The sequence below is a fragment of the Lacerta agilis genome, chromosome 12 (assembly GCF_009819535.1).
Source record: "Lacerta agilis isolate rLacAgi1 chromosome 12, rLacAgi1.pri, whole genome shotgun sequence".
Lineage (NCBI taxonomy): Eukaryota > Metazoa > Chordata > Lepidosauria > Squamata > Lacertidae > Lacerta > Lacerta agilis.
The window spans coordinates 15,485,327-15,629,505 of NC_046323.1; the positions used below are offsets into that span (position 1 = coordinate 15,485,327).

A 144,179-nucleotide genomic window follows, 5' to 3' on the forward strand; every position below is an offset into this window, starting at 1 on the left:
ACCACCACACACACACTTCCCAGAGTAACTCCTGTTATTTGACTCAAATTCTGTCATTTGTTATTTGACTCAAATTCTGTTATTAGCCTGTTATTTGACTCAAATTATTCCGCAGTCTTGCTTACCTATCTTCCAACTCTGGCTTTCTCAATCCAGGTCCTGCAAAATTTTGCCTCCCAGATCCTGATGTTAACAGTGGTCCAGCTCTTCTTTTGCATCCTGGCAGATTTCTGGTTCCTGGTTGCTTTTGTTAGCCTCATCGCAATACTACCAAATTCCTTCGGTATGATACACTCAGCTTGATCAACTGCTTCCTCACCCACTCGTCTCTATGCTATAATATTTTCTATAAATATCTGTGGCAAGTCCTTAATCCTTTAAAGACCATTTGTATTATTTATCTTTTTAAAAGGTCTGAAGCAGCTCAGGAAACTAACTACTTATTTTTGTGAGATGTAGACCTATTCACAACTTACAGGCTCTTGCTGGGTTTTTTGTGGGGGGGAGGTAGGAACTTTAAAATATTGGGTTTTTTTCTTCATCCAAAAGGGGGTTCCTTCAGACAGCCTTTTTATTGCACATTAATGCTTTGTGCTTATAATGCTATCAGGATGGTCACACATGATCCTGCTTTTAATACTGTTTGTGCCTGCAAAAGTTTGGGGATGGCACACAGTTTCATTTCAAATTAGTGTACATCATATAAATTCCTGTTGAAATCCTGTAACATTTTATATATTGTTGCAAGGTGGCCCCAGCACCAGATAGCAACAATGTGGTAGCATTGGGGAAGAATCACAGAATAAACTAAAACAGAAGAAATCCACCATTAATGCACAATTATTGTGCCAAGAATATATTGCAGAATGCAACCACAGTAAAACAACAGTCTGCAGAGGCCCAGTGACTGACATGTAGATAGCTCATGTGACCGTATTTCATGTGGTCTAGTCTTCATGAATTGATATCTCACATAATGAACTGATCCTGTGGGTACTGTTGTATGTCACTATATCACAATTCCCTTCATCTTGGCTTAACCTATTTCTGAATCTTTTTAGCTGAGTTAAGTGATACATGGAGTTGCAGATCAACACATAAAAAAGATACTGTGAATTGACCTATGGTTCCTACTTATAATACCGTAGACAACAGTATGAATTTGTCACAATTATTCCTACACATCTTTTAACATCTATCCAAAATGTAAAGCATGACTGGCATTTATGAAAGGACACATCTTTAAACAAAATATTCAACCTCCAAGGCTGTGTTGTCTACAGTTGAATACCACTGAGAACAACCCAAATCCCACTGAAAACAACCCAATTGTAATTATATATGTGGAATAAAGGAGGCATCAGTGGTTCATACTAGAAAAGCCATATGGCTAAGGATGTAAAACTGAAATTTCCAGCTAAAAATTCCTATAAGATATTTTTATATGACTTCCTGAAGAGTTGCAAATAACTCTTATTTTTTGGAAAGCCTGAGAAATACAATGCTTATAATCTCTCTATATTCAAGTAAGATAGCTCTTTATTTCATTCTGATTTATAGAAATCTACAATTTGCTTAAAACCAGAGAGAGAGAAAATAATTGTCAGGGGAAGACATCTAAACGTCCATGACTGTGCTATTGGATTCCACTTTTTAATCTGAACACAGACTAAGTTTCATATCAATTTTATCAATGAGCAGCCAAAAAATATATATTGTTAAACTTCACAGTAACTATATTGTTGAACTGCTGTTAAGGATCTCCCTCTATATGTGAAAAAGAATGCACTCTAAAGCTGTAAATAGTATAATAGGTTCTCTCTTATCAGCGCTACAAGCTGTCTTGGAATTCAGCCATTAAAGACTCTATTTCCTTAAACCTGTCTGTTATACTCTCAATGCACTCTCCAGCCTTGAAAGCTTTTCCATCAATTATAATACAGTCCTCTTGGGCGTTGATTTCCATTGGCCTTTTTTCAGTATACTCCAGGCAGAAGTTAGCTACCTAAAAGGGGGGAAATATTCATATTCTAAAATTAAATACAATTTTGCAACAGATGATCTTCACCTGATAGAGGAATGGAGAGCTACCAACAGAAGCAGACATACACATGGAACACCAATCTGAATGCAGTTGTTTATCTAGTATCAGCTAGTAGTGCATTATTATTATTATTATTATTATTATTATTATTATTATTATTATTTCTTCTAATGCAGATGGGAATTATGACTCTTCTTGTCCAGAAGCTCTTCTTGCATTAAAATAGTTGTAATCAACTAGTGCTGGATCATGGTCATTGTTTCCTAATTTATGTTTTAAGGTAAATTAACCTTCAAATCTCCATACTGTAAAATGTATGGAAGAAAATTGAGTGCGACACAGCTCAGAGCACATTGTTTGCATGCAAAAGATCCCAGGTTCAACTTCCAGTCCTGGGTTGGGCAGACTCCTGCCAATCAGTGGCAGCCACACTGAGCTGGATTGAGAAATGGTCTAATGATATATACCAGCTTCCTAGGTACCTGAAAATGTGAGTTCATGTGTACATATCATATGCAAACAGACAACATTGAATCTCTTTTTTTATTTAGAAAAGTGGAATTCTATTTTTTAAATCTTTCACAAAACTCTTATGTGAACAGGATGCAAATACTGATTGATGGATTGTTATACATTCACACTGTTGGATAACCTCATGTGGGTTATTGAAGGTCAATAGGAAAAAAGGTTATAATCCCTCTTCTCATTTCATTTTCTGATTCAGCACATTGGATGGATTAACTGCAATAAATATAACTGTGGCTTTGCTGGAAAGCGGTACACAAATGTAACTAAGAATCAATTAGTAAAAAAATTAACTGCAAACTCAAACTAAAAGGCTGCTACTTTCCTGGTTTCGGATAACAAAGTTGTGCAAATTTCAGAACAAAATTCAATGGCATTATATCATGTTTGATACATACAGAGGCAGATCTAGGGCATAGCCGAGGAGGGCACTTTCTCAAAGCCTGGTGCAAGCATTTGTCCAGCTTCAGGAAGGAGGTGTGAGGGCTCTGACAGGGTCCTAGAATCGTCTTGCCTCCTTCCCAAAGCTGGGCAATCACTTATTGGGCTTTGGGATGGAGGTAGGAGGGCTCTATGACCCTGCCAGAGCCTTGTGTCTCCTTCCCAAAGTTGGGCTTAAGCCAGTGCCATGAGGGCTGGGAGGAGGGCGTCAAATGTTGGCCTTACACAGGGTGGCATATTACTAAGGTCCACTGCTAGTACAAGTCCTTCTATGAACTACAACGTAATTTACATTTTCTGTGCGTTCTTGGAAACAGTCAGAACACTTTGCATAGAGTAGCTTTTGAATGCATGCACTAGGCTGAAGTTGCTAAAATGCTACATAAGTATCTAAATACCGGTAATTGTAATGTTGCAGGTTTGTTCTCTAGCATGTCTGGAAAATGATCAGGAATTATATTGTAATAATAATGATGATAATTTATTTTATATTTTACCCTTCCTTCCTCCTTCCATAAAAAATATCAAAAAATTCTCAAAGTGCTGCAAGTTTCTCTACCCCTTTAAAAAATATGGAACTTGGCTTGGCAGAGGAGTATTATAGTGGTAGCTGTTTTGCCTGTTTGTATGCAGATATATGCAATGCAAATAACAACAAGGTTATCAGTGATTGCAGCTTCCCTGGTCTGGGATCCCAGTGATAAATATTAATTTCAAAAATGGTCTTGTCAGATGCATGTACTTCTACTTATTGCAGGGCGTAAACTTTTAACTATTTCATTTTTCAAACAGTCTTATAATTCCCTAATATACAACCCTTTAGCGCCTGGTGTGGATGCTTTTTGTAAGTACAGTAAAAGATTAGTAAATATTTCAGGTTGTGTTTCTTAGCCAAAAATAAGGATTCTACTAAAGTGGTTTTTCCAATCATTAGTAATTAGTAGAGAAACTATGAATAATTTATACCTCTTCTCTCCCATTATTGTTCTCTCCATCCACAAATGATGCCAAAGGTGGGTAGGAGGGGGCTGCAACATGCTTGAGAATGTGGTCCAATTCTTTTAGTATCATTTCTGTCTCAGAAACAACTAATAAAAATGGCAATATTAATAATTTAGCTAATGTATACATTGTACATTTATGCAATGCTATTTACTGCTCAGTCAACTGCTTGGACTACAAGTGTTAAGTGGAACAGGCAAACATCCTAATTCTAGATACGAAAAGAAAAGTGTTTCCTATGACATTACAGTGGTACCTTGGTTCTCAAATGTTTTGGTTCTCAAATGCCGAAAACCCGGAAGTAAGTGTTTCGGTTTTGGAACACTTTTTGGAAGCCGAATGTCCAATGCGGCTGTCAGCTATTGTTTCCAGGGTACCTACACCAATAAGAAGCAGCACCTTGGTTTTCAAACATTTTGGAAGTCAAACGGACTGCCGGAACGGATTGAGTTTGGCACTTTTGTTTTTGCTATTTATTTTGCATTTTTGTCTTTGAGGCTTTTTCAGTTAACTCGTTTTTGTGACTGTGTGTAACCCAGTTCAGCTACTGGTGGATTGATTGTGCAACTGCGGAAATGGATAAAAGCCCCCCATTCAAACAATGACTATCATCAGTGCAGGTAAGGAAAAAGAAGCAATTTTAATTTTTATCATCTACAATGCTGTCTTATTTATTTTATAGTACAGTACATTGATTATTGCTTTCATTTTATGGATCAATGGTCTCGTTAGAAAGTAAAATTAATGTTAAATTGCTGTTTTAGGGGTTGTTTTTAAAAGTCAGGAATGGATTAATCCATTTTGCATTACTTTCTATGGGAAAGCGCGCCTTGGTTTTGGAACACTTTGGTCTTGGAATGGACTTCGAGAACAGATTAAGTTTGAGAACCAAGATAGCACTGTACTCCTATGCAACAAAATGAAGTCAAGTGCTCCCACTGGGGTCAACCTGACGGGCGTCCGGTGGAAACCCCATTTGTATCCATCACTTAACAATTTAAGGATGCAATTCTAACCTCACTTACCTGGGAAGTAAGACCCACATAATTCAACAGGGCTTACTTTTGAGTAGACATGGTTAGGATGGCCATGTGAAAGACAGATCCTACGACTCAACCAACTGGAGCAAATAGTTAGATTAAATTAGTGCATTGGTGCCAAAACAGAGTTAATGAACATTATTCCAACTGTTTCAGTTAAAATAAATTGCAGATAGAAATTACTAGTAATTAAAATCCTATTTGGAAATGTAAACAAAAATAGTAACTTCTTATCATATTTGGCAGACACACAGCATGCAGTTTTGGTCTTATATTAAAATAGCAACAAACAGAATGATCTGATTTGTGGTAGAGTTAATCTAAATATAAATTTCACTAACTTGGGCAACAAAAGACAAAATCTTTCGTTGACAGTGTGAAATGATTGCACACGTGATTAAAATGGGTAGAATAATGTACACAAAGTATTGGAGGACAGATAACATTCCAAGCATGAATAAAAATAAATTATTAATGTAAATTTTATGTAAAATTAATTAATTGCATTTAAGTTACAGGTAAAGATTATATGGGGGAACCCCCCCCCCAAAAAAAACCTGAAATCATTTACAAAACTATTGGGTTGCATCCAACTAACCTTTACTCAGAGTAGACCCACTGAAATTAATGTAACAACAACAATTTATTTATACCCCGCCCATCTGGCTTGGTTTCCCCAGACACTCTGGGTGGCTCCCAACAGAATATTAAAAACACAATAAAACATCAAACACTAATAACATCCTTAAACTGAGCTGCCTGCAGATGTCTTCTAAAAGTCAGATAGTTGTTTATTTCCTTGACATCTGATGGGAGGGCATTCCACAGGGCAGGTGCCACTACTGAGAAGGCCCTCTGCCTTAGTCATGAGATCCAATTACGTACATTCACCTGTAGCCTCTGTTAGTGCAATGGCACTTCCATCCTCCATTCCCCCCAAAAGAAAAATCAGTTGTGAGGGTTCTCAAAAACACCAGAACAGTTTTTTGAGTTAGGCAGTGGGTTGGAATGGGGTAGAGAGGACAGAGAAGTGCTAGTGGACACTCCTTGTGCTGTGCTGGATCGTGCCCATACATAGGATTGTGCTGTTAGTCTGAATACAACCATGTGTTTTATTTATTATAATTGTTAATCTTGTCTTGTTGATTCTGCCTTTGTATATTTATTTTTCTGCTAAAACATTGTCTAATTTGTAAAAATCACCACCACCATCATTTCTTTAAAAAAGATAGAAAGAAGACTCTATCACAGTTACACTCACTTCTTGCCCTCTCACCAATCTATCTTTCTTGTGTGCAGTTTGAATCTCTTTACTTTCCAAACTTTGGTTTCAAGTGAGGTGAACTGAGGATAACCATGTTCAGTGTGTTTTGGGTAAACAATATTCTCATTATGATACAATTAGCTTTTGAAATTTTTAGAAGACAACTATATTTGAAGTAAAAACAAGCCAAATAAATCAATCTGAGGATTGAAAATTATTCTTTGTAACTTTACTGGTCGAAATATAAAGTCTCAGTTGTGTTCTTGGAAGCCAGAGTTAATTAAGCATCATATAAAACCTTACAGTTAGGGTGAGATACAATCTAATCCAATTTTCACTGGTGTCATCCTTTAAAGTTACCTTAGGAAAGCTTTAGATGTGTTAGCTATCTAGTCAATTTAATGCATGACACTCAGAAGCTACTGATAGCAGGCTTTACACTGAAAAGGTATTTTTTATGGCTTATTCAGCTTGCACTTATTGTGTTAACCTCTATGCACCATTAGTCACACTAGTTACAAGTGTGTCAAGGTATGGCTTCCATTTACCTAGCAATTAAGAATTGTAGGTCATGTGTTCCTTTCGATGGGGATGTAAAAATATGGTTCTGGAGATTCTTTCACACAAGCTCAATGCTACTTTGATATCACACTGAAGAAGTGCTTCACGATTCTTTTCACTATACAAAACAAATTCTTGTATTCTTTGAAACCCATCTGTCAATTCTGAAATCCAGACTTGAAGGGGGAAGGGGAACCCTTGCCCCCATGCTACATTTCTCTCAATATCCACTGCCTAATAGCTTTCCCATCTAGACTCCTCCTGCATAATACAGGCACAGGACAGAAACCCACAACTATGTCATTTACAGTTGCCAGAATTCTTTAAGCTTTTTGCTATGCCAAATTTACCAAAACCCACTGAAATCAACAGCATAATCTGCATGCCTTTTAATGAAGTTGGGATGGTGCCCTTTATTACTAGACATAATATTAGAACCAGGAATTTTTTTAATGGGCAGCCAAACCCAGAATGGGCAGTTGGGGGGGGGGAAATGGGCAGTTCAAAAATTCAAGTCATGTAGACGTTGTTTTATGTTAAGTGATGCAAAAAGTGTCAACAATATGAAAAGTAAATTAAGTAGTCCAGTCTCCCCTAGGACTCCAGACGCTGATCAAGCATACCAATTTTTCCTCTCCCTGCCAAAGGCAGTGTCCATATGATCCAATGCTTCTCTCCACAGAGTATTCCTAATATGAAAGCAATCCTTCTGAATTAGAGCTGTCAAATTCCAAGTTTGGATAATTTTCTCCCAATTATTACGGAGGAAACACAAGGAAAATACACAGGTGTGTTGTAGTGGCACATGCTTTGCCTGCAAATTATAATCACATGCCACTGAGCAGTTCTAAATTTTCCTTTTAAAAAGCCCTGCCTTGAACTGATGGGAAAAGTAGAGAAGAGTTAAGGCTGTAAGCTGAACTTTAATAAATGTAGTCAGCAGATACTACTACTGTCTGCTTTAATGTTAGCTAATACCCCTACTGCTGTGATTTAGAAGAACTGGGGCAGCAGGAAGCATTTAATTTACAGGAGCCTCTTGTAGTTATTGCAAGTATGGCTGTCAGCATGCTAAGCAAACATTTTGTACACCATTAAAAGAACCTAACAACACACTTTTATTTTGGGAAGACGGGGGAAATCACAACAACTCTCATGCCAGCTAACACAATTAAAAGTTCTCTTGAATGTAGAATATCCTAAACAATCAAGATAATGTAATTTCTCATGGTTATAGGATGCCTTGCATACGTGGGTTATTCCAATCATCATGCCCTACAAAGCTTTACTCCCCTCAATCACTATTGTTTACACTTTATAAATATTTAAAAGATATCTAGAAGTCAATACATGGCTGTTTTACACTATCAAGCCATTGTATGATCATCCTTATCACTCTGTAAAATGTCTATGTGAATCCACTAGGAAAAACAGCTGGTTTGCAATAATATATGAACTTGCACCTCAGCCGATTTAGAGCATTACAGAAGACTCACATGGTAGAATGAAATCAAGACTGAAAGGTGCCTTTATACTATCCAGAATGTACAAATTGACAACTTTCAAAATGTTGCATATATCTCAGAATGTTTATGATTATAATAATTTGCAGTATGCTTCCCAATGTTTTATGCAAGTAGAACTGGAAGGAAACTCACTTATAAAGCATGAAGTATATCCTTTGCTTGAGAAATAGAATTCATGCCTAAAATTTCCCTGACAGATTCCAGATATAGGATTTTCTGAAAGGATCTGAGAAAAGAAATTCAGCTTCATTCCTGGGCACCTTGTTTGATTGTTAATCATTTATTAAAGTTACAATGCTTTCCCAAGCGTTTAACGTATCTATAGTTTATGTTACCTGTATGTTTTATCTATATGTCACAATTCCACCTCTGAACCATTTGTCAATTGTCAATATACTACCTAAATTCTGTCAGCTAAAAAGTGAACATAGCATTATCAAATCAGTATTTTAAACCTGTTCTGAATAGACAGCTTCTCTTTCACTTTCTCTCTTTCTCTGATTTTTTTTTTGCTATCAAGCTGCTCATAATATAACCCAAGATAGCACTGTATTTGTGTGCCACAAATACAACATTGCTGCTGAACCATGTTCAGTTTGCTATTATCTGCACGCAATCACAGCAATGCTGCTGTTGACTAACCTTCACCTTGTACATATGATTTCTCCTCCCCCTTTTCTTTTAAATCTGTCAGCTGCATCTTTGTTAAAAATTCTGCCATCAGGAGAACAGCTAATATCTGGTCTTTGATACCGAGCAGAGAAGAATAGGCAGAAGATATGCAACTGTGCATGTTTTACTTTAAAAGAGATGGGTTGTATTTTTAAAATAATTTCTCGCAATACATGCTGTGATCTGTATGTTTCCATAGCTGGTAACAGATGTAATAGCCTGGGAGCTCATTATGAAGGGCCTGCCTTGCAGTATGGATATCATATGCCTTAGATACATTAGGCAGCAATTGTACAATAAGGTTACAATTGAACTTGGCAGCACTGAAATGGCTTGGATTTGCAGCAACTCAGAGGGCGTATTAGAGAATCTGCATTGAGCTGACAACGGAGGGAAATGTAAACATGATCATGGTTAAACCTTGGGATTGGGGGGGGGGATCCTTTATACAAGCAGTCTACGGGCTGGCAAACAACCTCATATTGCCAAGGGTACTGCTCTTACCTTTTCCTGATTGAACACAGCTTTATAATAAAAGTCTCGGATGATACAACAGCAGCTATTCCTTTCCCTGCTCCCTTTCAAATAACATTGTTCCTTGACCCAACTGAAGATGTGCCAGTTCAACAGGGACCAAGGATAATAAATGAAATTTAGTAATTAATGCTTACATGGGGGTAGCTAGGATTTATGTTGGGGGGTAGGCTACATGTTAGGGAGGCAGAACCTCAGTTAATGATTTTTATTGATTTACTTGATTGGAGGGGGGCAGCTGTCCCTCTGCCCCGCATTGGCTACAACCACGAATGCTTAGATATTGTTATTTCACACCTCCTAATTTTAAAGTACAATATTTGAAAGCATTCTCTGAACTTTGTAGAAAGCCAGCTTTATAATCAAATCTGACTGCCAAGCCCCTTTAGCCCAACTGACACATTTACTTTAACTGTTTTGTATTATTTGAGAGGTCCCCTACAAGGCCCTGGTCCCTGATTCAGGTCAATCACTTAGCTGATCCACTAAGCCAGGCATAGGCAAACTTGGCCCTCCAGATGTTTTGGGACTACAACCAGGGCCGTCTTAGGGAGATCGGCCGCCGTGGCGCAGCGATCCCTTCGCCGCCCCCGGCGTGCCGCCTCTCCGCCGCCTCCCTCCTGCGCTTGCCGCCCCTTGGGAGGGGGGGTGAGTGAGCGGGGCTCTGTGCGCCCTTCCAGTGCTCCTGGGGTGGGAGGCGAGGGCAGCCGGCTCGCAGCCAAAGCCCGGGATCGGCATGGGCGGCAGCAGCTGTTCCGCCAGCGCGCGAGCGCCTGGCCGCCAGCCCGCCCGTGGGGGCAGGGGGCGGGTTGGGGAGGGGGGCGCCTGGTATGCCGGCGGGCTCGCGGGGGCGCCCCTGGGGGGCCGGCACCCTGGCGCGCAGCGCCACTAGCCCCTATGGATGAGGCGGCCCTGACTACAACTCCCATCATCTCTGACCACTGGTCCTGTTAGCTAGGGATGATGGAGTTGTAGCCCCAAAACATCTGGAGGGCCGATTTTGCCTATGCCTGCACTAAGTTCTGATGCCCCTTAATACTTCCCATAATAACCTGCTACCACCATGTACTGATTTACAGAAAGCAATTGGACTCCCCTTCTGTCTACTTAGCTATATAATACAAAACCAGGATGCGGGGGTGAGATCGGCTAACATAGGATTGTATCCAATGCTCCATGGGCAGCACTCTGCTTGCACAAAATCACTTCTCCTTCTGTTCCTCCACCCACTCAAACTCTGCTTGTGGGGCAAGGGCTGGAGTCTCTAGGTAAGGCAATTCCAAAATCTAGGATTGTCAGATACTGACGGTTTAACTCTCTGTTTGGCTTTAGACCACTAGCAACTAATACATATTAATCTAGATCATACTATCCTTTTAGTTGGTGGTAAGAGGGTGGAAAGAATGCAAAACCAAAGAAGCCCACTCAGTAGACTGCTCCAGTTGAGTCAAGAAAGTGAACCATGTCTAATTCTATGTGTTGCCAAACTATGACTGTCTTCTTATCAGGTTTTTCAACTTAATAGTATGATAAGCACTTATTATCTTTTTTCAATTTCAAGAAACTCTCTGAGTCCGTGATAATATTTTCTATCTTCATTTCTGTATTTTTTTAAAATTGTAGAACGTTTTAAATATATTTATTTAATGGCTGTTCGATACAAATTGAAGAATTAAAAAAATATTAGGTAGAAACTACAGAGAATGAAAAACCCTTTGGAATTCACTCATCTTTTATAAGTTTGATTTAGCAATCATATCATTTAAAATCAAGTTGCGACTGCAAAACAGTTCAAATGTATCAAGATGGAAATACTCTTTAAACTGTGAGTCCTTCCCCAGCCATTGGCTGAGCTGCTGTGATACCATGGAATATTCAAGTACATTTTAATTTCTGTGCGCAAAATACTTACTCTTTGGCTGTGGACTTAAGCTACTTTACTCTGCATCCACCGCCCTCCCACACATGACGTTAGCCACAATCCATATCTATCCTGCCATTTCTTATGAAATACTGCATTTTGATGCATTTCCCCCCAAACCGGTTTCAATCTGAATTGAATAAAAGGATGACCTAGCTGTGTTTTACGTTGATATTTGTTTACACAAGCTTTGAATTTTGACAAAGAAAGAATGCAGCTTCTGAGAAAGGAAGTGAAAAGTCTGTCAGAGAGGATAGCGGGAGTGGGGTGAGAGGAACAAAACACACACAGCTCTAAGAGTCAAGAGAGGTTGTACACTGTAGGTAGAAAACAGAGGCAGAGGTGACGTTTCTGTACTGGCGAGTGCCAAAGAATGGGATGATGAAAGGCAAGGGGGCACTGGAGATGAGGGACTATGGCGGTGGGCAAGGTAGCCAACAAAGGATGGAAGGAGTATGTGATGGATTTTGAAACAAAAATATGAGAAAAGGACCTGTGAAAGAGAAAGAACAGCAAACAATGGAAAATAGAAACAGGAACAAGATTTTTCCCCGTATAATTACGGTATACGCTGTTAAGAAGGGACACCAAAAGGACACAGGAATCAGACAAATGGGACGGGCAGCAGGGGCCAGGAAGAGAGGAGAGAGACTGAAGTTGCAATCCTAAATTCCCTTACCTGGCAGAATTTACCGTTCCCTATTGAACATCACATTAATGAACAGCCAATTAAATGTATGTCTCAAAGTTGGAAAATACCATCCTTTTTTTAAAAAGAAAACAATTACACTTCTACAGCCCAGTTCTATACATACAGTATCTACACAGAAACAAGTGTAATTGCACCCTTGCTTAACCATTTTTGATTATTTGTGAAAAATGTGGAAATGTTACTGTCTATGTACATTTCCAAGTTTCTTTCCGTATAACCACACATATATGGCTGACATAATACTATTTTTCAGAAACAAGCACTAGTTTTCACAGTGAAAGGTACACGTCCTGTATTCTACTTAGATATGAATAAATTCTTTGAAAATATGGCTGTCCTGATTTAATATATTGCTACACATTTAAACAAACCTAGATTTTCATCTGACAATACATCTTCTGAGCCTGCTATTTCAAATGAGCTTCTTAATGTTATTTTCCTAAAAAACACACACAGAGAAAAAGTTAATGTATTTGTTGTGAATATCTAATCCAGAAGAATCAGATAATATTTGAAACATATACTTCTATATGCAGAAAGCATTCTCTTCTAAATCCTGCTCTTATATGAGAAGAGTATTGTTAAATATTTGTAAAAAGCACCTCATCGTTAAAACCTTTTTTGTTACTACTTGTAGGCATAATTTATCACAAACCACTTGATCATTTATTAATAGGGTTATGTCCCTTTGGTGTCCCCTTGATAAGAGGAAATGTTAGAAGGGGCAATTTTTATTTATAGCTGCATTGAGCTAAAATTTTAAACAATAATTGCAGGCTAAATTTTAGTCACTGTTTTTAGTCATTTTGTATCCACTAATCAGATAGATAAATAGTCTAAATTATGTGTGAAACTGACCGTCTGCTCTAACTAAACAAAAACAAAAGCTTGTAAGAGACAAGTTGAAAGTTTAATCTATAAGCATGGATACTAAGTATTATAGGGCTTGATCCTAAACAGGAAGTGGGGGTGGGGTGGGAATCTGAAGGCAATTTAACTGCCCACTCAGCACCTTGCTAGAACCTCGGAAGTAAGGTTGGAGAAACACTCTTGCTCCTTCATCTGTTTTGAAGTTTCCTGCTTTTAAAAAGTTTTCTCCCTATTGAAAACAGATCACCCCCCCCTCCCCAAGGAAAGGGTAGGGAAAGATTTTGTTACAGGCATAGGCAAACTCGGCCCTCCAGGTGTTTTGGGACTACAACTCGCATCATCCTTGACCACTGGTTCTGTTAGCTAGGGGTGATGGGAGTTGTAGGCCCAAAACATCTGGAGGGCCGAGGTTGAGGAAGTCTGCTCTAGCACAACAAATCCACTTTAAAAATACTGGACTTTTGTGGTCTTAAATGTTATGGGGAAATACGATGAACATAGCAGGAAGACGTATAAGCAGCGGCAGAGGAAGCCACTTGGGCAGGGTGAGCCATGCATGGGGCATGGTGAGGGCGGGGGAAGCTGCCCATAGGGGTGGGTCACACCCCAGGGCCTCTGGAGTCTGCCTGCCTCCTCCCACTCAGCCACCCTACAGCTGGGGGGGACGCAGCGGGCGGACCGTTTGGGCAACGTGGAGCCTGCACGCGCACAAGCCACTGCATCTCTCCCAGGAGGGATTCGTGGCTCGGGCACGCTGCAGGCCCTGCGGTGAGTGCCACCCGGCATTTTGTCACCCCCTCCCCAGTGATGACACCCAGGGCGGACTGCACCCACCGCTCCTCCCTTCCTCCGCCCCGACGTATAAGCACCCCACCAGCAAATCATGATGTATGCTCAAATTCATATATCCGCCTTGCAAACAAATCAGAACGGATGCTCAGTAGAGACTGGACATGGTCTAATCACCACCTAAGCTTTGTGCAAGCAAATCAGAATGAATGCCAAGTGCAAACAAGTGCAAAAATAGTTTCCCTCGGCATCATGGGAGCCACCAGGGCATTTTTTCAGCTTGAACTCACCAGAACCCAGTTCTGGTACCTCTCAGGTAGGCACCATTGCCATTATAAGAGAAGGAGGAGTTCATGGTGAGTTCCAGCTCCTCTTTTTCTAGAGAAATCACACTGGGAACCACCATCGTATAACAACACAACTTGGCACAGTAATCGTAGTGTTAATAGACTGCCGAAGGGATGGTTTAAAAAAGTAACCAAATAAAGTCAAACTAACCCAATGCTTACCTTTTCTTTCTTCCAATTCTGCAACTACTTTCCCCTCCACAAGTTTTTGTCCAGTTTCTTGTCTAAGAAACATAACAAAAAAACATATTTTGAAGCTTTCCATATTTAATATTTTTTATTTAACACGATGTTACGTTTGCTGCTGGGATCAGTATACATGTACTAAACTTCCCTCGCACACCCCAGTTGTGTTGTTTCAGTAAGATTCAAAATGTGAGCCACAGTCAACCTGGTCATTTCCCCCATCTTCACCAGGAGCCATCACAGACAACGACTGGGGCCTGAGAATCTTACTGTTTGGCTAGTGCAACTCACATAAGGAAATTCACCAAGGCGGTGGTGGTGGTGGTTGACAATACCTTTGTTGAAGGTTTAGTTTGGCTCTTTACTCTTTCTGTAAAAGTGAAACTGACTCTCCTCTACGTCAAAAACAGTTGTGCCCTGTATTTTATTAGAATTCACAAACTAATAAAATCACTGCTGCTCCCCCTCCCGTCCAATTCACTCCCATCACATATTTCGGTCGACACCTGTCCAAAATGTATGCTGGTTACCAATTTGTATAATGTCAACAAGTGTTACCATGGTAAGGTGACAGAGGTGTTATGCTGTTTCATTTCTAAGTGAGATTCTATATTTAAATTCCCTCTATATTTATCTCTTTATTCTCTATATTTATCTCTTTAAATTCTCATCCCCTCCCCCAAAATTGTTCACTTGAAATTTTGATTAAGCATAATACACAGAGAAAATAGGAAAATGTATGAACTAATGGTACCAACCTCAAATTCAAGCAGATTTAAAATAAGCTAAGGACAATACTGTATCTCAAACAAGGTTGGGGGAAAAAATCAGGTACGAGATCAGTGAAAATGAAACAACTGTGTCAGACAGGTTATTATTATTATTATTTATTGTGTTTATACACTAACCTTCGCCTGGAGGATTCCAGGGCGGTGCGCAGCATAATAAAAACAACCATTTACACAGAATAATTTAAACGTCTAAAAGCTACAAAGCTAAAAACAACATTAAAGCACAACAGCACAATAACACTGCTAGATTTAAGGAAGATTTACCTCCCCAAAGCCTGGGAAAACTGGCATGCCTTCAGCTGATTTCTAAAAATTAATAGTGTGGGAGGCAACTGCACTTTCCCAGGAAGTGAATTCCACTATCAAGGAAATGCCACTGAGATAATGACAACAGCAACACAACAGCAGCAGCAGCAGCAGCAGGAAGAAGAAGAAGAAGAAGAAGAAGAAGAAGAAGAAGAAGAAGAAGAAGAAGAAGAAGAAGAAAATGAAGCTGAAAGTTTAACTTTGGTTTGCAAAGGAGTAGGATCCACCAATCCATTAATAATGTAAGAATACTAATAAATCTTACATTTTTTCTGCCAGTAATCACGTTAGATTTGGTTTTGGCCTCTTTATTCTTTACTGCGTCTAAAAAAAAAAAACCATTGGTAAGTGGGCAAAAGCAATAACTGAGTAAAAATAGTTTACTGGGAAATAAAATTACTTTTCATAGTTATTCCGATCTGTTCTCTGATACATCATGTTGTAATAACAAGATGTAGTACGGGTATAAAAAATTATTTTATTAAATATATATGTATATTATAACAGATTGCATGGTACCTTTCTGTACTGCTATAACTACCTGCACAAGATTTCCAGATATGTACCAAACACACACACAGTTTAATCTGCTGTGGATATAAGAGCCAATTCCTGGGGCCAAGGCCCCTTCCCCCCCCCCATAAAATGTTTGAGGGGGCTGAGCCCCCCCAGGGCAATGACATTCAAATGGTGTGCATGTGCCACATATTGTGATCAATTATGTGTGGTGGGGCTTACCTGCGCCCCCCCTGCCGCCCATGGAATTGTTTTACACAGTGCTATCACCTCTGGTGGTCATATTTACAGCAGTAGATGGTTCTGGGGGGCTGTGCTGCTCACCTGACCTCCATTAGCTTATGCTGCTGCTGCTTACTGGAAAGTAGAATGGAAGCAGGGAGGCGGTGGGTGGAAGTGCCCAGCCAGGAGTGCCAGAATGGCTCTGCCAGCGCCTTCACACCATGCTGACCTCACTGCCGCCTCAACCCTCCTCCCAGTAAGCAGCACCAGCCTCACCATCTACACCTGATATGTTATGGAGATGTCTACATTCAGGATTATGACATGGTCAACATGGATGCAGGCATCTACAGAAAACATCATGTGTGTTACAGGGAGGACCATGGCAGCAATCCATCCACTCCTTGAAAGGACACATGTTGTGCAGAATCAACCCCCACATATCAAACGGGTGCATGTCATGAATGAGCACTCAAAGTAGAAGACAGATAAAGGAGCGAGGGTCACAAGCCACCTGCATGAAGCACTTAGTTTTCATTTAATAATTTGAAATAATTATATTACTGTATACTACAATTACAAGTATATTACAACTACTAGGGAAGGAATCCTCTTTGCATACAAACAAATAATGAAGTCAATATATAGAGACAGAAAGCCAGATAACTGTACCCTTTTTTGAGAGGTAGCACATTTCAAGCCTTTGCTGAACAGAACAGGGCAGCAATTTGTTTGCTTCTTCTAATGCACTCTCATACCAGACTTTCCCCCTCTTGTATCCATTTGCCTACAGAAAAACACACACATTATATTAGTTTTCAAAGTATTAGTACTATGTTTCTGAAATTACAAATACGTGCAAAAAATGCATGGACTCAGCTAGTCTTGGATGTGTTACATACACCTGCAGTTGCAAATATATATAATTATATATTTATAAATCTAAGATTATGAATCCATTTTAATATGCCCGCCCAAAATGGAAACATCCATTATTATTATTATTATTTTAAAAAAATAGCTATCCATATCAGTTTTTAGAACTTACATGAGACAGAGACACACAGAGCTGACCCATATTTGGTAGTTTTGGTGTGACTTTAAAGGACAGCAAGTTGTCTATTTCTCCCATTTAAACAAGGAAGATTATTTGATTTTGTCTCATAGGTGAAAATGTCTTTGCCTGGTCCAGGGGCGTTGCTAGGGGTGTGTGGTGGGGGCGGTACGCCCCGGGCGACAAGCGACCGGTGGGGGTGACAAGTGGCGGGTGGGGGGGTGACAAGCGGTGGCCCCTCCCGCCACTCCCCACGCAACGCTGGTCACCCTGGGAGCAGCAGCGCTGCACGGACGGGGTGCTCCCTCAGCCGTGCGCTGTTGCTCCTGGGGCGACAGAGCGAGCGGTGGCGCGTGGGGGTGACAAGCGGCAGCCCCTCCCACCATTCCCAAGCGCTGCCGCTCCCTCCGTCACCCCAGGAGCAACAGCACATGGCAGAGCGAGCACCCTGTCCGTGCAGCACTGCTGCTCCTGAGGTGACCGGCAGCGTGGGGAGTGGCAGGAGGAGCCACCGCTTGTCACCCCCACACGCCGCCACTCGCTCCGTCGCCCCGGGAGCAACAGCGCACAGCCAAGGGAGCACCCCGTCCGTGCAGCGCTGCTGCTCCCGGCGTGACCGGCCATGCGTGGGGAGTGGCGGGAGGGGCTGCCGCTTGTCACCCCCACGCACCACCACTCGCTCCGTCCCCCCGGGAGCAGCAGCGCACGGTGTGTGCGGTGTTGCTGCTCCCGGGGCAACGGAGCGAACGGCGGCGCGTGGGGGTGACCAGCAGCCCCTCCCACCATTCCCACGTGCTGCCGCTCCCTCCGTCACCCTGGGAGCAGCAGCGCACGGCCCGACGACTGAGTGCGCCTGTGTGACATTTCGCCAGGCGCACTCTATCGTCGGACCGCCACTTCCACAGCCTCCTTTTGACCCGCAGAGCCTAAAAGGGGGCTCTTCGGCTTAAAAGGGGGCTGCAGAAGCGGCGGCGGCACTCCCGGAAACGCCCCGGGGGCAGGGCATCGTGACGTCACAATGTTTCCTTTGCTGCCCCAGGTACCGCGGAGCCTTACTCCGCCACTGGCCTGGTCCTGGGTTAGGTCCTGTTGGTAGAGTTTTGAACTCTTCATTTTTGGGAGCTTATAAATGAATATAAACCCAGACACCTACCTTGACTACATTGTGTAATCCGGTATCAACTACATATGCAATCAATCATTTAAAAAAACAAACAAAAAAAAACCCATGTCATTTACAACTATATAATTTTAGCTTGGGCATTTGAAACAACATATTAACAGTGCAATTCTATACAAGTCTACTCAGAAGAAAGTCCTATTGAGTTCAAATAATTGTATCTATGACTTCAGCCCAAACCAGTAAAAATATGCTGTTTTACTAAGTTTTGTACTAACTATAATTAGGTCTTTGAGAATTATTTTGCTTTGAGAGGAAAGGGAAATAAAGTGAAAGTGAAGTAAAAATAAAGCTGTTTTGAAGACTTCCTGTGTGATGAAGGACTGGTGAGAAAGAAGTCTCCAGCATTAATGAAAAAGGGAATACAGCATAGTTTAGACAAAAGGAGACCCTGCAGTTTACAGAGAACTAGGCCTGTGGAAGCTGAACTGCAGAAGCCACACAATATTTCACATGGTCTTGAACATGCCCAGTTCTGCTATGTACAGAGCCATTTATTGGTATCTAAACTATGTGTCATAACCATTTCAATTGTTATGCAATCTCTCTTGTAGGCTTAAGGTACAATAGTTTAACAAAACTATGGGCATGACCTGGAACCTTTGAAACAATGAAATTCAGTGCAGTACTTGCTGATCAAACAATATATTGCAACTTGGTAATGCTGTTTGTTAGCATTTGCATTTACTGAACTGAAATCAAAGTTTGGGGGGGGAGAAGTCTATAGAGGCACAGATGAAAGGCTCCTATTCTTAATTTATACAATCCCAAAATATAGGCTATATGATTAAAGAGATTTAAGTTTAGAGGGTTACCTTAATATTATAGAAAACAAATCTAACAGAAATGCCTTTAGCTTGTTGCTAGGCGCCAGTAACTAAACTCAACATCTAATCCCTGCTTATGCAGAAATTGTAAATTGCATTCTCCTTGATAATAAAGAGAACTGATTAGAAGTTATTAATATTTTCTTTCTTTTTACCAATCATCTTGTCAACAGACAGTCTATTTTTTGAAGCACAGCTTGTTGGATTAGTTTCCTATAGGAAGATACAGTGTGTGTAGGGGAGCGTGGAATCTCAATCTAGTCCTCTATAGACAAAAGGCTGCTTTCACCAATGTTATCTCTTCAGAGAAGGGCAGGAAACAGTTTCTGAATACTTTCTTGGGCCCTGCTCTTCTTTAGTTCCAGGGCTGCTCCTACCATTAGACAGAGTGAGACGGCTGCCTCAGGTGGCTAATGTCGGAGATGGGAGTCCTTCTACCATTCCCTTTGCACCTCTGTTGCCCACAAGGTAGGGGAGAGGATGTGGTCCTTTCACCAAGTAAGATCTGGCTTTTGCATTTGGAAGAGGGAGGGTGCTATCTTGACCTTTTCCTCCAGCAGCAAAATAGCTTGTGTTGGCTCTGCTCAGTTCTGATCTTTGCTATACCCATGTGGTACTATGAAATATGAAACTTGTACAACATAATTTTCTTCAACTAACACCCCTGCAGTTGCTAGTTATCTGAGTCAAAAGTGCAGATAAATTGAAATATTTTTATTTTTCCCTGTGTTTTATTTATTGAGATTGCATAGGTAAGGTGAACATAAGTTGCAGGCTTACTGTACTACCTTTGACCAGGAATATATGCCCTATCAATTATTTAGTTATTTATTTACTATATTTATACAGATGCCCCATAATATGTTCTCTGGAACCCCCACAAAGCAAAGAAACAAACCATACCACTCATATTCCAGCAAATGTGGATTTATAAAAACACACTCACACACACACATTTTATATCCGGGAAAATGGAGCAAAGCAAGCAAGCAAATTATTTATGTATACTGTACATCTTGCAGTTAAGGCATAAAAGCAACCTGAGAAACACTTTAGAGTTCCAGTTCAAAGTTTAGATAACAAAGCACTCAACTATAGTACCCTCATGGGTTTATGGAATTCTGACACAAGGTCACTTTGAACCTATCTATCTCTAATTTCATTTTCCTACCTCTCAAAAATAGTGGCATCTCTTTCTCTTATACAAGCTGACTTTATCCAGATCTCGTGTACTCCTTTAAAATACAAATGTGCTACCAAGCAGAGTAAAACGGCTAAAAGCAGTGCTATTTTTCTAGAGAAAGAGGTGCTGGAACTGAGTTCTGGTGAGTTCCGACTGGGGGGGGAAAAAGTCCTGGCGAAAAGCATTTGTTATTGAAACATTTAAGATTGCACTGCCTTGTAGACTTATGGTCCTGGGATCCCTGTTTCTCTTTATACAGCCTTCAAACTTCTAGGATGCAAGGATGATCTAAGGTGTCTATACAACTGCCAGTATTGGGAGAATTAGTGTGCACAGTGACATTCTAAATCTAAACCAAAAAACATTTACGAAAGGTTTTCCACCTCAACCATTGCAAGTAAAGCTTCCAAGCACTGCTCTCATAGGGCCTAGACCAAGTTCCCAGCGCCCCCTACCATGTAAAAAAAGAATATTATTCTAAATAGTGGTTTGCACGACCCACTGAGAAACATCACACAATAAAAATCAACACAGCAAAAAATTAATTGCACACTTATTCAAAACCCAATTAAAACTAGTTTAATTTCGTCACAAACATGATCTGGTGATACCAGCTTTTCAAACTGCTATGGTCATTTACACATCCAGCTGCTGCCCCCATGCCTCTTATTGCCCTCCTAGGTAATTCCACCATCCCGCAGGGGGTGGCAACCGCCCACTTTGGGAACCACTGGGTTCAACGTTTAAAAGTCAAAATACAAATGGAAACATGTTTTTAAAAGGCCATACTTTTTAAGCATATCATTTTTCAACACTTAGGCTATGTACACACTCCCATTTACTCTGCACCCAATGCACGCCGACTGATAGTTTGGGAAGTGGTGTGCCCACAACATTAGAAACGATCTGTTGTTGCTTTTTAAATGAATTGCTGTGTTTTGATGTGTTTTTCTCCAGCCCAGCTTCGACCCAAATTGTGAAAAATAACAACCTGGTTGCATTTTAAACCAGTAATGTGCTGTCATGAATGAGCCAGATCCCAGGGAAGGGTTGCTGCCAGCAGGGAACAGAGAGGGTTAACCGCCATGCAGGATGAACACCAGCTCGGAGCCAGCTAGAATAAACACGCGGGAAAGAGTTAAGAGGCAGCCTCTCAGAGAATGGGGAAGAGTAGGGAGCTGACACACTCAGTCTGAGGTCTCTGCGAATGGGAGGGCGCAAAGATAGGAAGCAAAAAAGACGTATGAAGCGAAAGTTCAGTTGCTTCTGGTCTCGCTGGAAGCAGACTTCAGAAGGGTCATCATGATTGATGAAGGCGGGGGCTGTGTTAGAGCTGTCTGGAGTTGTCTGTTTGTTTTGACAATAATTCATCCTTTTTAATTAACTACACTTGCTATGTTATCAAGCCGAGGACTGGACTCCTGACATGTGCACAAAACCTTGGTTAGCCTTGGAAATCCAAGCACATTTACAGATGATGTTGTGAACCCAGAACTTTAACTTTCTGAAGGAATGTGAAGTTTCCTTAAGGTTTCGTTAAGATCTCATGCACAAATAGGATCAATGGCATGATTTTCTTCTTATTTTCTTCTGGGTTGGTAAAGGCTTCAAAAGGAATAGATGTGGGGATGTTATTAATCATACCTGAAGAATCCTCATTTGGCCTTTAGCCTTGACTACCACATTAAAAAGCAGAGACATCACCTGGCCGACAAAGGTCCGTATAGTTTAAGCTATGGTTTTCCCAGTAGTAATGTATGGAAGTGAGAGCTGGACCATAAAGAAGACTGATTGCCGAAGAATTGATGCTTTTGAATTATGGTGCTGGAGGAGACTCTTGAGAGTCCCATGGACTGCAAAAACACCAAACTTATCCATCCTTAAAGAAATCAGCCCTGAGTGCTCACTGGAAGGACAGATCCTGAAGCTGAGGCTCCAGTACTTTAGCCACCTCATGAGAAGAGAAGACTCCCTGGAAAAGACCCTGATGTTGAGAAAGATGAAGGGCACAAGGAGAAGGGGATGACAGAGGATGAGATGGTTGGACAGTGTTCTCGAAGCGACTAGCATGAGTTTGGTCAAACTGCGGGAGGCAGTGAAAGGTAGGCGTGCCTGGCATGCTCTGGTCCATGGGGTCACCAAGAGTTGGACACAACTGAACGATTGAACAACAAAAACTACATTAAAAAATAATCAAAGAGCCGGAAATACCATGGATCACAACAAAGGGGACAACATATGCACTCGGTACACAAACACTTTCTTAAATTGTTATGCTCTCCTAAACTTCTGAAATAAATGTCCCTGCAACAAACAAATAAAATGAAGGGGAATAATGTTAGCCCAAGCCAACCTCAGCCAAAATGACAACACATTGGAAAGACACCAGTTTTTCCATATAATAATCACTTAAGATTACAAATTGGTCCTGTGCATGTTTACTTGGAAGTAAGGTCCAGTGGATTGAATTAGACTTTATTTAGATATAAATTCATTTAGAATTATAGCTTTAGGAGAAATTTCCAAGTTTGGTGTCATCTAACAAGGTTGAGCAGCTGTTCTGCTTCCCATTCACCTCTCTGCATTTGGGAAAATTAGCATGCTCCACAACAATTATGCAGGCTTTCCCAGTATTGCTTTTTTTTATTTTTGTACCCACTTCAGTTTCTGGTGCAATCCGTTGTCTTCAAGTGTTACTAAAATGAATGGTGTTGCTTCAGAGTAATACTTGATGAATAGTGCTCTTACCGCAAGCCAAGGCTTTCTATTAACATCCTTTTAACTCCCATTATTATTATTATTATTATTAAACGCTTGAGTTAAATATTTAGTATTTTTAAAACAGACCCAGAGAAATCAATGGGATGGAATCTAAACTTAAGTCAACTTTAGCACAGACCCACTAAAATCAATGGGATTAAGTTGGAATACATGACTAATTTTAGCATGACTATCTCTGAATCCAACCCTATGTATTCTGTATAACTGTCCAAACCAAGAAGCTGTTTAAATAGGCGAAGCTACGTGTTTTAGTATGTGCACTGTATAAAAGTAACGACTTGCTCTTTGCAAGTAATGCTCTGCATCCTCGTTGCGTGTGTGCATAGTCCTCCCTGAACCTGCAACTTTATATTATATAGGAGCATACACAGAATAGAAAAGGGTAATTATTTTAATAAACCAAATGAACTACACTGTTTGTTTGCAATCTTTCAATTTTTTTTAAAAAAACACCCAAGCACAAGTGTTAAGAGCAAAAATTAAAATAAATTGTGTTGTTAGATCTCAATAGTTGGTTCAATTAACATACAGTGGTACCCCGCAAGACGAATGCTTCGCTAGACGAAAAACTCGCAAAACGAAAGGGTTTTGCGAGTTTTTAGTTGACTCGCAAGACGAATTCGTCTATGCCTGTTTTTCGCAAGACGAATTCGTCTGGCGAGGTACCACTGTAAGCTGGCTTACCTTTTCGCTCTGGTCGGGAGGGGTGATGTCCGCGTCCGCCATTTTGGATCGACTGTGCATGCGCAGTCGATCCAAAATGGCAGACGCGGACAACATCCCTCCCGACCGCAGCGAAAAGGTAAGCTCCGCTGCCGGTCGGGAGGGGGCCGTGGGATCGTGCCCAATGTCGGGCATCATCCCACGGCCCTCTCCCTCCTTCCCGGAGCCCCGCCGCTGCGTTTTAAGACTGCAACGATCGTTGCAGTCTTAAAACACAGCACCGCGGAGCTCCGCTGCCGGTCGGGAGGGGGCCGTGGGATCGTGCCCAATGTCGGGCATCATCCCACGGCCCTCTCCCTCCTTCCCGGAGCCCCGCCGCTGCGTTTTAAGACTGCAACGATCGCTGCAGTCTTAAAACTCAGCGGCGCGGAGCTCCGGTGCCGGTCGGGAGGGGGCCGTGGGATCGTGCCCAATGTCGGGCATCATCCCACGGCCCTCTCCCTCCCTCCCGGAGCCGCGGAGCTGCGTTTTAAGACTGCAGCAATCGCTGCAGTCTTAAAACACAGCACCGCGGAGCTCCGGTGCCGGTCGGGAGGGGGCCGTGGCATCATGCCCGATGTCGGGCATCATCCCACGGCCCTCTCCCTCCCTCCCGGAGCCGCGGAGCTGCGTTTTAAGACTGAAGCGAGCGAACAGCAGCGCTGCTGTTCGCTCACTGCAGTCTTAAAACGCGGCTTGGCTTGGCTCCGGTGCCGGTCGGGAGGGGCCCCCGGACTTTTTTTCCCATAGGAACGCATTAATTAAATTTTAATGCGTTCCTATGGGAAAAGGTGCCTCACAAGACGAAATTTCCGCAAGACGAAGAGTCTTGCGGAACGAATTAATTTCGTCTTGCGAGGCACCACTGTAATCTTCCCGAAAAATCACCTTTTTTCAGAACAGCAATATAATAAGCTAACACAAATTCCTAATTATTTTAATTCCCCTAATTGCTCCAAATAACTATGCCTAATGAAAGATCCGTTTGCCCTTTGAATACTTGTAATTAAAAAGACAAGACAAAACTAGAATTACTATAGTAAAAGTAGTCGTCCTTTTGTGTGACTATCAAGGCGGATACATGCTAATTACAAGGGAAGACGTCATTCACAACCTCTTCAGTTTGATATACTGTAGTAAAGTGTGCACAACAATTATGTGCACATATAATGCAGTAATGCACACTTTTTAAAGAAATGACATTGTGATGAAATGTGTATTACTTGATTTAAGATATTTTCTTGACAATACAAGCATACAAATAAGGAATTTCCAAGGAAGTTATTTACAGCACAAAGGATTCAAGCTAGTGCGTTTTCAATATACTTGTGCGCCACCTTGTGGTGAAATACAAATTTTAAAATAGCATCTTAAAATTTGATTGCAAGGAATCTGAGGCACAAAAGAGCCTAACTTAAGGGTAGGAAACTTGTGCCTCCTCCCCAAGTTCTAACAAAAGGCCTGCCCCCCCCCTCCAACAAAAATGCTGGCTACACCCATGGTGAGGAGGATGCTGAACTTTCTCCCTCAAATTGTTCTTTCCTCAGATTGTTTCTTTTCCATATTTTCTCCCCTAAGAGGGGTTACATCTGATCTCAGATATCCATTGGGACAAAAACAGCCAAGATAGTCTTCCTATCCAAATCTGTTAGTAGAACCTGCACTGCCTTTCAGAACACTGTGTTCACCTCTGGTAACTCAATTTCTAAAAGGATTACTGGAGAAGGTACAGAAAGTGGCAACTAAAATGATAAGGGAAATAAAGCAGTGGTTTTACGATGACAGAAAAAATGACTAAGGGGAGACATGATATAGATTCATAAAATGTTGAAATAGGTAGAGAAATTATTCTCTCTCTAAATTTTAGTTTCCCAGCCCATCCAATAAAATTGCTCACTTGTTTCAATTAAAATAAGCAAAAGGAATCAACTTGTGCAAACCATAGCTAAGAAACAGTGATGGCTGCTAAATTAGATGGAAACTTAGTAAAGAAAGTCATTGATCTGTAAGTCTATTTGCTGTGATAGTAAATAATAATAATAATAAATAATAATAATAATAATAATAATAGAGCCTCCATATTCAGGCATCATACTTTTAATAACCAGATACTCGGGGAAATTACTGGAGATAGCCATCTCCATGGTTACTCAGCTTCCAAGCTTCCAAACATCGGACTTACTCACTGTTTTAAACAGCATGCGCAACTAGATAGGCATTTGATCTAATCTAATAAAGCAATTCCTAGGGCTTAAAAAACCTCACTATAGCTCTTTCAAGATACCTCATTTGTGTATTCCAGCTTAACCATTTCAAACTCTAATCCATTATCCAATTAAGATGACATACAGATCTAAGCTGATTATGCAGTATATGTTTAAATCCTAGTTCTTAGGTTTAACTGAACTGTATTTCAGGCTGTAAATGATTTTGGAATCAGAATGAAACTTCCTTTTTAAAATAAAAAGCTTTTCAAATATTCCACTTAGCAGAATTATCCTATTTTGTATTGATTATTCTATTCACATTGGGGTATTTTTCCTGTACAAAACTTATTTCTCACTCTGTGTGTGTGTGGTGTGTGTTTATAACATATCAAAAATATGAAACAAATATCTAGAAGTAGATATCTTTAAAAATGTCATTTCAGCTTAAACAGGGTACTGCTATTTTTACAGGCAGATACAATCTGCTTACTTGACTAAACACTTCCAGAAATTGACTTATTCAAGAAGTGCTTTCAGAGATTGCATTTTAAGGGAAATCCATGTTAAATGAGCTAATGGTGCAAGGGAGCTTCAATTATGAGGCATCATTTATTATTTAACTGAAGTAAATTTGAGGTACAGGGACATGGGTGGTGCTGTGGTCTAAACCACTGAGCCTAGGGCTTGCCGATCAGAAGGCTGGCGGTTTGAATCCCTGCGAGGGGGTGAGCTCCCGTTGTTCAGTCCCAGCTCCTGCCAAACTAGCAGTTCGAAAGCACATCGAAGTGCAAGTAGATAAATAGGTACCGCTCTGGCGGAAAGGTAAACAATGTTTCCGGGCGTTGCTCTGGTTCACCAGAAGCAGCTTAGTCATGCTGGCCACATGACCCGGAAACTGTACGCCGGCTCCCTCGGCCAGTAAAGCGAGATGAGCGCTGCAACCCCAGAATCATTCGCAACTGGACTTAACTGTCAGGGGTCCTTTACCTTTTTAAAATTTGAGGTACCAATGTCACTGAAATTTGCTAGGCTCAGCCTGGGAATTAACTTTGGAGGCTTGGCAATGCTTACTTCAAATAGGAGATGAGCATAAGAAGCCCACCACAAATTCTTTCACAGCTTGAATTACGATCTTCGGTTAATCCTGTTCTGAAGGGTTACGCCCATGGAAGCTACTGCTGGAGTGCGAGGGTCCCTAGTAGTACCGGTAGTTGCTCTCAGTACTAGTTTCTTTGGTGTGCAGTCTCAGAAACGAACTCCCTGCATATACCAGTGGCCTCCCTCCCTTCTACCTTGCCTACTTTCTGAGACTGCAACCAGAAAAGTGCTGCTGGCAGGAAGTGTTTATTATCTGAGTCTCATATTTGCTTGGAAACAGATTTAAGTACTTTTTAATCAGTGGAAAATTCACGAATCTCCAAAATGCATGTATTAACGCCTAACAGCTATACATCTATAGCACATGGATTCCAATCCAGAATTGATACATAAACCCCAACCCATAAATTTCAAAGGCAACATTATTTAAACTTGCCTTTACAAAGTGCAAATTATCTGGATTTATATACGGGACAGAAATTCACTGAAAGTAATTGACTTGGCAACTGTCACTGAGAATCTTTTGGGCAGGTGCCATCAGAAGAAAAGAGCAACTGATTTTTGAAAACCAATTGCTAGATCCTAATATTAAATATTCAAAGTTTTATTTTGAACTTTGGAATAACTCAGGAGCTTATAATTAAAATGTTTAAAGATATACCAGCCAAAATTCAAACTAAAGCACAGATAAACTGTAAAATGCTATATGGGCCCCTGAATGGCAGCATCTCCCAGATGGATATTTTACATGCTCATTCAAGTGTTATGATCTCACACCAGTGAGTAGGGTAAATGCAGTACAACTGACTTACCAGCACTGAGAAAAATAAAAAGATACCTTCATTTTCCTCGAGCTGTGCCAACGAAAGCAGCAAACCCAAAAGCAGGAGCTGCTGCACTGAAAACAAGTATTCAGATGTTGTCAGAACCAGAAGTTGGAGTGGACTTAAAACATGATACATCAAGCATTTAGTTAATATTTTTACTAGATCTAGTTAAGATAATTTTATTAAACGAAGCTTTCCTTAATAGATTGCACAGGATAACAAATTCTAAATATCTCTGAAAATTATTAATCGGTAATGTTTCTAGGTTTGACATTTTATCTGTGCCAACTCTATTTTTAAGACTAATCTACTTTATGCATATGCAATTATTCTGGCCAGTAATTAAAAGATATGAATGTTTACTTGTTGTTGTTTTCACTATATGCTTTATTATTATTTTGTGGTGCTTTGATATCTGTGAAGATAGTAAATCACTTGGGGATAAAGGAAAATATCAGGAACAGGCTAATTTCAGATGCCGACAAAGGAATTAACAATGTCAAGAAGCCTTTGGTTCAAGTGCAATTTGTGGTAATTATATCTGAGTTAATCTTAATAGCTGGCTTGTCTGCTTATGAAGTAGAGCCACTTCTTGATCAACGGAGCATCATCCTTTGTTTAGAAGCTGTTTCCATACATATGCTCTGTAACCACCCTCATTTCTGCCATCAAAATGTACGGTAGCACTATTGCTTGGTTACATATGAGGAGCCATACAGATGTTCCAATAACTGTATGGCCTAAAACAGGCTTCCTCAACCTCAGCCCTCCAGATGTTTTTGGCCTACAACTCTCATGATCCCTAGCTAGCAGGACCAGTAGTCAGGGATGATGGGAATTGTAGTCTCAAAACATCCGGAGGACTGAGGTTGAGGAAGCCTGGCCTAAAAACTATAAAATAATAAGCTGTTACCTGTGCTATTTATTCTGGAGCAATGTATTTCAGAATGCTGCTGCAAAAGTATAATTATTTATGGTTACCCATTCAGCTAGAGTATTCCTTCAACAGTAGAAGCTTCTCCCCACCCCATACCTAGCTGGCAATTAAGTCATCTGTTTATTACATGTTGAGACAGAGAATCACAATACATAATCAAAAAGCTCTCGCAAAGAGGAATGTCCTGAAAACAGGATTCAGAGAGAGGTACACAGCAGAGGTCAAATGTTATGCCTATATATATATTCATATGCGGCTTTTGGAGTAGCTGCCTAAAGAAAGCCAGGAAACTTTCAAAAGCAGTGATAGCAAGCATTTTAGCATTAGGGCATTTTAAGCGACAAAGCTTTTCAAACACCTTCAGTGCTATGGCAGTACAACTTGCATCTGCTGAAATTCCCTCTTCTACATAATTCTTAATGTGAACCTACATTTCCAGAGGTTAGGCATTCCTGTCCTAAAGGATGGCTTATGAACACACAAATTTGTGAAACCAATACATCATTAGCCCAGTGCATGTTCCAAGAAAGGTTGGACAAAGACTGTAAGCTGGTGCAGCTAAAGCTAAGACACATTTACTTCCTGCAAATAAAGCTGTAAGATTATGGCCTTGAGTGGAGACAGTATGACAACAGCCAAATAAAGACTGACTGTGTATATCTGCTTTCAGGCTTTTCCGTCTCTCAGATAATGACATGGAAAAGGCCTGAGAACAGTCATCAGTCATTTCTTTAGTCAACAGTGACTGTCCTTGAATTTGGTAAGGGAAGAAGAAAGGAGTAGATTTGCAATGTCACATAAAAAGAAAACAGGCCAAGTAGAGAATGAAAGGAAGAATGAAGAAAAAAATATGATGGAGTTTAGAAGATCAATCAGAGGACAGAAGAGCATTTATTGATAGGCAAGTATTTGAAGTGGAAATGGCAGAAATAAGAGGAGATTTAAGGGCGTTTTATCAAACTACTAAATGATTGGCAGGAGATTTAGCTACAGAAAAGTTCATACAAAAAGTAGAAAGAAACTTTACCCGCACTAAAAGGAACAAAAGAAAAGATTTGAGCAGCATTTTTACGTTGTACCAAAACTAACACTTAACTTTGATAACATAAAAAAGCGAATGGATCTTGACATTTGCTATTTGAAAACCATTGCTGACAGCTGAAGGAGGTAAAAGAACATCACACCACAACCGCTCAACAGAAGTGAGTGGTGAAATCAACTTAAAACCATTACAGTTTTTTAATCAGATTGAACGGGAAAGTGGTTACAATCAAAACTTCCCAGCTGTGGTGCAACTAACCACATAAATTGACATGGGACTACGAAAATATATTGAAATATATTCTTCAATACCCTCTCCAGCCACAGATGTGGACTTACAGCAGGTGATGTGGAAACATATCCAACTGTTCTAACATGTACAACAATGTGCAAATGAGGAAACAAAATGTATACACAGCCTCTGATCGTGAAGCTAACATATAGCTCTTGTGACTAGTAAAAACAAAATCTGTAAAAGCAAAATAGGCACCCTATGAATGAGCTAACATATGTATGGAAAATCCATCTGTTGGTAGGCAGCTAACCTGCTCAAAACTGTTAGTAAAGGTATGCTGACAGTTTAATTCATGCTTTATTTTATGGACGTTTAGACTGCTTTTTAGGCAAGATTGTTACTCAAAATGGTTTACAACCATATACAAACACACGTCCATAAAATCCATCAGCAACATTATTTAAAACAGTTTAATGTATCCAATTCCATCCCAAAAGCATTTAGACCAGCATACCAAAACAAAAAGTCACACACCTCGCTCTGAAGAACCGCATCCAATATCTTAGGTTAAAATATAGTTATAATACTGTTGCTGTTAAACATGTTATATTCTACAGTAAATAATAATATGTTATTAGACTTGTATTTTGCAGGGAGGGGTTGAGTTGTGGATTTTTGCTGTGTTGACATTGTGAATAATTAAACACTGTGGCCAACTATGTATTTATTATTATGAAGCATTTATATAACTCTTTATTTTTTGTATTTTGTGGACATTATTTTATGCATCTAAATTATGCTAACATGATACTATGCAGTAAACCACCCTGTGGCCTTTTGGCAAAGGGTGGTATATAAATTTCTTACATAAAATGAAATAAACCTGAGTCTTTAAGCTAATTTAAAGTTAATAGGAGATGAAGATTGCCTAATCTCCGTTGGAATAAAGTTATATAATTGGAACATCTATCTGCTGTTGGCGTAGATGAGCAAAGCATGTTCTGAATTCCAAAAAGTTAAATCTTATACATTAAAGGTAGTGAATGAACTGTAATTCTCCAGTTTTAGAATTTATCCAGACAAAATGCAAACTAAGGCTGGTGGCTTTCCTCCACTTCAACTTCATTCTCCTTGCCACAGTATGAGCCTGAAATAAATGTTTGTCTTGGGTTACAAGAGTACCACATTACTGTGACTCTCTGTCTGTTACTACAGTACCGGTGTTTCATTAGGACCAGATTTAAGTCTGTCTCGTGTTGGCTCCACAAAGCCAGGAAACTGGAAGCTAAGGCTGATATGCCACATAATGGATGCACACCATAATGATGTAATGCAATATCACAAATTGTGCTTACTTACAACTTACCCTCCATGGTCCCATACTTTTCCTTGGTCTTTTAGGCCAAATCCAGATGGTGAGGATGAAGTTCTAGGGTCAGGAAAAATGCCCCACCTCCAGTGGGGGAGCTTCATGCTCCGGCACCGGGGGCGGGAAGCAGGCGGGGGCGGGGCTGGCACACGTTCTGGGGCGGGGTGCTCCGCCCGCAGGGGCGTGGTGCGCGTTCTGGGGGCATGGCGCGCCAAGATGGAACCCTATCGGGATCCTGCTGCCCATGGCGCCCCGCCCCCTACGCCCCCACCCTTCCTACGCCAGTGCCCACCTCTTAGTCCTGTATTGACTTATGAAGCATCAGAGCCTTACTGCAATGCTAGAGCAATTTTGTTACAGGGAATCATCTCAGGTTTCCAAATATGTCTCAGATTTCTAAAGGATGACAAACACTTGCCAAACCATTGCACCCCTGTCATATTTCATAACTAAATAAATAGGCATTACACACAGCATCCAGTATTTAGCTTCTCTATACCTGTATACTATTGTAATCCCAGCAAAAATTCTGCTTAAAAAATCAACTTTTGCATATTTTATCTTCCTTTTTTTGCATATTTTATCTTCCTTTTTTTGCCCACAGTTGCTGCCACAGCCCTCAACGATGGGACATGAAAATCTTAATAACCTTTTTAACGCTGCTCAGAACCTCACCAAACCAGTGAAAGATTGCCTTCCTCAGCACTCCTGAATAAAGTGCATCTCTAGTTTTCATGAAAGTTGCTGCACCTGTGGCAATTTTCTTTAGACCAATTTAGAATTTGGTACATTTACAGACCCCACCAGGTAGATCAGGTCCGGCAGGCTTCACATTATTAGCTCAATAGATGCAATTTGCATAGATTTTTTAAGGCTTATAATAGCAGAACGTTTTCCATGCAGAAGTGCATGGAATTTTTAAGATAAATCTACAGCCACCAACCAGAACTGTGATTCTTGCAAGTTTGAATCTGTGTATTATTTAACATATGGGGGAAGTCATTTCTGACAGTACCAACCATCCTTTGGAGAAATGGAGAAACCAAATTCATTTCTCCAGCTACTGCAAAGAGAGGATCGGTGGAATTTTGGCCTAATAATTCATCAGCTGTCAGGGTACAAATGCCTAGAATAAAGCATGCAATAAATAAATAAAAACTAGTTCTTTCAAAAATTACACTGCTGACCATTCAAGTGGTAGGTGTAATCTGCCGTACATTGGAAACTATAAGTCAGAGGTAATACTTCTGGGTGTTCTGTAGAACCCTAAAGAATTGGTTGACAAATCAACCAATTTTCAGCATCCCAACATTCTGCTATGGGGTGTTTTTGTTTAGTTATGGGGAAGTTCATATCTAGCAGATATGTATTATGTGGTTTTAAAGTTATGATCAATAAGGAAAAAAAATACAGTTTTAAAAGCTCCTACCTTAAATGAGCTAGGATAAATGCTAATGTCTTTTATAGCAGCCCAGATCCTAGAATGGGGTTTTCCCAGGAATTCTACATGATGACTTTCAGCATCTCCATCCGAGTCGTATGTTACATACTGTCCATTAGTAGGATCATGACAAATAATGGCAGGCCATCTTAAAACAAAATGTTTTCAAAAAACCAGTTCAGGGAAAGAAAAAGCATATACCGGTAATACACATGCTCCCAAAATTTTTTTAGTCAGAAACATCAATAACTGGCATCTTTATACACCCACCTACCCACCCATCAGCACAGGGATCTTTAATAACTTGTCTTTCAAAATAAAGGCACATTGCAGAGCAATCCTATGTACTTGATGGGGATGGGGATCTGCAGTACAGCATTCACAAATCCACAGCCTGCTAGTTTGGAATGGCCAGGCAGGAGCTGTGTGTACATGGATGCTTTCATCCTGTTGTAAAAAAAAATAAAAAATGAAATCCTAAAATAACCATGCCAGCTCCTCGACTGTCATAGTTAAAGGTTCACTTTGGGGGCATGTTGGGAGAATGAGGAATACTTAAGTCCTCCAGGTCCAAGCCCATGCCTGACAAGCTGTTGGAATACCCCATTTTGGAGCCTACCACTAGTGGGAACAATGCTAGTGCTACATTTACACCCATGGAACTTTCCAGAGGTACACAGGGGAGGAACCTCCAGGGCTGACCTACTGACAGAACTCCCTTTCTGCTGGTGGACTGAGTAGCATTTCTGTCACACCCTATGGCTCTTTAGCCAGCCTTGTGGGGAGCTTAGGATTGCTCCCCTACTTGCTTTCCCTGTTCTTGTCACAAGTTTGGAGGTAATATTTGTTTGTGCTTATCATGAATAATCTTTTTTTAAAAAACAAACTTGTTTTCCACTTTCTCCCATTTTTCCCTGAAGCATAGCGTTTTGGTATACTTTTTAACTAGGCCTCCTGAGACAATATCAGAACAGAATAACTGGAGTAGAATGGAAAATAGTTTTGTCCCCCATTCTTCAAGGCTAGAATTGTTTTTATGTCTTCTCAGACTACTGCATTCAAAATATACAGCGAATCTGTGTTACCTGCCATTAAATGTTAACTTTTTAAAACCTTACCTTGGCCACCGGTACATTTTCACCAAAACTAAGCTTCCCAGAGGAAGCTTTGAATACACATATTGTAATCCATGTTTTTGAAATTGAGACTCCCCTGGAAAATGTTCTTCAGAAACAGAACAGTTGTTAAACCAAGGATCAGGATTCTTATAACAATACCATGGTTCATTAGGAGCAATATGCGTTGCATCATCATGTGGTAAGAGTCTCCATTTTAAACAGCTGCTGTTCTCACACTGCACCCATACTTTATCTAAATAAAAATTATGATCTGTTATAGAATCCATATAATATAGGATCTTCACTCTTACAGGTCACAGCTTGATGAATACTTGTGTCCTCTGAAATATAAAGAAAAGAACAGGATCAAATTAACACAAATCCAAAACCCCAAAAACAAATAGCTACTATTAAACTCCATTAATCATAAAGCCCTAGCTAAGCTCTCAAAAGCAAATGATAGTTGACTGTAGTAGCTTGATGGAAGCTGCAGAAAATTAGCACATATCGACCTACTGTATTTCCAGGGTAAACTGGAACATCTACTAGTCAAAACATTTATGAATAAAAATTATGTGAAAGGGGTAAGGAAGGGGTGAACTTTAAAAGAACAGACACAAAAATTAAATGCCAACAACCCTTCATCACTATACCATTCCTAGAAATGAAGACTGAATAATAAATGACTGCACCGACACCTTCCTTCCCTTAGCACAAGGATGAAAAGCCTGCAACCCTCCACAGGCTGTTGGTTGTTATAACAACCAATTACTTACTGTTTCTGTGAAAAGTCATTTTGCATATAAGCTCTAACTCAGTTGTCTAGTATTTGCATTATATTGCTATTTAACCCCAACCTTTATGTTTTCCCTTCATTTACAATCTTGTTTTACTGTATATGCATATGGTAAATGGGGGAGCATGCTCCATGCATCTGATGAAGTGGGCTCTAGTCTATGACAGCTTAGACAAAATGAGTACAAATGGCTGGTAGCCTGGAGGCTCGGGTTGCGAACGTGATCCATGCAGGAGGCACATTCGCAACCCGCAGCGTTCGCAACCCGCAGCACCGTGTCTGTGCACGTGCGGGTTGAGATTCAGCGCTTCTGCGCATGTGCAAAGCGCGATTTGGTGCTTCTGCACATGCACGAGTGCCGAAACCCAGAAGTAACACGTTCCAGTACTTCCGTAACCCAAAAACGTGCAACCCACAGCGAGCACAACCTGAGGTATGACTGTACAGAGACCACAGATGAAGGCCCACACAGCTCAGTGAAGAGAGACTGGGAGACTCAAAAACTGGTGGGCAAGAGGTGTATTGCTTTCATATTTTGTCTACCATTTCAATACCACAAAAGATGGGAATGAACATTCTATGCAAAAAAATAAATAAATAATTCTCTCTTAGGAGTTTATTTAGGTTGTCAAGCTGCAAGCTGCAAATTCAAGCCGTACATTTCAACTCACTGGTCATATTAAAAAACCATGCTAAGCTTTGGTTTAGCACAGGGGTAGGAACCTTTTCGGCCTGGTGGGCCACATTGTCATCTGTCCCCACCCCTGCTGATCAACTTTGACAGGTGGGCAGTCAACCCATCTGTCAGTCATCTGATTTCATAATGACATCTGGAAACTGGTAGGTAAGTTGTCCCACCCAGCCGGTTGCCAGGTGCTTGGGAACTGCAGCACAAGGGGCCTTGCCAGCCTTATGCTCAGAAAACATGTCGAGCTTAGGGCTTGGAAAATGGTTTTCCGCAGCAACCACCTGCCTGATTGACTTCCTTGTGTGGAACTTGGTTGCACAGATGATCCAGCCAAGATCTCTTGCTTCACTATGACAAGTATAGCATAACATGAATAAGCTGCAAATGGCAAGCCTTGGGCTCAGTTGCTCCCCTTCCACCCCACATGACCAAGCCAACATGTTTGAAAGTTTTTACGATGGCTGGGACTGATTCCAAAAGACATGGAAGGCATCAGCTTGTGGAAGACTGGTTTAAAACAAGCCTGATGATTTCAGATGTTTCTAGATGGGTTTTTATTCTGGGAACTCGGGTGATTTAGGGTGCTTCCAGATGGACATTTACTGGTGCTGCTCACGCATGTACGTTTTTTACAACTTCCATGCATCCTCAGCATCAAAATAAAAGCCAGTATTATTATTTTTATAGTATGCCAATGGCCTGTTTGTGGCATCTGAATGGCTCATTTGCAGTAACTTGGGTCAGGTTACCTGAGAGAACACCTTCTTTTATATAGACCTGCCACTGTTCACCAATATCTTTAGCCGACACTTTTCTGATTGTGCCCCAAACTGTGGAAACTAGGAGAGCCTTTTCTGTGGTGGAAGCTACCTTGTGAAATACTCAAGGTAAGGTTAGCTTCAACAACTACATAGTGTTTCTAGTCCATGCTTAAAACACACTAGTTTGCCTTTCTTTTCTTTTTTTGGACTGGAACAATCAGAAGACCAAAATTTTAATAAGGAATGGGGGAAATTTATAATTTATCTTAAAAACCATTGTAAGCAGCTAAAATTGTTAGTAGGATTGTAATAGCACTTGTAGTTTAATGGTGAATTTTGGACATAACGGAGATGTAAAAGATTTGGATTATTATAAAAGATGCATGAGGAAATGATTTACAATAGGACCCACTGTTATGTATTGAAGTTCTCACCTTGGCCACCAGGGGTGTGTGTATATAGTTTATTCTGCTGCGGTTTTCACTCAGGTCAGCTTATGCAAATGAAGGATTAGAAACTGACACTCAGGGATTGGTTAGCTGCAGAATGTTGTTACTGTTACATTGTAGCTGAGCTCTATATAAGCTGGTGGCTGAGGCCTCCAGCTCAGTTCTGTTCCAGCCTGCAAATAAATAAGAGCTGTTTTGGAAATCGCTGTGTTGTCTGTTGTGTCCACCCACAACTTAACACTGGCGACGAGGATGGGATCATGGACATCAGAACACAGACAGCACACAGCCAGTCAGCGCAAGGGCAAATCACTGAGCTGAATCACTGAGCTGAATCACTGAGCTGAAACGCTGAGCGAAATCACTGAACAGAACCAACTCAGAGCTGCCCGTTCTGGCTAGAGCACTGTGTTCCATCCATCGCCCACCACGTCGGCATCGGAGTCATGGCTACACTAGTGCCTCTACCGCCGTTTGCCCCGGCCTCTGAATCATGGGACTCATATCTCGCTCGGTTCGAATGCTACCTTCAAGCAAACGAGCTAACAGAGGTATCAGAGGAGCGGAAGCGAGGCCTTTTCCTCAGCCTCTGCGGGCCCGAAGTGTTTGAGACGGCCAGAGTTTTAGTCGCTCCACTCGCAGTTCACAGAGCACCGTGGGACGCGCTACAAGAAAAGCTACGCGGCCACTACGCGCCCAAGCCGTCCAAAATTGCGGCCCGCCACGCCTTTTACCACCGGAACCAGGCAGAGGGGGAGTCGATCAACGACTACGTCGCCGCTCTCCGAAAGGCCGCATTAACCTGCGAGTTCCGAGACTTAGACGATGCCATGATGGATCGGATCATCTGCGGGGTCTGGGACAACCGTCTGCAACGGCGCCTCCTTGCCAAGCCAGACCTCACGCTGCAGAAGGCCATCGAGGAGGCTGCGGCCTCAGAAGCGGCTGAACTCTCCGCCCAGGAGATCCGCAAGGCCAGCAGCCCACGACCTACAAAAAAGCCAATCGCCGTACACCACGAAGAGGCTAGCAGCGACGAGGCATCAACCAGCGAAGACGATGACGTGCACCAGACGAAGCGGGAACGCGGGAAGTTCAAACAGAAGTCCAAGGGCCAATCAGAATGCGCCGGCTGTGGAAGCGACCACCCCCGCGTCAAATGCCGATTCAGAGACGCCATCTGCCGGCAGTGCTCCAGAAAGGGTCACATCGCCAAGGTCTGCCGATCTACGCCATCAAACACAGCCTCTTCACCATCTCGCAAGTCCAAGTCGTCAACCCGGTCCGCAAACAGTAACTGTTTCGCTCTCACCAACTGTTGCTGCTCATCTGGAACCACGATTGGACAAACCGACTCGCCTACGCGACGCAAACTACACATCACGGTGCTCATCGAAGGAGCTCCGTGTGACATGGAGATCGACACCGGGTCTGCCCTGTCCGTTGTGTCCTGGAGCACTATCAAAAGACTTGTGCCCAAGCTGTCTAAGAGGCAGCTTGACCGACATCGTGTACACCTGAGGGACTACCAGGGGAACGACATTCCCGTGACGGGCGTCGGCCAGTTCCAGGTCAAGTTCAAAAACTTCTCGGGCCCACTCCGACTCGTGGTAGTTGAAGACCCGCGGCCCAGCCTCCTAGGGCTAGAATGGTTTGGCGCCCTCGGTCTGGAAGTCACCGGCATCAACTGCATCTCCAACGCGGAAGTGGAAAAGTTAACTAAAGAATTTGCCGAGGTTTTCGATGGCACCTTGGGCCAATATACAGGCACACCCATCTCCTTTAGCCTTGATCCACAAGTAGCTCCAATCAAGCTAAAGCCACGCCGGGTTCCGTTCGCCCTCAAGGCTAAGGTGGACGAACAACTGGACAAATTAATCGCGCAAGGGGTTTTGGAGCCGGTCGACCATGCCAAGTGGGAAACGCCTATCGTCACACCTGTCAAGCCGGATGGGTCGGTGAGGATATGCGCAGACTACAAGTGCACAATCAACAAGGCGCTTCAGCAGCACGCTTATCCCGTTCCCGTCGTCCAACACCTGCTGCATTCTTTGGGCGAAGGCAAGGTCTTTGCTAAGCTGGACCTTGCCCAAGCCTATCAACAACTGCCTGTTGACGACGCCACCGCTGAAGCTCAGACGATCGTCACCCACCGAGGAGCGTTCCGATGCCGCCGACTACAGTTCGGGGTGAGCGTGGCTCCTGGCATCTTTCAAAGCCTCATGGAGCGCCTCCTGCAGGGACTGCCAGGCGTGGTACCATACTTCGATGATGTACTGGTATCCGCAGACTCAAATCAGCAGCTGTTCGAGCGCCTCCGTGCTGTGCTGACCAGGTTCCAGGAGGCCGGACTCAAGGTAAAGAAAGAAAAGTGTCTGATTGCCGTTCCACAGGTGGAGTTCCTGGGCTACCTCATCAACGCCTCTGGCCTTCACCCAACGGCATCCAAAATCCGGGCCATCCAGGAGGCCCCGATTCCAAAGAACAAGACTGAGTTGCAGGCGTTCCTAGGGCTGCTGAACTTCTACAATATGTTCCTGCCCCACAAGGCAACGCTAGCTGAGCCCCTCCACCGCCTGCTCAGCACGAAGGCGCCATGGTCCTGGGGTCATCGGGAGACAGCGGCCTTCAACGCGGTCAAGTCCCTTCTCTCCTCAGATAGTGTGCTGGTACAGTACAGTGAAGCCAGGCCACTGGTCCTCGCCTGTGACGCCTCGCCCTTTGGCATCGGTGCAGTCCTCAGTCACCGGTTCCCGGATGGGAGGGAAGCACCACTTGCTTACTTCTCTCGGACGCTGTCTCCGGCGGAACGGAATTACAGCCAGCTCGACAAGGAGGCACTGGCGCTTGTGGCTGGAGTGAAGAGGTTCCACGAATATCTCTACGGGAGAACCTTTGACCTCATCACTGACCACAAGCCGCTCCTGGGCCTCCTTGCAGGGGACAGACCAACTCCGCCGATCCTCTCGCCACGCATGCTGCGATGGACTGTTTTTCTGGCAGCATACAGCTATCGGCTCATTCATCGCCCGGGAAAGTCGCTGGGCCATGCTGATGCCCTCAGTCGTTGCCCCCTTCCGGCATTGGTGGAAGATCCAGCTCCTGCTTCATCGGTACTCCTGCTTGAGGACCTCCCAGCTGCACCAGTGTCGGCTACCGATGTGGCCTCCGCATCTTCCCAGGACCGCACCATCAGACGTGTGCTCAACTGGGTGTGGAGGGGGTGGCCAGAAGGGCCATTCACATCTGAGTTCCAGCCATTTGCGACCAGACAGCATGAGCTCTCGGCTCATCGCGGCTGCCTACTGTGGGGAGACCGAGTCGTGGTTCCCCAAAGACTCCGCCAACGCGTCCTTGAGGCTCTGCACATCGGCCACCCAGGGATCGTTAAAATGAAGGCGTTGGCTCGGTGTTACGTCTGGTGGCCTAACATGGACGAGGCCATCACCTCCTGGGTTGTCTCCTGTCAAGCGTGTCAAGAATCGAGACCTGCACCACCGGCAGCTAAGGGCAACACCTGGGAGACGCCAAAGGCACCCTGGTCGAGGGTGCACATTGACCTTGCTGGCCCTTTTCACGGCCGGACCTTTATGGTAGTGGTGGACGCTTATTCGAAATGGCTGGAGGTGGCTCTGATGCCCTCCACCACTACCGAAGCCATAGTCCGGGTGCTGCGGGGCCTATTCGCAACGCATGGATGTCCTGATGTCCTCGTCTCCGACAACGGGCCACAGTTCACATCAGGCGCTTTTGAAAGGTACCTCTTGGGGCTGGGCATCCGCCACGCCCTAACAGCTCCATTCCACCCGGCCAGCAACGGACAGGCAGAACGAATGGTGCGCTCAGCGAAAGAGGCACTGGCACGCCTGGACCAGAAGGACTGGCATGAGCGAGTTACGGAATACTTGCTCGTGCAACACATTACCCCGCATGCAGCCACAGGGCGGAGTCCAGCTGAACTGCTTATGGGCCGTCGCCTCAGATCTCCGCTCGACCGGTTGCATCCAGACTTCGGGGTAGCTGAGCCCCCGGGCGGTGCTAACGCACCAAGGTCTTTTATTCCCGGGGATAAGGTTTTTGCCAGAAACTACGTGGGGGACGTTCCTTGGGTGCCGGCCACGATAGTGGGAGTCACTGGGCCCCGCTCATATCAGGTGGCACTTGAGGACGGGCGTTTGTGGCGCCGGCACATAGACCAACTGAGGCGCCGGGTTGGAACTTTGGACGATACCGCAGTACCCTCAACGGCAGCCTCAGCTCTAGAACCGACACCATTGGAAGGCGAGGCTCCATCTACACCCCCTTCACAAACTGCGGACATGGGGCCAAGCCGAGCCACTGCAGGGGTTTTGCCTGACTCCCTTGAGATGCCGACCACCGCCTTGCCTGAGTGTCCACCAAGTCCGATCGTGACAGGCCTTCCAACAGCAGCGGAGCCGGAGACCTCAGGCCCAACGACACCAGTGGTAGCACAGCAGTCGCAACGGGACTCGGGCAGCCAACCGGACTCTGATACTGGCCCACGGCGGTCAGGTAGGGTTCCCAAACGCCCAGCATACCTAAAAGACTATGTTACACACAATTTGCACACATAATGCTGCATCGTAAATTGAACTGTTATGCTATGTGTTTTAATGAATATTGCTGTATATAATGGAACCACTATGCTTGTAACCTAATGCCTTATCTCGGTGGGGAGGGGTGTTATGTATTGAAGTTCTCACCTTGGCCACCAGGGGTGTGTGTATATAGTTTATTCTGCTGCGGTTTTCACTCAGGTCAGCTTATGCAAATGAAGGATTAGAAACTGACACTCAGGGATTGGTTAGCTGCAGAATGTTGTTACTGTTACATTGTAGCTGAGCTCTATATAAGCTGGTGGCTGAGGCCTCCAGCTCAGTTCTGTTCCAGCCTGCAAATAAATAAGAGCTGTTTTGGAAATCGCTGTGTTGTCTGTTGTGTCCACCCACAACTTAACACCCACAAAGGGGAGGAAGGAAGTCCAGAAGATTCTTTGGAATCTTGTTTTTATGTTGTATTGTTGTTGTTGTTCAGTCGTGTCCGACTCTTCGTGACCCCATGGACCAGAGCACGCCAGGCACGCCTATCCTTCACTGCCTCCCGCAGTTTGGCCAAACTCATGTTAGTAGCTTCAAGAACACTGTCCAACCATCTCATCCTGTGTCGTCCCCTTCTCCTTGTGCCCTCCATCTTTCCCAACATCAGGGTCTTTTCCAGACCCTGTATGTTGGATATGTGATAGTAAAACTTTAATCTGAAAATAAATTTTCCTGGGCATTGACCTGTGGGTGCTATGGGTGTCGGTGTTCATTACATTTAGATGCCGCCTTTTCTCCCAAGGAGCTCAAGGTTCTCCTCCTCTCCATTTCAATCCTCACAACAACCCTGGGAGGTAGGCTAGGCTGAGAAATGGTGACTGGCCCAATGTCACCTAGCGAGCTTTATGGTTGAGGGGAGACTCGCACCATGGTCTCCCAAGCGCTATGCGTATTATTATTATTATTATTATTATTATCATTATCATTTAAATGTTGTCTTGCTGCAAATATTTTACGGCTTATGAAATCCTCTCGACTACAAATCATGATAAAGAAGTGTTTTAAAAATAAAACAAAAACAAGCATCCAAGCCCTTTGTCTGGAAGCATCCTGGCACTACAGACCTATGCATGCCTACTCGCGAGTAAGCCCCACTCATTCCAGTGAGACGCACTCCAAGGTCAGGGTGGACGCGGCCGTGGCATTAAGAGACGAGAAACAGCCTCCCCTCACGACACCACCTCCCCAGAGACGATGCCCTGACGGAAACTCGGCACTACAAATCCCGTCATGCTCCGCGCGCCCGCGCTGCACGCTGGGAACAGCGCCCTTCGCCGTCCTTTTTTTTAACCCTCGCGCAAGGGCTCCAGCGTTGCCCGCCCTACATCGCGGGCACGGAGCCGCCGGGACTACAAATCCCGGCGTGCCTCGCTTCTTTGCTCGGGCCGTCGCGAGGCTTTGGTTTCCAGCGCGGGGGTGGGACGGGTGCGGCGGCCGTTGTGGAGGGTCACGTGAGGCAGGCGAGAGGGCGGAAGCCGGCGCTGCGTCGAGGGAGGCGGGGAAGGGAAAGGGAAAGGGAAAAAGGCTCCTGCGGGCGCTTCCGCTATTGGCTGCTGCTGCCGCCGCTGTTTCTTCCACGGCCGCCGCTGTTGCGGCTTCCACTCTCGGGCTGGGCGGAGAACGATGAGCGTCGCGAGGCGGCGGCGGCGGCGGAGGAGGAAGAGTTTCGGGGGCTTCGGAGCGAGGGCCCCGTCGAGCTGCTGAGGGAGGGATCCCCAGGAAAGGCCCGCGATGAGTTCGCTGTCCTCAGGTAATACCCCTTTCCTCCCTCACTCTTCGGAGCCGGACCGTCACCTCCTGCGCCCTCTCGCCTCGTTTCCAAAGCCACCTCTGGTATACCTGGTGTGTGTGGGGGGGGAGGGTGGCATTCATCTCCCTTTCCCCCGCAATTTGCATCGCCCATCACCAGATCGTGGCCTGTTTCTCACGAGACGGGGCAGGACAAACCCGTGTCTGGATGCAACCGCTGCAAACCGTAGGCAGGCGGGTGGGTGGGTGGGGAGGGGGTGGTTCATAGAAATTCACGTTTACTCTAAAGTAAGTCCCGCCATGTCGAATGGAAGGTAGCGTTCCATGGTGTGTTTGTCGGACGGCAGGTAGGCTAAGCGGCCCTCTGTACAAAACAAGCGAATGGAGGAAACTAGCATGTCGGTGAACCTCTCGCCTAGCCTTTCCCCCCCATAATGTGCTGCCGATGCGTGTAGAGAGTTTAATAGGTTTAGAGCAGTGGTTCCCAACCTTTTTTTGGCCATGCCCCACCTAAGCATCTCTAAATACAAAATCGGCCAGGCACAAGAATAGTTTTTTCCCCTTGTGCCATTAAATTGTTAAATTCGTAGTTGTATAGCTTAAGGGGAGGTAAAATATGGGTGGGTTTTCTTTACTTCTTTGTATTGTGAGAGGAACAGTGTCTATATGTTTACATTGCAATGTAGCCGAAACAAATTCCAAGTATGTTGGAAAATGTACTTGGCCAATAATAAATTATTCCTATTCCTATTCCTAAAATCCCGATTGCCACCCCCCGACATATAATTCTTATTACAGTATTCAAAAAGTGAACTATTCTCATTCTCGAATTGCCCCCCCCCCTTAAAATCAAATTGCCTCCCTGTTGGGAACCACGGGGTAGAAGGATCCAGCTGTTAAAGACAAACGATTCATTTCAGCCTCTCCCCCCCCCCATGCCAGCTGGAACGATCCCTGCTTACTGTAATTGCAGTATGCGGTTTTTATTGAATGGTTTTGCTGCACTTAAGTTTGTGGTGCAGCACCTTGGTATCGTTTTAATAACGTACCTGTCTTAAATAAATGCTTGGTTGTGCGAAGTGTCGCAGCTCTTACAAACGTCCCGTCTCATATGTTGGCCTTAAGAATGTGGAGCCTTTCTAAATCTTGTTCGAGGTGGGAAGCTGAAGCCATTTCACATCTTGTAAATGGCCCTACAAGGCTGAAGAAATGTGCTTGTTTTTGCTACAGACTGGGAAGCTGGCACAAATTTTGTGATGATGTACACTTGACTGCCTGCTATATGCGTGTGACTATAGAGGTGTATATTGCCCTTCACCCAAAGATCTCGGGGCTATTCACATCATAAAAAGACATAAAAACTGGAGCAAAAACAAAACAATAACCCCCAACACACAACACGTTTTAAAGGACATGTTAATCAACTTAATAGAAGTGTTTCACTAAGTTATTCAGTATGTTGAATTAAACTTTTAATGTGACCCACAACACTTGCTTTCCTCGCCTTGAAATATTTACATAGAAAAAAACAATTCTGTAAAACAGTCTACAATGTTTCTTCCTGTATCTATAGCTCCATACCCGTCCCCTGTCCAATAATAGTTTTGTGGCACTTGGAATTGGAGATCAGTGGGGAAGAGCAGAAGTCTTTGCCCACAGTCCATGCCCAAAGAACACTGTCGTCTTCTTTCTCTTGCCTTAGTGGGTCAAAGCAACTGTTGAGGTTTATTTCCAAAACTACTGACCTCTGCTTCTAGCCCTGACTGCTTTACATCTATCCTTAATTCAAGTGACTTGCTTTATGGTTGCTTGTGAAGTTGCAGGAGACTCTGGGATGGTTTCTCAGCTGTGTATTCCTTTTTACTCTCCAACCTAAGAAAGATAAGGAGTTTTACTATGTCAGGTTGGCACCCTTCCCCCTAACTTGCCAAAAAAGGGAAGAAAATTGGAGCTAGTCCATGTACCATATACTGTTCAGAAAACTCAACATCTATATAAAATGGGAAAGGACTTGAGACTTTGACATGGGCATAAGTAGCCAAAGGAATTCGGTGAGGATATATTTTTTCTCTAAGACTTGGCTCTTACTCCGGGAATGTTTAGTTGAAGAAATTCTTATGTAAACAGTACAATCATTAGAATTTTTTTTTTTAGGTAGACACTTGTTCCCAAGCTTTGCTTCTCCAGACCATGATATAACTTTAGAACTTTTGAAATGAGATATAATCCAGAGATCTCATCAACAACTGCACTGTAAATTCTTCATAACATTATTGTTACATGTGTTGTGCAGAATCCCACTTCTCAAATATTTCCAAACAGTCCGTCTTTTCAACTTAAAATTCTGAAATCATAGAACTGTAGAGTTGGAAGGGACCCTGAGGATAATCTAATCCAATCCCCTGCAGTGCAGAAATATGCTGCTGTCCCATACAGGGATCGAACCTGCAACCTTGGTGTTATCAGCACCACGCTCTAACCAACTGAGCTACCTTCCTTTCCACCATACAGCTTCCATCTCTTGTCTAAGAGTACTGTAAACATCTGATTTGAACACTTTATTTACTAAGACTGAGGTTGGAAACCAATGCTTTCTTGTTGAACTTCCTGTTTTAGAGGTAACCTAGCATATCTCATGAGCTTATTTTATTTTTTCATGACTTCATCTCACCAAAAGGAAGTTGCACCGAAAGGAAACTCCCTGGGCCCTCTGTTTCCCTTTCCCTTCTAAACTTTGGAATAGGCATTTCAACACCATGAGTGGATTTCAAAATATGCATTCAAACTGAATCAAAGCTAGATGTAACTTACCAAGAGTGGAAAAATAATCAACACTAAATCTGTAGAGAGAGGGGGAATCAACTAGCTGGTTTAGAATCAAATTTCATTTGAAGTGTGTATTGTTGCTGTATGGATTCTAATCTGTACGGCTCACTTTCAAATGCCCATCCCTGCTTGCCCACTATATTATAGCATATTAATGGAAGCTTTGTGAAAGGATCCCTTCCAATATGTTCTAGATTAAAAAAATCAAATAGCTATTTTTATCATCAATACTTTACTATCATCTGAGAGCCACTTCATAATTTTATAGTGGGAAATTTATTGTAAGCTTGAGGTGATACTTTGTGGTAAAGGCTATAACAAATGCTCTGCAGCATTTCTTCCAATTTGAAAGATATTAAATGCTTGTGATATATACTTGGGATGTTTCATAACATTATGCTTTTTTTATTCAGCTGCCATGGATGAACTAGCTGAAGATGACATTTATATTTTGAACCATGAAAAAGCAGACACTCATCCTAAGCAAGATGGAGAAATTCCTACTCCCGTGTATTCAGGCGAAGAGTCTGTTGCTTCACATTTTGCACTTGTCACTGCTTATGAAGATATCAAAAAACGACTGAAAGAGACAGAAAGGGAGAACTCCCTCTTAAAGAAAAGAGTAAGAGTGTTAGAAGAAAAGGTAACTGTTTAGCAATTCACAGAAACATGCCTTTTTTTGGGGGGGGGGGGATGATAAAATACCTTAAGGCTGCACACTTAGCTGGGAGTGATTCCTATGGAACCCATTGTAGACATGGCTAGGATTTCCCTGTGCACTTTACATATGAAAATAGTAATTGCCAAACATTTCAATAGCAAAACATTACTTTTCTGGTATGATTATTAGTACTTGGTTGTTGTTCTTCAGCAACGAGTAGGATAATTAAACACAAAGAGGATGGTAGGAGATTTCTTAATAAAAAAAATATGCACCATAATGCAAGAAGCTGTCTTCTGCTGAGTCAGACCGTTGGTTTATGTAGCCCAGTTCTGTCTACTTTGACTGGCAGCAGCTCTCTGGAATTTCATAGCGGGTTCTCCCCTAGCTATACCTGGAGATGCTGGGGATTGAACCTGAGCTGCTCTGTATGCAAAGCAGATGCTGTGTACAATGAGCTATAGCCCATGGCAAACCCATGTTTACTGGCTGCCGGTTAATTTGTTTCCCCTGAAGTATTTAAATTTGATGCTCTCTTGAGTAACAAAGCTAGGAAAAATGTAATTTTGGCATTTTCCTCTGATCGTCTAGGTTCTTGGCTCCCATTTGGAAGAAACCGCAAGCTCTGTAGGCCGTGAGCAGGTTAACAAAGCCTACCAAGCATATCGAGAGGCTTGTATCGAACGGGATAATCTGAAAAGTAAACTGGATAAAATGGTATGTGCTTTGCAGTAGGTTAAAAGATAGATACTACGTGAGTTCGGTTTATAAAAGGATATTGTGACTTTGATGTAAGGTTTCTAGCCAGGGTTGGACCGGATAACTCTCGGGGCCCCTTTCAGCTCTGCGATTCTGTGATACTAAGCTGAGTAGGGAGTTTGCGGCCCTCCAGATGTTAATATTGTTGTTTTTAAAGATGATGTTGTTGTTTATTAAATTGGTATACCACCCTATACCTGTAGATCAGGCATGTCCAACAGGTAGATCGTGATCTACTGGTAGATCACTGGACATCTGTGGTAGATCACCAGTAGATCAGTGGCTCCCCCCAAAGAAGCTAAAAAACTTTGGCTCCCCTATAAAATATCTCAATGTCTTTGCCCTGCACCCCTAAAATGACCTGAACCACCAAAAACAGGGCTTTCCTCCCTAAAAAAAGCTCAACAACTTTGACCTGAACCGGGTAGATCACTGCCAGTTTTTAACTCTGTGAGTAGATCACAGTCTCTTGGAAGTTGGCCACCCCTGCTGTAGATCTTGGGGTTGTTTGCAACTTAAAATCACAATATAAAAACTCCCTACAAAATACAGTCGTATCTTGGATCCCGAACGCCTTGCGACTCGAACGTTTTGTTTCCCAAATGCCACAAACCCGGAAGTGAGTGTTCTGCTTTGTGTACATTCTTTGGAAGCCGAACATCCTCTGTGGCTTCCCAATAATCCCCCCTTGCACAACAGCCCCACCCAGCATGGGCAAAAGTCGGGGATGATGGGAGTTGTAGCCCAACAACATTGGGAGAGTACCAGGTTCCATACCCCTGCTCTACGGTGTAAGAGACTCAAGCAGGCAGATCACTCTTCCCTGCTTACCCTCCCTCTCTGATGTACTATTTTCTTTTCCAGTTGACACTCAACCATCTCTGGTTACTGGAGGCCACTGAGCATACTTGGTCCTTTTAAAAAGTTTTCGTTTTTCCTTTTCTTCTTTGGCAACCTTTTGGTTTAATTTTTTTGTTTGCGTGTTTTTACTTCTGCATTCTTCAGAAGTCACCCAGCTATTCTCATGTCTCAGTCTTCTTTGAGTGGGCACATTTGGCTCCAACTCTGTCAACGCTCAACCACCTGTGTTCACTATTAAAGGAAATGCTGCAGAAGTTTCAGATTACAGAATCCTTCCAGAGATGCAGTGTGCAGCCAGTGGCAACTGGAGGAGAGAAAAAAAAACCCCACGTGGTGCAGAGAAGGCAGAGAACAGATAAAAGCAAAGAATAACAAACAAAGAAAAGGGGTAGTTAATATGGAAAACCTGCTAACTAATTGAGCTCAGTTGGACAGCCTTACCTCATAGCCACAGGATCTGGTATTGTGCCTAAAGAAAAAGTGCTATATTTCGTACTCTGAAGGGTTGTGGCATTTATATCTGATCTTGACTTCAGTGCTTTAGAAACCGAGCATCTGACAGCTTGGCCAATTCTTCATGAAGTAGAGCTGGCTAGCATTTAGTTCTAAGAGTTAGGCATGTATGGATTTTATTATTGATTGGAAAGCTGGACAGACTAAATCCTGGCAATGTGTTCCTTCCCCGAACTAGATGAAAGAGAACACCGAATCCCTGAAACATTTGAATGAGCAGTTGCAGTCCAAAGAAGTGGAGCTCCTGCAGCTCAGAACTGAAGTGGAAACTCAACAAGGTGCTCCTTGTCTCTCAGTGTAAATTTATGTGCTTGACTACGAAGCTGTACCTCTGTATAAGAAGGCCTGTGGCCAGTATGCATACATTTATGCTAATGTGTTCAATTTGCATAAAGGGATATTATTACAGATCACTGTTCAGAAGCAAAACATTATGGTGTTCATTCTCAGATGATTATGGCTGTGTGAGGGAGAGGATGGGGCTGCATTTGCTGCTCCTGCCTCCTTTTCTCTGTCAGTTTCATTTATGTGTTTTATTTCGAAAGATTTATAATCAACATTTTGAGCGACATAGCTAAAAATACAAAGCTGAATACAGTGTAAAACGTTGTAAAATCTCTACTTATAACAGCGCTAACATCAACAGCCAGCGCTAAATAGACGGTAAAACAGTAGAAATAGAAAGCAGTCCTTGAAATTGTAGCCCCCATTTATAATTACAAGAGCAACTTCATAATAATAATACCCTACCCATCTTGCTGGGTTTCCCCAGCCACTCTGTGTGGCTCCCAACAGAATATTAAAAACATGATAAAACATCAAACATAAAAAACTTTCCTAAACAGGACTCCCTTCAGATGTCTTCTAAAAGTCAGATAGTTGTTTATTTCCTTGACATCTAGTGGGAGGGCGCCACTACCGAGAAGGCCCTCTGCCTGGTTCATAATCTTGGCTGTTAACTTTGCCAAGTAATGCATTGCTTCACAATGCTGGGAAGGGTAGCGGGGTGTGTGTGTGTGTGTGCTTTCTTGGAATTCTGAGAAACCCCAAAATAATTGTTTTAAAAAATAAGTTGTTAAAATCAGTGCAGTTTTGGCAGGTTCAATCTGCCATCTTGATTCAGAATGACAGCCGGTTGTAGCCAAACATAGATGAAAACACTGATACTAGGAACTATCATACAAAATTTGGTTGCAGTAGCTTGAGGAGTATCCAAATGCATGAAGAACAGAGAAAAGGCATACAACTTTTCAAATTATATAGTTGTAGTTTACTCTCTCTCTCTCTCTCTCTTTATATATATATATATATATTATATGTACACACACACAGCTTTTCTGCTGTAACAGGCCCCAAGGTCTCCCTTTTTAAAAAATCTGCTGCAGGAATGCCACATTTCACAATGTATCTTTGTCTGCCAGGTTAGCAAGAAGCAGGATCTGTGTTGTTAGCCATATTAATCCTTTGGCATTACCACCGGGTGTTAAATTAGTATAGCAACATCCTTTGCATGCTCCAATTAGCATTGACAGTGTATTCTCATACAGGAAGTGCATGTGCATATCTGGGAATTCCCAAAAATACCTCCTGAGTTGACCTCTGGCAATGAGAAGAAACCTTTTGCGTTTCCTTTTATGCATCAGCCGTGCACACAAGTTGTTGATGTGGACCGATTACTCAAGGAGATCACGTGCTTGTGCCATAGGCACCGTAGCAGCTGAAACATTGCAATGCAAGAATGTACTTCTGTCATACGTTTGCATTGATCTAACTGCCGCTTCTTGCACGTTGAAATCTTCCCTCCACATCTTACTACACCTTGTCAAAACCAACACCACTTGCCTAGGGAAAATAGTAAAGTGGTGTGCAACATCAAAATACAGTGCAGGTGTAATAATAAAATTGGTCAAACTGTCGGTAAACATGGCAAACAAATATTGTTTATTTTTTTAAAGTACATTCCAAAGCCCTTTCAGAAAAATACGTTGTTGTTTTTTTACTCCCAGCCCTTCAATAAGTTCCCAGGGTGGCTTACAAAACATTAACATTACAGTAAAAACAAAACAGAAGCCGTTAGTACAAGAACATAAAATGCCATAAATGTATTAAGAGAGATTATAACCAAATACCAAGCAGTATAGGAGCTTGCCTGCAGGATTAGAAAGCATGGTAAAATAAGATGCTTGCTTTGCGCCAAAATGACATAGGTATGTGCCAGGTGAGGCTGCCTGGAAGAGCATTTCATGGTTGTGCCAGCACCGTGTATATCCTTTCCCCTGTAATCTGTGCCTCAAAGGTTTGGTGCTTCCAAAGAAGGCTCTTGGGTGAACAGTGGCACACATAGAGATAAAATGTGCTGCCCAGAGTGGCTGGGAAAACCCAGGCAGATGGGCGCAGTATAAATAATTAAAAATAAATTATTATTATTTTATTTATTTCATTATTATTTGGGTATCCTTATCCCAAGTACGCCTTTAGAGGTCAAAACCAGCACTTTGAAATGAGCCACATGTACAGCCTATAGCATATTACAAAAGACCCATAACGTAATACATGGTGTTCTTTGTACATATGAACATCTGTGAATTATTCTAGTGCCACATGTTTCTTAATAGTGTGATCACTCTAATTAAATCTAAAAACGTCCAAGGTTTGAATTTCGATCCTTTGCTATGCTCATGGGAGCGTAACTTTGGATCCAACCACACCATTCTTAATGTCTGATTATGTTCTGACTGAATGATAAGTGGGTTTTTTCATATTTATTTGCAGTGATGAAGAGTCTGAACTCTACCCCATCTAGCTGGGAAATAGACAAGCTGAATAATGCCCTAAAAGTGCACAGTTTGGAGCAGGATTTGGAGAAGCTGAGGGAAGAATGCAATGATCTTAGAAAAGAACTACAAAAATCTATTCAGAAGGTACTAGTGTGTTATGGCTTCTGTTGCGGAGATGTGAAAATGTAAAATTTAATGTTGATGCCCTTCTGTTGCGGAAAACTAATTGTAATAAAGTTATTGGCCAGGGCTGAGGCAGTTGTTGTGAAGCACGCCTAAACGCTTTAAAAGACTTGGTGAGATTTTCAGCTTTTGGGAACAGCTGACTTCCATGTCAAACTGCTTTTGAAGGTAGTCTTTTCAAAAGAGGTTTGCCATGTGATTGAGCAAGCCCCCTCTCACCCTCCCAGAGTTATTTGCATTTGCGGAACTAATGGTTTGTTCATTATTTTTTTAATTCTTGCCAGTTATCTGCCAAACGTGTTCATACAACTATAGTGTATTTTCCTCCTTAGTACTTAGTTATCTGCATGATGGGAATGCAATAGATATGCTACTCAGCTCTGTTTTGATGCTGATCTTTCTGGCCTCCTCATGCCTAGATAACTACACACATTAGTAGGTGGTACCTCAAGTTGCAGCCTCAATTGGTTTTAAAGCCGCAAAAGATGAGTTGCCAACAGCCTGAGAGGGATGGCAAATAGAATGTCATGGCCCTGTCTCTCACATCTGTTTTGTTTGATGGCTAATCTGTGAATCTGCTGATTACATCTACCATTATTTTGGTTTAACATGACAACTTGGTTTAACATAAATGTCTCTCACATAACAGAAACTAGATTGCAAATTTCAAGAAGCTCCACTAGATGGAGCTAAGCACAAGATGTTGGCTTGAATTCCTGTTAGCTAGCCCAGCAGATTTCAAAACTGGCTCCTTTTCAATCCCATTGCTTAAAATTTGCTGAACTGAGCATGTAATTTATGGTGCTTATTTGTGGGTTCTGTTGATTTGGGTGGGATTATTCATAAATAATCCTTTCTTCCAGTTGTTTCCCTGTAGAAGCCGATTGAAACGTAATTTCATTACGTGTGGGTTCTTGTTACACAGTCACGCTATTCTACTTCAGTAAACTCCCATCTGTAAGTGTAGTATGACTCAAGCAAGTTCACCCTATAATCACTATGAGTATATTGAAGCTAAATGCAAGCACTATTGACAGCCAGGAAGTTCTGATTTTTTAGAATGAAACCGCTGGTTGGAAGAAAATTCAGAATGGATAACTGCACCTGTCACTAGCTTCTGAATGAGGATTTTTGCACATGTAGTTTATCTAATGTGATTAGCCTGTGTGAGTGATCCTTTTTTATTACAGTAATCAAATGAGCCCTACTCACATGTGACGCTAGTGGTGTAACTAACCTTAACAGGGTTAAGGACTAGAATTGTTCTCGCTGCCCTGCCACCCCACCCCTGCACACCAGACCTATTGAATATCAAACACGAGTTGGAAGGGAAGTCAACATGCATTACTTAACCCATTAAAAAGTACTTTTTAAAAATTCTATTCACAGTACTACTACAAATGCAGCTGCTCCATAAATTTCTTTGATAACATTTCCTTTTCAATTCATTTCCTAATGATCCCCAGTATGGAATTTGCCTTTTTTATAGCTGCCACCCACTAGGTTGATGTCTTCCTCATGTTGTCTGCTTTGATGCCCTCATTCCTAGTCAGTCACCACCAGTTCAGACCCGTCGGGCATATATGTGGAATTAGTACTTTTTGTCCCAACCGGCATCACTTTATACTTCTTACATTGAATTGCATTTTCAATTTCCCACCCATTTTCTAAATTTTTAGAGGTCCCTCTGAAATTCTTTTTGCTTTAACAATCCTGAACAATTTAATATCAGGAAACCTGCCCATCTCACTGCTCCCTCCTGTTAATGAGCAACTTAAAAAGGACATGTCCGAATACTGATCCTTCAAGGGTCTCTACTTTCTAATTTCTTCATTTGGAGAACTGTCCATTTATTTCTACTATTTTCTGCAACTTAACCAATTTGTGATCCACAAGAGGACCTCTCCTCTTAGAAATCCTGGTTGAGCTACTTCATTGAATTTTTTTTGAAATCAAGTACACTGTGTCAACCAGCTCACTGCCATTTGTATGCTTGTGGACCCTCTCAAAGAACCCTAATAGGTTCTTGAGAAATTACATGCCCTTGTAGAAGCCATGATAGCTCAGATTCAGTAATGCTTGTTTTTCTATACACCTTGTTACCATACTTCTAACATATGCTACTAATATATGTTCCTTTTCGTTCTCTTTGTTCGGACAAGACCTTTTTTGAAGGAAGCTTTCTTGCCTCTAATAACATGTTAACTGGAACTCTATCACAATAGCTTCTCGGTTGTCATGGAGGGGACCAGCTTTATCCTCAAAAGTGCTTTGTAGGCTTGTTACAGCAGGACTTTGAAGGTTCCAACACTCTACTTTGCCATGTTAATAAGTCCCATGCCACTTGGTATCACTGTGGTGGAGGCAATGAAGTATCAACACTTTGTTGATTCAGAATGTCATTGAAAGCCTACCTCACCACTGCCTGCTAAGCTTTCCAACTTTGCTTTTAAACCTTTCTTTTCCTTTTACTTCAAGTTAGACAGACTTTTCCCATTCTTTTTTTCAAAGCCAAATGTTTTGTTTCCCCCCAGGTTGTATCCCAGGAAGGAATTTTAACAAATGGCGAGTGTATCCAACAGCAGATAAGCATTCATAGGTATGTAGATCCCATGAACTTGTTTTAACTTTGTTAGGTTAGTCATCTCTGTGTTAGTTCTAAGTGAGATTACCTAAATCCAAAGAAGGCACTACTTTGAAGACATGCTAAATTGGGAAAGATATGAACACAGTCATACCCTAGTGACATACAGGTAGAGCATGTTAAATTAGTTCATTGTGGGGCTGCCTTTGAAGAGTATTCAAAACTGACAGTTCACCCAGTATGCAAAAGCAGGGCAGGACTATCCGAAGCATGTAACATGCATTTTGAGATGGCTGTATTGGCTTATAGTTGATTTTGGCTGAATTCAAAGTGCAGATTTTGTCCCTTTTTAAAGCCCCGAGCAGCCCAGGATCGGATAACCTTAGCATAGTATTCTCTCATATGAGTCTACCCATTCACTCAGGAAATCTACGGAGATCTTGCTCTGTGTTCTCTTGACATCATAAGTACAGTAGGCGATTATATGGAACACGGGCCTTTTCAGTGGTGGCACCAAGGCTGTAAATTCTCTCCCCAAGGAGGCTTGTGTCACTGTTATCCTTATAAGCCTGTAGATCAGGCATGTCTAAAATCCTTTTCGGGGGCCTAATCCGGCCCGCCGGTCGGTTTAATCCGGCCCCTGTGGCACTTTATTTCCTGGAGTAAAATCCCCCAAAAAGCTCAACAACTTCAATCCTAAAAATGGTCAACACCTTTGGTTGGCTCTCACGCATGTTCACTTCATCAAATCTGGCCCTCTTTGAAAAAAGTTTGGTCATCCCTGCGTAGATGATGAGTGAAAAGAATTACATTCAATATTTACAGTACACTAAGTGCTGTGCTTTCTCATTCTTCATTGGCTGCTGCTCTGTTCTCTTTCATTGCATACTGAGATTTTTATTGATCAAAAGATGTGAAGTAGAAATGTCTTAAAATAAACAAGCAATCTGTGTTGATAAAATAAGTTGTTAATTGTGGGAAACCTATCCAGTTATGAGCAATGGACAGGATGCAACTAAATAGTTTGTGCTGGTGCAAGGTTTAGTGTTAACACCATGCGGTTTCCCCCAGAACAAATTTAGGTGATGTGTAGGGAGTAAATGTCCCATTGTGCAGGGAGAAATCTGTTCGTTAATGGAATGTTTACCATAGCACTACACTGCATAAAACTCAATGGCTCAGATTTTGAAGGCAAATGATAAACTGATTGTAGCATATCTGATACATGGGAATCTAACCAGTACAGAGTTATATAGTGAATCACATTAAAAGGATCCAAAAATCCTATTTGCAGCTGAAGGCACCTTCAGCTGAAGTGCTTGCAAGTTGAAGTCCTAAGCATTTGCTGGATTCTTCTTTGGCCCTCTTGCAACATCAGATCTAGCTTGATGTGAAACGTCTTCACAAAACTCAAGTCAGAGTTCAGGTGACTTATAAGAAAGAGTGGCTTTTCTTTAGCCCTTACAGTCAACATTGAATGTGGATGAAACCAAATTTTAGGCATGTTGGTTGGAAGAAATTGGAAAGAAATAATGCAGGCATTTTGAAATTAAGTGAATCCATCACATTGTCTATACCATATTGCTAAATTGCTCTTTCGGTAGGACTTTATATGGTAACATATTACTTGAAGCTCCTATTTGGAATGCTGCACAGGGCTGTCTTGTTTTTCAGCAATTGCTTCTTGCCTAGCAACTCTTGTGGGCTCTGGGTGGAAACTGCAAGAGAAACCTGTGCAGCTGCAGAACAGAAATAACCTACAGTCTGCACTGCCTGCTCCTACTCTTGTAGTAGTTGTCCTGGAGACAGTTAGTATAGAGAGCGAGCACACAGCCCAATCTGTGACCTCCTCTCTTCCAAGTGCCGTTGATGTAGTTAAGCCTCTTCTCACCAAGCCCTACTTCTTCCTCTAAATATTGAGAAAAGGAGTAAGATTCTTATGTTTTCAATCCTCAGAAATGCATTTTCTTTGTTTTCCACATGAGGGAGAAGTAGGACTTGGTTAGAAGAGGACATGATAGCTATTTTGTGGCTTGCATGGGGGGGGGGGAATGGAAGGAAAGGCAGTTCATTGGGCCTCCACTATGTTAATAACCCATATGGTATATCCTTTATTCGTCTTAATGAGCTAGCCAGCTAATGTTTTTGCTTCTCCAGAACAATGTTCGAATAGGTAATTTGCTAAGTCACACTTTTAGCCCTTCGCTATTAAAAAAAATTTTTTTTTAAGCATCTCTCTGGTAACAACCTGGTATGTAAATTAGCACATACAGACTTTTATGCTAAAAATCCAACTATTTTATGTAATTCACATCGACTGTGAAAACAAGTCCACAGCTCTTTTCACACCTAGAGGAAGTTCTTTGAAATGTTTCTTTCAGCAAGTACCCTTCGCTTTAATATGAATGTCAATATTCACTTACCTAATATTCTTGTGAAATATTTGTCACTTGTCAGTGACACAAGAGATTCTTTGAATACGAATTGTTGCTTATCAGCAGCTAAGCACTTCTGCAGATAGGGCTGGGCGACTTTGTTGCCAACAGGAGTTATTTTGACTAGATTCATATAATTTGTGGTGGTGAATTCTTAATAATTGCTTTTATTACAATGATGGTAGTCGTAAGCAAAAAAATCATACTGCACTTTAATATATCTCAACTAAAGCACAACTGAGGAACACTGAATGACATTGCAACAGCTTTAAAGAAAAGCAACATATGAAAATCTTGCATCTTAGGAGCTTCTGTTTGTTGGTGCGACTGAGAAAAATTGGTGTATACAGGATATAACACCTGACCTCTCCTTATTACCTCTCTAGAAAGTTTTGTTTATCTTTCAGCTTGTTTGCAGTGTCAGGATTCCTGCTGGGTCCCCCCCCCCCAAAGTCTCAAGCCAAAATTCTGTACCTTCATTTTTCAGTTGAGATTTGGATTCTGGGGGTATAATATATCCACCCATACAAAGCACAGCAGCAGAACTCATTATGCTGCTCCTAGTTTGGAGAGAACTGCCCTAATTGTTGTAGTTCTTGTTGGTCAATGAGTCTTTACTAAAAACTGTGCAGTAATTGAGAGTTTTAAGGGATACTGATACGCACAGTTGGAACTTCAGTCCATCAGTGAGAGAAAAGAATATTCAAGATGTTTCCCTTGTGTGACAGCATTCTGTTTTTTAAGTGTCTTGCTTCAACAAATAAATACAGGGTTAGCAGCTAAGTTAAGCTAGCAGTTGGGTGCACTGTTTGCTTAAACTGGTCATCAAACATTGCAACTAAGTGTGTCTCTACTTGACTGTAAACTTGTGTATTTGCCTATTACGTGCTTCTTGACTTCTATTCTATCATTTCTGGGTTGAAGGAGATACTTGTAATTACATGAAATGCTGCTTCTCGAGAACTCTGTCCGCATTGAGTGTGGCCGATCCGTTATCTTCCTAAAGACGGGTGAAAGCAGTTTCCTGTATTTTGGGGGGAACTCTTTACACAAAGAGTGTGAGGGGGCTTCTGCCAGATGCAGCTCCCAGTGACATGTTGACTGGATATTTTCAGAGATGCAAATACTCTGCGGATGTTGACAGAAATATATGACCCAATCCACATGGGAAACAGAGTTCTTGCCTTTTTGTAATATAAGAAGCAAATGAGTTGTTACGTGGAGACTGATTCTTTTTTTAGGGGGTGCGTGCTGGGCAGTCTGAAGCAGAGCAATGTTTTATCTAGGGTTCAGACTGTCATAGTCTGTACAAGAGCAACGTCTTGTGCTTGTAAGTACTCTGTAAGAAGCTACAAATTGCATTTTTCACAGAAACTACGTGTTCTTCCATTTATGAATAAGGCTTTTTTTTCCTGCATGGGATTTGTAATGCCAAACACCACTTCAAAGTTAGCAGGTGATACAATGTTAGTCATACTTGGAGGGGAACCATTGAAATTAGTGGATTTAAGTCATACTAGGAGTATGACTTGGTTAAATATCGCTCAGTTAATTACTTGTTGGGATGTATCCCTGTCCTGCAAAAGGAGTGATTCTGTTTAGCCAGCCTGGAAATGGAGCAGTGTGTTGTTTGGACATATTTTTTTTAGGTGGGCATGGAGAACTGTCATTTTGCACCCCTCACCTTCTCTAGGACCCTCTCCTGCTGACCTACATAGTTTCTGGTCCCAAACCTGAATATTATATTGTTGAACACCACCCCAATCTCCCAAGCAGTGTGAGATTCTAGTGGTTCCAGGTGCTTACTCAGGGTTCCTGTTTCCTTTTCATATGAGGCACTGTGGAGACTATGGTGTCTTTAATGTATAGGTTAAGGTAAAGGGTCCCTGGATGGCTAAGTCCAGTCAAAGGTGACTGGGGTTGCGGTGCACATCTCACTTTTCAGGCCAAAAGAGCCGGCGTTTGTCCGCAAACAGCTTTCTGGGTCATGCGGATAGCATGACTAAACTACTCCTGGTGCAATGGAACACCGTGACAGAAACCAGAGTGCACGGAATCACCGTTTATCTTCCCGCCACAGCGATACCTATTTATCTACTTGCACTGGTGTGCTTTCAAACTGCTAGGTTGGCAGGAGCTAGGGCAGAGCAACGGGAGCTCACCCCATTGTGCAGATTCAAACTGCCGACCTTCTGACTGGCAAGCCCAAGAGGCTCAGTGGTTTAGTCCACAGTGCCACCCATGCCCCTGTGGGTCTTGCTACACCCATAGTCACAGCCTTGGATGTGAGCAGAAATCAGGCATATCTCCCTCTCAGATGCTTCAGCCTGCTTCTTATTGTTCCTACCACACACACACACACCTCCCTTAATTCAACTCAACTCACCTCAGGCCTTTGTCTTTCCTAACTACCAGCATGTTGAGAGAGGGGGACTCATCCATTTTTTATCTGGCACAGCCTTGTTACTTTAACGACCCATAGTTAGAGGGCGATTATCACACCAGGAAGCTAGCGTGGCTATTTCAGGAATTTGATTGTTAGATGTTAAAACTTGCCATATACAGAAAGTATAGGTGTTGAGCTATTTCCATTGCTCTTTTTGATTTGCTCATTGCAAACAGCTGAAAGTCTGTAAATTTTGTTAATAAACCTGATTTGCAATGGGGGTTGAATAATTTTGATTACAACTGTTTACATGGAAATACTGCTGCAAGATTCCCCCCCCCCCAAGACATAACTACTTTTGTTTAGACAGCTTTCTGTAGATTATAGAAATACAGGAACTTAGACATACAGCAAAGCTGAAATGTTGCAACTTCTGAAATGTTTCAGTGAAAACGTTCAGCAAGCATACTGGGATTTGAAGCGGGAGATGTCTAATCTGCATCTGGTGACGGAAGTGCAAGCGGAAATGCTCAGAAAACTGAAACTGATCCCATCTGCAACCAAGAAAGGTAAAGTCAGAGTTTGCAGGATGAGGTCTTGGAAATGCAAGTTGCTGGCCTAAGCTGCATCATTTTGGAGTACAGCTTCCTATTGCTTCTTCTCAAAACCTCATCAGTTGAAGCTCAGAAACCCCCTTTTTGTTATTGTGCCTACCTCCCCGTTTTCTCGACTTCCGTCTCAATAATGGTCAACTTAACACATAAAGGTGTTACTGATGGGTTTTCTTTTTTAATGTGGTTTTTCTCTTCCCGTGTGGCTTTTTTCCTCGGTCAAGTGTTGCTTATTTGTATGAAGCAGAGGTGTGAAGTTTAGTTGTATTTGACCTTTTTTACCACAAGTACTTCATATTGGAAAAAGCATCAAAAGACATTTCATTTTTCAAATGCATTCCTGTACAAATAGTGTTCTCTTAAAACAAACCAAAGCAGGTGAGGCAGACCCCCTTGCCCCAAAAGAAAATGCATGCTACATTTTCCTTAGCTGTTTACTGGGACAATTCATTAATCCTCAGGGCTGCTTTATACACAGTCAAACCTCGACCCAGAAAGCACTTATACAATTTAGGCATGAAGTTCACCTAACCAGCCATGTCAGGGGAAGCCCTGTGCAAAGACGTCCACTTGCTCCACAGGGATTTCCTCTCTTCTCCTTGTGCCTCCCCCAAATTATTTTTTTGCGGGGACAGAACCCCTAGAATAGTGCACAGTGGGAGGAGGGGGTATTGTTCTTTGTGGACTACTTTAAATTCCACCCTAGATGCCCTTATGTTGTTTGCTGGACTACAGCTCGCATCATCCCTGGTCTATGGGCCTTCCTGTTTGGGTGGCGATGGAAATTGGGAGTCCAACATCTGGAGAGCACAGCTTCGTCATCCCTGCTCAAGAACATAAGCAGTTGCCTATTTCCATGCAACTTTGGACCAGCTAATTGGCTCAGGCTCACTGGTTCAGCTATAAAGCAGGGGTTGAGTGTTAACTGTTAACCCACAGGGATGGAACCAAAACCCACCCACTACTCTACATCTCATGCTCTGCTGCTTTAAGCCCGCCCCCTGCTGATTTACTTTGGAGATGCGAGGGGAGCAGCAGAAGGCTGGGCTGTTAAAGTAGAGAAGAGGGTGAGCTTTTCTCCTGTCACCCTCCTTTTTAGCATTTCTTCCTCGCGCACACACACTTTTATAGCTGAACTGGTGAGTGTGTACACTAAGCAGGAAGACGTATGAGACATAGCCTGGAGAGGAACAAGCAGCCCTCAAGAAACCACAGCAAGAAGCTGTCATTTCCTTTACTCTTGTCACCTCCAGAAATCCCATTCAATGAGAAGATTGGATTTATTCCCCTACAGGCCCGTCTTAGAGGGATCTGCCGCCCTGGCGCAGCGATCCCTCGGCACCCCCAGCCTGCCGCCTCTCCGCCTGCCTCCCTCCCGCGCTGGCCGCCCTTCGGGAGGGGGGGTGGGCGAGCGGGGGATGAGAGGCGTGGCGTTGGAGCGGGCGCCCGCGCTCCGGCGGGCGGAGGATGAGGGGCAGGCGGACGGGCGCTCGCGCACCGGCGGGAGGGCGGGCTGCAAGCCGACGGCGGGGGGGCAGGCTGCAAGCCGGTCGCCCTCGCCTCCCGGAGCCCCAGCTGGAGTGCTGGAAGGTCGCGCAAAGCCCTGCGCCGCTTCAGCGCTCCAGCTGGGGCTCCGGGAGGCGAGGGCGGGCGGCTTACAGCCCGCCCGCCCGCCGGCGCGCGAGTGCCTGCCTGCCCATGGGGGCGGGGCGGGTTGGGGAGGGGGAGCCCGGTATGGCGGCGGGCTAACGGGGACGCCCCTGGGGTGCCCTGCGCCCTGGCACGCCGCGCCACCGGCCTCTATGGATGAGACGGCTCTGTTCCCCTATGTAGGTGAGGTACTTCTCAACGAACAATGGGGTATTGAGGTTCTTGAAGAACAGTTGCAGTAAAGCTAAATGAATGGACAGAAGTTAAGAAATGCATTATAAGTAACTGGCTTTTGTCTACTGAAATAAAGTACAGTCGTACCTCGTGTTGCATTCGCTGCGGCAAACCCAGAAGTAAACATGTGCAGAAGCATTCTGCGTGGTCTGTCCATGTGCAGAAGCGCGATAACGCTGCTCAGGTTGTGGACTTTTCAGGGTGTGAACGGCACCCCAGAACGGATCGTGTCTGCAACCCGAGGTACTGCTGTATAACAATTGTATTAGTTTTGAGTGTCTCTTGTGTTAATTAGGTATTTTCTGCTGTTTCCACAGTGCCATCACGTGCTCCTGTTCAGTGTATTGAAGACCTTGAAAGGGACACCACAGATCTTTATTTAGCTGCTTCTGGAGCTGTGTACAAAAAGAGGCTACTTCTGCCGAGCGACCACACTTTCAGCAATGCTGTGTCTTCCCCCTCGTGCACTGACGAGAGACTTATCCCAGTTCACGACTCTCCGTTTCAGGAACCTAATTCGTACGGAAAGAGCTCTCTGGAAGATAATTCTTGGGTCTTCCCAAGCCCTCCAAAACCTAGTGAGACAGTGTTTTGGGAAACGAAAAGAGCGTCTCACTTAAACTTTCCAGAAAACAGTTTGGATCACTGTAACCAAAACTGCCTGCACAAGAGCTAAGAACTGTGGAACTTGATTTAGCTCTGAATGGGCTCCCATACACATAGGAGGAAAATAGCTAATGGGAAGGAGGGTGAAAATGTGGTAATCCAAGCTGGATTTTGCTCTTCCCTTGTCTAATTTTGAAAGCAGGCCATGTACATCAAAAGAAATGGTGTAAGGCCTAGAATACACGAGTCAGTTTTTGGACTGCACTCCTGCAAATTACTAGAGTATTAAGCCTCCAAGTAAAACAAAAGCTGTACATTGCAGCTAATTGTGTGAATTTTGCTTAAAAATACAGTATCTTCAGACATTTCTACAGGCTTCGAAAATGTCCTTCCCCCTTTCCTTTTTTGACACTGTCTCTTCCTTCAGGCCTCTCAGGTAAACAATGGAATGTGATGTAGGTTTTACCTCCAGTTCTGAAACATGTCTGGTTTTTGTTCCCTACTCTGTGGTGTGCGCTGGGAAGAACAGGTAAATGATTGAAGTGATTGTGACTAAAACAATAAGCCAAATGAGCAGATTTGCTGCCTCAGCTGTGTGTCATCTTTAGCCTTACAGTGAAGAATCTGAGGTAGTAGAAAACGAGTAGAAATATATAAAAAAACCAACTTAATGATTAATACTTAATTAATACTTCCTTCATAAATAGTGGTGTTCTGGTATGACCCTACCAAAATGCAGTGACCATTTGCGTGCCTATCTGCCAGTTACCAAAAACTTTGCTTTGACTCTTAAGCTCACTGACTGCTTTGATGTAGAAACCTCCAGGCGCCTTAAGCAGGAAGAACTGTAATATGATAAATGCATTTAATCTATGATAAAATTTATGTCCTATATTCATAAGGTGCATTGAAGTGTCAGAAACATTATGTACATAGTAACTCAATATTATAACTATATTGGCAATCAAATAATTCTTAAGTTCCTGGTCCCTACCCTGTATTACTGATTAGCTGAAATTAAGATTTTGTAGCAAAACCTATTAATCATTATTGATTTGTTTTCAAGCAGAGAATAGTGGATGCTTTCAGAGCCTGTTAATGTCCATGTTTCCAGCAATACCTTTTCCTCTTTGGCCTTTTGAGATGCAGTGGAGTAAGATTCTCTCATGCTGGAAAGGGCTGGCAACAAAGTGAGAGATCAGCTCTGAGTTTTACTAGTTCTGTGCCAGAATCTCATCTGATCATTTCAACAGTTACAAATTAATGCATTATGCCACCCTCCTCCTTCCTTCTCAACTTGGACTTGAAACACGACTAGGGAAAAGTAAAATCAGCATTGGACCTAAGAGATCAGGGGTGAGCAACCTGCAAGCCTTGGCCCAATTCCAAAAGCCCTCTGCTCATGCTCCTATCATCTGGTAATGTCCCTTCCTGGTAACCTGCTGAGTGGAGAGAGAAAGTGTAGCCACACCCAGTATTGACTCTGGCCCTGCCTGCTTTTGGCATGTGGCCCCTGACAGATACCCCAAAGGGGGGGGGGAGAAAAGGTTTTTCACCCTATTTAAGATGCATGTTCTTAAATGATAAAAATCACTTGCCTGGGTGCTGTGTTCCAGAGCAGTGCAAGCATATCAGTGATTTTCTGTAAAAGGAAACGTGGCTAAGTCTTCCCTTCCTTGCATTGTAGTTTAAATATTTATTCTTTGTCTCATACTGGAGAGAGTTTTATCTGTGGAAGAGGGAGAAAGGATGACTTCTACTGTGTTAGTGAATGGCATACATAAATAAGGTACATACCATTCACCCGATACTCTTCTCTCGCTCACATACCCTGGCTTGTCTGTGATTAATGGAAATGGTGTCAGATGCTGGAATTTATTCTGACCAATGAACATAGCTGACTCAAGGGAGTACAATCTCCTGAAGAGTAATAGAACAGAATCCAATATGCATAAAATAAATCCAAGTCACTAGACTTTAGCTGATAGAACCAACTACCTGTGTAATAACAAAGCAGCAAAAGCCATTTCTCATGTGGCTGCAGAGCTCTGATGTGTTTCTCAAGGCTGCTTCTTGGGGTTACAGCGACTTGAATAAGTATCACTGTCCAGCACACTGACAGAGTTAACATTTTAAACAATGTACTGGAGAAATGGACGTATTTTTAAATAAATTATTTTTCTTCGAAAATGGCTTTCTATAAATTGATACAAGTAGTCATTATTTTTTTGACTGCTACGAGCTTTTGTACCTCAGAAATGTCCACAACTGCAAGATGCATGAATGAAACTTTAATATCTGGTGCATAATTCTACACCTCAGCAATCTCTTCGTAGTTTTTTTTTTCTTGCTTTGCTGCTTGTCGCTCCCTTACTGTGCATGGCAATATTCAACTAAATACATTGTGTAGGTAAATGAATTCCTAAGTGGGAGGAGACTTGTATGTTTTATGAGGTGCCATGATGCAGTGAGAACATTAACCAGCTCAGTTTCTTTAGGTGAGCTACTCATTGAAGTGGTTATTCCTTTTCTTTCACCTTCCCATTCCATACATTGACACACTAGTGTAGGTGTTACCATACCAAGGAACCCTTGAGCCTATTTTACATGATTTGTGCTATACGAGTCTTAACCTGCAGAAGTCTAATGGTATAAAGTGTATGGTTTGCATGCAGAAAATACCACACTCAATCTCCAGGCTATGAAGATAAAGTTGGGAAGGATCCTGTAAGAAACCCTGGAGCACGGCTAGCCAAAGCAGTGCCCTTTAATGTTACTGGACTGCACATTCCATCCATTCTTGACCATTCACCATGTTGGCTAAGGCTGATGGAAGTTGTAGTCCACTAACAGCTGGAAGGCACCCCCCATGGCATCTGCTGCTGTTTAACATAGATAACAGTGGGTGGATGGACAAGTGTCTGGCTTAGCATAAGGGCAACTTCCTATGGCTTTTTACATTGCTGTGGGATGCATACAGCAATAAACAAAGATGGAGCTAATTTAAGGAGGGAAACCAGTAGCTTTTAGCAAGGGAAGAATGGCTATAATCTGAATTTGCCATTCAGTTGCTTCTCACAGTTCTCCCTCCCTTCCCAAGCAAAACTTTTGAGTTTAAAATCACTTGGGAACTTGTGAGTTTGTGAAGCATTCATGCATTGCTGTTTTAGCAAGGTCTTCAATTAAGACAAATAAGGCTCTGCCCCCTTTAAGCATTTTCTACTTTTTAAAAAACCAAAAGCTTCCTGTTCTGGCTTTTTGCCTTGAGGTACCATAGAAAGTCTAAAGGCTGCCTCATACACAAATCCAGCCGGTCTGATCAATATGAAAGTAGGTGTGAAAGTTGGAAATTCCCAGAAGTGTTGAAAGAGATGCCTCTGCAAATGGGTTAGTTGCAGGATGTTTTTTAAAAAATAAAAACTTAGGAAAGTTTTGATTTAAATTTGATTTGGTCAACAATATGCTTTGCTGAATATCAAATTATCATTACAGAATTGAACTGAAACAAATACACTAAGGGTATGGTGAATAAAAATAAGTGGCATGTTAAAACAAACCTTTTATTTTGTGTATTTAGTATAGCGATACTTCCTTTCTGGACAGAGGTTTACAGTAGCATGCCACTGATTAACAGCACTTTTACTCTTTCCAATCCTGCACTGCTACAATTTATCCCCACCACCACCACCTTTTCCTTTACATCAGAAATAGGAAAGTTGCGACTGTCCAGAAGATGAACTCAAAACTCCACTTAGCCCCAGCCAGTCTGGCCAGTCCTTGGTAACAATGGGTGTTGCATTCAAACATGTGGAGGCTGCTGCTCCCCACTCCCTTTTTACACTGATCCTCTTGCTCTCTTATTTGCACTTTAAAACAAGACGCTCAGTTCCTTTTTGCCCTGTTAGTAAGTTCATCTCAATTAAAGGGGCTTCGCCTGAAGAGATGGAGGAAAGCCTCAATTGACATTTGAATGTATCTTGACTTTATTTTCCTTCACAGCTCATGGCCTTATGAATAAAAACCAGGGTGGAGAGACTACAAGAGGAAGTGAGGATTAGATTGCCATGATTGGCGTATACACAAATCAGTACAGCTTCTGCGAATCCCTGGTAAGTTGGAGCAGGGCTTGCAGTGTACTTCAGCATCAGCTGGTGCGCAGAACTGAAGAGTCAACTCTCCACCCATCAGCTTATCCTGCTTTCTGCAGCCCTTTCTACCTGCCCTCATGTCTGATGTTACATATGACATCAGAGCTTTTAGAAAAATAAATGCGGTATCCTGAAAAAAATTAGTATACATTTAGCTTAAGGTGTCTGGAAAATTGCTTCTATTGTGAATAAAAGTGTGTAACTGAATGGAATAGTTTACCTTCCTTGGAAGACTTTTCATTTGAGGTTTTTAAGCAGAGGATCACGCCTTCTGGCTTCCTGTATTACAATATGATAGCATACAAGCTCCATTTATTTCAGCAAGATTGGGTTAGGGAAAAGTGATTGTAAGATCTATTCAATTCCATGATATCAAAGGTATATAAAGTTAAAAGTTTCAGCCAAAACATTTAAGACTTTGACTACATGCTTGTAGGAAGCCTCTGCTGCTTTCGACGATTTCCCGTTTCTCTGAACTCTTCCCTTTGCTTCAAATATTCAGCCTTGCATTCTTCATAAAACGATGGATCATTGTAGCTAGAAGACAGGCAAAATGCGTTCATTAAGTCTAACAGTTTCTCTACTCGATTTTAGTTACTAAACTACTTTAAAACATGTAGGAAAGCAACAACAGCGATACTGATTCTGCGGTAGGTATTCTATGTGAGTGTGCAAACATAGCTGGTGTTTACTTCTTGCTCATTTTTAAGAGAAGGGAACTCATAAGCCTACTGTTGCAGAGATGTGTGAAATGTGTGTAGGAGACTGCATTGATACCTACACCCCACAACCACAAATTGATAGTTCTTGTTGAATTGCCTGCAAGGGTGTGTGTGTGTGTGTATGAGAGAGAGAGTGTGTGTGTGTGTAAATCACCTTCTAATACTTAGCAGTTGGGCCTTCTCTTTTCATCTTACTACAAATGGTGGGGGAGGGGTGTAGAATGCAATATATTGTCCCAACTCGTATAAAAAGAGGAGTACAAGAGAAAAAATAATACTGCCTTGTTAATTCTAGGGTCTGTGCACTTTCAAAATGAAACTTCAGATTCTCCGCCTTGCAACCCTCCATTGCACCCTCAATCTTCCCCAGAGGGTTAGGCATGTACAGGTGGGGGGAGATGAAGGTGCTGTTGGGAACTGAGTCTCACACAACAATGGATTTAACCCTACGTCCCTTTAACAAAACAGGCAACCTCAGAGCAGAAGGATGCATTTCACAATAGCTGCTGTGTTCTTAAAACTGCCTAGAAACTTATAGCAAGAAGGCTCCCATCACTTTCCAAGCAAGTCTCTCTGACTGTTGAAAGTGGTAGTTCCCACACTGACAGGAAGTTCTTCTGAATGTTTAGTCAAAAAAAACCTTTCTTGTAATGTGAACCCATTGGTTCAGTTCCTACACCCTGAAGCAACATACATTTGCATCCTACATTGCATTCCTTCAAATATCTGAAAATGGCTGTCATATCACCTCTTAATCATCTCTTCTCCAGCCTAAACTTTTCATCATAGGACTGGGTCTTCAAGCTTTTTAATGTGACAGAAGATGCAATGATATAACCTAGGTAGATTCTTTATCAAGTAAGTGAACCAGAAGGGTAACAGCCCATACAAGTTATACTCAGTGCATTTTTTTAAAGCACTCAGTAGTACTTAAAAGGGTACCTTTTCTTTGCTTGCCATGGCAGCCATTTTTTGCTGGCACACCTGACACTTAATATAAGAGTACTTGCATGTCATTTGTTACAAAAAAAGCACTGGCTATGCTAGTATAGATACACCCAGATTGTGTATCATATACTACCTATTGAGACTAAGATGATCTATCGTCAGCTTCTAGAGCTCATTTTATTTTTACTCTTCCTTTAACTTATTGCTTGGTGTGGACTTATCTCCATGCATTGTACTTACTAGCCAGTGACGCATTCTTTCAGGGCTGCATTTTCTTCTCTGCATTTTACCACCATCAGAAAGCCTGAATCTTGGCAACATTTGGTGAAGGCTGAAACAAAATTCGGGACAATTGGGGTTATGCTGAATAACGTGTTGTGTAAATAGGTTGTGACCCTTGCTCTTGTTCAGTAGTCTAATACGACTTCACTGCAGCAAACTACACATTCAGCACAGTAGTGTACTTAAGTTTCTGAAAAATGACAGGTAGTCCACCTAAAAGCATTATCAGAGTCTAAGCAAATAAATGCATGGATTGGTACAACTTGGAATGTATAAGCAATCATGTGGTAGAGGCCTATCACACAACTTATCAGTCTGAACATGTGGAATGTCACTTGTTTGAAAACTGCTTTGTGCACTAAAGCAGAATACACCAATGGTACCTCTTCAATACCAGTAATGGAGTGTTTTTGCGCTATTGACTGGCCACAGTATTAGAGACTGTATTGGACTACAGGGATGTTGGCTTGGTTTAGGAATAAAGTCTTACATCCAAGGCGATAAACCTGTGACCCTTCAGATGTTGGAAGTCCAACTTCCACCAGCCCCTGTCAGCATGGCCAGTGGTGAGAGATGAAGGGAGAATCTGAGCATGCCTATCCCCAGTGTATTCAAGAAAAAAAATGAATACCAGCTCCTCCTTCACTACTATACATATTACATAACATTTTGCCCAATGGGCAACCCTTTTATGTGCAGGAAGATTTAGATAATTTTCAAACAAGCAGTTTCACCAATGCACAATCTCAAGGGCTGTTCCACAGTACAGCATGTAGAAGTGTTTAAAAAACAACACACCCACCCCACCTTCATTGGCTAGTAAATGACTCTTCTCCATCTTTGCACCATTAGTTTTATCAAAGTGATGTAATATTCCATATGAAATGGACTAAACTTACATGTCCCAAAATAGGTCAAGAAAACAAAAACAAAAAGAACATTTATATTGAGGCCAAAACAAAGCAGTCCATATTGCCCCAATAAACCAGCTGTTCTATGTCAAATGTGTTTGGTATAAAATCTTCCTTAGTCTGGATGAATAATAAAGACAATGTAGGCTATACATGCACACAGCCTGACCTTTTGATTGTGCTAGCTTCTGCTAGGGTAGTAGTGGAAGAGGGCTTGAAAGGGGCTAGCTGTGGACATTTTAAAACCTGTGCAAAGTATTGTAATACCCTGCCATCATCCTAAGCTTGCTAAACAAGATTTCTGCTCTTTACCTATCCCCCTCCCCTTACAACTTCATATCCTTACCTGAGCACATGGGGAAAACTCCAAAGTTTCTCTAACCCTTCCCAGAAAGCCCAGCCAGATATTGCCCACCACATAGGTAAATGTAAAGGGACACCTGACCAATAGGTCCAGTCACAGACAACTCGGGTTGCGGTGCTCATCTCGTGTTACTGGCCGAGGGAGCCGGCGTACAGCTTCTGGGTCATGTGGCCAGCATGACAAAGCCGCTTCTGGTGAACCAGAGCAGCGCACGGAAACGCCGTTTACCTTCCCGCCGGAGCGGTACCTCTACTTGCACTTGGGGGGGGGGGCTTTTGAACTGCTAGGTTGGCAGGAGCAGGGACCAAGCAACTGGAGCTCACCCCATCGCGGGGCTTCGAACCACTGACCTTCTGATCGGCAAGCCCTAGGCTCTGTGGTTTAACCCACAGCGCCACCCGTGTCCCAGCCCACCACGTAGTCTTGCTAAAGGTAGGGAAGCAGCCAAACTGTGCTCATGAGGGATTTCATCTTCCAGCAGTAGCTGCAGGTCTCAAGGCTGCCTGGTGATCAACCCCTGGTGCTGCTCAACTTTGAATGACTAGCAACTTTGCCATCACTACATTGGTGCACTGAAAACATATGGACATAAGAAGAGCCCTGCTTCATAAGGCCAACGGCCCACCTGGTCCAACATCCTGTTCTCACAGTGACTAACCAGAAGCCCATGGGAAACCCACAAATGCAGTAGCACAAGGGGAGGAGAGAAGGGCCCCACTGTTCTGGTTTTTTTGTTTTTTTTAAAGGCTGTTTTATCAGTACCTTCCAAATGCATCAAATTATTCCAGCCATTAAAATTTGCATTGGGAAGCTGTCCAAGTCACCGATAATGCCTCATTGTATTAGTTGAGACTAAAATAAGCCTTCGCAGAGAAGTATTTTCTCACTCAGTGACCGCTCTGATCTTCAAGCTTAGCCACTCCTGGCCTGCTGCCTTGAGCTTTTTGTAAGGTCTTTCTCACTTGTTTAGCAACAAGGTTGTAATTAGGCTCCCCCCCACCCACCCGCTTCGCACTGTGTAACAAATTAACACTGCTCATACTTGGGAGGGATCTTCAATACTACTAAACTATTTATGAAACAGTATTTATTCTGTAACAAATTCAGGAGGTGAAACCCTTCTCCTTTTCATACTGCTTTCAACAAGTCAGGGCCCGTGTGATAACACAGCTAGACTTTGATTAGCATTTTGCACCGCTGATTCCGATGGACCACTTCACGCAAGCCTGTTTTCTTTTGCAGATACAACCTCCGTGTCTGAAAGCCCATTGTGTCTCATGACGTGCGATGAACACACACATGTATTTTGCCATATGCAAAATCCAGAAGGTGACCAGCTCTCGTATGGTTGTCACCCAGGACTTCTGGTGTGCAAAAAAGCACTCAGAAGTGTTCAGATGGCAAGAGTGCTATTATTTAAAGGTAAAGGGACCCCTGACCATTAGGTCCAGTCGTGTCCGACTCTGGGGTTGCGGCGCTCATCTCGTGTTACTGGCCGAGAGAGCCGGTGTACAGCTTCCGGGTCATGTGGCCAGCATGACAAAGCAGCTTCTGGCGAACCAGAGCAGCGCACAGAAACGCAAGAGTGCTATTATTTATCCTCTAGGAAATTCCTGAAAAAGGAACTCCCAACATACTCCGTCTCCTAGTGGGCTTGCAATAGTTCTGATCAGTGTTGAATAGGGAATATAAATGAGAGCTCTGGTGTTTAAGGGGATGGTTTAAATAAAGAGCACTTCTGATCAATGAAAACTGTTAACCTGCTTAATTGGGCATTGGGTTAAAAAGATCTATTTTTAAAAATTACATGTCTGCATAAACACTGAAAATGGCAAGCACTCGGTTACAGGACATTTCTCTCTCACACACAGTAAGGCAGGGATCAGAAACCTGTGGACCTTTAGATGTCATTGAACTCCCAAGTCCTCCATTAGTCCCAGACAGCATGACCAATAGTAAGGGATTAATATCAAGTTGTAGTCCAACATCATTTGGCCGGGGGGGGGGGGGGATCCCACAATAAGGAATGCCTCTAAGATGTTATATACTGCTGAATCAAAATATCTCTAAGTGACTTACATAATAAGATTGTGCCTGCTACGATCATATAAAAATCATCCCAAAAAAGAAATAAAGGATGCTTCTTTCTTCAGTACTGTTGTTCTTATGTATATGCAAATTCAACTCATGAATGAATGAGTTAATAAACTCGGGCTGCTATGCTATATATGCTTTTGCTGGTTGTAAACCCCATTCACTGCAGTAGGTCTTACTTTGGAGTAAACAGATTTGGGATTGCATTGTCAAAAGTAAAATGTATTTTCTTCAGTGACAATCCTACAGTACAGAGCGGTGTGCTCTGCATTTAGACATGTCAAAATTCTGTGCTGGTAACCAAAAGCAAGACCAAGGAATCTAGATACCTAAAAATGTTGAAGCCCTGCATTTCATATCTTATATGCTGGCTCTTAAAATATAATGTGTATCATAGATATACACTGTTTCTCTCATTTCATATAAACACGGTGGATATAATAAGCTGGGAAAAATGTTGATGGGATTCTCGAGCTTAACATTTGGTTTATAGAGCAATTGGATTTCTGCTTTCCCACTGGCACTGGCCAGCTTTTCTTCTTCCTTTTGCAATCATTCCCCCTGAAAGCTGTGAAGTAAAATACACCCACATGCACACAAAATAAAATAAAAGCCGAAGACAACAGGAGGTCCCTCTCACTTGTTAGCTCACCAGCTTCAGTTGGTTAAAGGTGTGATGTCCTAGTGAACGGAGACTGAACTGCTACAGAGAGCACACCCCAGCTTCTGAGCAGCCCTGCCTGAGCTACACACAGCCGTGGCCATGCACACAGGAAGCATCATTACAAAGTGATAAAACTGCTTCCAGCTATATGGTTTTAATGTTGTTAATGCTAACTAAAAAGGAAAAGAAATGGGGAGGGAGAGCAGGCACGGGGATATAAGAATCCTACCATGCAAATGTATCACACAGCTTAATTGCTGGCTTCTGTATCCCAAACCCTTCTAAATCCTGCAAATACATGGGGGGGGGGGAGCTACGCCAGACTAGCTACACAAATGTTAACTAGATTCAAGTCTAAAAGCGCTGCACCTCTCACTTTTATTAACTGATTTTGAAGCTTCTCTTCTCTGTGCAGAAAATTCAGAACAGCTATAACTGAAATCCACTTTTGGGGGAGGGGGATAAAATCGATTCAGAAATCAAACAGAATACCAGGTGTATACAACTGCCAAATGTTAAAATTAAGTTCCAGGAAATCAACCCCCTACCCCCTGTTCAGCTTTACTTATTTTCCATGTTGTCAACAGAAGGCTCATCGACTTGGAAGACAGACCAAAGATGAATATTGCGTTCCCCATGTTTTCACAGTATTTTCCACAAGCTACCAATTGAGATAATAACTGGAGGGCACTACCCTTTTCACAATCAGGCGGCAATCTGCTGACATATACTGCATGCTGAGTGAGGAACAGTTGGCCTTTCAAGTCTAGTCTCGCACTGCAAGAAAAGGAGGGATAAGGCTATCCAATAATCCATAAACCATCATTTTTATTTTTGAGCCTACTCTTAAAGAAACAACAACAACAACAACCCACAAGGTTTGTAGCAAAATAATGAAACTTAGCTTCCTGTGGTTTTATTTTTGTTTTTTAAGCTACCATATAGCAGATGTGAAAAACACACAGCTTCTGTATGGCTGCACGCTTGTGTGGCTTATCAGTTTAGAAATGTTGCTTCTCATTTAAAAAAACAAAAACAAAAAATTGCTTTTCCAGCCTTCATGGGTGTAGTGCTATGTTTAGAAGTGTAGTAGCAAAACAGAAGAAAAAAGCTACATGCATGTGTTATTTTTATGCAGATATTATTAACATAATCACTAACAGATATTATTAACATGAATGTACATATACCCGCCCCACCAAGTAATCTGGTTAATTCTAGTGTTTGAATGATTTTGAGCTTCCATGGCAACTATTCAGTCACTTATTGAAGTAAATTATAGAATCATAGAATTGTAGAGTTGGAAGGGACACCAAGGGACGTCTATTGCAAGCCCCCTGCATGACAGGATCTTAACTAGATCATACATGACAAGGTGGCCATCCAACCTCTGCTTAAAAATCTCCAAGGACAGTCCACTACCTCTCATGCAAGTCTGTTACACCCTTGAACAGTTCTTACTGTAAGAAAGTTCTTCCTGATGTTTAGTTGGAATCTCCTTTCTTGTAGCTTGAAGCCATTGGTTCATGTCCTAGCCTCCAGAGCAGGAGATGTCAGGCTTGCTCCATCTTCCATGTGTCAGCCCTTTGGATATTTGAAGATGGCACTGTGTATATACAGGTGAAACTCGAAAAATTAGAATATTGTGGAAATATCCATTTATGTAAGCAATTGTTTTCATTAGCTACTGGAGTTTAATATATCAGATAGACTCATGACATGCAAAGCGAGATATGTCAAGCCTTTGGTTAGAATCAGAATCATAGAATCATAGAGTTGGAAGAGACCACAAGGGCCATCCAGTCCAACCCCCTGCCAAGCAGGAAAAATTGTTATAATTGTGATGATTATGGCGCACAGCTGATGGAAACCCTAAAGTTGAAATTGTTAATTTGGGGTTCTCATCAGCTGTACACCATAATCATCACAATTATAACAAATAAAGGCTTGACGTATCTCGCTTTGCATGTCATGGGTCTATCTCATACATTAGTTTCGCCTTTTAAGTTGAATTACTGAAAGAAATGACCCTTTCCACGATATTCTAATTTTTCGAGTATTACCTGTATAGCAATTAATGTGCTTTAACAGAGCTATACTATTTGCCCTCACAGAGAACCACCCACCCTGCAAAGGTAAGTCACTAAGGGTAGCGATCCCTGTTTTACAGCTAATGAGCTAATTCAGCAGCTGTGTGTGGCTTGACCAAACCTATCAAGTTAATAGGCATCTTTGTAGCAAAGCATTCCACTTACAAAGTCACTTTATAGCAGGAGGTTCAGTGCACAACTATAGAGTGGATGGTGTTTTGTTTATTTAAAGAAGGCAAGATTCACAGGCCAGGAAAGCTCAAAAAGTGGTGTCATGCATGCCTTTTAAAATTGATGTCTGATAATATTTAATATGCAAAAAGCTATCCTACTGTTGGTTATTTTGGTGTATAAATTTTGTGAAAGTAAGGAACTTTCACAACAAAGTGTTAACTTCATTAAGTTGTTTTTGAAACAAGAAAAGTGATGCTAGTCTCATGTCAAATTTCTTAATGCCAACTAGCATTTATATAGCACTTCTGAGAATATTCAAAATGTAACATCTCCAACAATCCCTGCACCAACCTTGTAAAGCAGGTCAGTATTGTTATTCCCTTACGCAATTTTTATGTATGTATGTATGTATGTATTTTACTGAGGGAGGCTGTATAGTTTAAAAGAACATTAAACAACTTATAAACTGAAACACTGTAGAACTGTCTTCCTGGATCTAACTAGGATATGCATTAATTTTGGGAAAGTTCAAATAGTCTATGGAAGTACACAAATGGAGATTTAGTACAATTCTCAGCTACTTTGCTAATAAAAGTTTTGCTGCTGTTCACACTAGAGAAATATATCAAATTTTAAAATATTCATAATGCAATAAGAAAGTGTCTCACTCAGATTCATTATTTAATTGTAATTCTCCCCTATACACTTAGCAAGTAAACCACTGCCAAAGTAACACTGGCAATCTTAGGACCTGCCTCTGTGGTTTATATATAAAGGGTTTACAATTTTACTACTTAAGAGCTGATCCTATGGAGGTGTTACCTCACCATTTATATTTTCTTCAACACTTATGATATTGCTATCACACTCTTAAAATAAGAAAATCTACCATGAAGCAGGACAAGCTTAAAGTTACCCCCCCCCTTTGAACCAAAAGAAAAAAAGTATATCCCCCAAGATTCACATCATTATTTTTTGCTGTACGATTCAATTTGGGGGTGGGGAGAGAGAATCTGGAGTGATTAGGTGCTATGAAGTATTGGGTATTTGAAATCATGTATTTCGTAAGACATCTAAAGGCTCACACTGAAGCTATAAACATGCTGGTATTTAAAAAATAAAATAAAAACAAAGTTATGTCTTTGACTTTGTATTAAATTGTGATTTATTAACTTGTTATTTTGAAGATTACACATTGTGCAAAGAATGGATTTACGGGTGCATTTAATGAGGCAAGTAGAAGGTACGGCAAACATGAAAAGACTGTTCTGATTTGTCGTGTGTGAGCTATTTGATATTTCTGACACAGTACAAAAGGCGGCTTCTCTGTAGATTGATCACGGTTCGGTTAACATCACTGAATATCTAATACCTCCAACTCAATTAATTCTCACCTGATTAAGATCAGACTGATATTCAAACTAAATCATCTCTCCAGTCAAGTAGAAATCAATATTTCTTATTTTACTTTTAAATTATAGCAACAAATAAAATATACACATCGCCGTATGCCAGGAGTGGCTTTTCCTAGCTTGGCCCACTATGGCATGCATAACAGAGCTGATTAAAAGAATTATTCTAATTTGAGCAAGGACATATAGAAAAAAAACAAGATTAAATCCGAATATGGTGAGATGGAAAGAAGTAATTATAGGGCAAGCAGAAAATTGACATAGCATAAACTCCTATTCTCTAAAAATTTACCTCATTTGTCGATTGAACATCCATTTGCCTTCGCGTTCATGCCTGCTGTACTATGTTTATAATCCCATATTAAATAATGATCCTCTACCCTACCTCTAATAAAGTCCCTACAACAAACCCAGCACATCTTCCTTAACAGAACAATTTCAGAAATTGGCACTTGTGTGGGAAACTCTAGAACAGGGGTCTCCAAACTAAGGCCACGGGCCGGATGCGGCCCAAGGGACTCAGTTATCCAGCCCGCGCCCCCCCCCCCGCCACCCACTCTTCCTGGTGCGGGGCGGTTGCCCACTTCCGGGTCGGAGGAGCGCCAGAAATAGCTTGTGTGCATTTCCGGCGTACTTCCGGGTCTGAGGAGGCCCGTGCACATGTGCATAAGCTATTTCCGGTGCTCTGCCGACCTGAAAGTGCACTGGAAATAGCGTGTGCGCACACGTATGGGTGTGCGTTCCCCCGCCCTCCGGCCCGAGGCCTGGCAAGTTTGCCGACCCCTGCTCTAGAAGGACAGGAGAAAGACCAAAAGCCTACTAAAAATCAAATCCTGCTCAAATTTAACAGGTCTCTTCCTCTCCCCACAATCTAACCTTACTCCACAACGCAGACACTTTATTTCCTTCTGGTAAACGGGGGTATTCTGAGCTATAGGCTTTTGTAGACCAGTCCTACATATGCTACACTGAAGCCCCACTCCAGCAAATACAGTGGTACCTTGGTTCTCAAACACCTTGGTACTCAAACAACTTGGAACCCAAACACTGCAAACCCGGAAGTAAGTGTTCCATTTTGAGTGCCACACTTCCGTTTTGAGAGTTACGCTGAGGTCTGTCTGTTTTTGTTAGTTGTTTTGTGCCCTTTTTGTTTTGTTTTTGTGACTGTGTGGAACCCAGTTCAGCTACTGATTGATTGATTGATTGATTGATTGCAATACATTGTTTGTTGCTTTCATTTTATGGATCAATGATCTTGTTAGATAGTAAAATTCACGTTAAATTGCTGTTTTAGGGGTTGTTTTTAAAGGTCTGGAACAGATTAATCCATTTTGCATTACTTTCTATGGGAAAGTGCACCTTGGTTTTGGAACGGACTTCTGGAATGGATTAAGTTTGAGAACCAAGGTACCATTGTACCAGCTTGCAGCACTAGAGCAGCAGTTGCAATTAAATGGCACAGTACTAGTCACTCTAGGGCAGGAGTACCCAGGATGATGTTCTCCAGATGTTGTGGACTACAGTTCTCATCATTCCTCACCACAGGCCATGCTGGCTGGGGCCGATAGGAACTGTAGTCCAACACAGCTGTACGACCCTGCATTGCCTTCCCCAGGTGTAGAAAGGACCACACATTTCATGTGTGCAGCACAGCAAGGTTGGAGGTTGCGGAAAACTCACAAGCACACCATCCTCGGTGACTTTCAGCTAACACATACAAGCAGAGTTACAACAACACAGAGAGAATAGGGGAACTAGAAAAACAGTTGGTTCTGAGTCTTCAGTTTCTTTTTGAATCCAGTAACAAGTTGCCTTGCATTTTCCCTGTGGCTCTTCCATCTTTTCTCAGACCACGGAAAGTCGAACTATTTTCGGAACGACAGAAGAGCAGTGCAATCCCGAAAGGTATAAATACCTCCAGCGCTCCTGCATCCTTTTTGAAGGTGTGGAGTGGGGAGGGACTTAGCACACATTCATTATTACGTAACATTTGCAGTGAACACCCCATTTTGTGACCTTGTTTTGGTTTTAAAAACAATCTTTTAATTACTGCACAGTGTTATGGTAGTATAGTGTTACAGCACCAGAATCAATTATTATACTATTATATTGTTATAGCATTATCTTTTCTGGCTTCTTTGTTTTAATGAAAGTGTTGCAGTAATAATTAAAGGCAGATTCAAAATAAATAAATGGGGTGGTCATTAGGTGACACCTGCCCCAAATATTTTAGTGAATGTGTGCTAAGTTTCTTTCTCTTTTTTGATATATTTTCCCCATTTTTTAACAGTGTTGTTTACATTTAAATCATTTTCAATTTTTTACACATCTGGGATTACTTGAATTCCCCGGACTCCCCCCCCCCCGTGTTTCCAATATTTTTCTATTCTTTCTACTGCCTCTAATTACAATTCGTTTTATATCCACTTTTAACTTTATTATAAGTGTTATAACAATCCTGCTAACATTTTAAAGTATCTACAGTGATCTTTAAGGTACTCTATAAATTTCCCCCAGTTTTTACTAAATTTCTTATCATCTTCGTGCCTGATCGTCACGGTCATTTTTGCCATTTTGGCATAGTCCATCATCTTGGTTATCCATTCTTCTTTGTGTGTGCTAAGTTTCAACTAGCCCAAGTCACAGCAGCTATGTCATGCCCACTGGTGTGGACAGAATGCAGTGGAGTGCATATGTAGCAAAATGCAATACTCCCAATAGTATGGAAAGTCAATTCCAATTCTAGCTTGCAACAGAATAATAATAACTGGGTAGTTCTAAAAGCGACTCATATGGAAGCAGCAGCCTTGGTCAAAAGTATCTTGTAGCACTCATGAAATGCTTCCCATGGAATTCATAGCAATTTCTGAGTGGAGAGACATTTCATGTTGAGCTAAAGTAGCAGGATACCAAGAACACACCAAGTTCCCCAAGAATGACCTTTCCAGTTTCCAAAACTGTTTTTAGAATGACCTGGAGGAAAGCTAAGAAGTTGTTCACTAAGCCAGAGATGATCTGCCTTCCCCGAAAAAGAACTAAATAACTAATAACTAACTAAAAAGAACTAAATTTAGTCCCGGCCTAGAAAGACGAGTGCCGGGCAAAGGCGTTAATTGGAACTTTAAAAGCAGCCCTGGCAAGGCAAAAGGCCGCTAGTAAAATTAATGAAAAAGTAATAATGAAAACAAAAGCAATACCCAGGAAGCAACAAGCCTTTGACACAGAACTATCTGCAAAGACCAAGACCAAGTGAGTCTATGTCCTTTCACTGCAGATCTTTGGGGGTTGGCGCATTTTCAGTAGACCTGCTTATTGAGCATTAATCTCAATTTGTTGACAGAAAAGTTAGCTAGATTCAGCTGCAATGGTAAAAACACAGCTTTTCCAGTCCATTTCACAGGAGTGCTCTGATAAAGCCAGGGCAGTCCCTTTATAAAAGTATGACATAAAAAAAGGTAAAGGACCCCTGACAGTTAAGTCCAGTCACGAACGACTCTGGGGTTGCGGAGCTCATCTCACTATACTGGCTGAGGGAGCTGACGTTTGTCCACAGACAGTTTTTCTGGGTCATGTGGCCAGTAGGACTAAGCCACTTCTGGCAAAACCAGAACAGCGTCATTTACCTTCCCGCCGGAGCGATACCTATTTATCTACTTGCACTTTGACGTGCTTTTGAACTGCTAGGTGGGCAGGAGCTGGGACCGAACAACGGGAGCTCACTCCGTCGCGGGGATTCAGACTGCTGACCTTCCGATTGGCAAGCCCTAGGCTCTGGTTTAGACCACAGCATCACCTGCGTTAGCACCAGGCAAATTCAGGTAAGCTCCTATATCATGCAACACTCTTAGAGGACTATGGGGATGGAAGGGATCGTATTAGAAGGTGGCCCCCAGCTACGCGTTTCCTGCTCTCTCTTCAATGCAAAATGCTTCTGAAAAAGCAGGCTCCTGGCATTTCACACCATTTTATCTTCTAACAGAACTGCATTTGCTAGTCATCTCTCACTAGCTTCAAGCCCCTTCCTCATTTACACACAAAGCCTGCGCACTGATCTCAGAACAGTAACAGCAGGCAGCAAAGAGTCCGTTCTCCTTCCTGCTTCAAATCGAGACTAGCCCAGTCAGTTAGATATGCGTTGTTTGGGGTGCCTCTGGGGTAGGCCCTAAAGAAGTGTCAGGCAGAGGGACAAGCGAAACATTTATGAAAAGATTACAGGGAAAGCAACATTGACTCAAGGAGAAATTTCAACTGAAATAGGAGATCACAGACCAAGATACCATAGATTAATTCTGTGCAGGTAACTGGCACTGTCAAGCATCTGACAGCACCAAGTATCCCTCTCCAAGGGGCACATCTGCAGATCTAATCCAGGTTAATGAGCAACAGCAACTCTGAAACTAAAAATATAACAGAGATCAATCTGAATGCAATCATTTACAACTGCAACCCTCGCTGAAGAAACAGAAGAGTATAACAAGATACTGTGCTGTGGGTTCAGAACACACAACAGCAAGCAAAAGGCAGCAGAAGCAGAGACTGATTGGAGAAAAACGTAGCAAAATAATCAGCAATATTCAATATTTATTTATTAAATTTCTACACTGCCCTTCATTTGAAGATCACAGGGCATTCTACATTATAAAAACACTAAAATACAAACCAAAACAATTACCCCCCCCACACACACACAGTTTAAAAGGCCACAGATGGTTTAATTGGCCAGAGAAATGTTTTTGCCTGGTGCCTAAAGTTATGTAATTAAGGTGCCAGGCGAGCCTCCCAGGGGAGAGCATTCTACAAGCTGGGAGCCACTGCAGAAAAGGCCTGTTGAGAAGAATTGAGAGGTTGAGAAGAATTAACAAGGACACATTTTCCCTGTTTCTCTACCAATATGTCATTATACAGGGTAACCAAAGTAGTTTCTGTGCCTAACTGGGCCTAAATCCTGATTGAAATGGATCTGAAAAATCAGTTTCCTCCAAGAGCACCAGGATCTGGTCCACTACCACCCAATTGAGGAAGTTGCCCAAGAAGGGGAGTTTGGCAAATGGCTGTCAATTACTTACGATTTTCTGAATCCCAGGAGGGTTTTCTGAGGAGTGGGTTTACCATTGCCTCCTTCAAGCAGGCAAGGATCACGCCTTCTCACAGGGAGACATTATTCACCTGCCTAACCCAGCCAAGCTGTCCCGTCCCTGCTAGTTTCTTGCTGTGCCTCTTATAATACCTATATAATGTGTACGTGAACAAAAAATGTTCTTTTGGACTACAGTCATACCTTGGTTTTCAAACGCCTTGTGAGTCAAACGTTTTGGCTCCCGGACACCGCAAACCTGGAAGTGATTGTTCCAGTTTGCAAACATTATTTTGGAACCCAACGTCTAACGCGGCTTCCGACTGGCTGCAGGAGCTTCCTGCAGCCAATCAGAAGCCGCATGTTGGTTTCCAAATGTTTTGGAATTCGAACGGACTTCCGGAACAGATTCCCTTTGACTTCCAAGGTACGACTGTATTTGTCCTGTGGCCACCTTTGTCCCACACACTGGAAGTTGGAGACATTTCTGACAACCAAAGGGACCACAACACAGTTTGAAAGATACTGAAATCCCTCAGAAAATGTGCCCAGCTGTATCTTAAAAAAACTGTTTTTTGGCACCACAATATTAGACCTATGAGAGTTGGTTTAGTCTAGTGTCTGTGGGTAAGTGCTGAGGAAAAAAAAACCTCATTTAATCCTTGCATCAGCTAAAAACTGACTACAGGTGGCCTCTTCAAAATTACTAACATAAACAAAGTTGCCACATTGCAATGCATTTAGCCCTCCAATGTTTTTAGAGAAAGTGTGAACATGCCCTCTTCCCCCATGCCCTCCTTTTTAGTAGGCTAAACAAGCCCACTGGGGATATCATTCTCCAAAAATACTCATTTTATAGACTTTTCCTTCCTCACGTCCCAACACCTGTAAAAATGAAGCAGGCTTTGTAAAGAAAGAGGTCTATATTTTGTGACAAACATACCTTTTTCGCCTATTAGGCTGGTCCCTTTCAAGAGCACTAGTAGATTTGTTTCCTGTTTCCATAGTAAGAATTCTTGACATCAAGCATTATAGCACCAGGGTCTGGAAGAGGCAGAACTAGAACACACACAAAGTTCCCCTACAGCTATCTCCCATCAGTGCTTATTGCTATGTTAACCTGTGTCAAACTCCAACACGGCAACATAGCCTCAGTCTCAGTTTTCCCATATCCTGTAGGATCAAGTGCCCTACAGTTGGGCAACAGCAGGTGTGATATAGAATCTAAAACGGAGACAGTTTGTAGCACTAAGGCTTCTAGCTGCAGCCTAAATTGGTCTTCAAAAGGCTTAGTGTCCATATGCAAGGCAGGAGGGAAAAACCCATGAGATGCTTGGTGGTGAACACACCTCTTTTCACCACCAGATGGGGATAAAGCAGATTATATTTAACCGATACCAAGAACAAACTTAGTTGGTCTCTAAGGTGCTACTGGAAGGAATTTTTTTATTTTTTATTTTGCTTTGACGATGCCTTTAAATTAGTTTATCTGTACAGAGGCTTTTGTATTCCAAACTCATGCTAAAGCCACCACTCTGAGGCATATAACTCCATGTTTCATTAATATCTCCTACTACTTTTCATGAGAGAAGGCTTTCTTTTCAATGGAAAAGATGGAAGACAGATCGTCTTCTACCATTTAGTTGAAACAGAAGAAGCTCTGCACCTATTATTATTATTATTATTATTATTTATTAAATCTGTATACTGCTGTTCATCCACAGACCTCAGGGCGGTTCACAACATAAAACTACAATATAAAAAACACAAAATACACAATAAGAACAAAAACAAACCAATAATCCCCCCTCCCACGACACATTTAAAAGGGCATCAGATGCCAAAGGCCTGGTTGAAGAGGAACATTTTCGCTTGGTGCCTAAAGATATGTAACGAATGCACCATGAAGAATGATGATCTCAGGGTCTGGGTGGCTTCATATGGAGAAAGGCAGTCCTTAGCCGTTTATAGGTCAAAACCAGTACTAGGATTAAAAAGAAATCTTCAACCACATGTTTTTCTACACTAATGAAGCATCACACTTAAAAAGGTGAGGCAATAAGTGTAAAAACACATTTATAAATCCCTTCCCATAAAATATCTGAAAGCAACTGCACAATGAAAACAGCCGCACAAATTCATATATTAAACACCATCTCTAGGCCAATGAAGATACAGTCTGGGATGTATCTTTTCACTTGCTAAAAAAAGGAAGGGTTCCAACAGGCATTAAAAAGACAACGGAAATTATGCCTATCTGAACGTACACGAAGTGCACATGAGGTGAAGAGCACATTATACTGTACTTGAAACATGATCCTTCAGCACTTCCAAACTAGCATGAAGATTGATAAAATCAAGAGTATTTCCAGGTTGTCAAAATAAAATGCCACTAACACCTCCTAACACAGCTAAATGAGTGTGTGTCCATTTTATTTTATATAAATCTTATCTCCTTAAACTGTGATGGTTCTCTCTCTCTCTCTTTCTCTAAAAAAGACAAATGAACAATATATGTTCCACTGTACTGCTGTATGAAAACCTCTAGAGGGCAACTAAGTTTCAGAGTAGGCCTAAACAATCAGTTCCTTAATTATTTTTAAAAGTCCCCCCCCCCATGTCTTAAATTTCACCAATGCTTTATTTCCAAGTCTACATGTATTTATCTGGAAAAAAGCCTACATGTATTTATCTGGAAAAAAGCCTATGAACTCAATAGGACTTTAGGACTTACTTCTGAGTAGCCATGTATAGGCTTGAGAAGTCAACTACCTAAAATCATTAAGGGGGTGAACAATTTTAAAATAGGAAAAAAGAGTTGGAATAAAAGAGAAGTACCGTAGTCAAAACTAGTGACTGTGACAGAGTGACTACCGGTATTTTTTGGCATGGAATTTATGAAATAGCTTCCAATACAGAAAATGGTGGAAGATCGGTATATTGATCAGACTATTTTCCCTCAAAGTCACCTAATTTGTACAGTACAAATTAAGCAACCAACACTCTTCCCATTTTATTTTATTTTTTTTAAATACATTTTTAGGTGTTGGAAATTACACAATGAAGCAAATGTTTAGCAAGCTAAATATAAGTGGTATTTTTCAAATAACTGGTGCAAGACTTTAAAAAGGACATTTTTCTTTTGCACTATTTGCCTTTCAGAGTATTAAGTTATCACTGCAAACTATTTTTTTGTTTCTGGTAAGACCATATTAGTTCACCATTAGAAAGCTGCGTCAACAGCAGCAATTGTAGACGTTCCAGATATCATTGGGATGGATAAACTGACCAATAAAGTGTGATGAAGGAACGACTCTGAAGTTTCTGTGCAACTAACTGCAAAACACACTCCATTTATTCTGTGCTGGAATGCCCAATGTAATGTTAAGACTGAAAAACGCAAGGAAATGTTGTTTTAATTTTTTTTTAAAGCTACAAACCTTAGAATACCATACAAAGATTAAATGAAGTAAAGGGCTTAGTTACATGACAGTCCATAGGTTTCAATAAAGAAACCTACTTTGTCAGTGAATAGCAGCAGCTGATTTAGGCAGGAAGCCATATGGACTGACAAAAAGTGCTACCAATTTACTGACTATTTTTTCCTTTTCAGTTGCTCAGCAAAATCTAGTTCTAAAAATGTAGTTCTAAAAGCTGGCTAAAGAGAAGTATTTTCCATTTGACAAAAAGCTGATTTACACCACTTTAAATATTGGGAATTAGAATACATGTAGAAAAGCTACTGCCATGCTAGGCTGCATCAACAAAAGTGTAGTGTCCAGATCCGGGGAAGTAATAGTACCACTCTATTCTGCCTTGGTCAGACCACACCTGAAATACTATGTCCAGTTATGGGAGCCGCAATTTAATAAGGATACTGACAAGCTGGAACATGTTCAGTGGAGGGTGACCAAGATGATCAAGGGTCTGGAAACAAAGCCTTATGAGGAACAGTCGAAGGAGTTTGGTTTAGCCTGGAAAAAGAGGAGACTGAGAGGAAATATGATAGCCACCATCAAATATCTAAAGGGCTGCCACATGGAAGATGGAGCAAGTTGGGAGTTGGGAGGATGATTAACAAAATCAATGCTCCTGGCAAACTGGGAATATTCCCTTACTCACCCAACTTTGGGATATTCCACCATTCTTCAGCAGAGTTTCTTTTTCTTTGAGGAAAAAGTAAGTGGCTCACGCAAATGTAAACTAAGCTTTAATAATACTGTAACAAAATAACGTAATGAGAGAAACTAAATACAGCGACATGAAACTAAAGGCAATAACACGAGGCAAGTCTGAGGCAATAAGCGAGAAGAGGCAGCTGGTCCCTCTTAACTGACATTCTTAACTGAACACACTGAAGGGAGGGGCTGATTCCGGAGCATAACACACAAGCCCCGCCCACCAGATACAAAAAATTCTACTGATCAAATGAGGCCCCCGTGTTTTTCTTACACTAGAGCAGGCATAGGGAAACTCTGGCAGACTACAATTCCCATCATCCCTAGCTAACAGGACCAGTGGTCAGGGATGATGGGAACTGTAGTCTCAAAACATCTGGAGGGCCAGAGCTTGCCTATACCTGCACTAGAGGCTAGGACTAAAACCAATGGCTTCAAGTTACAAGAAAGCAGATTCTGAGGAAGAACCTTCTGAAAGTGAGAGCTGTTGGGACAGTGGAACAGACTCCCTTGCAAACTGGTGGGCTCTTTCCTTGGAGGTTTCTAAGCAGAGGTTGGATGTCGATCTGTCATGGATGCTTTACTTGAGATTGCTGCATTGCAGAGGGTTGGACTAGATGTGACCCCTCTCAACACAACAATTCTACGATTCTATGCTTCTTGTTTACTCTTACAAGCAACTACAATTAGATCGGCATGGAGATCTCTGGAGCCGTTTTATAGGATAAAACCAGGGAGAATGAACTGGCTTTCCAGATGTTGTTGGACTGCAACTTCCATAATGCCTTGCCATTGCCCATGTTTGCTTAAGGCGATAGGAGCTGGAACCCCACAACATCCAGGGCGGGAGGGACCCCCCGACAAGTTCCCAACCCCTGCTGCCTTACTTTAAACCATGTGCACAGAGATTCAACAAGATTTATTGAGGAATGTGCACCAGTTTCCTGGTGGTCCAAGACCATGTGTTAATGTTAGGTTAACATGCATGTCCTGTAAGCCAATAACCTATACACCATAATTCAAAAGGTACACTGTATTTTTAGCTAGGCTAGGTCTGGCTGAGTCGTTTGCTTCAGGCATGTCAAATCTCATTCTTCTACACCTGCCCCGTGTATACCAGAAAAGAAAAAGATTTAAGCATGTATTGGAGAGGAATAGTGCCATCAGGTATGGTGCAGAGAGTCTGAGCTTGATAGGCATGTTATTGTTTGCAGTATCTACAGTTATAGGTTAATACTAAAACTTATTTACGTAATTGAAGTGCATTTACAGCTTACAGAAAGGCAGCCATGTTGGTCCTTTGCAGCAAAACCAACCAAGAGTCTTGTGGCACCTTAAAGGCTAACAGATTTTATTACAGCAAACTTTCATGAACAAATTCATCCAGTCTTAAGGTGCTGCAGGAATTTGTTGGTTAAAAACTTAGAATTTTGTAATTTAGAAAGTGTGATTCTTTTTAATTCTGAAGGCACATAGTCTAACAGCACAGTCCAATGTCCGCAAAGGATTAAAATTCAATGTGGCTTACCCCCAGGTAGGTGGGGTTAGGAGGGCCGCTTAAACTGTTGACAACTGGAGAGAAATAATGGTTCCTTTATTAGGTCCACTGACATCATTTGTTGGAAAGCCATTCAATTGACTGGTAGCTTTGAATGCAAAACGAGGATTACTTAAATGGGTAGCTCTTTTGATCAAAAGCAGAAGCAGTTTTCCAACACTAAAATAAATAACTTCCACAAAAAGATGCGTCAGATTCAACAGTAGAAAAACAACCTATTTCTAGTGTGAAAGTAACCTTAGGGCAGTGTTAAAAATTTATACTCTATATAAATATTTACACATATATACAGAAAACATAGTAGGACCTTCCTGGTGAAATTTATTTATGTACAAACACACAGATAACTGCATTAGTCCACAATGTAGAATGAAACCGGAGGGAGGGGGTCTGGGACTGAAGCAGCATCTGCAGATTTCTTTAATGTCAGGCATAGGCCTATGTAGCAGTTATAAAGCAGATTTCTTGACTGTAAATCATATGTCATTGCCAAAACAGGAGTTACTGTAGAAAGAAGCCCCCGTTTTCTCTTATTTTCATATTACTGTTGCAAGCATTCATCAACAATACACATTCATATGCAGCTATCCTAGCAACATGTCACTGCTATATTATTTTTAGAGTGTCGAAGTGACATATGCCACAGTATTTGCAGATATTTCTATTCTCACTTAGAAGTGCAATATTAATTGCTCTGAAACAAAACCAAGTAAAATCCTCAAACCACCACCAATGACAGACTAACTAGTGTAAACAAGTAACCGGGTGATACATTTAGGGAGGCAGGGAGAGGACGAACAAGGGAGAGACTGGGGAATCAGCAGATGCTGCCTCCATGTTCCAAATGCTTTTTTTGATCAGATTTTATGGTTTATTAAGACAACTTCTAAATATTTTGCAAGAGTGTAAGCAACAAAGAATGGCTATAACTCAGCGGAAGAGCATGTGCTCTGCATATGTAAAGCCCCAGATTCCGAACCCACCGATCTTTGGCATAGGGATGAAGAGAGAAAAGGAAAAAGAGAATCTGCATCTCCACCAGTGAATAAGCACAAGAGTGAATGCAAGGATTCGTTCATCTCTCCGCAGCAGAAGTCAAAACAGAAAAATCTAGAGATGGAGCGAAGGGGAAAGGGAGCATAGCATATTTACACACAACTGAATTTTCTTTTCCTGCATGGTAGGCCTGAAAGGGTGTTGGACCAGGTGATCCTTGTGGTCCCTTCCAACTCTATGATTCTGTGGCAGCTCTGGGCAACTGTTCACTGGGGAGTCGAGGATTGTGATCATGCCGCTAACTCCACCCACAACATCCACGTTTCGATTATGACATCTGTACAGAGACCAACCAACAGAGGTGTGATCTGTACACTGCAGTGCCATGCTGTACAAGTCATGAAAGCGAATCCTACGCAAGCTGGGATCTGCATATGCGGATACAGAGCATATGAAGGAGTGTAGCGACAAGCACACATAATCACAATTCACACCCCTACCTACAAACAGTTTGTTAAAAGCTATTGCGTTTACACACTGCCAAGTACACACCGACAAAGACAACCTATTACACACAATAGCGGGGGCATCTAAAAGCTATAAAAAGCTAAAACAACACTACATGTTGTCTGGAAAGAAGTCACAAATATAATTTAATAAGATCCTCAAATATAGCTATGCTAGCCAATAAATAATATCACTGGACTAAAAAAAAAAAGGTACTGTGTTGTGCAAAGTTTTACAATAAAGCACTGACAGATACTGCACACCTTAAATGCTTTAAGGGGCAGGGAGAGAGTAGATTGGAATGATTCTTCAGGCATTCAGAAACTGTGTAAAGTAATCATGTTACAAAGCAACCGAAGTGATGAGTATGCTTAGGGTTGTAGCCAACCAAGTTCTACTTAGAGTAAGCCCACTGAAATTAATGGACCCAAGTTAGTCATGTCTATTTATTTCAATAGGTTTACTCTGGGTAGAATGAACTTTGGACAACCTGTAGATCTTCCAGGATTCTACAACCACAGAAGGCCTGAAGGAGTAGAAGAAGCTGTCTGCTTCAGAAGGTCGCCCTACAACTTGGGAGACAGTGACCAAATGGGTAGGACGTGAAGTTGTGTGCTTTTTTTTGCCTTATCGCACCCCTGCATAATTACTTGATTCTCAACATCTGAAGAGGGCTTGGGAGAGGTCTCCAAGGAGGAAGGAGTGCAACCTGAATGCAGCATCAGAAAATTATCTCTGTGTCAGTATTTGTTGGATGTATTTTGGTGCCTCAGGAAGAAGTCAATGTATGGTAAATGAGACATTGTAGAGAGAATGTGGAGGAGCTCTGGGAGCAATTTTCCCCATTCATCCACCTTCCTTTGAAAGTAGTGCCTTCAATCCTTATACTTCTCAGCTCCCCCCTCTGCCCTTTTTGAGCCACTGCTTATTTATTTAATCAATGTATAGCCCTTTTAATGTATTTTTTTTAATTGAGCTATTCTCTTTGCATCACGTTCTTAATGGATTTAGCAATATAATTCTATGTATGAAACTCAATTTTCGTCCTAAGCATCAATGGAAAGCCCAAACACCTTAACAGTAAAGTCTTGTACAAGAACCACAGGCATTAATCAACATCAGTGAAAGTAAAGAGAAATCAGAGGAAAATACATACTTGGGTCAAAAATAAAGGTTACAAGCTGTGACATGATGTTTGGGGATTTTAAAACCAGAGACGAAGCAGTGACACTGAACTCTAAAACCTAGATGACACAGTGATGGTGGTCATCTCAGCAGGATGACCATTATCTGAAAGTCAAACATTTTCATCCCTTTTAAAAGCACTCTGAACTTGGCCACCAGTTTTTCTCCATCCACTGAAACACTATGGAGCATCTATGAAGTTCCTACCTTGACTAAAACCCTGCTTCCCTTCTTACCAGGACTAAAACCCATTTATCTCCTAGAAAGATCATAATGGCCGCAATAGACAGGACATAAGGAACAGCCTAGATCAGTGGTGGCCAAACTTGGCCCTCCAGCTATTTTGGGACTACAACTCCCATCATCCCTAGCTAACAGGACCAGTGGTCAGGGATGATGGGAAATGTAGTCCTAAAACAGCTGGAGGGCTGAGTTTGGCCACCACCAGCCTAGATTATATTCCACAAGTCATCCCAGAAAAGCAGTCTTACATGTCAGCAACAATTTTCCAAATATGTTACTGAATAAGAAACAGAAAAAGTTTGAGCTTTCCCCCAAGCCTTCTTCAGTGTGGAAGAATCTACCAGCATCAGTGTCATCTAAAACACACAAGCTCTTTGAGAAGTCTCACTGGGGAAATTGAGCAGCTTTTCAATACGTTCTCTCTTAAAGGACACAGTATTGTTCTTCTATGGATATGAGACTGTCAGTTCTTACAAACCAATCTTATGATTTACCAATGGGACTCAATGAAGACTTACTTTCAAGAAACATGCATAGGATGCATGTTGTTTACGGGCCCAAAGAATATTCCTGCTCCTGAACCTAGATACTCATGTTAACACATCACCACACTGCTCGCATATCATTAGAATAGCTAATGATAAAGATGTACTTAATTAGCAAGCTACTGTTTAAGCCTCAGGAGTTGGTTGTATCAGAGTTCTTGCTGCGGATATTAATGCAAATATATTCAGGGAATGTGTCAGGATTAAACACCTCTCAGTTAATGGTGGTGTTTTAACTTGATGGCTTAACTACCTACATTATAATGATTAAGATAGTAATGGCATATTGACCCCAAATTATTCAAATCTTGGTTAAAGTCCTAGACCAATGTCAATTGTTTAAAGAACCAAAATGAGAAATAATTGAGGAGATAAAAGTTAAGCTGCCATCATGCTTGCCTTCTTTGGACATTACACTAAAAATCTGGATAATGAGAGAGATGCAATTAAAACTTTATTGAAGGTAATATAAAATTTAAGACAGTACTGATAGGAATAAGGCAACCTGGCTGAAATTGATATTCATTAGGATACTCCTTATATGAATAGGAAGCATTTGGACTTTGTCGTCTTTAAAAGAGCCCCAGCTGGTAATGGTTGAAGGTTAATGCCTTACCCCATTCTGTTCAATTTTCTGTCCTAATTAGTCATCTAAATCTATAGCTGTGAGCACCAAGTGTCTGTGCTCAAAAGAAACTAATTAATGCTAGCAAATTAGATCAAGTCCAAAGATCCAACAGCCAAACTCTTAAATGCTCCTTGTTAATAGGAAGTGTAGCTGTCAATAACTGCTGTTGGTGGCTATAATGAGGCCTCTTTCTTTCACTGAAAGTGATTTCATTTCTCTTTGTCCTCGCAAAAGCTGTTCCATTCCCTTTAAGGAAAAAAAATACATGCAGTTGCGGTGTTAATGTTAGCTGCCTGACCCATTTCTTGCAATCAGCTGGGTTGAAATGACATGGAAAAACCAAACAGGGAAAGTCTCTGCTCAGCCACTCCTTTCATTTCAACCAACTTTCCTTGGAATCCCTAATACTGGCCTATGAGTATCTAGGTTTTCTCCATCAATGAACACAAATATCCAAATGAACTGTAGCGACATATAACTGTTTAATGCAGAAGGTGATATCACTCACAGCATAAGGAATTCTGTCTGAAGTGTAGTTTTCACACAGTTTCTCTAGGATGCTTCACACATTACAATACTGTATCGAAGAATGAACACTGAAGCTTTAGCACATACCATTGTCTACTCGTAAGATGAGATGTGGTTATACGAGTTTATTTTACAATGCTCCCTGAATTGCATGATGTAATGATAAATGCAGATATGTAGCATGAAGCTACACTACTGGTAGGGAGTTCAAACGGCTACATGTGAAATATTTAGTGTATAGCCAAACATGCTGTCAGTTTAACAAGCCAGCTTCATGAACTATGGCTTGAAATTGGTTAGCTTTGAAACTGTGACAAACCAAGATCCCTAGACAAGAAAACACAACAAAATGAGATTCAGGAAAACTGATGCTCATGAAGTGTGTGAATAGCACAAGCCTGAGTCTCACTTGGGCTCATGCCAGTCATGTGCATCTTTCTAGACTATGGAAACTATAACCTTTCACTTTGATCTCCACTCTTTTATCCCATACTTTATAAAAACCAGAATGAAACAAAAGAGTAATAGTGATGCCACCACTAGTATTTGATTTAAAGCACACTCCAAAAATTAAAAGAGGGAATCTGCAATAGCATACAATACATTGCTTGGTTAAAAAAAATCAAGAAAAAGAGGAGTCGTGATTTATGCAAAGGAGAAATACAATCCAAGACAATTGTTTAAAGATGAAGAAGGCAGATACATTGCAATTGAAATAATTGTGCAAGGCGAGAAATACTTGATACTGGGTATTTATGCACCAAATGATGGGAAATCAATCTTTTTCAAGAAAATCCATGGCATTCTATTGGACTATTTGGATTACAATCTTATTTGCCTGGGGGATTTTAATGGGGCAGTTTCCACTTTGATGGACAGATCACAAAGAACTAAAATTGCAAATGAAGGGAAACTGCCAAAAACTTTCTTTGAAATGGTGGATAACTTGGACTTGATAGACTCATGGAGATTAAAGAATCCCACAGAAACAGAGGCAACATATTATTCAGAATCACAGATGTTATGGTCACGGCTAGACTATATATGGATTTCTAGGCTATTGGCACCTAAGATTTATAAGGCAGAAATTTGCCCTAAGACTTGATCAGATCACAATGCGGTGCAATTGGACTCAAAAAATATATATGTATCAGTTGAGCATTTTGCAATGCAGTAAGCCCACAACTTACATGGGGGTTACATTTGGGGGATTGCATCTAAAGCCAAAATCACATACTAGTCAAAGCACAGTGGGTTCAATGGCAGATGGGATTGCCAATGTATTTTTACCCTGGACGCCTGCCCCCTTTCTAAAACTATTTTGCCAACCACGTAAAGCTGAAGGGGCACAAGTTAAATGCACGTAAACTGTGGCCTTACTGTATTGAAGAAATGATAAACCAAAGTAACAGTAAATGTGGAAGTGAATTTACAGAGTTTGGTGTTGTTGTTTTTTTAAAAAAGCAGCTTGCTAATGCACTAGTATCTCAACCTCTCAAAATATTTATTCATTACATTTATCTCCTTCTAAGGAGCTCAATGTGGCATACATGGTGCTCTAGGGATGCGGGTGGCGCTGTGGTCTAAACCACCGAGCCTCTTGGGCTTGCCAATCAGAAGGTTGGTGGTTCGAATCCCCACAATGGGGTGAGCTCCCGTTGCTCTGTCCCAGTTCCTGCCAACCTAGCAGTTTGAAAGCATGTCAGTGCAAGTAGATAAATAGGTACCACTGCGGCAGGAAAGTAAACGGCATTTACACGCACTCTGGTTTCCATCATGGTGTCCCATTGCGCCAGAATCAGTTTAGTCATGCTGGCCACATGACCTGGAAAGCTATCTGTGGACAAACGCCGGCTTCCTTGTCCTGAAAGCAAGATGAGCGCCGCAACCCCATAGTTGCCTTTGACTGGACGTAACCGTCCAGGGGTCATTTACCTTTTACCTTTACATGGTGCTCTCTACTTCCCATTCTTTCCCTACAATGACCATACAAGGTAGGCTAGGCTGAGAGATAGTGAGTGTTCCAGTACTATCCAGTGACCCTCATGGTTAAGTGGGGATTTGAACTCAAGCTTCCCCAGTTCCTAGCCCCACATTCTAAACTATATTACTCTGGCTCTCTTAGCACCTCAAGTCCTCACATCAAACTGTTAACGGCACTTTAGATCCCCATGTACTTGTGCCTTAGCCTCCAACACATATTATGTTCAGTTAATAGAACCTGGTACGTTTTTTTTTTAATTAATAGAGAGTATAAGTGATGGGCATAAACCTATCCCAGCATGATGCTACTAAGTATTTCACACATTTCCTTATCTGTGTTTCTGATGAGAGAACACAAGACATTTATAAAGTGGTTTTTTTCCCCCCAGGTGTCCTTGGGCATTTAAACAGGCAGTGCCAACATATGCCCAAGGATTTGGAATTGCTCTCCTTTTATGGAGCTTGATGTGTCAGGTGCAAGGGTCATGCTCTGGTGCAGGTGGCCCCTAGAGGGACAGATAAGATCCCAGCTACTAGTGGTCTGTTGATTAAGTGTGTATTACTAAAACAATGGTTGACACTGGCCTTACTCTACTTTAGGAAAGCCCGAAGTGGTGTTTCATCCCATCAGCTTTACTAAGTATCAATGCAGTCCCTGGGGAGAGGAAGAATGGTGGCATTTGGAAACAGCTTTTGTCAGAATACTTTCCTAATTATAGCTGTTTGGCTTGGCCAAGCATTTGTAACTGTATAGGGTAATTCTGCAATCCATAGGTCTATGACTATCACAATTGCACACTTTAAATATTCAGAATACACTTGCTTTTATTAAAATGTGGCGAAGACCTAATAACAATAAAAACAAACTCCCCTTTTGAATCCCATCATGATTTTCTTTAACCCCCCCCCCAAATGTCAATAATCAATTCTTGAGGACAAAACCCAAGTAGAAAATAATGTATATTTTGGGTAACCTAGGGAATGACTGTCCAACATTAGCATTGTTTGCCATGTCTTTAAAATGATTACCAGCATTCGGAGCTCTCTTACACTGTTCCAGAAGACATCAGATAACCAAAATTTCAAACTGTCTTCCTAGATGAACTGTCCAGACTTTCTAGTTAGGAGGAACCCCAAGCAAAAAGGATTTTTTTGTTTTCTCACCTATTTTGCTCTCTCTTTTCTCATTTTATTTACCCCATCAAACAGAAAATATTACAAGTTAATTTAACCAAAGGCTGGTCTGAATGAAAGCCTACAAATAATATAGATCAGTACAACCTAAAGCTTCCCCAATGTTTCTTTTTCCAAAACAGCCAGTCAGTAAAGCATGGCACTTTTAACCTCAGGGTCATAGGTTTGAGCCCTATCTTGGGAGTCTAGATGAACCTTGTGGTACCTTCCAACTCTATGATTCTATGTAGGTAAAAAAGGGGGAATGACCCCTGGATGGTGGAATCCAGTCAAAGGCAACTGAGGTGTGGCACTCATCTTGCTTTCAGGCCGAGGGAGCTGGCGTTTGTCCACAGATAGCTTTCCGGGTCATGTGGCCAGCATGACTACACAGCTACTGACGCAAGGACCGTGATGAGTGCCAGAGCGCACAGAAATGCTGTTTACTTTCCCACCACAGTGGTACCTATTTATCTACTTTCACTGGTATGCTTTTGAACTGCTAGGTTGGCAGAAGATGGGACAGAGGAACGCGAGTTCACCCCGTGGCACGGATTTGAACCGCCAACCTTCCGATCGGCAAGCCCAAGGGGCTCAGTGGTTTAGACCACAGCGCCACCCGCTCCCTATCTAAGATAATATTGCTGGCTGAGCTTAAAAGATCATCATGGTTGATCACAGGGCGGGAGGGCGGGGTGCTGGGCTTTACAGTCTTCATCCATGCCTTCAACAGAGTCTGCATGGCAACAAAAGCCAGTGGACTGAAGACAGGCGTAATGAGCTTCTGATCTCTCTCCTTCAGAAGGCAGGCCACAGCAGACTGTGCACATGTGAAAGTCTCCAAAGAGTCATCAGGTGCAGAGATACACAAAAGCCTATTTCCCCACTTTATCGAAAACGTGCTTATTTCAGCACTTTATCAAAAACATGCCAAATCATTGTTGTAAACTGGGTATTCAGGCTTTAGTGAAAGTGAGCCTAGCACAGGAAGAGGTGAGACCATGTTTGCATACTCACTGGTGCGGAGTGCACCAAGGATTGTCACTAAGTGGAATCTGAACATTCTTGCACTGAAATGCTCGTTTAAAAAGAAAATAGTTAATGTACAAATTACACATACTTGAATTGAGAGTCTAAATCTGAGACAGACCCTGTAAACAAAGTTGGCTCAATACATTATAGAGCTTGTAACTCAATAGCGCTTAATCTCTGGTGTAAGGGAGAAAATGAAAAGACTGCAACAGAGTAATCAGATTAATAAAAATATACAGAAAGGGAGTTCTCCTTGTTTGTGTTTTAGTCACACCTAGGCAACACGATCAAGTAACATATGTGGAAGTGCAAACTTGGAATACTGTGGATTTAACAATGTATCACAATTATATGAACACCTATATTCAATATTCCATAGCTTTCTTAACAGATTGCAATGCAGTTGGGAATAAAAATGCAACTTTTCAATGTAATAGCAAAATCAGTGTTAGAGACAGCATACATTCATACATTCGTATGTACATACATACATAGATTCATGTTATTGTCACATGAAACCAACCAGTACAGTGGAACCCTGGTTTTCGAGCATCTCAGAAGCCGAATGATTCGTAACCCGAACGCAGAAAATCTGGAAGTGAATGCTTCCGTTTTCGAACGCACCTCAGAAGTCGAACGGCTTCTGAGGGACGTTTCTCCATTGAAATTTCCAATCGCCCATTGCGCCTCGGTTGTCGAACGTTTCAGAAGTTGAACGGTCTTCTGGAATGGATTACGTTTGACAACCAAGGTTCCACTGTACAGTGGTACCCCGTGTTACGTACGCGATCCGTTCCGGGTCACGCCATGTGACCCGGGCATACGTAACAAGAATGAACCAAAAAAAGAGAGAGAAAACCTGGAATTTGCGGGGTTTTGTGCTTCTGCGCATGCGCGAAGTGCACAGAACGCTTCCGTGCACACGCGCATGTGCACCGTGGAGGACTTCCGGGTCGCGGGGGTGCGTAACTCAAACGTATGCAATACGGAGCATATGCAACACGAGGTATGACTGTATTTGGTATGGAACACACAATGGCTTCGATCTTAAGTTGCTTTTTTAGTCAAACAAAGAGGGTCAATTTCTGCCCAACTTCCCACTCGGCAACACATTATTTACCAAGGGTCAACTAACTCTTAGGGAACAGCTTTTCAGGGAAGTGGGAGGTAGCTCACTTCAAAGCTATATATTTTCCTAATAAGTTCCCTTCATGATGTTAGCAGCATAAAGGTAAAGGGACCCCTGACCGTTAGGTCCAGTCGCGGACGACTCTGGGGTTGCGGCACTCATCTCGCTTTACTGGCCGAGGGAGCCGGCGTACAGCTTTCGGGTCATGTGGCCAGCATGACTAAGCCGCTTCTGGCAAACCAGAGCAGCGCACAGAAACGCAGTTTACCTTCCTGCCAGAGCGGTACCTATTTATCTACTTGCACTTCGTGCTTTCGAACTGCTAGGTTGGCAGGAGCAGGGACCGAGCAACGGGAGCTCACCCCATTGCAGGGATTTGAACCGCCGACCTTCTGATCAGCAAGCCCTAGGCTCAGTGGTTTAACCAACAGCGCCACCCACATCCCTTGTTAGCAGCATATTGGGGTAATAATTTTAGGACGGAGTCTTGATGACTAGAGAAAGTATGTGTGTACACACAGAGAGAGGGGGGGGAGAGAGATTGGCATCCATCTGTCTTGAGAGACAATGGAGTACACCTCCAGGCGTGAAGTCAAACGACTATGCTAGCTGCAGTGAAGTGACCTCCTCAGGGCACAAGCCTGGGCAGTGTGTACGGAGGTCCTGGGCTGCCCAGGCGACAAAATCGCCCTCTCAGCCTCAATGGTGTGGTCCAAAGGAAAGCAGAGCAGAGGAAAGCAGAGTTGGCACCAGCTTGGCTGCAGGAGTTCCTGGAAGGAGGTGTACAAGATACCATCCAACCGTCTTAGGGACTCCACTCTGGATTTCTGTAGGGCTTATTCCTTAGCCTTTTCTTCCCCTAAAGATGCCCAAGGCAGCGGCTAACTCCAGAATACCATTCTTGATACCACCTACCAATATTTTATGCCACCAGAAAATGCCAGTCTTTAAGGTACCACAAAACTGTTGTTTTTTTTCTGCAACAGACTAGGGTGATATAAAAAATTAATAAATAAATAAACATGGCTGCCCCTGTGGAAATCTTTATCTTATCCAAGTCAATGGTTAAGCTCCCACTGATGAGTATAATTGGGATTTATATTCAATATGGTATGCTAAACATGATATTCATACACCATGATAAAAATTAAATATTTAGGAAATATCTTATATGCACAATAAATACCACCAAGCAAAGCATTTAAGATTTTCATACCCAAAAATATACAATTACTTTTAGCTATTCTTTCACAGATTCTATTTTCTGTTATCCTTAAGTGCCTAACCTGGCAATATTTATTGTGCATTAAACAACAGAATACAATCTTACTTTGTCTGGGTAACCTTGAAAAAAACACACCACAGATGTTAAGCCAAAAAGTCAATGAATTGTAACAGGGTCTTGAATATGCAATTTTAATAGAAACATGATTGTTCTTTTGCTTTCTGTTAAACATGGCACAACTCTCAAAAGTGTGTTACTGGCTTTTCTTCTGACAATTCAAATGAATTATCCAATGCACACACAATTTATTTGGCTACATCTCATATTAAAAGTATTATAGTACAGAGCTATTTCTATTCTTCATACGCTAACACCACAGTGAATCATGTTCCCAAGTTCTTTAAGTGTCAAACGTTTCAATGATAAATACTTGAAATAGTTTTAAGGTCTCAAATCACTGATTGTCCTTTATGCTGATCTGCATACCCAAGGTAACAGCTACAATGTCTGGAAGTACAGGAACTACCCCCCGTTATATGACCTACTTCCCCTGAGTGAATGCTTTCAGCCTCTCTATTTTTCTCCTGTTCACAGGACTTAGGTTATTTTGCAATTTTCACAACATCACACCTCTTTCCCCTGTAATTCCAAAACATATGGGGAGTTGCTCTGCACGTTGGCAGTTTAGCTGAATGCAGAGGTGAGAGTCTTATGCCATTTTCTCGTTCCCTCAAAAGCCATGCACTATTATAAATCAAATTTAACTTGTATAAAGCTCAGTGTTAACTAAAGGCAACAAAGAAAAATACAGACTTTATTATTTTAGTTCTCTGCCAGCTTTTATCATTTTATACAGGTCTGCCTGTGTACATTGCTCCTTACAGAATTCAAAGAGGCAAAATATAAGCAGGTTCCTGCTCTTAAATAGCTTCCAGATTGCTTTCTGCAAAGGGAGATACATTCCCGGCAGCCACAGGAATCTCCTCCACCTTCAATCCGAAGATTATCAATCCCTGCGAAGGAGGATCTTTCATGGCCCGACACGCATGGGTGCAATGCAGCATACAACAGCGTTCTCAAGACCATTCCAACTGAATTTTAGATGGCATAATACTGGATAACCCTAATCAGCTTCTTCTAAGGTACCTGACCATTATGTGTTTGTCTCAATGAGAGTTGTAGTATAGAACTAGGTTAGTGATTCCAGGTGGACTGAAGCATCTGACAACTTCAAAAATTATAATGTCACTTCTCTGCAAATATGCCGTTGTGTTGTCATACAGACACTAAAAGGAAAGGCAGCTGGGGTGAAGAAACAAGGGTACACCCTAAGCTGTTTAGGAGTTTCCAAGCAAGTGCGCATGCACACAGATTTCCAGACTTCTGCCAATCAAGGTAGCTGGGAACAATATCCTGGCCCTTCAGTGCAAATTAAATGAGAATATTTGTCATTGATGTTCACCGCTGGGTTCAGTCTCAGAAAAATTAAACAGTATGCCTAATTTGTTTTAATCTATTTTGTGTTGCAGTCATCATTATGCTCCTGTCTTTATCCCTCCCAAAGAAAAGTACAGAATGCTTCCTTTCTTCAGTATGGTGCCCGCGTTGCAGCAAACTCTTTTCAGCAAATTATTTCAGCCCAGCATTCTACAATGCATAGTACTGAGCATGCAATAAAGAAGAGAGATACAAATCACACACCTATGTTCACTGCTCCTATGACAGCTTGGAAAATGATAAAATTCAGGTCACATAAGTGATTAGATTTCGTATTCTGATGAATTTCACTCTCACCTTGTACTTTATCAGAACATAGTTCCCTGGCCTTCTCTCTCATCATTTTTGGAATCAAAACATCCTTTTCTACGTGCCTGAGCTGTGGCTCCTCTGCAAGAGAACAAAAATATTTCTATGTTTAGATGGCAAGTCGCAGGTAAACTGAAATAACAAGAATGCTGTTTAGAAGGGATGTTAATACATCCAGAGTTCTGAAACAAAACACATGTATAATAACGTCCTACTATCAACAAAATAATGATTTATTATTTATACCCCTCCCATCTGGCTGGGTTTCCACTGGCAAATATATCAAGGTAACACTGAAGATGACAATGGGTGGAATTCAACATAGAAGGTCTGCTTGTACAATAGGATTCCCACCCCCTCCTTCTCCTGCATGTCTTCCCACATAATTTTCTGCTGTGGAGGACTGAGAGAAAACCCCAAAATGGTTTAGGCAGCATCTGGCGCTTTGTGGGGGGAGCAGAAGGGGAAGTCCTGCCCTGTGAGTGGATCTCATTCCAAGCACAGAACAACTTATTTGACTCCCACCCAATACTTTCATTTGCTGTATTTGCAAACAATATGCCTAAGGAGTCTGACACGCCAGGGTCATTCCCATCTTATCCTCTGAAGGGCTAACATGTCCAAGGCTGTTCAGTGACCAGGATCTGAATTCCATTCTCCATAGCCCCATTCCACTAATCCAGGCATAGGCAATCTCAGCCCTCCAGATGTTTTGGGACTACAGCTCCCATCATCCCTAGCTAACAGGGCCAGTGGTAAGGGATGATGGGAGTTGTAGCCCCCAAACATCTGGAGGGCCAAGTTTGGGGATGCCTGCACTAATCTAACTAGTTGACCACACTGGCTCATGGCAATATATTCATAAGCAGGTTTTAGGAATATGAACCAATCACACAGAAAAAGCAGCATTATAACTTTCATCTTTATAGCTCAGGGGTGGAGAATGTATGACCCCTCCAACTGCAGTTGGGACTCCAACTCCCATCAGCCTCAAACTATCACATGCATTCGCCTGGGGTGATGGGAGCTGTAGTCCACAAACATATTGAGAACCACTGGTTCCCCATCCCTGCTGTAGCTAATGACACATGCAAAGCATTGTTTTTAAAGCATTTTCAGTTTGTGCACAGAAACTGATTAACAGATTGGTGAGCTTGTTTCAAATGTGACAGCAGTAAGCTGAACTCACTACATTTTCTGAAATGTATTCAAAAGTATACACATATAATGCACTGTACTAATCTAATTTGCAGGTTACCAAGCCATGGGTGACCGTGGCCAGGCTATCTCTACCTAGGTGGGGTTGCAGCTGGTGTACTTCCTTAACCTGGTAAAAGGTGCAGCATGCCATGAAGTCTGCAATGGCAGAGTTGGAGCAATCAGCATTTAAAACTGCAGGCCTGATCCTTAAGACCAGCGGTGTTCCAGATGTTGTTGGACTCCAGTGCCCATCAGTGCCAGCCAGCATGGCCAATGGTCAGGAATGATGTGAATGTGCAATCCTGCAACATCTGGTGGGCCACACGTTAGCCACCCCTACTTTAAAGGGAATGCAATCCCATTTAGAACAGGTTGAACACCAACTTCCAAAACATACGAACTACCCATCAATACTGTCTTTTCAGGACTGAGCTTCAGCTTAGCAACCTTCACCCAGTCCATTAATCATTCCAAACATCAATTTAGCAGTTACAGGTAGGTAGCTGTGTTGGTCTGCCATAGTCAAAACAAAATAAAAATTTTAAAAAATTCCTTCCAGTAGCACCTTAGAGACCAACTAAGTTTGTTCTTGGTATGAGCTTTCGTGTGCATGCACACTTCTTCAGATATCTGAAGAAGTGTGCATGCACACGAAAGCTCATACCAAGAATATATCTGAAGAAGTGTGCATGCACACGAAAGCTCATACCAAGAACAAACTTAGTTGGTCTCTAAGGTGCTACTGGAAGGAATCAATTTAGCACTCATACCTTGTTCCACAGGAAGGCAACAGTTGGAAGATGGTGGTCCCTGTTTGAGAGGCAGGGTAGAAAGGGTATCCCAGGGTGGGAGGCTGGGGCAAGAAACAGGCTCCCACGTGGGAGCTGGGAGGGTCTACCTTTCTGTGTATGGATAAAGGATATGATATAATTGTGATGAAGGGCCTTTAATTCTTTTTTGTTTCCTCTTTTCTTTATCTAGTTTAACTTTTATTGTATTTTATGTTGAAAGCTTTCCATAAAAATTAACTAAAGAAGCAGAAGAAAGGGTTTAGCAGTTGTACCTGGAAAAAAAGATTGCATATTAGGGGACATTAGCTCTTCCCCTTGACAAAGAAAAACCTGCAAACAGCATTCTGATAAAACAGGCCAGAAGTTAATGGGAGGCAGAGATTGCTACATATGAGTGGCTTATTGGAACCGTGAAACTCTCATTCTATTAACCACTATGCAGCTTGGTACAATCCTATGCAGAGTTTCCTGGGAGTAAGCCCCACTGAATTCAGGGAAATTTCCCAGCAACTGAAACATACGCAGGATTGGTTCCTTTAGTAGTTCCTTTAGCTGCTTTTATGTAGGTTGGTTTCTAAAAATAGCCCAGAAAATTGTATACATTTGTGTTTGCCATAAGTTTCAAATGTTGAGATTGTACTACCTTAGATTCGCATCAATTCAAATTAAGAGAGAGAGTAAGGATGACAACACCAGGGAAAAAATTTCAAAGCTTTAACTTCTCACTATTCTATCATCACCTTGAAGTCAATTTTCACCTTTTTCACTGGCTGAATCTGTTATCTTACATTTTGCTTTGGGGCTCATGTGTTCTTGCAATATAGCAGTACTGGATTATGAGAATACTGACAAGCATGTTTGCTAAAAAGAAAAAAAGTCACAATGCTTATATTCTTGTAGGTTGGGGATCAGATTCTGAACAGATTCTGTAACATTTTGGGGAAATATAAAAAGTAAGAACATGAACAGAGGGAGAGCGCAACTATATATGTTGACTAATTCAGATACAAAACAATATAATCAGTAGAGAAGGTGGAGAGTTGTTTCTGCAAGTAGTTTCATCTGACCTGTTTTATCTACATTCATCTCAGAATAGCCAGTTTAACTGCTGAGAGATAGCAGATCAGACAGCCTCCTGGGAATTATAGCAGCTTCAGAGAAAATATTGTTGCACAGAAACTACATTTTACAGCCATGCATTCTCTTCTTGCCTTTTGCCAAGGTTTTTTTTTTATAAAAAAACAACAACACCCCCAAACAAATCCACTCTGAGCCATGCATGTACAAGGCCAAGTTTAACCACCTTACTTACATAGCATCCTATCATATGCCCTAGAGTGGCACACATACTTAACCTCTGACTTCTTTCCGAAACGATCAATTGGAGCGTGAACTGGAAACGCAGTCCAGATTTGTCATAGGCTGGTAAAAGCTTGAGAAGCAAACGTAGCTTTCCCCATCACATTCTAATGCTAATCAATACAGTGATACAGATCAATATTAAGTTTGTTATTGGTATGAGCTTTCGTGTGCATATCTGAAGAAGTGTGCATGCACAAGAAAGCTCATACCAAGAACAAACTCAGTTGGTCCCTAAGGTGCTACTGGAAGGAATTTTTTTATTTTTTATTTTGTTTCGACTACGGCAGACCAACACGGCTACCTACCTGTAACTTTATCTAGAACAGTTACCCTCCTTCCACATCAAGCCAACTTTTCTATGTGGCTCAACCATCAATCAGTAAATATAGCAATTAAATGCAAGTCACACCCACAACAAAATGTTGCAGTGTGGAATACTGCTGTTCGATAAGCCAGCCTCCCCCCTTTTTTCTGTTTTAATTGGGTTTTATAAACAAGAATGATGTTATACAAATAAGTATACCAAGTTTTCTCATGTCATTTGTATATCACAAAAATAGCATAATAAATGTGGAAACATATCTACAACGTATGTTTCATTATTAGTGGTCAATGTAGGAGTTCTTGGTTTATGATTTGGTTTAAACGATTAGGAGGAGGAGGAAGAAGAAAGAAAGGAAAAGGGGGGAAGAGGTGAAGGAGGGAGTGGCGGGTGGGGTGGGGTGTTTATGCTTCTATTATTCTACTTAGCGTGTGTGAAGGGTTGTGTCAGCGTTACTCGAATGGGTTCTCTTACTATTCACTTGTATTTCTTTGGTGGTGAAAGAGGTGGGGTGTGGCTTAGAGTGTGGTTGGTTGTCTTTGGTTGGCTGTAGTGAGCATTGTTTTTGTGTGTGAGTGGGGTAGGAGTGTGTATTTTTTAATCAGGTTACCCAGATTGATTTGTATGCTGTCGGGGGATTCTAGATGTTGTCTTGCTGGGATGTGTATATGATAAAGGGAAACCAAACTGGGGTGAAGGCATCTTCTGCCATTTGTCCCTGTGTCAGTTTCAGTTTATTGGTTAGTTTTTCTAATAAGGCTGTTCCCCATACTATCTGATACCATTGGTCCATGCTTACTCCTGACAGGTCTCTCCAGTGTCTGGCTATGATGCTTTCCTTTTTCTAGCGGATACTCTCCCATTCCCTGTCCCCACTCCTCATTTTCCAGCCCTGTGCAAGCTACAATTCCTGCTGCAGCGTTCCATAGAAAGCCGTTTCCAAACACTCTTCAAAGGCTGCTAAACCGAGGGCACATTACATTACCTCTTCCAAATCTAGATACTACCTAGATATGGATTAAGGTAGGGGTGAGAGAATCTGTGGCTTTCCAAGTCTTGTTGGGACTCCCAGCTCCTATCAGGCCCTGCCAGGGTTGATGCAAGTGGCCAGGGATGATGTGAGTTGGAAACCAGCAAGGCCAGGAGGGTCACAAATTAGCCGCTCTTGTGACCCATGGGCGTACCCAAGGGGGGGCAGGAGGGGGCACCTGCCCCCCCTAGAAGCAAAAAATAATAATAATTAAATGGTTATCGGCAGCCTAAAAGGAAAAAAAGCTCTCCTAAAAAGCTCAACTACCGGTCTTTCTCCCCCTCCCAAAATCTAAATAACAATTGAGCTCTGCCGACCGGCAGCCGGCCACTGTGTGTGTGTGTGTGTGTTGCGCCGGCTGGTCTTTGCAAAGGAGCTTTGGAAACAGTTCCCTTGCATGGTGAATTGCGATGGCTGAGGATCCTAGGAAACTGAGTTTTTCAGCCATTTGGGGGCTTTCTGTTTGGGGGGGGAAAGTTTTTCTGTTTTTTGAAGCTGTTTTGAGCTGAACCCCAAAAAACGGGGGTAGATCACTGCTGAAAGTAGATCACAGTCTCTTGGGAGTTGGCCACCCCTGGTATAAGACATGTAACTAGAATAAAAAAAAATTAAAAATTCAAGCAAATAATTGTAATAACTACCGTAATAAAGCACTGCTATAATTATATATAATTATCCTAAAATTTTGGTTTCATTCGCCTTTCCGTGCTGAAATGTCACAACCTGAACGACCATGGCTTGCCCCCCCCCCTAGTTTTGATCCTGGGTACGCCCCTGATGTGACCCTTATAATCAAGGAAAGGATGCAGGGGCACGCCAGGCAAAGCTGGTAAAAAGTCCTCTTGGTTGCAAACAGCACCTCCTGAGATTCCTAGAACAAACTCCAGCAGGGGAAGGGGAAATGACACAATGAGCCATGAGAGCTCCCTACCAGGACCTGTTTCCTAAGTATGTATGCCAAGGATTGCAGCATTAGTGAAATTCATAAAACCAAGCAAATTACAGGGAATTTAGGCTTGCAAAGTACAAGTTATTCGACTTTCTTAAATGCAAAGCGTCTTTCTCTCTGTATGATAAGTATACCACCGTCACCACTTTCATTGTAAACCTCAAGCAGAGATAGATATACATGACAGCGAAGGTAAAGTGGCAATGGCAGTCACTTAAGGAGTTTAACATTGCCAAAGCCAAGCACAACATTTTCAGCACATACTGCTGTTGGAAAGAATGGTCCCAGGAGGAAGATCTCCAGCAACCATCTATCAGTCATACACTTATTAGCACATCACCAACCACAGGTGAGAATGTGCCTTGACAGAACTGGGCATGTAGAACTCCTCAAAAAATAAAAAAGTGTTTTTCTAGCAAAGGTGAAAACATGAGAGAGAAGGTTTGCACCCCCCAGTATGACACTGTTGTAGTAGGGGGGGGAACAAAACAAATAAACATGAGAGCTAAGCGATGAACATAAAACATGTAGCTGGATTCTGGATGAGAAGAATAGAAAGGAGTGCAGCCAGTGCTGCTGAACTCGGTCTATGCTTTTTTATTATTATTTCTTATACAGTGGTGCCCCGCTAGACGAATGCCTCGCTAGACGAAAAACTCGCTAGACGAAGGCATTTGTCTAGCAGAAGGCTGCCCCGCTAGACGAAAAAGTCTATGGGGCTGCCTCGCAAGACGAAAAATTTTCATCTTTTTTTTTTTCGTTTTGCGGAGCGCGGCTGTCATTGCCGCTCCGCAAGACGAAAAACCCGCTAGACGAAAATTTTTGCAGAACGAATTATTTTCGTCTAGCGGGGCACCACTGTATTGGTATACTGCCTTATACCTGTAGATCTCAGGGTGGTTCACAACTAGAGTGTTGGTGTAAGGAGTCAGAAGCAGCCCTCGGACAAACATGCTGTATTGACGCCCCTCTTCTGTGGTCATTTCCCCACCCCATGTTAAACATGGTTAAAATTTGGGCACTAATCTTAGCCACAGTTAATGCTAGCCTGGGTTTGCTATTAGCCAGTGTTTTGAAACCATTTTCAAATACTGTAGTATTAACCATATTTAAATTTGGTGTCAACTGCCTTGATTGTTTGGAAGCCATCAAATCCTGCTTTAGACAAGAGTGGGTACAATACATTTTGATCCGGATTCTCCAAGTTATAAACAAGATGATTCCTCATGTCAGCAAAAATAATCCGAGATAGAACTGAAATACAAAGGGAGTCAAAAGACACAGAAAAGTTGGCAAATGTGAGGCATATTTTATAGGGATCTAAGAGCTGCTAATAAAATATTTTGGAGATTCACGAGTGAAGAAAAACCTGATGACCAATTGTGATGACCAATCCCAACCCTTCTCCTGGGATATATTACTTCCATAGAAGGCAAACCCATAGGAGTTTGTTTGTCAGTCCCACAGGTGTAGGCTAATCACCCCAATTTTTAACAGGCCAATTTGAGAGTAAAGCTTGAGGCAACTTTTTTTGTGTGAATGGAAATAATGTGTCATTTTTTTAAAAAAAAACAACGTAAATAGAACCTGGGGTGAGGTAGAGTAGCCGAGACCTCTGCATGAGGAGTTTAACTTCCACCCACACCCAAACACCATGGTCAATTAAAATTGCCTCCCTGAAGCTATTTACATAGGAACAAATGGCTCAATTGGTTTACATAGCAAAACCATCAAGTTATGAAACTATAGGAAAGGTTAAGATTATGGTGTTATGCAAGTTAATGATTATCTACACCAGTTGCAAATGACTGAGAAAATTTAAACAAACAATACAAAAAACAGCCATATCCTGAAAACTTGTTACAGGATAACATGTTGAATTTTTCAACTTCCAAATTCCAAAAAATGAGGAGCACTTAAAAGTTGTAACATGACCTGGGAATTCAAAAGATGTTTTGGTTAAATTAATATAATTTAGCTTCGATTGGTACGTAAAATGTGTGTAAAACTGCATAGAAATCATTAAAAATGATTTGACAAATTCTTGCAGTTATATTATATATTAATATTATTGTTTACTGCTATTATTTAGCATTACCAGACATTTTCAGAAGGTAAAACTAAAGTTCTTTGGTTTTCCAAAAGCAGTTTATGTCAGTGTTTTTCAACCTTTTTTGGGCAAAGGCACACTTGTTTCATGAAAAAAATCACGAGGCACACCACCATTAGAAAATGTTAAAAAATTTAACTCTGTGCCTGTATTGACTATATATAAAGTAATTATCTTGAATTTTTCAATTTTTCCCACGGCACACCAGGCAACATCTCGCGGCACACTAGTGTGCCGCGGAACAGTGGTTGAAAAACACTGGTTTATGTGCTTCTTCACCAAACGTAGGTTTACCAAGCTAAATGCTGATCGGTCACACAAAAAATAGTAATAGCAGATTTGAATTCCCCACTCAAAAAAAACACACGTATTTTAAAGGCCCTTCACTGAATAAGTTTGCAAAAATTAAGTTTCGCCCCCTGAAATGACGCACCCCACTACCAGGCTATTTTGTAGAGGTAATGTTGAGTGTTCTTCATTCATCTAAATTTAAAGTGGAACAACCTTCCATTTTATCATAAAACTGTAGTTAGAAGGGATCCCCCGGGGGCCATCTAATCCAACCCCCCTGCAGTGCAGGAATCTCAACAATCATCTTCTATGTCAGACAACTACATCCATTTCGTCAACGAGGGGAACTAAGAGCACGTGAGGGCTGGGAGCACTTGAGTCGGTGATAAATCCGTGAACAAGGGTTCACACGTGAACCAAGGAGCAAGATCACGGATCTAGACTGGCAGCTCCTCAGCCTAACCCCCTTGCACTCTCATGTCCCGGGCACGTCAAGAGGAGGGGGTAGCAACCGCCCCTACCTGCTGCACCAGGAGCAAACTCCATGTACCAGCTTCCTTGCTTTAGGGGCAGGGAGGGAAGCACCTCAGTAGCTACAGAAGTCGCGGCGGCGGCAGCAGCAACAACGTGGTCACAGTCCCTCCTCAACCTTGGGTTTGTGTTTTAAAGCCACCCACTCTCTCGGCGCATGCGCCGGCTGCGGAATTCGAAGCTCCAGCGCGCGACCCGTCGGCCTAACGGCACTACGGCGCACGCGTCGAAGAGAGGGAGGGCGAAAGCAGGAAGCGGAAGAGAAGGAGGCGAACGAACGGCGTGGGAGGGCGCGTGCGCGTTGAAGGCTGGAGAAGGAAAAAGCGGAGTTTTACCTATTTGGGGCGGGGCGAATGCCGGCCTCTTCCAGACCGGCTTCTTAATAGGAGGAGCTTCGGAGGCTAAAGCGATAGTGACGCCATCGTGGCAAGAAGCGATAGTGACGTCATCGTGGCAAGAGTATCCCCTAGAGAGCCCCTTAAAACCAGTTGGGAAAGGGGGCTGTTGGGATTGTTCCTTGTCAGGCAAGGAAGGCAGAACAAACACCCATACTTTTATTACGCACACGTCTTTTAATAAATACATCCATTAGTAGAAGGGAGAGCAACTAATAATCAAGGAGATAGACCAATGTGAACGTTGAACAGAGGCAAGCATTATCACCAAACCTATCAGCTCAACAATTACTAAATATTGACATGCTTTCATAACGTAACACTTTTCACAGACCCGAATATAATATTATAGTTTGGGGGTCAGCCTGGTTGGTATTTGCTGCTCCCTTAGATTCTTAACAGCCGTGAGGTTGTGTTCACAATATCTGAGGATAGCCTCAATTATTTAGGAGGTTATTCAGAAGAACATGCCCCACTCTTGTATTATGACTTAACGTTTTAAGGCGCAGTGCTGGGGCTTTGGCCCCATGAGATTTCTTTCTAGTTTATCCAGCAGTCTTGCTTTCTGATTGGGGTGGGGTAGGGCGGGTTTACCCCTGCATTGTTCACAAAAACTAGTTAGGTCATTGTGACCCCTGTGTCGAGTCCCTTCATTTTCATTTCTCTATTAAGGTACAGGAGTTAAAGAGTGTTAAGGCTGAAATCCTAAAAATATATGGTAAAATGTAAAGGACCCCCTGGGTGGTTAAGTCCAGTCAAAGGCAAATATGGGGTGCGGCGCTCATTTCGCTTTTCAAGCCGAGGGAGCCTGCGTTTGTCCACAGACAGCTTTCCGGGTCATGTGGCCAGCATGACTAAACTGCTTCTGGTGCATGGAGGATCGTGACGAACGCCAGAGCGCATAGAAATGACGTTTACCTTCCCACCAGAGTGGTACCTATTCATCTACTTGCACTGGCATGCTTTCAAACTGCTAAGTTAGCAGAAACTGGGACAGAGCAACAGGAGCACACCCTGCCACAAAGATTCAAACTGCTAACCTTATGATTGGCAAGCGGTCCAAGAGGTTTGGACCACAGTGCCTCCCGTGTTCCTATACTTGGTAGGGAGCAAACTCTACTGAACAGAGAGTAACTGCATAGGATTGTACTGTGAGAACTGTAGTACTGTAGTTTGTTAAATTGTGAAAAGATGGCTGAAGAGAGATATTTCCCAAATTAGGTCTGCATTGGGCCAGTTTCCTAACACATGCACAAAGGTGCGCGCACACACACACACATGTACAAAAAAAAAGTTTTAGGAACCGCCTGAGATGTCTGAAAAGCGCAGTGCAACGACAAAGAATATATTTTCCATTGCACAAAATGTGGCTGATCATAAATAGCTCCTGCTTGCAGTCATTTCTCTGTTTGTCTACCATTCATATTGTCATTTGATTAGTTAATCATCCATTTTCTAAAGTGTGAATGTGTTTTTACACTTCAAGCAAGACAGTGTTAACTATGAAACTATAGATAGCAATGGAGATTAATTATCTATTTCAGAAGTCTCCACACATTTTGCTTCTGAGATAAAAGAGAATTTATAATCTGTTCAAAGGTTCAGTTATCAAAATAATAACAATAATAAAATATATTCAAACCACTCTGGACAGTTTGTTGAACTGTATTTAAGGGTCCTCCCCAGGCTGTTTTTATGAAATACATTCTGTCCTAATGACGTGTGAAGAGACTTTAAATACGCAGCAAAACTCAAACTGTTTTAATGGCATTAAAAGGCTGAGAGTCTTTGGGGAAGTAATAGCATTTTTCTGATGTATTGATCACCATTTTATCATTATTTTCCCAACCATTCTTTGCTAGCCCCCCTCACCCATGTGGGCTTATGTGGAGGCAACTGGCATTGACAGCATGCTCTAAGCAGTGTGGGAAAGCTGGGCCTACTCGGCGTGCAAATCCCCCACAATGCCCCTGTGATGGGCTATGAGGGCTAACTGGCTCCTGTGCTGGCACATCGGGCCCCTTGACTCCTGTCTGCACCAACCAGGCAATAACTCCTGAGAAGACCACATGTAGACATTGCCTCGAGACTCCCCCTGCGAGGGAAGGAGTGTTGGGCCTTCTCCACTGGCTTGCCTGGTGGCTGGGAAGGAACCCAGCTGCAGTGCCTTAGGCTGAAGGGAAGGGAGACAAAGAGAGTACAGTATATAAAATGCCCCAGGGAGCTGAAAGAAGCCTAGTGGAGACTCGAGGAAAAGGATGGGTGCCTAAATAAGGAGTCTCTACAGAGATTTGAGAAAAGTTCTCCTTGTTTCCCTGTGTGTGGGGTGTGTGTGTGTGTGTGTGTGTGTGTTATTCAGGCTATTTCACAAGCCCCATTGAATGTGGTTAGAGTGGGGTGTCAACAGACTTTGCTGCTCCCCATGGTTGTCTAGGAGGAGCTGTGGGTTCAATCCTGCCAATGACATGGAGTCAGAGGATCTCTTTGAGGGAAAGCCTTCCCTGAGGCAGCTCTAGGAGGAACTGGCTGTTCCCGGTGTTTGGGACTTATTCCTGAGGAGCCTGGACTGAGAAAAAGGAGACTTGTATGCTCTGAAGGACACACAACACTTTGTAGAAGATGTCTGCTAAAGGGACTTGGGGCTGGGAAGAATTCGGGCCAGGGTGAAAATGGAGAATATGAAGCAACATTTGTGGAAGAAAGCCTGACATGAAGTGGAGCTGAGGTGAGTCTGTGCCTATTGAAGTATAGAGCATGCCCTCTTTGATGTGTCCTTTCCATAGGGGCAGTGCTTTCCCCCCTAAATATATATATACTCTAATTTTCCTACTCATATTGAAATACTGCCCCTCAATGAGGCCAAACTTAGATTCCCAAAATGTTTAGGGGTATGTGTACCCCAAGAAAAAAAGCACTGCATAGGGGTGTAGCACAGCCCCAGAGAGATAACGTGCCAGGGGCATTGTGGGAGATTAAAATGGTGACTAGACCCAACCAGTTGGTTATTTTTGGAGACGTGGGGCAGAAAAATAAGAATGGGGAGGGGAGGGCTAGAACAAGCACCAGCAATGGAGAGGGTGCAGTTGCTAAATAATGTGGGACAGAGATGGGGAGCCTGCCTTCAGATGCTGTCGGACCTACAACTCCCAAACCGCCCTGTTAGTGCACAGAGATGATGGAAGTGCTCCAGCCATAGGTTCCCCATCCCCAGTGCTGGGCCTAAGTTGTTTATGGATACCTGAATGGGTGTCTCCATTCCCTTTGTTCAGTCCAGCCACTGAGGTCCAGCTCTGAGGACCTTCTAGCAGTTCCTTCATTGCGAGAAGCAACGTTTCTTTTCTTTTCTTTTTAAAAGTTTTTATTTATACTTTTCAAGTTTATACATTTCATTAGTTTTACAATTTAACATTTCAAAGTTTGACTTCCTTGCTGCCTTGGAGAGTTGTGACCTTGGAGAGTTGTGATGGGTGTGTACGTATGTGCATGTGTGGCTAACAATGTGTTTTTTGTGCTTTTTTGTTTTGTTTTTATGGGATGGCATCCAATTTCGTTGCACTTGTACAACGTTGTACTTGTACTTGTACAATGACAATAAAGAAATTTTATCTTATCTTACTTCCTCCTCTTTCTGTGGTTCCCAGCAGGGCTCACAATTACGGTCTGCCCTGGAGCCTCATTTTCTGTGACGCGCCTTGAGACCTCCGGGTATAGGGTGGTATATAAACTCAATAAATATTAATAATAAATAAATAAATAAATAAATAAATAAATAAATAAATAAAAATATTTTCTGCATATCCAAATTCATTTAATTTGCTCATTTAATAATTTACTTTAAATATATATTCTTATGAAACTGCAGGTTATTACAACAATCCTGCTAATGTTTTTATCTGTTTGCAGTTTATCTGTAAATATTCAATAAACCATTTTCATTCTTTTATAAAAAGTTTGTTATCTTGATTTCTTATTTTTCCGTTAGGTTTTGCCATTTCTGCATATTCCTTTGCTGGGACTTCTGCTTCCTTCTAATTTTGGGCTAGTAGCATTATTGCTGCTGTAGTAGCATACATAAATAAATTTCGATACAATTTAGATAGCTCTGTCCCTATTATTCCCAGAAGCAAAGTTTCAAGGAACCAGGCAGAGGACCTTTTCAGTAGTGGCGCCCATAGCTGTCAACCTTCCTTTTTCTTGCATTGGGAAACGGTCATAGCTGTCAACCTTCCCTTTTTTGCAGTGGGAAACAGCACTCGAATAAGGGAATTTCCCACAAAAAAGGGAAAGTTGACAGCTATGGTGGCACCTGCCCTGTGGAATGCCCTCCCGTCAGATGGCAAAAGTTAAACAATTATACAACTTTTCATAGGCATCTGAAGGCAGCCCTGTTTCAGGAAGTTTTTAATGTTTGATGTTTTGTTTTGTCCCTTTTTAAAAATAATAATAATAATAATAATAATAATAATGATGATGATGATGATGATTTTGTTTTATTTGTTTTGTCCTTTAATTTATTGGAAGCTGGTCTGAGGGGCTGGGGTAACCCAGTCAAATGGGTGGGATATAAGATGTTGTGTTTGTTGTTATTCAGGTTTAGCAAACGCGTCTGTACACATACTATCTGTTTTTAGCATTGTATCATGATAAGTATTTCATGGCAAGGTGGAACCTTTAGCTGAAATTAATTACCAGGAGCCAGGACCAACTTCAGTGGTTCAATATGGGGCACCATTTACTCAGAATTACAGGAGTTACTGATTATGGGCTTCTTCCAATAGTGTCTCCTCTAGGAATGATTTTGCAGCATACACAATAAAAGTGTATTATCAAAACTGGCTGTTCATGTAAATTTTTTAACACATTTGTGGGCAGGAGTTCCTGGGAATCTTAGCACCCTGTTTGGGATTCTAAGGCTTAGAGGGTGCATCAGCCAGGAAGCAAGTGAATAACTTAATTTGAAAAAAAGCCTTTAAACTTTGATTTAGGCTATATATTTTTTAGGGGGGGAAATATTACTTCCATGTCTGCTGAACTTTAATTCTCATACTATGTTTTCTTTAACAAGAAAATATAACCCAAGCAAGGAGAGTTGTTTTCTTACCGGTATGGTGGCATGTGTTTGCGAGTTTATAATATGCTCTGAACCGAGGATGGGGAACCTTTGGCTCATGAGCCACATTTGACTCACCAGCCCCTCCCCTTCTGGTTGTGAGGCAATTTTTATTAAACCATGCTCACATGACATCATATGTGACATCAGGGTGGGGCACGTACCAATGTGGCAAAAAAGGAATAATCATAACTTAAAGTGAGTTAATGAGCAGGGTGAGTATGCCTTGTTCCAGAAGCACCAAGCTCTGTTTGGGCCGTGGTTTCAATGGAAATTGTTTGATTATATTCCTAAGCATGTGAGAACCAGCTGTACCGTGTGAAGCCCTGTACCATGTAAGGGGAATATTTGGTCCTCCAGATGTTGCTGAACTACAGCTCCCATCATCCCCAGTAAGCATGGCCAATGGCCAGGGATGATGGGAATTATCATTCAGCAACAACTGTTGGGCCAAAGTTTCCCCACACTAGCTCTGGCCAATGGGCTTTGACATGTGGGTGGGACAAGCCATCTCTCAATCAAATGATGTCATAATATGTCAGGTGGGCTATTGTGCCAACTTGTGAAAGTTGGCCTATGGAGTGAGAATCTGACCTACTGGTTTCCCTACCTTTTTGTAAACTAAAGATTCTAATTACCGTCTTCAGTTGTTGCAGTTTCTAGTTTTTAACCGCATACTGCAATAGGAAAACTGAACTTTCAGCATATGGCACCGTGAAGACCATATGCAGCCTGTGATGCTTAGGAGAACCCTTTAATTTTTGCCAAATTCATAAGAACCCTTAGTCCATGAGACGTAACTTTGAAAGCTGTTTCACACAACCACCATGTTACCTTGCTATTTTCACATCATCAGAAAAAAAAGAATGTGAGAATCAGGTCTTATCAGGTGATTCCTCTGTCACCCTCAGTGATGGCCTATCTTCCATCATGATTCCCCGATTCAATAAAACTCTTTCTCCTTAAATTACTACCCAACCCTGACACACGCAGAGTTTCAGACCCCATTATAAAAAAGAGACATGCAATGAACAACCCTGCTAATCCTGTTTTATTGCAAGGGAAATGCCCCTTCAGGAAACACCTCACATAGTCTTTTCATTTCTAAGTATGGTTGATCTCTCTCTGCTGACTCAGATTCACAAAGATGGAAAGTCTTTGGTATTTCATAGTCTGATAGTTGCTTCCACGCATAACAGAAAATACCTAAACAGAAGGTTGATTTTATTATGATGGCATTCTTGTTGCAGTGATGGGCCTGGTCTCTCCCAGAATCTTCTTCATCTTCAAACAATAGTTGGTAGTGAGGCTGGTTTAGAAAAAAATGTGGTAGGTTACAGGATTCCTTGGCAGTTTGAAGGCCGTGTTCGATCTTTTTTTAGGCAGGCAGAAGATTGTAATTTCTCTCAGGCTGGTGTCGGTAGTTTCCCTTTCTCTTTTCTGTTCTTAGCCTTAATAAGCCAGCCATAGAGAAGGGAAAGGATACTTTTTCTAACGAGTCTTGCTGAAGGCAATTCGCCTGGTGTATTTTCTTGGCATGACTTGCCTCAAGGCAGTTTGCACATCTGAGGAAATTATGGTGGGGCGTCGCTCCTTTCTCCTTAGGCGTTCAGCTTCCCCGGACACTTTTCTGAAGATCCCATCTACATAGGAGTGCAGCATGCCCCAAGCATCTCTGGTCATTCGGAACTTGTTAGACCGGACCCTCCTTGGCAACTTTGAGGCAGTTCTAATTCTTGGTTTCTGCCTTCTGTATCTTTTCACAGACCTTATAGTTCTCTTTCGGACTGTGTGCCTTCTCTTGGCCTTCCCCCTGTACCGTGGTCGTGGTCGTGGCCGTGGTCTCCTACGCATTTGTCTCCGTGAAGCCATTTTGTTTCATACACCAAGACTGCAAGACTGCTTGTCTGCCTGTCTAACTGCCTGCCTGCAAATGCCTGAGTCTTCATTGGAGGTAAACTCTTATATAAGGCTAGTTATTCAAATGAGCAGACACTTCTGTGCCCAGTGATTGGCCGACTGGAACAAAGACCATGTGAACTACCTCATAATACCTGATTGTGACCCATGCTGAAATGAAAGAGATCATGGTTTAGTTTGACTATAGGACTGTGTCTGGGACTTGCTTCATGTCGTTGTATGCTCCAGCTCCCCGATCCATTCTTTGTGATAACAATAGTATCCCATGACACCCAAATTAGGCAAAATTCAGTTCTTCAGAAAACCAACATTGAAAAACATTGTCTGAATTAGGTTTCCAATTCCTGTTTGGGGGCAAACTATGGTTTGTGGCAACTTCCCTGAAAACGGTTGCTTTCTAGATGGTTTGGACTACAACTCCCATCAGCCCCAGTCAGCACAACTGGGCTAGCTGGAGCTGATGGGAGTTGTAGTCAAAAGCAATCTGGAAGACACTGGGTTGGGGAAGGCTGCTTTATGGCAACTGTGGTTTGCCTAATAGAGATGCCACATCAGACTATACTTTATCAGATACCAGCACAAACTGTAGTTATCACAGATTAAGAAGTAAGGGAGAAAATTTTAGAACATGGGTGAAGGAAGTGAGTTCACAAGTGTAAGTTTGCCAAGCTATGTTTTATGCTGATCAGTATTTTAATAGTAGTCTATCATGGTCTAGACTCTGGAAGGAAAAGTATTGCCTCAGATGCTAACATCAGTATTACAGCACAGGCTGATTTAAATGATTTGTGGACCATATTCTTTTGTTTCTTTTTCTGTTGCCATGGCATCTTACCTCACAGTATGGCTCTTGCATCACATTATTTTCTAGTTACCTAAACACTGTCCTTGCTTGACCTTTTCATAAACCATGATAACAGGCAAAAGGCCATGTTTTTTAATCTTTTCTTTGATCAGGTCATAAACATTTATTAAAAATAAGGTGCCAGAGTGGTTTACAGTACATTCAAACAATAAAACAGTGATGGTTGCATTCAGGGTATATGGATACTGAGGTCTATGAATACGTGTGGAAAACATTTTAGCTATTTAGGGGTCCATAACAAAATTAAGAGAGGCCCTAACTTGACATTGCTGTTGTAAATAATGGGAAGGGAAAGGAAAGGTTTGCACTATCTCTAGTCTTCTTTTCCATTATTTTAAAAAAGGGAAATGGCATCAATCCAGTTTGGAAATAATCTTTTACAGCTCACCTTTTTGAGTAATTGGTACTGAGGCTAAACCCTATCACTAGTCAAATCTGTTTTTCTTTTGCATTCCATCTACAGCACAAAGATGTAAATCTTTTTCAGCATCTTAATCTGTATTCAGATAAGAACCAAAAGACTGATTACAGTGTGATGAATCAATTCCCATGATGAGGCATAAGCTTGTGGATGCCTGAGTTTCATCATTGTCTGAAATGTAACATCAGATTATGGAGCAACGTCTAGATTTTAACCCATACATTTTAAAGTCAAGTAATTCCAATCCACTATAATAAAATTCACAAAGATCATCACTGCCACAAAACTTTTATTGTGAAAAAATAAGAAAAAAAACCCTAAAAAAACTGTTGCCTTAGAACAGCATATTTCATAGCACTTAAGTCTGGGTAAAACAGGTGTGCTCATAGAAACACACATCTGCTTTGAAGCCAAGAAATGCACAAATTGATAATAATGAAACCAAATAATGAAAATAATTATTTGAAACATTTAAAACAGATAAGAAAAAGGGATTTGCACCAGAAATATCTAGATTAGAAATGGATTTGGTCAACTCAAAAATGAAAACTCAAAGGTGTACAGATTCCTGCTTGACTGGGAAGTCAAGGAGGACGAGATGAAAGCTGCCATAATCAAATGGGCCCAGGATTTCGGGTATAATACAGAAATGAAAAAGTGGGGAAATTTATGGAAAGTAAATTGGAAATTTACAGCATGTTATACTTTGAGGAAAAACCTTCAAAAATGCAATACCATTGGTATTTGATGCCATGGAAGCTTTAAAAAAATGCAGCCTATCTAGTACTTGTTGGAGATGTAGAGTAGAAACTGGTGCTATGTACCACATGTGATGGCTATGTAAAAAAAAAAAAAAGATCTTCTGGGTCAACATCTATATAGAACTTTAAAAAATGTTTAGAGTTTCATTTTAAAAAAGACCAGAAGCATTTCTACTCGGAATTACAGGATCAGACATTCCTAAGAATGTAAAAGAAGGTTTTTTTATATGCCACAGTCGCAGCGAGAATCTTAATAGCGACTAAATGGAAAAGTGATAAAATCCCTTCCAGGTCAGAATGGTTACAAAAAGTAGCCGAATATGCAGAGCTAGCCGAACTGTCTGAAATAATGAAAGATAAGTCAAAACAAATATTTATTGCAAAATGGGAGGTTTTCAAATCATATCTAAAGATAAATTGTGGTAGTATGAACTTGGTTGCAGCCTTCGAATAACTTCTGTAGTTGTACTAAGTAAGAAACAAGGATATAAGAGAATAATACTTTAATATAAAATGAACAGATAGATTTATGCAATAAGTTTGTAAATATTAAAAGAAGTATGGAGAAGACGGGAAGTACCTTAAAAAGATTTACTATCAAAACAAATGATTTATCCTTTTGTTTATTTTGTATTTGGTGTAACAAGTGTTGTAGATTTATGGTTTTTCTTTTCGATTTTTGTTGGTGTTTACAACAAAGCATAAATACAACAAAAGCACAAACTGAAGCTAAGGCACTCCGCACATGCTCTGAGAATGCCTTCTCTTCAGCCAGTCTTCTCTGTTTCATCCAGATTTATGGCTTCTGTTGCTTCATTTTGCTATATTCATTCTCTAGCTGCCAAACACTTCAGCATGTACTTGAATCCTGCTGCATTATTGCTAGTTGATATGGCTTTGATTTATTCACAGAAACTCTGCAAGGTCAGGAACTTTTTATGCATTTCAGTGCCTGGGGTGAACGGTGGGCAGGTTTTGATTTTTGAAGCTACTGAATGGGAATATGTTTCTTGCATAGCACTTTTCCTTTAACGATTGTAGGGATTGCGGTAAGTATCCTTAAAATAATTATTCTGCTTTAGGACACAATACAGAATTGTGGTCTAGCTTTAGGTCATACTCTTCGTATGGAATCTGGATACTCACCTGAATTAATGCCCATCCCTCTCTGGCACTATTTCACTCTTACGATGAAAACCTTGTCAGTCACCGGCAGGTAGAGGCTGGTTCAAAGGGCACTTTGCAAAACCACAGAGGAGATTTTGACAGGTGGGTGGCCAGCCCACCTGTCAGTAATGTGGTATCACAATGACATCATGTGATTGACAAGCAGATGGCCCCACTCGCTTTCCAAATTTGAAGCCGAAACTTTCTCCACCCTGACTCAAATGATAATGTTACCTTGGAATCTAAAGTAATGCCAATCAGAGTTAAATTCTATTAGACCGGCATGGGGTGCAAGTGATCTTCCTAGATGAGTTATGTTAACATCCCTTCTCTAATGTAAAGCTCTAGTCCCATTTTTAAATCCATTGTATTTAGGTTTTCCTAACATGAGTGGTTTCTGTAAGAGCAACAATAAATTAGTTTACCAGCCTCATATATGAAGATGTACCCCTTTTTCAAGGTCACCCAAAGAGAAATCGAAATGTACTTCATTTGCACAACATACTATAGGGCAATCCTATGCACAGCTTCACCCTTGAAAGCTCTACTGAAAGCAACAGCACTTACATGTCAACTCCTCGGTGTGTGTTGTTGTGTTGTCTAAACTTAGGTTCTATGTGATCAGCTTTCTCTACCCACTGTAGTGGGAAGTGCTCTGTCCTTTGAGACGTTTCCATGAGAATTTGAATTAGTAGAACTGAGAGCAAAATTCACTCCACGAGTTTCTTCTTTACTGGCAGGATTTCATATTGGAGTCTTATTTACAAACAGAATAGAGAGTGCTTTTATGATGCTTATGTAATCAGAATATGCTTTATTTGAGTTGAGAATAGTTCTACCGGTAGCATAACAAATCTGGCTACTCTGTTCTGGTCTGGTGCAGTGTGGAATATGGGGTTGCTGAGATCTTCTGTCTTAGAGAATGCAAAAATCAAAAAAGAGGGGAGGCGGGGAATCAAAATAACTAAGGCTCAAAACAGACTGGCAGGCGAGGCGGTGTAAAGAAAGTGGCTGGCTAATTGTATTCCCTCATGATCCCAGTCCAAATGGACCAGACGACTTGAGTGCATAAAAGAGCACATGTGCCATGAGTTTGAAAATCTCTGGGAATACTAAGGGGCCTTGTGCCACCCCTGATGGAGCTGAAATTGTAGTGAACAGAATGCTGGAACCATGTTGTATTATCAAAGGACATGGAACCACTTATTCCAACTAAACACTTAGTGCTGTCATGCTGGCGTGACAGAAAATGGCACTAAAGCACAGACGAGTGGCTATTTTAGTTTGGATAAATACACTAGATTGTCAAGCCCTGTTCTTATGTCAGCAAAAAGTGTTGAGGACATTTGTAGATATGTCTAAAATGAAATCACCGTATTTTGCTTAGAAGTAATTTGCCTTCCAAAAAAATTGTGTGTGTGTGTGTGTCCCCATGCTTTCCCCCACACAGTCTGAAGCTGTTTTGCTAGATGTACTCTCAGATAGATATGCTATGTGGGAAAGCAGAATATGATCCATTTGATGCCTATGTAAGTAAGTAATTTTGTAATGCAAACTAAAAAAAGACTGACCCATGCTTCTATGTGAGCTGTTGGGTTGGTTAGTAAGAACATGTCTTCAGAATGTCCAGTGCTTTAATCTCTAACACATGTCTGTTCACAGAGAAATTTAAGAAACAGGATTTCCAGTCTTCTATATGTTACTTTTTAATCCCATGAACAAGGAAATTCTGTGGATTAGCACCACATTTGGCTGGTTTGCATATCAGACTTACACGCTCTCCCCTTCTCTTACATGGCTGTGAGTTATTAGAAAGCTTTTTATTTCATTTTAGATTAAAAACACTTTGCCATGTAGTCTGAGCTTGAAGAAACTGTGGTTTATCATAACTATGGTTAGTGGAAACAAGCCAACTTCAAATCATAGTTTATGAATTTGACTTCTTTCAACTAGCCATAATTCAGTTTAACCACACTTTAGGGTGTATGAATAGTATTTAATGACAGTTGATCTAAAACTGAAGTTGAAGCTTCGAATCTCTGCCTCGTGACTGTGTTAGAAGAGAAGGAGAGGGAGAGCATGAAAGATTCAGGTTTTGTAAAGCTAAACTGTGGTTTAGCATAGCATTTTGTTATATGCCATCCCAGTCTCCACAGCCGTGTGAGATTCCTGGCGTCATGCGCTTTACCCAGGGTCTTTATGATATAAGGTTTATTTACACATATACTGTATACAACCTGGGCCTACTATGGAGGGGTTTAAAGCATGACTGTCCTTTTGAATCACACTGTTGCTTGAGACAAAATATACATCAAGAGATACAGTACATACATTTTGTTATGCCCTTCCCTCACTATCCATGCTGAGAGGCACTCTTTGAGAATGTATCTTTCCCAGAACAAACCCAAAGCAAGTGTAATTTTAATTTATATGCTGTGCCTTGTATGCACAAACAGCTTTTCCACAGGCTATGCAGACATTTCACAATGAATCCATGCTGATGGAGCACTGGAGAATAACATGATGCCAGCCCAGAGAATTGACAGTGGGGCATATATTCAGATTCCTTTAAATTTTTAATTTTTTAAGAACATTGTTATGTATTTCTCTACTAGGGTAGGAGGAAATATCTTGCCAGCAGTGCTGGAATGCCCTTAGGATCCCCGGCAGCATTTTAAATTATATTTTATGCACTGCGAGAAAGGCTGGAGGTAAACCTTTTAGGTGTCTGCACTGTGTATAAAGTGAGAGTGAATAGTGGCTGTGATTTTATCCAAAACTTTTCAGTCTTTTCCTTCCTTCCTTCCTTCCTTCCTCTTTCTTTCTTTCTTTCTTTCTTTCTGTTTTTATAATCACCAACCATAAGCTGAAGTTATGTATTTTGTGTGTGATTATGTGCACTAAGCCGTTTTAATTCCATTCATCTCCAAGATACATTACCCAAATGCAATTTATATATAGGGTGAGTCCTTTAAAAGAGGCCCCGTGGATACAGAGTACAGTACACATGTTCCATGGGGACTCTTTTGAAAGACACACCCTGTATATTTGTGATGCTCCTGCAAGACCCAAGTTGGGAACAAAAACACTGTTGCTGGGGGTGGACAACAACACTGCTATAAAAGCCTGGCTAGATGTACGTTCCATCATAAGTAAAAGTTAAAGAAAGCTAAGGTCATAAAATGGCATGGGACTACTGTGGTTATTTTTTTGTTCTTGATATTTATTTTATAAAACGAAAGTGCCCTCTCAGACATGCCAGAGCTCTTGATGACTTCTAGTGGATGACATATTATAGGCAGTAGATCTTATTAAGGATCATGCTGGGAGTAAAGAGCAGCAGCACCAGCCCATATAGCATTGTTAGCACAGCCAGGATCAACACCTCCAGCACTTCTAGTATTTTCCCCCTGGTCATAGTGGCTCCAATAGGGGTGGCCCTGCCAATTTCCCCTCTGGCGTCACCCAACATATTATTTCCTCCACATTCTCTCCACTAAACATTCAAATAAAAATGAGTGCTGGGCATTTGTTCTTCATTTTAGGCTTTTAATAATTTTTTGATATTTAAATTTATTGTCCACTGCCATTTTTTAAATCTGTTGACAGTTTATAAATATTCTTATAAATATAATTCATATAATATAAATAGAAAATCCAATGCTGGTTGTAAGAGTACCCCAAGGTTTTCTTTATAACCTTAGTTGTGTTTCAGTGCCTGTTAAAGACTTGCATTACTGACCTTAATACAGTGGTACCTTGGTTTACGAACTTAATCCATTCCGGAAGTCCGTTCTTAAACCGAAATGGTTCTTAAACCGAGGCATGCTTTCCCTAATGAGGCCTCCTGCTGCCGGTGCTCTTCTACCGTTCAGCTTCCGTTCTTAGACCGAGGTGAAGTTCGCAAACCAGGACACTAATTCCGGTTTTGCAGAGTTTGTGAACTGAATAGTTCATAAACAGGGCTGTTCTTAAACTGAGGTACCACTGTATCTAGCTTTTAATAACATGTTTTTTTCTACTCTGGATTGTTGTATTTGTTATTTTAATTTATTGCTGTTTTAAGATATGTAAACCATTCTGAAATTTGATGATGAAGGGCAGTATATTTTTAATTACGGTAGTTAAGGTACTATGATACAACAGCCAAATAATGCACCAGTGCTATGATGAAGTACCGACCCCAAAAGCTGAGCTTTAAAGTGTCAGGTAGATGTTTAGCTGGGCCCTCCACACAAGACAGTAAACTCCCTACTTTCATATTTCCAGGCTCCCTAGCCTCTAACTCCAGGAGTTCTCCACCCCTGGTTCCTGTCTCACTCAGGAACCTTGCGATCAACTTCCAAAATAATCCAGAGGGTTGTGCCTCTGTCCCCTTGTGGCTTCCCAAAGGGGTGATCTCCTTTGGTATCTGAAGAAGTGTGCATGCACACGAAAGCTCATACCAAGAACAAACTTAGTTGGTCTCTCAGGTGCTACTGGAAGGATTTTTTTTTTTTTGACTATGGCAGACCAACATGGCTACCTACCTGTAACTGGAACTCCTTTGGTTGTGTCCCTTCAGAGTCAGCCTTCATTGGCTTTGCCTTGAAAAGCCATATCAGCAAGGAAGCTTCAATGCTGAAAGACATCTATCACAGGCAAGACTCTCTAGCCAGCTTTGTGTTGCTTCTCTTTGTTGATGTCCTTGGCAATTGCACAGTCCCAATGGAAGTGGTGAAGGTCAGTCATGTTCCAAATTTGCTGCCCTTCCTTTCCACTGATTTCTCTTCTTCTGCAGACGTGGTTCTCACATTTCCCCACATAATAATAATAATAATAATAATAATAATAATAATAATAATAATAATAGAATCATAGAGTTGGAAGGGACCCCAAGGGTCATCTAGTTCATCCCCCCACAATGCAAGAATCTCAACTAAAGCATCCATAACAGATGACCATCCAGCCTCTGCTTAAAAAACCTTCAAGGAACGAGAGTCCACCACCTTCTGAGGCAGTATGTTACGCTGTCCAACAGCTCTTACCATCATAAAGTTTTTCCTGATGTTTAGTTGGAATCTCCTTTCTTGTAACTTGAAGCCATTGGTTCTAGTCCTAGCCTCGAGCAGGAGAAAACAAATTTGCTCCATCTTCCATGTGACAGCCCTTTAGATATTTGAAGATGAAAAACAGGTTTAAGGACTTAGATTTGGTGGATAGAGTGCCTGAAGAACTGTGGATGGAGGCTCGTAACATTATACAGGAGGCAGCAACGAAAACCATCCCAATGAAAAAGAAATGCAAGAAAGCAAAGTGGCTGTCCAATGAGGCTTTAAAAATAGCGGGGGACAGAAGGCAAGCAAAATGCGAGGGAGATAGTGAAAGATACAGGAAATTGAATGCAGATTTCCAAAGAATAGCAAGGAGAGACAAGAGGGCCTTTCTAAACGAGCAATGCAAAGAAATAGAGGAAAATAACAGAATGGGAAAAACCAGAGATCTGTTCAAGAAAATTGGAGATATGAAAGGAACATTTCGTACAAAGATTACCACAATTAAGGACAAAAGTGGAAAGGACCTAACAGAAGCAGAAGACATCAAGAAGAGGTGGCAAGAATACACAGAGGAACTATACCAGAAAGATATAGAGGTCTCATACACCCCAGGTAGTGTGGTTGCTGACCTTGAGCCAGACATCCTGGAGAGTGAAGTCAAATGGGCCTTAGAAAGCCTTGCTAACAACAAGGCCAGTGGAAGTGATGATATTCCAGCTGAACTATTTAAAATCCTAAAAGATGATGCTGTTAAGGTGCTACACTCAATATGCCAACAAGTTTGGAAAACTCAGCAGTGGCCAGAGGATTGGAGAAGATCAGTTTACATCCCAATCCCAAAGAAGGGCAGTGCCAAAGAATGCTCTAACTACCACACAATTGCACTCATTTCACACGCTAGCAAGGTTATGCTTAAAATTCTACAAGGCAGGCTTAAGCAGTACGTGGACCGAGAACTCCCAGAAGTGCAAGCTGGATTTCGAAGGGGCAGAGGAACCAGAGACCAAATTGCAAACATGCGCTGGATTATGGAGAAAGCTAGAGAGTTCCAGAAAAACATCTACTTCTGCTTCATTGACTACGCAAAAGCATTTGACTGTGTCGACCACAGCAAACTATGGAAAGTTCTTAAAGAAATGGGAGTGCCTGATCACCTCATCCGTCTCCTGAGAAATCTGTATGTGGGACAAGAAGCTACAGTTAGAACTGGATATGGAATAACTGATTGGTTCAAAATTGGGAAAGGAGTACAACAAGGCTGTATATTGTCTCCCTGCTTATTTAACTTATATGCAGAATTCATCATGCGAAAGGCTGGGCTGGATGAATCCCCAACCGGAATTAAGATTGCCGGAAAAAATATCAACAACCTCAGATATGCTGATGATACAACCTTGATGGCAGAAAGTGAGGAGGAATTGAAGAACCTTTTAATGAGGGTGAAAGAGGAAAGCGCAAAATATGGTCTGAAGCTCAGCATCAAAAAAACTAAGATCATGGCCACTGGTCCCATCACCTCCTGGCAAATAGAAGGGGAAGAAATGGAGGCAGTGAGAGATTTCACTTTCTTGGGTTCCATGATCACTGCAGATGGTGACAGCAGTCACGAAATTAGAAGACGCCTGCTTCTTGGGAGAAAAGCAATGACAAACCTAGACAGCATCTTAAAAAGCAAAGACATCACCTTGCCAACAAAGGTCCGTATAGTTAAAGCTATGGTTTTCCCAGTAGTAATGTACGGAAGTGAGAGCTGGACCATCAAGAAGGCTGATCGCCGAAGAATTGATGCTTTTGAATTATGGTGCTGGAGGAAACTCTTGAGAGTCCCATGGACTGCAAGAAGATCAAACCTATCCATTCTCAAGGAAATCGGCCCTGAGTGCTCACTAGAAGGACAGATCCTGAAGTTGAGGCTCCAGTACTTTGGCCACCTCATGAGAAGAGAAGACTCCCTGGAAAAGACCCTGATGTTGGGAAAGATGGGGGGCACAAGGAGAAGGGGACAACAAAGGATGAGATGGTTGGACAGTATTCTTGAAGCTACTAACATGAGTTTGGCCAAACTGCGGGAGGCAGTGAAGGATAGGCGTGCCTGGCGTGCTCTGGTCCATGGGGTCACGAAGAGTCGGACATGACTGAATGACTGAACAACAACAACAAATCGTATTTCCACTCCTCTTTCCCAAGCTAAACACACCCAGTTTCCTCAACCATTCCTCAAGGGACTTGCTTTCAAGACTCTTTATCATCTTGTCCACCCTCCTCTGCACATTGTAATCCAGGTGTGATCTCACCAAGGCAGAATAGAGCAGTACAACTCCTCTTGATCTAGACACTATTTCTGTTGATGCAGCTTAGAATAGCATTAGCTTTTTTGCTGCTGCATCACCCTGTTAACTCATGTTGAGCTTGTGGTCTACTAAGACCCTAGATTATTTTCACATGTAAGCCAGGTATACCCCATTTTATATTTGTGCAGCTAGCTATTCCTGCCTAAGTGAAGAACCTGACATTTGTCCCTCTTGAAATCCATTTTGTTAGTTTTTGGCCACTTCTCAAATTTGTGAAGGTCATATTGAATACTGATTCTGTGGCATTAGCTACCCCTCCCAAATTTGATGAGCATCCCTTCAACACCTTCATCCAAGCCATTTATAAAGACACTGAAAAACAACAAGCCCTGGACAGAACCCTGCAGCACCCCACTTGTCACGTTTTTTCCAGGATGACAAGGAACCATTAGTGAGCACTCTTTGGCTTCAGTCAGTCAACCAACTACAAATCTACCTAACAGTTAACTTGTCCAGCCCACATTTTACCAAGATATTCTCTGCAAGAACGTCATGGGGGTGAAAGCAATGGAAAATAGTTGGTTATGCACCTCTTGTGTTTGAAGCATGGGAAGTCAAAAAATTAAATAATAATTTGGCAGAATTGGAATTTTTTTTATAACTGTATAAATAATTTGGAATGTAATTTGGAATGTTTCAATGTGATTTTGATTGGCTGTTGTATTGAAAAGTTTAATAAAAATGATTTGGCCAAAAAAAAAAAGAATGTCATGGGGGACTTTGTCAAAACATCAAGATACACTATGTCCACAGCATTCCCTTGATCCACCAGGCATAACTTTACTAAGCAAAGAAATGAGATAATGTTCTATAAGAAATTAGAAGTATTCTATAAGGTATAGAATATTATGCCCACCTGAAGGAAAGACATATAGACTGTGTACAACAAATATGTTTACAATTTTGAGGACAAAGATAGTACACGAAGACACTTTATTAGGAGGAGTTACACAAATGTTATCGGGGAGAGGGGAATTAAGCTAGCATACCCACAAAGGAGCTGAATTTCACAAGGGCCCTCAATTCCTCTATTTATTTTCCACTTATGTGTATTCCATGGCCATAGGGACCTGTGGCCCTCCAGATCTTGTTGGATTGCAAACCCAATCAGCCATAGTCAGCCCTGCCACTCCTGATATAGACCCTCTATGAAACCAATTCCCACTTGTGGCTTGCTCCCACCCACCACATTCATAAGGCACTATTGCTTAGAAAAGTGCTTAGAAAGCATGTCCCTGTGATTTGTCCCCCTTTTGTCAGTCCAAGCACAGCTTTTCTCCATCTCCAAGAAAGGGAGGATAAACGAACACAGTGTTTAATGATTGGGCATGAAGATAGTTTATAAGATAGTCTATTCCTATATTTTGCCCTTTTTTGAGGCATATCCTTCTCTTCAAATTCATTTACTTAGGTAGCTTTCCATAGATGGTGATGAGGATGATGACTTATAGTGGTTCAAATTTTCATTTCTGATCCAGGGGAAGTTTCTCACAAAGCCATTTACATCTTATGCAGACTTTATTAGGACTAGACTTTTTAAAAACTAATTTTCAAAACGGAGACATGCTGACCCACTCTGCACATGCTTCATACAGCATATGGCTGAAGTAAAGAACATCATCTCCTTTGTTCAACGGTGAGGGTTTTAGAAAGAGAGGGAGGAAAAACCCTTCTGGTCCTTTTACTTTCCTGGCCTTCAAATACAGCTAATTACAAAGGGGGAAAAGTTGGAACTGGTGGAGAGTGATCATTTAAAGCCATTTCTTTTGCAGAATGGAACAAAAAGAAGTACCGAGGGCATGGATAGGCCCTGGAAAAAAAGAAAAGAGAAAAACCATCTAATGAGGATGTTGAGATAAGTGCTTGTGAAGAAAACTGGCAAAAAAAGAGCTTTTAGTCTAAAATCCATAAATAAATGGGCATCAGATGGGTACTAGAACATTTATAATAAGAGAGGCCACCAAGCTGTATCCCTCAATGCAAGAGCTGCAACCTTAGAAATCTTATTTCTTAACAAGCTACTTTCTCCCCTTTTCAAATATTAATTTAAAAAAAGAAATACTTGAAAATTAAGGAGTTTTATTCATGTCTTTGAATCCATTATAGAGGCAGGCACCATCAGTAGGTCTGCTTAAATTTATAATTATGACAGCTGGCCGGCTCCTAGCACTCTATGCATGGAGAAGTTCTAAGTGGTTTGGACCTCTGATCTCTTTGGTGACCTTGAAACATGGATGAAATATGCACTAGAGATGTACAGTTTTAGCAAGAAGAGTCACACACAGTCTCCTCTTACAGGCTGCTGCTCGCACCCTTGGCCCTGAATCACTGGGGGCTCAGATCCGCTTGGTATACAAAGATGTGTACAGGCCAGGTATTTGAGGCTCAGTCTAATTATCCGAAAAGGACTTTGTCCTCATGCATTGTCTGATTCAGCATTTAATACTGCTCTTGTAGGGCATGAAAGAGAAGGGGAAAAACAAATCTGAAAGGGAAACGAGATAAAAGGAGGAAGGGGGGGACATCTTTTATAGCTCTGTGCTATTTTGATGTCTGCGATTCATTGTGAGCTCTGCTGCTATTGAGCAGGAGGTATGCTTGGTTGAAGGATGGATAGAATTAGCTGTAGTGACCTACCTGCATGCTAAGCACCCAGCCACCCTGACCATGTTTCCCCCCCCCTTGTATGTGAAACCACATGTACCTTGCAAACTATTTGACTGGTTTGGGCAGACTAGATGCTATAATCTACTTGGTCAATAACTAACAACCAAACTAGACATTATGTTAATTGTATGAATGCAATCAATATTCATTTCCCCCCTGTATGAATAGCATCTGTTTCGTGGGGCACAGGGGAGGGAGATCTTGAGCAGCCTTGGGAAGGGGAAGGGGAAGGGGAAGGATAAAGTTTAATTATATGGCTTTTTCCCATAGTCCTGATAAAATTACCCCACCCCACCCCCCCAAAAAACCTGCTGGCTGCATTTCAAAGGAAACCTTCATTGGCACTACTGGAGACTTTTTTAAAATAAAAGAAACCACTGTTAGGGAAATGCAAGATATAAATATAAACATTTTTTTTAAAAAAGTACTTAATGTGCAAAAGCATGGGCTGGGCAGTGCCTGATTAAAGGCTCACAACAGGTGCCTTTAAGCAGTTTGTTATATTAAGACCAAAGTACAGTGGTACCTCGGGTTACAGACGCTTCAGGTTACAGACTCTGCTAACCCAGAAATAGTACCTCGGGTAAAGAACTTTGCTTCAGGATGAGAACAGAAATTGCGCTGCGGTGGCAGCAGGAGGCCCCATTAGCTAAAGTGGCACCTCAGGTTAAGAACAGTTTCAGCTTAAGAATGGACCACCAGAACTAATTAAGTTCTTAACCTGAGGTACCACTGTAGATAGGGTACAGTATAAGAAATTCATGAATGGGATCTTTCTGAGTTTTCTTTTTTCCTTGTTAATAGTAGCCACGGAAGGCAGAGGGCAATTGGGATTGGTACTGCAGTTCTGGAGGGGCTGTTATAAATTCCTGTACAATTTTCCAAATTTAAATCTGTTTTCCCAGGGGACAAAACATATAGGTGCCCTGCATGGCATATAGGTGCCCTGCATGGCAAATAGCAGTTGGCAGGCAGTTTTAATTGGGTGGGAAATAGTCCAGGAAAAGGGGTTAAGCCTTCCCAAGCACTATGATCCCATTCCACCCCCATGGCTGCTTTTAACAACAACAACAACAACAACAACAACAACAACAACAACAACAACAAAGATCCTAGATTAACGATACTGATCTTCCTTCCAGGGTTGTGGTAGATATTTCTTAGGCAAACCTTTCTCAGTCCTGCTATTGTGAATCTTTTCACTGCAGTGAGCTATGGTTCCTTGTACACTTCCTCAAATTTGGCTGCCAGGTAAGTAGTACAAGGAGAACCAAGGCTAGAAATGAAACCTCTTTTTGATTCAGCATGCCTCAGCGGTCTCAGGACAGGGATTGGTATTGTTTGGACAGGAGAGGGTTAATGGAGCCCAGAGTGCTCCTGGTGACATAGCTCCTGTGCTGATGAACAGTGATGCAAGGAGCATGGAGGTTAATGAGTAGCCCCTCTCTCTGAGATGGTGTGCTCTACCTCTGCTGTTGTCTATGCTCTGGTAACTTCAAGGTTAGATTACTGCAATGCGTTAACTGCTGTGCGTTATACATCTGAAGACAGTTCGGAAACTTCAGCTAGTGCAGAATTCAGTGGCCAGGTTGCTCACCAGAGCAAGATGGTTTGATCATATTGCACAGATACTGGTCTGACAGCACTGGCTACCAATTAGTTTCCAGCCCCAATTCAGAGTACTGGTTTTGACCTATAAAGCCTTAAAACAGCTCAGGACTGCAATACCTCAAGGACCGCCTCTTTCCATATGAACCTAACTGGACCCTGAGATCATCTTCTGTGGCCCTCCTTTGTGTGCCCCCTCCTTGAGAGCTCCAGAGCGTGACAACACGAGAATGGGCCTTCTCTGCAGTGACTCGCTGTTTGTGGAACGCTCTCCCCAGGGACGTTTGCCTGGCGCCTTCATTACACACCTTTCGGCACCAGGCAAAAATGTTCCTTTTTAACCAGGCCTTTGGTTGGTCCAGTTTACATCCTATGCCCATTTAAAATTGTTTTTTTTTGGGGGGGGGCTATTGGGTTGTTGTTTTATTCTTATTAGGTATTTTGTGGTTTTATATTTTGATTTTATTCTGTGAACCGCACTGAGGACCCCTGGGTATAATAATAATAATAAGTCCACCTCCCCTGATGTCTGCATGTATAGCGTAAAAATGTCTGTAGGGAAGGAGCCTTTGCATGAAGGCTTTCATGGGATCCGGAACTGGGCTCCAGTTCCCATAGAAACCTTTGTGTGCATAACTATATGAGTAAAGGCACCTCCTTACAGACAGGGTGGGTGTTAGAGGGCCGAACTGCTGGGTAAAGTCACACTCCCTGTCCCATGTCCATCAACACAGGAGCTATAATGTGCACACAGGGCTTAAGTGCCTAGGGAAATGCCTGAAAGAGAGATACCTCACACCTGCTGTGATCTAGTTGCCATGTGTGAAGACAAACAGTAATTTGAGAGAGAGCGACAAAGTCACAGAAAGCTGACTTTTGGACTCTAAGAGATATCAGCAATTTGGGGTGCCGTCTGTCTCCCTGCAGACCTGGTTTAGGGGAAGTGGGCTCTGAAGTGTTTTCCACCTAATGTTCAACCAAAGTATTTGCAAATGAAGGCAAATATTGCAAAACACCAATAAGCCTCCAGTGATTCCGTCACTGGAAAGAAAAGCAAACCTGGCTAAGTTTTGCACCCTCAAATTTCTCAGAGAAGTGGGGTGAGCATAGTAGCATTAATTTGTGGCTTTCTGTTCTTAGGGAGTCACCAGGCACCAGTTTGATAACACAGGTCTTAAACAAAACTCCCACATCCAAGGGGAGTTGATGTGGCAGAGGCCTGAAGGAAGGGGGCAGAGGAAGCAACAGATAGAAAGCCAATGGAATGAAAGATGGCAGGTCCCGGACAAAGAACACTAAACTGAGAGAAAGAAAAACGGGCAAAAGCAAAGGAGGAAGGGAAGTTTGCCTTTGACACTTGCCCACCTACTCAGATCTAACCATTATTTATCATTACAGTTCCATATGCAATGCCATCATGTGGGAGCATTTGCTAATAACTTTAATAATCTGTGGGGACGCGTGTGGCGCTGTGGTCTAAACCACTGACCCTAGGGCTTGCCGATCAGAAGGTAGGCGGTTTGAATCCCCGTGACGGGGAGAGCTCCCATTGCTTGGTCCCAGCTCCTGCCAACCTAGCAGTTCGAAAGCACATCAAAGTGGAAGTAGATAAATAGGTATCGCTCTGGCAGGAAGGTAAGCAGCGTTTCCGTGTGCTGCTCTGGTTTCGCCAGAAGCGGCTTAGTCATGCTGGCCACATGACCATGAAAAAGTGTCTGCGGACAAACGTCGGCTCCCTCGGCCAGTAAAAAGCGAGATGAGCGCTGCAACCCCAGAGTCATTCACGACTGGACTTAACTGTCAGGGGTCCTTTACCTTTACCTTTTTAGATAAAACGTTAATTTAAAAAAAGTGCCTCATATGAATTACACATTATTTTACCACTTCAGCTTCAAAATTTGTCATAAAACAATGAACTTTAAAATGGACCAAAATCAAATCTGTTTGCTTGCTTCACAGTAGGAGGCTGAGATAGCTTAACATGACAGTGTGACATCAATTGCACGAGACTCTCAGAAAACAAATGTGGTTTCTTTCCAGTGCCCCTAAGGTGTCTTCCTTGTCAAATTACAAATTTTGTCGTCTCTCATTAGCTAATTAAAACAATGGGATGTTTCAGAACTTTTGAAATAAATTAATGGACATAAATAAAACCATCAACCCAGCTTAAAGTTAATGATAATCTTTGTTACGTACTAGTGTCTTTAAGCCAGTGTTCCCCAAACATCCATTAGCTAATGTGTATCTTCCCTACAAATTAAAATTAGAAATCACCAGTCCTAAAAAGGTTAATGATCTGCTACTGTAGACCATTGGGAGTACAGTGGTACCTCAGTTTAAGAACAGTCCGGTTTAAGAACAATTTGGTTTACAAACTCCACAAAACCGGAAATAGTGTCTTGGTTTGAGAACTTTACCTCGGTCTAAGAACAGAATCCGAAGGTGGAAGGGCAGGAGGCCTCATTAGGGAAAGCACACCTCGGTTTAAGAACAGTTTTGGTTTAAGAACGGACTTCCAGAATGGATTAAGTTCGTAAACCGAGGTACCACTGTATCTGATTTGTATGTGGTGTTCATAAAATTCAGTAATGATGATAGATAAGTATTGAAACACTTTTAATGTGGGCCTAACTCTCCGAAACCTCTCTGTCTGGTTAAGGCCTAAGAGTGCCTGGGGCTGTCCACAAGGGTAGAAAATGCAAAAAGTCCCAGGTTCAGTTTGTGACATCTCCAGGCAGGGCTGGGAAAGACTTCTATCCAAAACCTTGAAGGGCTGCTGCCTGCTAGTATAGACATTACTGAGCTAGATGAATCAATGGTCTGACTCGAGATAAAGGAGCTTCCTACATCTCTGTGGTGATGGTGATGGTACAGCATGGGAACAATCCACTAAACATCATAAACATCTGATTCATTTCAGCAAGGCTGCCTGAGGAATGCAGCAGTGCTGGATGGGTGGTACATTGTGGGGACACGGTCTTCATAGATTCCCATCACATTCTTGGGGATTAACTAATATTGTCTGTTAAATGAGTTATAAATTATAATTATAAGCTACAGCACTTTAATCAAGCAATCACTTGGGGAAAGCCATGTTCAGACATGAAATTAAGAGTCAGTACAGGGGAAGCCAAGTGCTGCGAATTTATATTGATATCACCAAATCCATTCCTTGGGGATGTTAAGTATGATGACAGATAAAATCAATTATTTCCCTCCTTTCTAGCTTTTCCCTTTTTAAAGAAACATAAAACTGATCTATAACCTTATTTTGATACCTTAACATGCAAAAATTGCATATTTAGTGATTACAATACGAAACGATAAAGCAACTGTACTCAGTCCTGATAATTTACTTAAATAGTTGACTAAGGTGCAGGGTGGGTGTGTATTAAGGTTGTGTGTAAATAAGTGTGTGAAACTAGTTTTCAGTATATTGACTGCCTTTCTATTTTGTCATGGTGTGTGTGGTTATGAGACTAGAGTTCCTCAACAAAGGAAAACATAGGCTTTTTTTCTTCTTTTAAAATTATTTTGTCACATCCAGCTATAATCAAAACTGACCATTTGAATTTCTTTTGCATCCTGACACCTGTGCTTTCAAGAAAGACACAGTAAAAAAGTAAAGATGATTTTGGAAACAGCTATAGGTTTTCATGTTGAAGACTTCTGTCTAGGGCAGAAAATTATGCATCACCAAATGAAAAGAGGACAAAATTTCATATTGAAATTGCGTAAACCAATTTATGTGAATAGATGCAAATTTAGATGTAATTTTAAAATATAAATTCAAAGCATCTCATGATAGGGAGGAAGACTTTTATGTCTACCTAGCTAGCTAGCAACTAGCTAGTTAACACACACACACACACACACACACACACACACACACACACACACAGCTTTATACAAGTCTCAGAGCAGTTTACAAAACAATAAATACAGTTGACATAACAAGCAATTAAGCTAAAAAACTTCATATAATACAATACAATACAATACTTGGAGCATGTGGCCTGCTCTGTTTAACTGTGGAAGTGCTGTTTGTTCCAGGCACCTGCTCACCCTTCTTACGATTCTTAATCTTTAAAAAAAAAAAAACTTCTACTGTGCAGCACTTAAAATAGAGGACTCTTTCTGATAGTCTGCTGATAACCCTTCAAACAGAGGACTGTCACAAAGGCAAGATGCACGACCAACCTCCACCTGCCTTTCTGAAGTAGAAGTATTGTATACATCATCAGAGGGGTAGCCAATGTGGTGTTTTCCAGATGTTGGCTCCAATTCCCTTCATCCCAGTCCATTGGCCATGCTGGCTAGGATCAGTGGGAACATCAATAGGACATTACACTGGCGCCTTAACAAGTTAGTCCTGGAAGAGATAGCCAGTGCACTTTATCTGTAGGGCCTAGAAAAAACCCACCCTACTACCTTTTTGTAGCTTTTGTTCCCTGGGATCAATGCAAGGATAACAAACCATTTTCATTGCAACCCTGAAGCATAGTCAGTTGCAATGTGTCTACTGTTCTGTGACAAGAAAAGTGAAGATGTCTCTACTTGGCCATCAACGTTGCTATGCCACAAGGGATCTCTCTCTCTCCCCGTCCCCCCAATCCCTGTGTTCTCTTCTCCTATCTCTTCTCCTGCTGTGATTGAGCATTATGAGATGAGTCACGCCTCTGTGTGCAAGTCCATGAACCAATTTGTGTGTGGAGTAAATGATACGTATGGATTGCAGAGAACAGGGTTCAGGTCTGGGTCATCACACCCAGAGCTCTCAGCTAATATGAAAGATATAGACCTGGATTACTGTCTGTATTGATTCAGAGAGAGAGAAACTTTAGTTGTGCTTTCATTTAAGTCTGTTTCCTGTGCTATGATCACCATTGTCATTAATGTGGCAAGATCGCTCTGTTCTGTACTTACGTACTTTTAAACAACAAATGCCAATTTCCAACAAACAGCATGAAGATTTAAAACATGGGTAGGCAAACTAAGGTCTGGGGGGCGGATCCGGCCCAATCGCCTTCTAAATCCGGCACGCGGACGGTCCGGGAATCAGTGTGTTTTTACATGAGTAGAATGTGTGCTTTTATTTAAAATGCATCTCAGGGTTATTTGTGGGGCATAGGAATTCATTCAACCCCCCCCCCCCAAATATAGTCTGGCCCTCCACAAGTTCTGAGGGACAGTGGACCGGCCCCCTGCTGAAAAAGTTTGCTGACTCCTGAAAAAGCAGGAATGTATTGTTGATGTATTATATATGTCTTTGTTCACATATATATGTCTTTTGAAATACACCAATAAGGCTAATGGCCAGGTTCTGTATACTTTTTATCATTGTTATAACAGTTTTTTGCATGTTTGGCCTGTTGATACCTCTCCTCAGACATCAATTGTAAAAGGAATGCTTATGGGGCTTAACCCTTCATGAAAGATATGCTGCCTAACCCAGAAGCCCTGTCCCTAGATCAAAAATGTATGGGACTGGGCTTCATTTGCCCTGTAATGGTGATTACCATCCATTCTGCTCATAATCAGAAGTGTGGTTTTGGGGGTGGGGCATTATTCACAGGTGGGACCTGCCTAAATGTAGAACCTTACATTTGTCCCTACTGAAATTCATTTTGTTAGTTGGGGCCCAGTTCCATGGGTGTAGCCAGGATTTTTGTTAGGGGGGCAGGACTTTTGGTGGGGGCAGAACCAATGTGATAGATCAGTTAGTTAAGTATTTCTATTGTTTGACTTGATCGGGGGGGGGGGAGCTGCCTCCCTGCCCCCCGCTTGGCTACACCCATGCCCCGTTCTCCAATCTGTTAAGGTCATCTTGAATCCTGATTCTGTCTTCTGCGACATTAGCTACCTCTCCCAGTATGGTGTCATCAGCAAATTTGATGAGCATCCCCTCAATACCTTCATCCAAGTCATTGAAAAACAACCAGCCCAGGACAGAACCCTTCAGCACCCCACTTGTCACATTTTTCCAGGATGACAAGGAACCATTAGTGAGCACTCTTTGAGTTTGGTCAGTGAACCAGCTACAAATGCACCTAACAGTTACCTCATCCAGCCGACATTTTACCAGCTTCTCTGCAAGGATGTAATGGGGAATTTTGTCAAAAGCCTTCCTGAAATCAAGATATACTACATCTACAGCATTCCCTTGATCCACCAGGCTTTTAACTCTATCAAGAAAACAAAAACAAATGAGATTCCCCTAGCATGACTTGTTTTTGACAAGCCAATGTTGGGTCTTAGAAATACTGTAACAGCATTTTCTAAGTGCTCTAGGATCTTTCCTGGTCTCGATGTCAAGCTCATTGGTTGGTAGTTACCTGCTGGGTCAGCTAGTGTCCCATCTAGACCAGCATCCTGTTCACGGTGGCTAACTAGATTCTTGTAGGAAACCCTCAAGGAGGACCCAAAGACAAGAACACTCTCCCTTCCTGTGGTTTCCAGCAACTGGTATTCAGAAGCATTGCCTCCCGTGACTGTGAAGGCAGAGCAGAGTCACCACCATGGCTAGCAGACTGATTGCCTTATCTACCATGCTTTTGATATTTTCTGGTGATAAACTTCAGTTCTCTTATATATCTATATTTCTAGGAACTGTTGAAAGATGACCGTAAAGAAAAGGAAACTCAAAAGTAGAGAGAAAAAAAGCAGTCCCTCAGAACACAGCCTAAATTAGGAGACCATTTGTCTATTTAGACTTAAAATGAGTATCACTGTTAAATATATCAAGTCAACAAGACTCCCCACCCCCTTGAAGAGCATTTTGCACCAATAATCACACATTGAGCCATCATCATATAATACTGCAGAATGGCAAAATTAATGAGCAGTTGAATTTTCAAGGAAATAACTAAAAATATGTCAGAAACTGCTGATGCATGATGACCTCATTTTTTCATTTCTTTACCTGCATAGGTTTGGATTAAAAAAAGTGTTTAGGTGTTTGCTCGTAAGGCTAGAAAATATATCAGATCACAAAGAAGGAAACTACAGTTGATCTTATTTTCACTCATCTTTTATTATAATAATAATTGGAGGAGGTTTTATGAAGCTGTGCAACTTGGGTGTGACCATATTCCCATTGTTTTTAATGGCTCATGTTACCATCCTCTGATTCCTTGTGTCAAAAAATCATTGCTGGAGAAAAGGCAGGGACAGACTGGTGAACATCTTTTAAACTCCACTCTAGGTCTCCTTGTCCTCTTTCATGGACAAGGATATACTGACTTGTCCTCTTTCATGGACAAGGATATACTAACATACTGATGGACAGATTGTTCTGCTTTGCAGAAGATGATTAGGCCTGATATGTACAAACATTTCATCACATCATAAACGTGTTATTTCATATTTGGAGGAGGGCATCCATCAAAGAAAACTTGAAAGAGCTTTAATAGTTTTTGAATGTGTTTTATAAAAACATGGTCAGGGAGAAGGTCAAAATTGAATCGCTCTCCCTTGACATTTCATTTTCTACATGTAAGGAATATTTTTATATGACAAAATATTGAATCATGCGATTTCCCTCATCTGTGCTCTCAAATGATATGCATAGCTGTCAACTTTCCCCCTTTCTTGCAAGGAATCCTATTCGGAATAAGGGAATTTCCCTTAAAAAAAGGGAAAAGTTGACAGCTATGGATATGCAGTTCAGGAATAGCTTTGCCATGTAACGCTGAGTGTGCCTAGTGCTTTTGAAAATTTCAATAGCTTAACAACAATATATACAGTATACTGTATACAGGAATCTAGCCATATGCATTGATCAAAACCAGCTTGCTCCTTGCAGTCAGAGTCATGCTGCCACACCTCGATAACAGCAGAATGCTGTTACTTACTTACTGTATATCCTACCCACTGTAATATGAAATTCCAACTTTATTGGAGACAATGGACCCATGTTAGTCATGGCCATTATTTCCACTAGTTCTTCTGGCTCTGCTTTGAGTAAAAGTTAGTTGAATGCAGTCCTTAATCTAAAGGCAGAAGTGGTTGGTTGCTGGAATATACTGTAAGCAGGATTTTGAAAATTTCATAAGGTTAATATATATATCTCACAAAATACTCAGTTCTCTTTCTCTGTCCGCCTCTCTCTCTCTCTGTGTGTGTATATATGTGCTGTTTTTTCTAATTTTATTTTTGCTTTTAGCTCATCGTGCTAGAAAACACACCAATCTTGGGAAATCAAGCTAATGTCTCCCAGCTGTGCAGGAAAAGTGTGAACAGCTCTGTCAAATGAGCTACCCCCATCTCTCTCTTTTTCACCAGACAGCATCTTATACTTGAGCAGTCCCTTCGCATTTGCCTTTTGAGCTGGTGTGACATAACTGCTGTTTCATTGCCGACAGGAAAGTTTCTGAGAGGGATAAGGAACTGGTCTTTCACTACCCTAGCTGGGGGAAGGGCGGGGGGAAACGGTTTTAGTTGCAGGCCCATTTTACTGGTGAATGGCTAAGGAAAGCTGACAGGATAAGAAAAGGATACACGGACACAGCTCTATCCTAAAGGTTGCTAATTGACCAAGTGGTAATCTGAGGGGAAGTATTATCCAACCTTGAAATGCTTTCGCCAGATTAAGTACATTGCATGTCATCAGTTAACCCATTGAGTACAGTGGCCAAGTGTTTTGACAGTCACATCTGGTACCATAGACTTACATGTTACCTAATCAATAGTGACGTAGGAAGTACAATGGATAAGCCAATCCGAGTGCTTCTTTGTTTCATGCACAAATTCAGGGGCATTGGAAAGGCTAACTACAATATTTTTCAAGGGCAGCAGGACAGCTGCTTAGAACACTGATCTTTCACATCAGGGGATAGGTGGGTGGGGAGGAGAATTTAAAGCAATATTTGGTGCTAAAACATGGTAGAAAATACCAGAAGTCGCAAAGTTAATATTTAAACTTTTTTTTTTTGCCAAGCATTTTTCAACATTCCTGAGTTGTCAGTAAACCACTGAGAGCCCAGTTCCGTGAACTGGTATTCAAAAAAGGAACCAGTGATTACACCTTGACTGGGATCCAGTTACACTAGTCTAGACAGTAAAATAAAGCAATAATAAGCCCATAATCGGATATGGATTTATTACTGAAGACTTTGTTTATCTGATGCTAGTGGGGAGTGCCCAGAGCTGCCTGAGAATTTTTAGAGAACCCAAAATGTTTTTTAAGCAAATGCTGTCATTTGTGAGTTTGGACCCATCACAACAAAATGGATCAGTCCACCATCTTGATTCAAAATATTGGCTGGCATCCAAACGATGACAAAGTCCACCACCTGCACATTGGGAGCCTTCATGCCAAGGTTGATGATGATACCCCAAGAGGCAGACAAACCCATGATACATACCTCTTTAATTACAAATAAATTGCATCTGCTATTGTGGAGTGATATTACCTTTGCATAATTTAAAGTTACTCTACTGGAAATTTCATCAATAGATACTTTATGGTGGGTGTGTGGGTGGGTGTGCGCGCGCGCGCGCACACACACACACAGAGAGAGAGACAGAAAATGTGGCATAGCCAGATACAAATATCAAGTCTCTTGCTACTATACAACATACTTTATTTACACATTTATCTTCTCTCTTGCTCTTCTGCAAGGAAGTAGCATACATGATCTCCCGTTTTGTACTCACACCAATCCAGTGAGGTAGGTTAGACGGAGAAAGAGTCACCAGTTCAAGGTCTCTTAGGCCCCATCTGCACTATACATTTAAAGTAGTTCATAAGCACATTACTCAGTCATGGGTTTCCTCAAAATAATCCTGTGAACTGTAGTTTAAGGATGCTGTGAGTTGTTAGGAGACCCCTATTCCCATCACAGTTAGAATTTCCAGAGTTCTTTGGGAAGAGGGACTGATTGTTAAACTACACTGGGAACTGAAGTTTTGTGTGGGGGATATGGGTCTCCTAACAACTCGCAGCATTCGTAACACACTACACTTCTTTGGGGGAAGTCATCCTGTTTACAGTAGTATGATAGTGCTTTAAATATATAGTGCAGAGATGGGACCCCAATGTATTTTATGGCTGAGTGAGGGTTTGAACCTACATTTCCATGAACCTAGTCTAGCACTCTAACCCTTCAATCACACTAGATATTTTTCACAGATCAGAGATAGGGAAGCCATGGCTCTCCAGATGCACTCCCGTTCCTTCAGCTCCAAATCATGGCCAGTGGTCAGGCATGATGGGAGCTATTGTACAATAGCATCTGGAAGGCCGCAGGTTCTTCACCTCTACTTAAGCATTAGTTTCAATCTTTTTCTTCTTCTAGTCAGCCCATTAACAAAGGAAAAACAACCCATTTAACAAAGAAAAAGAAGATGACCACTAGTCTCTTGGCCTCTGTTTCGGTTCTCATGGCATGGTCAACATTTCTCAGGTGGAACCCGTTGTGTGACAGTTGTTCATAAAGGTGAAAACAGAAGTGACCTCTTCCAGCATCTCAGTAACTAGGGTTGGGCTTGCACAAACAGCTTGGCATCTGCCGCCACATCTTTAGCGAGTTGGCAGCCTCGATGCCCTTTGCAGGTTGCAATCAAACCTGCCTTCTACAGAAACCTCTTTCTGGCTGATTAACTTTAATGTAATTTTAATTAAAAACCACAGTGTCAAAGGGTTTAGCTGCTTGAGAAATAAGCACAGATTGTGGCACAGTGGCAGCAGTCACTTGGAAAATGGAAATGCATCCTGACAATATTGTGTAGGGGCCAGATAAACAAAAGCTGCAGCTCTCTTGCCTCGCACATCACAATAGCAAGGACCACTTACAAAAATCACATATCCCTTTACCGATCTCACATTTCAGATGTTTGATGTTATACAATCTCCAATGCACCATTTCAAATAATATAAAGTACAGTAAAATGAAAAATGGAGAGAGAAAAGAAACCTCACAGCCCTTTTCTTCAGTATTACGTATTTAAGGATTTAAGGATTAATAGATATATGTGTAGCAATTCTTGCTTGTTTTTAATTGCTGAGTTTTTTCTTCATGGTCTAAAATAACAACTCCCATTCCCCCCACCTTAGGTTATGAAGAAGGAGGAGGGGCGGGGGACAGATACATCATCCTTCTCCCTTCACATCTGAAAGTAAGTTCTATACATGTGATGTTTAAATTTTATTTGCTGCTAGCTCTTGATGTCACTTGAAGCACTTGACACCCTTCCTTTATTGTTAGAGAAACTGAATTATAATTTATTTCACTGCATTCAGAAACTACTAAACAATAGACAGCTGTATATGGAACTTTACTATCTTCATATGTTTAATAGACCTTTATTTCATGGTGCATAAATGACTTTTATCCCATTTGTATAGGTCCATGCAACTGCAGAAGGTGACATTGCTCTGCTTTGTCAGTAGGGCAGTTCCTTCTTGCTGCTCAGTTTCAGTTCTGAGATCTAAGAACTCAAAGTGCGTGAATTTCGTACTTTTCTGCACAATTTTCTTTTTTTATTTTGATTTAAATAAAAACATTTCTCTGCCACTTTATATTACACTAACCCTAAGCTTTGTACAAATTGAAAACCGCATGTATTCAATATAAATTTAAGATATTTAAAATATACAGTATTACAAAATTTATATGAAAATAATAGCTGTGGTGATTCTGTCATGCGTCTTACTGATATTCCTGGTTTGGGAAGGGTTGAGTGAACAGAAACTGTTTTTAAAACCCATCAAGGTCAGTGCATGCCAAATTTGTTATGCATTTTTGGAGGTTTTAAAAAAAATAGGAAATCCTATACAGTACTTATAGGCATAAGCCACATTGAACTCTGTTCTGCTTACCTCTAGGTGGATATAGATAGAGGTAAAGGAAAAGGAATTGCAGTGTTATTCACTGCTTTCCTCTGAGCAAGTAGACCAGTGGCTAACATACATCCTCCAGGTGTTGCTAGACTCCAGTACCAATCATCCCTGACCACTGGCCATGCTGGCTGGGGCTGATAGGAATTAGAGTCGAACAGCACCTAGAGGAACACCTACTCCTGAAGTAGACTGTTAGGGTTGCAGTAGCATTCAGAAAGCATATGACTTGACAGTGACTAATAAAACCCTTGAAATGATAACGGAGTAAACAGCTGATTTGCATACTCCAGGCATAAGATAACCAGTGGCATTGTGAAATCTGCCTTGTTGTCTTTTCTTTGTAGGCTATTGGATGATGCAGTTAAACCATAGCTACTCCTTATCATTCATGCAGGCACAGTACATGAATCCCTGCAAATGGAAAAAAGTAGGCAAACCAAGCTGCAGATAATGTAGCATAAGTAAAAAATATCCAGGTTGTGAAAATATAACAATTAAGGAATCTAAGTTGCAGAAAGATGGAACAAGTTGGTAGATGTTCTGATAAATATTTGTTGGAAATGCTTGCAGTAATCAAAATATTTTATTTTTTGAGAAGGATTATGAAATCTTTGGAGCCCAGGAAGATTCCAATCAGCTTTTTTGTTCAGTAGTGGAGATTTTTCTCCATCCCCTTCAGATTGCTGGGGCATTTTTGAACAGATGGTGGCTGTACAGGTGGGAAAGTTTCCATGTGAACAGAAGGGTCACAAATGTACTTACTGAGAGGATAGACAGAACTATGGGGGAGAGTTTAAAGCAGTAGGCAAAGGGATGGGAAGTCTATACCAAACCCAACAGTGAGGAAGAGGTTGCTAAAATAAGCAGATGGATAGATAGCAGGGAGATAATAATGAATTCTGAAATATGGAATACACCTTTCATAATCAGACGTAATGGAGAAGAATGGCCTAATAGCATAAACATGGAGATAAAAAATGACATTCAGAATATTTTAAAAGTGCCAATGTAAGATTCATAGCCAATAAAAAAGTAAAAGCAATATTGTGTGCACTTCCCATTATATTAGGCTGATTTGTATACAACACTAAACCATGGTTTAGCATTATGAGCATGACCTAAAACAAGGCTGAAAAAGCCTTAGGCTCACATGCTTGCTCCTCTCTTCCTTCGCATCATCCCCCAACATTGGCCATTCTGGCTGGGCCCATGGGAATTGTAGCCCCAAGTATCTGGAGGGCACTAGGTTGGCTACCACCACCATAAACACTTGTGCAGGAACTTGTTCAAAAAGTCCACATTGTGCTATTACACATAAATTATATCGCAGTGGTCATGCTTCCACTTGTGAAAGAGGTTGTGCAAGCAGAACCGCATATTTGGATTGGTGTCATTTTTCTCACACGAAACAAGGTACAAAACAAAGGTATCCCT

General features: G+C 41.8%; 3 protein-coding genes across 3 annotated transcripts; 1 reads left to right on the forward strand and 2 right to left on the reverse strand.

The window, feature by feature from the left end:
• Positions 1-1,803: 1,803 nt before the first annotated feature.
• ZCWPW2 (zinc finger CW-type and PWWP domain containing 2) lies at positions 1,804-42,850 on the reverse strand. Its single transcript, XM_033165927.1, has 9 exons — positions 42,647-42,850; positions 34,270-34,610; positions 33,140-33,299; positions 16,942-17,056; positions 15,797-15,855; positions 14,411-14,472; positions 12,614-12,681; positions 3,977-4,098; positions 1,804-2,005 (listed from the first exon to the last, which is right to left on the reverse strand). The coding sequence occupies exons 2-9, from the start codon at positions 34,554-34,556 to the stop codon at positions 1,832-1,834; spliced, it is 1,047 nt and encodes a 348-aa protein (XP_033021818.1). The 5' UTR covers positions 34,557-34,610; positions 42,647-42,850; the 3' UTR covers positions 1,804-1,831.
• Positions 42,851-43,183: 333 nt separating this feature from the next.
• On the forward strand, positions 43,184-62,995 carry AZI2 (5-azacytidine induced 2). Its single transcript, XM_033166107.1, has 8 exons — positions 43,184-43,332; positions 46,571-46,800; positions 47,410-47,535; positions 49,130-49,229; positions 51,724-51,872; positions 54,446-54,510; positions 59,764-59,885; positions 62,129-62,995. Exons 1-8 carry the CDS (start codon positions 43,314-43,316, stop codon positions 62,485-62,487), a joined length of 1,170 nt encoding a protein of 389 aa, XP_033021998.1. The 5' UTR covers positions 43,184-43,313; the 3' UTR covers positions 62,488-62,995.
• A 3,381-nt stretch (positions 62,996-66,376) lies between these two features.
• CMC1 (C-X9-C motif containing 1) lies at positions 66,377-108,709 on the reverse strand. The gene is made up of 4 exons (XM_033166108.1): positions 108,593-108,709; positions 100,005-100,097; positions 68,476-68,566; positions 66,377-67,102 (listed from the first exon to the last, which is right to left on the reverse strand). Exons 1-4 carry the CDS (start codon positions 108,615-108,617, stop codon positions 66,988-66,990), a joined length of 324 nt encoding a protein of 107 aa, XP_033021999.1. The 5' UTR covers positions 108,618-108,709; the 3' UTR covers positions 66,377-66,987.
• Between the last annotated feature and the right edge of the window lie 35,470 nt (positions 108,710-144,179).

Bases quoted from the DNA above. Each gene is read 5' to 3' on its own strand.
- ZCWPW2 (XM_033165927.1), bottom strand. From the start codon at position 34,556: ATGGATTCTATAACAGATCATAATTTTTATTTAGATAAAGTATGGGTG. The intron at 33,300-34,269 runs GTAAGGTTTTAA...TTTTGTTTTAAG, and splicing joins AAAATGTACCGGTGGCCAAG to ATGGCCTGCCATTATTTGTC. The intron at 14,473-15,796 runs GTAAGATTTATT...TATGTTTCTTAG, and splicing joins TGATTACTGGCAGAAAAAAT to ACAAGAAACTGGACAAAAAC.
- AZI2 (XM_033166107.1), top strand. The intron at 54,511-59,763 runs GTATGTAGATCC...GAAATGTTTCAG, and splicing joins CAGCAGATAAGCATTCATAG to TGAAAACGTTCAGCAAGCAT. The intron at 59,886-62,128 runs GTAAAGTCAGAG...CTGTTTCCACAG, and splicing joins CCCATCTGCAACCAAGAAAG to TGCCATCACGTGCTCCTGTT.
- CMC1 (XM_033166108.1), bottom strand. From the start codon at position 108,617: ATGGAGTTTGCTCCTGGTGCAGCAG. The intron at 100,098-108,592 runs GTAGGGGCGGTT...GTTCTCTTGCAG, and splicing joins GTTTGCTCCTGGTGCAGCAG to AGGAGCCACAGCTCAGGCAC. The intron at 68,567-100,004 runs GTGAGAGTGAAA...ATTTTGTTTCAG, and splicing joins ATGTTCTGATAAAGTACAAG to CCTTCACCAAATGTTGCCAA.